We start from the raw sequence: 102029 nt of genomic DNA, 5'->3' as shown, positions 1-102029 counted from the left end.
TATGCAACAAAAACATGCATGTAGATACATTTAAAAAGTAGAACAAATCAACATTTTAGAATTCCATGAACAATTTAAAATTCAATGTTGTGTGTGTGTGTGTGTGTGTGTGTGTCTCTCTTTCTCTCTCTCTCTCTCTCTCTCTCTCTCAGCTTTTCCGTTCCTATTTTGCTGATCTTGAAGAAGCTGCCAAGAAGGCTGAACAAGTTCTTCAAAGATTCAACCCTTCACAGGTAATGTTGAACACATTTAGCTATAGCTGATTTGCTTTAATGAACGCATCCTTAATAATATTTTTCTTTACAGTCCTTCCTCTCAAATATTTTGGTCACTTTGGTCATTTTTAACACACTGTCTCAACATGTATATATTTCTCTTCATTTCAGCTGAAAGGGAAGACCAAAGGAAGGCCTATCATGGGATTTGAATTTGGCCATCTTGTGTGTTACGGAGAAGACCAAAAGCTGCAAAGACAAACACTTCCAATGGTACGTCTGTGTTGGTCTGAGCACCTTGACTAAACTGTACTGCAGTTACATTTGCGCAGCATTTGATGTTTCTTTAACTTTGGTTTACGTAGCCCATCAGGTAGAACCCTCAACAAAGTGTCATGTAGAAGTAATAATAATTCATACAATTTACCAAGTCAGCAAATTCATGTGATATTGTACAAGCGTACTCATACAAAATTCTACCACTTTTACTCCTGCTGCTGTCATTGGCCATTGCCTCAACTCTCCTGCGGAGTCAAGTCAAGTCAGTATTATTTGTATAGTGCTTTTAACAATGCAAATTGTGTCAAAGCAGCTTTACATCAGTTTTACAGTATTTATATGCAGATTGTGCCCGTTGTAAGTAGTCAGAGTGTTTGTATCATAAAGTTTATTTTAAGTCCATTGGAATCTTTATTAATCTTTACAAATTGGTGTGGTCTCTTCCCGTTCTAACAGTACATGATACCTGTCCACACCTCAGAGTCTGCCTTTCTTTCCGTGTTGATTTTTATTGAACATATCTGTCTGAGAAGCAAGAGTCTGGAAATGCTGTTTTAACTCGTTACGTGACAAATCAGATCTTCAGTTAATTTGGCCAAATCAGATCACTTAAAGCTGTTCACTGCAAGAACAAGAACTATAATGATAACTATTTTAGCATCCACACCAACAGACAATAATGTTCTGTTTACTGTTATACATGCTGCAATTATGTTGTTGTCTACCATTTGTTGTTGTCAATGTATTTATTATTCATCATGTGTTCAATTCTGTCTCTTCCTGTCTTGCAGGATTTTTCACAGATTACTCCATCAGCTTTCCACAATATCAGCCCTTCCAAAAGCTTCTACATCTCTCTCTCTCTCGTGTGGCAGATCTGCTCTCAGTCCTTTACTGCAAACTTCCAATATTAGCATGTATACTTGTATTAATTTCTCCTGTACAGTTAACACTCCCGTCTCTACTGTGAGCACTGCACTCCTGTCACTATCACTATATATATATATATTCTTGCTCAAAATGGTTGACTTTTATCATTTTAAAATTATAATTAGTATTAACCATTAATTTGTCTTGCATTTAGTCACAATAGTAGCAAACAATGATTACAGGAGATATATTTTTAAAGGTAATAATTGTAAAATATTGAAATATTGTTTTTAATTATTTTTGCCTTTTTTATTTGTTTTGTTAAAGAGAAGAAAATATGCACTTTTCAAATGGAGCCTTGCATATTATTTGACATCTTATAACATTTTCTGTAAACAAATTCTCTTTTTATTTTTGAATATAGTTTTTTAAAGGGGTTTTCTGTTGCATATTTCTTAGTTACCTCCATGCAAATACATTTTTATAATCAACTGCTTTTTTGTTTTCATTTTTTTCTCCATAGTGGCACAAACTGGAAAGAGAACTATATGGGAAAAGTTTGAGATATCAATAAACGTTGTAAAATGACTACAAAATGTGTGATTCATGATTTTTTATTTCATTTTATATATATTTTTTTATTTTTATTTTATTTTTTATTTTTTTTGCATAGTTCAACTGGCAGATCTAAGAATGGCAAGTTTGTAGGGTCCATTTCCAGGAAACACAGAAATGATTGATTGTTTTCCTTTAATACACTATAAATACACTGTAAATGTTACAGAAGCAAAATTGAATATTAGAAAAATATAGCATGTTTGAATAATTATCAGAGGGGTTTTTTGTAAGCAAATTAAACATTTTGACTTATTTGTTTTTCACACAGTGTATGCAAACTTTTGAGTTTAAATATTGTACATTAATATTAGTGTAAACAATGTGTACAATGGGAACTATTTCTTGTTTGGAAAAAAAAAATCACTGTAATCAACAAATCTATTGCTACATCAGGTTAACCACACGATGCAATCTGTTGTTGCAATTTTATAATGAGTGGAGACAAATAAACATTTAACTGATTATCTGTCCATTCACCCCAAGATCCCGGAAGATTCTGTTACGAATTACCATATATGGACAAGTAAGTGTGACGCCTCTGCTCAACTGGGTTGCCATTGGCTTTGAAGTGCCCTTGGCAGTCGCAGAACTCGCTGTGATTGGACTATCTTTTAACCCAAATTTAAAAAAGCTTAATGTTGTAAAGTACGTTTTGCTGGTATTATTACGTCAGTAATACCTTCAGTTAACAATGCAGTGTTGCTATGTCGTGAGAAATTACCACTTTACCGAGATCGTAACCCTAACCCTGAGCATAACTTTATTAAACTACAAATACCAGCGCCATGCTTTTCGCGTTTGAATGGCAGAGGCTTATGGGTAATGTAGTTTAAAATGTTTAATAATAAAATGGGGGAAAATACAATCTTTTTTGAACAAAGGTATATTTAAACATGTTCATTGTGCAAACATTTATGACATATGTAAGAGGCAGGCTGAAATTTGGTATTTTACTAAGAGCACTCTTTTAAACACCTTTATACCACCTTTCCATATTATGTTTGAAAACTCTGTCCAACATTATTTAATTAACACAGCATAAGTAGTTGTCCTGCCAAATTTCTCTTTAAAACTATAATCAGACTTTGATTTACAGCCATTTGAAATGTTAATTGTTTTTGCTCTTCCAGGGGACTCTACTGGGCCCCTGAGGATGGAAGGGCAGTACAACATACACAGATCTATTCTCGATATCACAACTAACTGTGCTGAGTCACAGTTTTTAGATGGTCTTTTCAGTAACTTGTCAATATGTAAGTTGCAAGTCATAGTTATCTTAGAATAAGAACAGACCCCAAACAAATCTACATCAGTGCATATTTGGAAAGTGATGTGGTTTATGATGCAAAAGCCATACAATTCATAATATAAAAGACCTCATTTGTATCTCTGTGTTATAAATGTCTTATCTTTGTCCTCTTCAGGTGCTATACATCAGTAATGTCCATGCTCATCTTGCTTATAATACAGTATAGGATTCATGTTGATCTTTCCCTGGTAAACTGAATACAGTTGTGCAAGAAGTGCCTGCAGCAATATAGTCCATGCAGTCTCTTCTAATGCATCTTTCAGCATTCCCTTCTTGTAAATGTTCATGTTTTAATTAAAACAATCATAGTAATTATATGTATTGTTTACTAAATTAAATGGTGTATTTACCAAACACCATTCCTAATACAGAATATTTACTTCATAGTTTATTATCCAACACTATGTGCAATAATTTACTGGAGGACACAGCATAAGGACAGCTAAAGTAGCATTTTAAGACATGACAGTCAAGGGAAATAAAAATGGGTTATGTTTCAACCATATTATTTTAATCAGATGAAGCCACCCAAATGCATGCATGGTGAAATGTCCTGAGCATCATAGAATCACATTCAGTTTCCTGCTCATCATCAGAGCTCTCCTGGTTTTCTTCCTCTTGCTTGCTTGTCCATGTCCCTATCATAATCTTCTTCTTCCATGTCATAAACAATTTTCAGTTGTTACCCAGCACCCTACAGTACAACTGACGAACAAAAGACGTGACCAATTCAAATCAAATCACTTTATTGTCACAATACCATGAACGCAAGTGTACAGGTGGTGAAAGTCTTCTGTGCAAACTGCAGCATGACAATATGGATGACATGTATTGAATATATATATATGCATCACAAATATATATATATATATATATATATATATATAAGAACTCAATACATAAAGAGAACAATATATGGTAAATATTATTCTATACAGAGAGCATGAAATGAAAACAATAATAAACAATAATCACAGTACATATATATCTTTGCAGTGCAGTACGGCGTGAATTAGTGCAAACAGAATGTCACGGTGCAGAATAATAGTGAGTCAGAGTCCAGTCAGTGTAACTGATAGAGTGCAGTACATATGAGGTTGGTGTGCTGTGTGCTGTGTGCTGTGTGGTGTTACTGGTACGAGTTCAGTTCAGTCTGATTGTCTGTGGAAAGAACTTGTCTTGCAGTCTGCTGGTGAAGGTTCTGCGATAACATCTGCCTGATGGTAACGGTGAGAGCAATCCATGGCTCGGGTGGCTGGAGTCTCTGACAGTCCTCTGTGCTTTCCTCACACACCACCTGGTCTTGATGTCCTGGAGGGACAAAACATGTATTTAGGGTGTGGTAATCAATAAACAAAATATAGTATTTTTAATTGTTGCACTGGACTTACCATTGATTCTTGATGGAGTTATGGCCTAAATGAATCCCTCCTCTTATCTTCTAGTTGTTCAGTTGTGAAGTTTCTTTTATGGCCCGTAACATCTGAGCTGTTGCAGTAGAGCCGTTCGTGAATGCAGTCTTCACAGCAGATATCTGATGGGTTCAGGCAGCAGTGCTTCACTTGGTGGCCATTGAATTGATATCTTCATCAACTGGCTTCATCCTCCTTCAAACAAAGAGAGAAAACAATAAGTCAATGATAACTCCAGAGAAGTAGTGTAGGTGAATACAGGTGCAGGTGTCAGTACTCACCATATTCAATCATTTCCTGCCCAAATCCCAGAGATGATGCACAGCTGATTTGCTGATTGTAGGAGCTATAAAAAGATGTGTATGTGAAAAATGACAACTTCTGAGTCTAACTTGAAGAGTTCTTTGAAAGATCAACATCAAATGCTGTACCACATATACTGCATAGCTGGAACACATACATACCAGTGGAAATGTGCAACCTTTCTTTTCTGTTTGGGCACAAGTGTAGGCCACGTTCATTCCTCATCCCCAACAGGACTGGTTTGACCGGCTTGCTGTGACTGATTTTCTTTGCGTTTTTGGTCTTTAGCTGTAAACAAGAAAATATCTATTGACCCCATGTTTAATTATTATTGTTGTTTAAACATAAATTAAGCAGTTATAACTATATACTTCAAGCTCAAGTTCCCTGGCAACTCTAGTGGCTCCTGAGTTCATCTGCATACATCAGATTCAGAGTCTGAGAAAAGGCCATCACGCAAACTCTCTGTTTCTACCTTACAACAGAGTGTAAAAGAATGTGTAAGTGAGTGACGGAGTAAAGGAATAAGATGAAGAGAAACAGACTTTTGTGTGTACGTTTTACAGAATAAGAGGAAAACAGCATTGGAAAAAAGCTGTATTCTTCAATAGCAAGCTATATTATTATGAATTATTTTAAATATGATTAAATGCTGGCGGTATTGTTGTAAGCAATTTAAAGGCATCTTCACATCAAGGATGAATCTATACCGCAGCTATTTAACCTTTAATGACACAGAGGAACAATATCATTGGAATCTCTTTTGACTCTTTCAGAACAAATTTTTCCAGCTGATGAACAATAAAAACATTGACAGACAATCAGAATCCACCAGACTTTAAAGAGCTGGAGCATTTAAATGGCAGACAACAATCACAGCGTGCAGTTATAATAAACAGAACATTATTGTCTGTTGGTGTGGATGCTAAAATAGTTATCATTATAGTTCTTGTTCTTGCAGTGAACAGCTTTAAGTGATCTGATTTGGCCAAATTAACTGAAGATCTGATTTGTCACGTAACAAGTTAAAACAGCATTTCCAGACTCTTGCTTCTCAGACAGATATGTTCAATAAAAACCGGGTTGTGCTGTCAGAGTCAGTGTGACTGGTGTGTAGGTGGAATCCAGTGTGAGGGGTAGGGGTAGGTGTGTGAGTGTCGTTTGCTATCTGGAGTTCAGCAGTCTGATGGCCTGCGGGAAGAAGCTGTCTCGCGTTCTGCTGGTTCGGGTCCTGATGCTGCGGTACCGTCTGCCTGATGGTTGTTGTTGTGGCACCAGTTAGTCAGGGTGTGCACCTCTTCTCTGTAGGCTGATTCATCGTCGTCGGTGATCAGACCTATCACCGTTGTGTCGTCCGCAAATTTGACGATGACGTTGGAGATGTGCATGGCTACACAGTCATGCGTGTACAGGGAGTACAGGAGAGAGAAATTCACCACATGACAACAATGACGTGTGTTTCTAACATCTTCAATTCCAATACAGCTCACAAATATTATTTTACTAGGAAAATATCACAATCGTGTGAAAAAATGGAAGCTAAGCCAAACTTTGAACATTTTATAAAAATAGATTAAACAATTGGTACTACTAGATAAAATTAAGAACAAAAAAGCAAGAAAGACCTATGAAGCTTTTTGTTACTTTAAATTGTTGTAATTTTACCCCTGGCATGAATTGTTTCACTTTACATATTCTCATGAATGTTTATTTGTTTTTGTACTTGTTGTGAGTTGCTTGTACAAACCTTTGTATAATTTTTGCATAATAATAAAAAAAAATACTGCCCACAAATCTGTCTTTAGAACAGTAAAAGCTCTTTTTTTTACTGTATAGTCATAATGTTATAATGAGTCACATTTAAAAAAAAAAAAAAAAAAAAAAAACACTTATAAACGCTTATTGGTATTTAAATAGTACATGTTTATGTTGAACTTTATTCTTGAACAGATGGCCCATTAAGCAGTATATAAAAAGTGTTTCTGTTGCTCATGAAAACATTTGTGAAACGTCTGTGCATTTGACAAATATTGCATGTTAATCACTTCATCTGTGAGAAGAGTATGCAAACACCGCGAGAGCATCACTATCGGGAGCAGAAAGTGTCCGACTTGACGTCTCCGCTTTCAATTCCGCCCTTTACAAAGGTCCTCCTTTTGCTTCAATGATGAGCAGAGCTGAACAGTAAACTTAGCGTGGATCGTCTTTACAGTAGCTATATGAACATCAGGGCAAATTCAGCTCACTGAAACAAACAGGATGAAGACTTTGAGCAGGAACTGTGTTGAAGTGTAGATTTTTTTGCACGATTGTACTTATTTTGTTCAACTTTATTATTTTGTGTGTGGGGAAGGAGCTTAACTCCTTCCTGTAATTTTCCTCTCAGCAAAATAAATAATTAAATAAAAATAAAATAAAAATCCCTTCTGAGTATGGCTCTGATTAACTAAATGAAATGAAAGCACCTTTTTTCTGCTCTAATGAGTTACAATACTAAATTACAAAGCTGCTGAGTCTATTAATCAAAGAGTCTGTTATATTAACAGGTTTAGACTAGTAGTTATATCCAATACGCCACATCAATGATGATTTATGACCACAAATCTGAGTATACTAAATTTCCATTTGAATCTAGCCCGTAGATAGTATGTGTACTGTAAAAGAACAAATATACATTTCACTTAAAACTTCTCAGTAAAACAATTACACCTACGGTTTTAAACATGTTTAAAAGGTTTTAAACACATTGTGTGTCACTAAAGCAAGTCATGCTGTCTATTGTCTTTAAATTAAACATAAAATTCAGAAGCTTCACATTTTGATAGCTGAACATAAAACAAATGCATAAAATGTGTGAATGTATGAAAACATAAATCTGATAATTTATTTTTATTTGGGCAGACCTGCTTCTCCTACACTCTAAAAAAAAAAGGTGCCAGGAAGAACCAAAAAAGGGGTTTCGCGGCGATGCCATAGAGGATCCATTTTTGGTTCCCTGAAGAACCATTTTGTGAAAGGTTCTTAAAAGAACCGTTGTTTGACGGTGCAATAAAGCACCTTTCCTGGTAATGACACACAAAGATAATGGAAAGGTATTTTTAAGCTGAACAGCAGCAAGAATAGAAACAAAATCAATGCATCCATCTATTCACTCTCCAAACCACTTATCCTCTCTCTAGGGTCGTGGGGGCTGAAGCCTATCCCAGCATAACTAGCCTAATAATATTTTTGTCATGCAAAACAGCATTAAAATAGATCATAGATCTAAAATAATCTACTGGTGTTTTTTAATTAATAAACACCACAACACTATTTATATAACTCATAATTAATACTTTTTATTACACTATGATTGAATGCAACTAATAGAAAATGAGTCTGGAATGAGTTCTGGACCAGACAGGACAATTTAGCTCACTTGATCACACTTTTCCAGAAACAAAAATATTTACAACTCGATGAGTGTGGAAAAAACATTAACATTTATTTACTTATAAAATATAGAAGCTTAATAAAATTAATATTTCTTATTATTTTTCTTGATTATGCATTTCCATTATTGTTCAATTTTATGATTGTGGGGTTTAATTAACTGTTTTGTCTGTATGAACAGTGGAGATGATCGTGGATCGTGGACCCCTCTGCACTCCCCCCACTCACCATCATGAACAGCACTGTAACGACAGTGGAGTCATTCAGGTTCCTGGGCACCACAATTTCTCAGGACCTGAAGTGGGACATTCACATAGACTCCATTGTTAAAAAGGCCCAGCAGAGGTTGTACTTCCTTCACCAGCTGAGGAAGTTCAACCTGCCACAGGAGCTGCTGAAACAATTCTACTCCGCCATCATTGAATCCGTCCTCTGCACTTCAATAACTGTCTGGTTCAGCTCAGCTACCAAATCTGACCTCAGAAGACTACAGAGGGTAGTCCGGACTGCTGAGCGAATCATTGGTACAACCCTCCCTACTCTCCAAGAACTGTACTTATCCAGAGTGAGCAAAACGGCTGGCAAAATCACTCTGGACCCCTCACATACAGCACACTCCCTCTCTGAACTGTTACCGTCTGGTCGACGCTACAGAGCTTTGAGCACCAGAACGACCAGCACAGGAACAGTTTCTTCGCTCAGGAAATCCATCTCATGAGCACCTGACAATAATTGTGGAACACACACTATTTATACTCTTATTTATCTAACACACATACTTAGTCTACATTTCAATTTGCACATAATATACCTGTACATACAACTGTCTATTGTTATATATCTGTACATACATGTCAATTTGTATATTTTTATTCCTTATTTACTTGTTCTATTTTTTAATTCTTCTTTTTATTATCTGTGTTTTTTGTTCTGTCGCTGTCATTCTGTCCCGAAAAAAAAATCCTTGTATGTGTAAACATACCTGGCAATAAAAGCTCATTCTGATTCTGAATAAGAGATAACAGGGAATGTTTTTGGAAATTCAAGGTTTATGGGATGTTGTTGTGAATCAGTTTGTTATAATACTACTTGTTGAATTTGTGGTCATCAGACAAAGTCTGAGCATTGAGACAAATGCAACTAAGATCAATAAACTCAATAAACTTTTTACCATCATCACTTCGTCTCCTGCTTCCGCTCTTCTCTGGCTTTCCTCGGTCAACTCCTTGACTGGCAAAAAACTGTTAACAGTTGTTTTGGGTATTTTTGGGTACCAGACAAGACTTGCTGTTAACAGGGTTTGGGTATCAACAGCTCTGCTGACTAGTTGTTCTGTTACCGGACAAACTGTTATTTTCTGACGGGATCTGGCATCCGGGGCTGGATCTTAATTGTCTAGGTGTGGGTACTCGATCTAACAACACAGATATTTTGGAAAGAGAGACAGACTTTGACTCAAAACCTATATACTGTACCAGAAGCCAGACACTAACTCAGAAGGTCTCAAGAGTACACCTGAGGCCATGAAAGTAATGAAGTTAATGACTATTTTTCATAATAGATAGTCATAACATTTTTTTCAGAATTCTGAAAGAACAGAGTTTTGCACGCTCGTGAATCATCTCATGACTAATTAAATATAGACGCGATGTAAGAGATTCATTAGTTTTTTTTATAGAGCTTTATTATAACAGAACTTTGAGAGATCATGATGAACTTTGAGTGATGCTTTTAGTGATAATAAAGGGAGAGCGCTTTGTGTGTTTTCTAGACTATAGAGAATGTGAAGCTACGTCACACCGTGTTGCATGTTGGGGTGCCGCCACCATTTTGAGAGGATCACACTCTGCTGCAAATGCTGAAATTAATACTGTAACAAGGTAGACGAGACGTGAGGCGAGCGGATCCATTTGCAAGCTTTTATTATGAAACATGCTCATAACACAGGCAAGGTCAAACAACAGTAAACAAGTATGGCACGGGCAAGACACAAGAGTATTCCTAGGAAAAGCGTGGGTCTTCGATCTGCAAACAACATCCAGAGGGCTTGACAAGAAGGGTAGTCCGATAACATGAGCAATAATCCAGACGAGGAACAAACAGAGTCAGAGCGGTGAAACAAGGGTTAATCCAAGGAGCATGGGCAGGAATCAAGAAACAGGGAACAAGGCAACATGAAATGACAAGACTAAACTAGAACTAGAAACTAGGCTCCGTAAAGCAGCTATCACTTGGTGATAAATGCAGAACAATACTAGAGACTAAACAGAAAATAAACACGGAATGGCTTTGCAAAGAATCTAACACTTGGTGAGTGATAAACGCTAGACAATACTCGGCAATCTGAACAGGATCTGAGTGGGTGTTAAATAGAGTGTGTAATAGCTCTCAGGTGAGTGTGTGATTAGTGACAGCTGTGTGATCAGTGCATTCAGCTGTGTCAGTGCAATGGATGATGGGACCTGTAGTCCAGTGTGACGTGCAACAGTCTGTGTGGTGCGATAGTCAATATGATGGAAGGGCGACCTCCGATGGCAAGTGGATGGAAAACCATGAACCGGATTCATGACAAATACGGATACCTGCTTATCTTTTGTTTTGTATTTGCCTTTAAGTTAATTATTCACATTCTTCATTGGATCGTTTGCAGGGAAGATAAGCTAGTTTATCGCTTCACATGATAATTAGATTATATATCTTAAGTTTTGTAGAATTTGGTTTAAAATGTTGATCTGATTACCGTGAAAACAATGTCACCCGCTGGGCGCTCGCTGCTGCTTCAGCCATCATATGGTAGATTATCCAAATAAAGTGTTTGTTGAACAAGCTGACAGAAGTTGGTCCGTTTCTTTGTTGCAAACATTTAAATGATTAAGTATAATTGTTGTCATTGTATATATATATTAATTTTTCCATGGCCATGGAGGAGAAGATCACATTAAGCAGACAGACACAAGCACACTGTATGTTTATTTTATTTCAACAAATGATAACTAAAATTAAATCACTGGAAGCTTGTGAACAGTTTTGTAGCAATTTAATGTTGGTTTAATGTACTAAGACAGCGAAGATAAAAGGCATACAGACGAGCCCAGAATATTAACACAATCTGTTTAAACGTTAAGTGTTTGCCTCCCTTTGGAAAATCATAATAAACGCTTATGCATAATGACAGACAGTATTTAAAGTTCATATTTTGGGTTCGTCAGTTTTTGTGCACATAGTATGCTTTATTAGCAAGGTGTGTACAGAATGTGGTCTTTAATACTGTCTTGGTGCATGAGAGGAAAATGCGTTGCGTTCACATTTTGGGCTTATGTGTATCTGCACATAGTATGCTTTATTTTGTCTTATCACTAGTGATCGACCGATTTTGATTTTTTTATAACCGATGCTGATACCAATTATTTGCATGTTTACGTGCCCGATAACCGATATGCAGAACCGATATTTATTTACTGTTATAAAGTAAATAAATGACTGAAAGGAGGAAAAACCAAAGTGAAGTATGGACTTACTTCACTCAGTTATCTTAAAAAAAAAAAAGGTGAAAATTAAGTCTTTTATGTTAAATTTAATCTTAATATTTGTTGTAAATGTAATCATATTACAACAATAAAAACATTTTATTTATAAAAAGCATCAGTGGCAACACTGATTTTGACAATAAGCAAAATAAATGTAGAATGTCTAATTTTCAAATGGAGAAAATAAATAAAGGACATGAGTCATAACTTTATTTTAAACTACAGTTTTAGGTTTATAAGCTGTTTAATAGGCTAAAGAGTGAAGAATAATTCACTGGATAATGTTAATTCACTGAATAATATCCTCTGGAATATAGAAATATAACAAATAAAACATTGTGTTTTATTGCATTTCTCAACTGGTATGTTATATCAGAATTATTAATGTTTTTGTCATTCTAGATTATGAAATGCCTGCTGACAGTGCGGTTTATCTATGCATTTACACAGAACTATAGCCTACTCAAATTGTGATCGTTCGTGGAGATAATAAATTAATTTCCATAGCGATGTATTTATTTAGATGTTTATTAACAAAATAATGGTTATATAGTAAATGTTAATATAATTTAGCGTGTTTTAAACAAGTGAATCTTGTTAAAAGTTACATGTGGTGGGCGTGCTGGAGCATTTCCTGAGCATCAACCGCTGAGTGAACAGCAATATAAAAGCGGCTTCACGAGACTGATGATGAGCATATACAACAGAGAGAGAATTAAATTTAGCGCTTTTATTTCCAACATGCGCTCATTCATGTTCTTGACAAGTTCAGCACTTTTAGAGTTTCATCCCTCTATCTGATGTGAGCATAAGTATTGGAACAGTTGCCTCACAGGTCTTTCTAAGTGATCAGATGTGTCCTGTTGCATTACTTCTTCAGATATTAAAAGCAGGGAATGTCGTATCAGTTATATCCATTACTTCTGCATTCTGAATCTTGCATTTGATGATGACACACACAAACCAGGATGAAGATGAGGGAGCTGACTTTGAGAGAAAAGCAAGCAATTTGGATGCTAAAAGAAAAGAGGAAGTCAATTAGAGCTCTAGCAAAAACAAAGGGCATGGAGAAATCAAGAGTTTGGAAACCACCAGCAACCAACAACTACCTGATCGGCTGAGAAAACAACAGTAGTTGATGACAGACAAATCATAAAAGCTGTGAAAATGAATCCTAAAAGACGTGTCTGCAAAATCACCAACAACTTCCAGAAAGCTGGGGTGATGCTCTGACAATCTACTGTCCTCAGGAGACTTTGACACAGAATTACAGATGCTACACAGCAAGATACAAACCTCTGACCAGCTCCAAAAATATAAAGGCAAGATTAGAGTTTGCAAAAAAGCACAAAGGTGAGCCAGAAGAGTTTTGGAACTGTGTTTATGGACCGATGAGACAAAGATGAACCTTTATCGAAGTGATGGGAAAGCATCTGTAAAGCATGGTGGAGGTGGTGTCATGGCATGGGCATGCATGGCTGCCTCTGGAACAGGCCCTCTCAACTTTACTGATGACTTAATGTATGATGACAGTAGCAGAATGAATTTGGAAGGATACAAAACCATCTTGCCTACCAATATTCAAGAAAATGCCACCAGATTCATTGGGAAGTGCTTCATATTGCATCAGGACAATGACCCAAAACACCCTGCCAGTTCAGTCAAGGAGTTTATAAGGGCAAAGAAATGGAAAGTCTTAGATTGCCCAAGTCAATCTCCAGATTTAAATCCGATTGAACATGAATTTCACCAGCTGAAGAGGAGAGTAAAGGCAGAAACTCCCCAAAACAAGCAACAATTGGAATTGGCTGCATTAAAGGCTGGGAAAAGTATTTCAAAGGATGAGACCAAGAGTCTGGTGATGTCTATGGGTCACAGACTCACTGCTGTGATTGTGCGCAAGGGATCTGCAACTAAATAATAGCTTTTAATCTTTTATATCTGCCTTATGTTCAACTGTCCCAATACTTATGCTCACATCAATGAGTGGGATGAACTCTAAAAGTGCTGTTTTTTTTATTTTATTTGGTAAAACATGTATGTGTTGAAACGGCTAATAATAAAATGTGACATTCTGTAGTTTTGTCTCATATTCATCTTTTAATCATATTTGTAAATGCCTTGACTCCACAGCCAACAGAGCAATGTTGTCTTTACTGTTCCAATACGTATGGAGGGGACTGTATATGACACCCACTCCTAAAGCGTTAAAAAACATACAAAATAATACTGTGAAAGGTGGAGTGAAATGAAAATATACAAAAACTACCTCACTAATCTGACAATAATCTTTCAATTTAGCTGCTCCTAAATGAAATGTAATGAAACACATATAAGGGGAAAACATCGGTGTTATCAAAGTGACATCAGAGGTGCTTCTCATTTCTTTGTGCATCCTCGTTTCCTTTCCTCGTGTCTTAGCTCCACCCCCCTTAGGATACGAGGGAAGGATGCAAGGAAAGGAAATGAGGACGGAGGAATCAAATGATGAACATTGGAAGATTCTTGACCACTCAAGCATCACTTCAAAGCGTCATCAGCTGCGATAAAGGGATCTGCCCTTATGTTGTTAAAGTTCGTTATTTAAGGCATTCATAATAAATATTAATAAAGCAAGATGCCCTTTTGAAATATATGACATGCATGGTTTATTTAAACTGCAAAGGTAAAATATAAATGTAAATTATTACGACAGATGTGAAGGGGGAGGATAATTTATATGTGTGTCAGTTTTTTGTGTAAGCTCGCTCATGATTCCTCAGGAAGCCTCCTCACTCCTTGATCCTCGCCTTCTCGCAGTGAAATTAGAGAATTGAGATGTCCTGCAAGATGACAGAGCTCGATCGGTTTCCGGGTCATAGGATGGAGGAGCGAAACGAGGAGGGATATTGAGAAGCAGCGTAGGTCGTGTGAACTGCAAGAACTCATGACACTGACCTACAGTGTAACAATAAATAAAAAGTCTGATGGATCCTAGTCTCGAGTAGCCAGACCTTCAGACTGACGATAGAAGGTCTGGGAACCTTGGCCGCTTTAAATGGTGAAGGACTGCCAAGAGGCCATATGACTGACAGGTAAATCAACTAATAATATTCCATTTTGTGCCGCGTCATGTTTAGGGGCATGAAAATGTGTGTAAAAATCTTGGACATATTTTACATTTCTATGGTGTGAACTTTGCATATTTCACATACTTTTGAAAATTCAGTGTTTCGTTGATCCTGATAAACGCTCATTGTCACAGTTGTAAACACGACGGCTTTCTTCTTTCATCCAGGGGTCTTTCATGTCTTAACAGTTGAATATTCTGTTTGATCTGCTGCAACGACATCCTGCAAGGAAACATCACAATCAAAAATAAAATCAAGTAGGATCAAACACTGAATTATAAAAGTGAAGGACAGAATAATTTAAAACAACAGCTCTATTTCCCACAGTTGAGCAGAATGAGTGAAGAAAACCTTTCAGTGTCATCACATCAGAAAGAAACAGCAGTGTGATAGCATACTCTCAGACACATACACGACAGAAGCTGAGGGTGCTTACACATGCACAAAAGACAGAGTTCACACAGAAATACAATATATCTTACCGTACTCTTAACCCGATATTCACAGAATGTTGTATCAGCGTAAAGTATCTCTTCCTCTTGAGCCTCAACTGTTTTAATAATAATCAAACATTTAATAAACCTAACAACATTTAATAAACATTTTTTATTATATATATTTTGCATGTCAATACTTGCCTTCTTTTTCTGATTGTTTACGCTTTCTGTGGCAGTACATCAAACCTGCAACTACAGCTATGAACACCAGCAGCAGTGCTGTAACAGCTATTGAAATGTTGAGACGTGAACGCTCATCCCGTTCTGTAAAAAAAAAGCCAATAGTGTAATCTTAATTGTTTAAACTTTACAAATAAATAATTATGGTGATGGAATCTATTACATTACTATTACATTTTACCTAAGCGTGTATTCAGGTAAAGTACTTGAATATTTTGATGTTTAAATTGGGTCTTTACTTTACAGCTCACAGCATGTCTGATATTCTGCAGTGTTTACAATCCCTAAAGAAATTATTTGATTACCTTTTTTCTTTTTTTTCCTTTTTACTTTGTTAAAGTATTTCCTTTTGAAACAGGATTAGGGTGGGACAAAAGGAATGCCTTTTTTGTTTTTTTTTAAACCGCCAACAGGCTTTCATTTAAGACAAATTTCACACCTTCACTGGTTAGACAAATACTTATATGATAATATCTCCTAACAATGAACTGTCAATATGTAAATAACATTACAGATGAGAGAACATCTTAAAGCACATTTAGACTATGGACTAGCACATAGACTATTTTTATTTATTTAACACAATTTGAGAAAAAGAGATAATGTGATACCTGGACATCTATGACAAAGTTGATAGGTGTCCAGATGTTTGGTCTGGTTTCTGCTGGGATTGTTGATCACACAGCTGTAGGTGTTTTTCTCCTGATACTCCACCTCCAGAGGAAGAGAGAGACTGATGCTGAGATCAGATACACTGATGCTGGACAATAAACTGTTTCCTTTGTACCAGGAGAGAGTCACATGACTCAAATTCACAGCTGAACACAGCAGTGAACAATTCTGACCTGATGATATTTCAGATGGAGAACATTGTGAAGAGTCTCTGGTGATGACAGGAACAGGAAGAGCAGCTGAAAAACATTACACATAAAAAAGTTGCTCAGCAAAAACAATTGAACATAAAACTCTGCCTTTGCTACCCATCTTTGTGTTTTTAGTTTGTTTGCTTGTTATTACTTTGAGTTCTGATGCTTTCAAAATGTAACAGACATGATGTCAGTTATATCTGCATACTAAAGACTTTTCGCTCTTACACCAATTTATCCATAAACTATAACAATAAAATTCTCTTTCTCTTTATAAATGTGGCTTTACAGCTTTTTCTAACTATAATTGTATGTAAAACTTCAACACTATCGTATTTCTTCTTTCTATTAATAAGTATTTCCATCAGGAAATACAAAACAATAGCCATTATGAGAGAGTCTTGCAAAACAGGGTGTAAAAACAAAAAAGTATTTAAAAAAAAAAAAAAAAGCACAGGGTGTAGAAAAAACAGGGTGTAGATATAAAGTTTCACTCACACTTTGGTTTGTCATTAAATGCTTATAAATCACAGATGAACCAGGGGGAAAATGCTTTAATTTTGAGAATCATCACAGTCCGTATCATCATGGCACTAATTACTCACCATAGACAGTAACACTGAATCTCTTGTATGAGTTTCCTCTGTTGCTGAAGATCTGTAGTTTATAAAGTCCAGTGTGTTCAGTTCTGATGTTTCTGATGGTCAGAGATCCAGTTTGACTGTCCATCTGCAGTCTGTCTCCAAATGTCTCATTACTGTCATACATATCAATGTTCTGCTTGTATATTTCAGCTATTCGAGTCTCTTTAGGTCCAAACATCCACAGTATCTGATCATCTCTAAGTAATGTAACATCAGTGTTTAGAGTGACAGAATCTCCCTCCATCACTGATACTGACTTCACTTCATCTGCATCAGCACCAAACACACCTGCAAAAAATAAATAAATAAATAAATAAAAAATTACCTGTTTAAGATCAAACAGAATCTTCCTCATTGAGGAAGATCCACTAGGACAAATATTATTGCACTTAAGGCTAGACACTGCAGGCAAAAACCTTTTTTTTTTTTTTTTTTCATGGTCTGTTTTGAGATTTTGGGCTTTTTGGCTTTTCATGAATTCATATTTTTAAGTGTTTGTTTAATTGCACTTTATTTGTGTCTATAGTTTTCATTATATTATTATTATCATATTCTGCATATCTTTAAAGGCAGTTTTGTCAAAGTGAGGCTTTTCTCCTGCCTTATTTTATACATTTTATTCCTAAACAAATGTTCGTTTGTTTGTTTGTTTGTTTTTTTGCAAATTAATACTTATTTATTAGATATTACCTCGCTTGCATATTGAAACATAACATTTCAGAAAACTTGTAATATAATAAAAAACGAAATTGCAATTCTTAATTTGCAATTCTTGTTATGACGTACCATTCCATAGCAAAAAACACAGACAGAAGAAATATACGCTGTGAATCATTTTTTGAATTCCTCAATAAACACTCGGCGATAAACAGCTGCACGACGCGAAAACCCACTGCATACGAAAAACAAGTTCAACGATCAGTTCTCCACAAAACTAATTTCCATATTCAAATTTAGGCATGTTCACATGTTCCGTCATATCTTCAGTGAAAAAAATATCCATAGAAAAAAAAAAAAAAAACACACGTTTACAAGCGAGGAACCATCCAGTTATATAAAGATATTTCCATCTGGTTTGAATTTTTTTTAAGTCGGTTCTGAAAAAGGACGTACTTACGCTCACAGCTCTCTCTCCGTCTCCGTCTCCGTCTCTCTCTCTCTCTCTCTCTCTCTCTCTCGACACTTCATTGGTAGCTAATCACATATGTCCTTCCTTCTTGAACAAATTAGCGCTTAGTTCTCTACTACTGATTAACTTTATTGTGAAGATTATTGTGAATCCATCTCCTCTTCTGTCAGCGTGAACAGTTTTATAAATAGTTTTTATTGATACATAATTTGGCAAAATTATTATATATAGCCTACTGTAGAATTCACCAGTTTGCATAGATGCTTTTTCTCAACATCTGTAAAATGAAACACCAGATGAGTGTTCGGTTATGGAGTTCATCTGTAACTCTGTCTTTTCCATCTGACTTCACATATTGGTCCAAAGTCAGTTTCCAAGAACTGTGCTTACAAAACATTTGTGGCAGTAGAATTTTGAGATGTTTATGTATACATGTTGATAAAGAAGAAACCTTGAGCCCAGATTTATCTGGGAAGCTCTCCTCCTGGTACACACAAACACATTTATGCAAGGTATATGCACGTTTTCAGCAATGAACTGTCTTATTTTTCTGAAAATGACAGCTATATGTGTGATGTGTGATATTTAACGCATGTTTGATACGGATGTCTAAGACGCTGTTATTAGAGACTGGGGTTGACCTGCCATTTATTTTTGGATTCTTTGTCAGAAAGTTAGGGAAGTTACTTTGTATTTTTGTTTTAATTTGATCTTCTTTTGTTTGTTATTTTGAAGTAATGGCACCTTAAAATAATGATATTCCAGCTGGAGATGGACCACATTTAATAATGAACATCTCATATTACATTGTTTTTCTCTTTTTTCTGGGCAATAACAATGCACCTGTGTCTGTGATAGTCTAAGTGAACCAACATGCAATTTGCAATGCAAACCACAGAGTTTATATAACATCAGGAAGCATCCAGGTATGCACACAGAAATTCATATACAGCATGAATATAGTAAAATGGTAATATGATATTTCACACAGCACTAATGCATGACCCCTAAACCACCAAGAAGCTGTTACAGCCTTGTTCTTCACAGTTAACCTCTAGAGGTTTTTTTCTGTTTACATCTTGGTTTCTGGTAGGCCACCATTTCCTTTTCAGCTAAAACTCAACATCTTTTTTCAACTTTCTCATCGAATGGTTAAGGTTAAACATCTGTTATGCTTTGATAAATCATACCTGTGGGCAATATGAATCATTATATTTTTATTATTATAGCAGCCTTTTTAAGTAGAAATGTTTAAGACATAAGCTCAGTTTTAATGTAACAGCAATGGTGACCTAAAACATGAAACAAAATATTTGTAAACTTACAATGCTTCTTATTACTTTTCTTTAAACAGTTTTCTCTCAAACTCAAACCAATGCCATCATCTGGTCAAGAAGTTTCTTGCCATTTACTTTAAACAGTTTTAAAACTTGATGCTTTTCCCCAAGCTTTAAGTCTTTATGATAAGTTACGTTCAACACATTAAAACTTACCCGTTTTGGGTCACATAACAATGCTAATCAAATGGGTGTTATTTAAAACCTGTGACACAGACGATGCCTAGAATGATGATAGTGAAGCTGTATCATTTTTGGATATGTGTATTTATGGAGTATGGAATTGTTCACAATCATAAAGAACCAGCCCATGCCGTCATTCAGTGAGGAATTTTATTCCTTTTGTTCTGCAGCCCTATTTATTGTGGCAGGAACTGCATCATCAATACAAGCATAAATGTCACTGAACACATTTCAGACTAATTCAAGTATGCATTAGAGTTCTCTGAAGCGTTCTCATTTGTTTCCAGTGAAGTGCAAAGAGCGGCAAGGGAGTTTCACAAGAGCTTGTGAGAAGAATCAGCCTTTCACCCACTCACTGTGGGCAAAAGCACACCTTATACACACTAACACTCAAATGCACAGAGGTGTAAAGAGTACCTGAAAACCATACTTGAGTAAAAGTACAGATACCTTACAGTGAAAATTACTCCACTACAAGTTACAAGTCACCAATTCCAAAACAACTTGAGTAAAAGTATTAGAGTATCTGATTTTAATAGTACTTAAGTATTTTACTTATACTAAATATAGGCTCAAAGATGCACTAGTCAAAGAGACATGCCAGTCAAAAACTGTAATGTTGTGGAGAAGCTGGAGAAAACCGGCAGAGGCAAGGATCTATGTGCAGGCATTTCATAGAAAAACTAGAACAAACAAGCCAACAACCACAGGCAAACAGGCAACCATTACATTCAACAACTGACGAAACACTAGGGCTGTATATAATATATATACATATACAGGAGGCTAACAAGCTGAACAAGATAACATGCAAACCGACTGCAAACACCACGGGAGACAGGAAGTGACATAAAAGTCCAGGACGAGGCACAGAAAATGCAACAAAAACAAGAAAGAGCTGATTTGTGAGGAGAGTAATCACACTTATTTTCTAAAACCAAAATAAAACTGAACTCTCTTCAGTGTAACGGATAAATAAAATAATGTTAAGTAAAATGAAAAATCAAAGTCTTCTTGCACTGGATGTGCTGGTTTCGGCCTCATTGCCAGCTGCAGTCATGTCCTCATCTCATATATAAAACACCTGTGATTCACAATTACTGGCTAAGGAACTCACATTCACGTAAAGTAACCTTGCTGACAAGTTTGGGTAAGGGCAAAATGCACAAGATATAGTTATTTCAGTGACCTGTAGTTGGCGATATCACATCTTTTGTAGCATAAATAAACTGCTGCAGAAAAACTATTTTTTTTTGCAAATTCTAATCAGCGACATCATTGTCAACCTACTACATTTTTTTCACAATCGATCAAAATGGGCAAGTATTGTTTTAATGTCATACTTGCAAATGTCCGCTGAATGTCCAATGCAGTGTGGTTAACAACATAATTGAATGCAGAAGTCTGAATGTGTGAATATAAAACCAACTTTACCCAAGTCAGAAAAGCTAGGTGCCATGCAAAATGTAATGTGTAACTGCAACACTCATTTCAAATGTAGTTGAGTAAAGAGTACAGATACTCATTCAGAAATGTAGTGAAGTAGAGAGTAAAAGTTGTTCATATCTTTGATACTCAGTACAACTACAGAGTATCCAAAAAAATACTTAAGTACAGTAATTAGTTACATTTACTCAATACTTTACACCTCTGCAAATGCTCTTGTTCATTCTGCATTTCAAAAAGGGCCCTTGTGCACAACTTCTTCAGTGCAAAACATTTTTGTGACAAACTTGTCAACTTTAATGCCGTTTCAGATGGCTAGTTAATGCTAGTGGCAATGCTGCATTAACTGCATATGTTTGGCATACAAGACTTTGTGGTTTTAGAGCTCTTTGCACATGCTTTAAAGGCACAGAATGTAAAATCATAAAGATGCCCTGGCATCTTTCTCTCACACAAAAATTATAGAGCAAATTATGCAGAATCAAATTTTTGATCTCTAGATAGTCTATACTAAAACTGCTCTGGAAAGGCATGATCTGTTATTGTGGTCAGGTTTTTGTCCTGACTCCTGCTGAACCACAATTTTTCAAATAAAATGCTTTCAGTGCATTTTGCTTTGCTTTAACACACTGTATGTTAGTTTTGGCCACGCAATTCACATATATTTGAAATCTGCTGGGGAAAAAAGTGTTTCTTATGCTGAAATAGCATTAAAAAGTTTGTATTTCAGGTTGGTCGATCCAGGCAATGTGTGTGTGTGCTTTTCTAAGCCCACATCAAGTCAAGTCAAGTTGAGCTTTATTGTCATTCCGCTACATGCGGGGGCATACAGTGGAATGAAATGTCGTGCCTCACAGGACCACGGTGCTACATAAATACAGGAATACAGCAGTGAAGTAAAACAATATAAACCTATACACAACTATCCTACTGATAGATTTAACTATAAATATGCTATATATAAAATAATTTACCTATACATAAACTAAAAAATATAAACAATACAAACTATACGAGTGCTTCAGATAAATACTGTACATGTGCGAAGAGAACATTGTGAGTCAGCAGCTGGCTGGGGAACAGTGCAGGATGATTTGTAGTGCATGAGCCTGTAAACATATGTATATTTCTGAGTCTTTTTGTGGGATTTGTGTACCCACAGCAGTGTGTGTGAAAAGTGACTAGTGTGCATAGAGGAGGAGAGTGTGCTACTACAGGTGGTTTGTACAGGCCCACTCACCTGTGTGTAGCACACTTCGATTGCACAAAAAAAGTTCCATAAGTTTCAGATGGGCCATGTTTCAGGAGGTAGGGGGTTTGGGGGTTCAGAGAGGGGCGGGGTGATTTGAGTTCAGGGCTCTCACAGCCTGGGGGAAAAAGCTGTTGAGCAGTCTGGCAGAGCGGGCTCTGATGCTGCGGTACCGTCTTCCTGATGGTAGGAGCTGGAAGAGACTCTGGGAGGGATGTGTGGAGTCCTTCACGATACTATTGGCTTTGCTGGAGCATCGTGTAAGGAAAATGTCCAGGATGGAGGGGAGGGGGGCACCGATGATCCTTGCAGCTGTGTTCACTGTCCGCTGGAGGGTCTTGCGGTCTGCTGCGGTACAGTTCCCGTACCAGACAGTGATGCAGCTGGTCAGCACACTCTCAATGGTGCCCCTGTAGAAAGTGGTGAGGATGGGTGGAGGGAGACTTGCTCTTTTCAGCCGGCGGAGAAAGTGTAGGCGCTGTTGTGTCTTCTTGGAGAGTGACATGGTGTTGGTGGTCCAGGTGAGATCCTCTGTGATGTGCACCCCCAGGAATTTAGTGCTGCTGACTCTCTCCACAGGCGAGCTGTCGATGGTCAGTGGGGGGTGATCAGCGGAGTTTCTCCTGAAGTCCATCACAACCTCCTTTGTCTTACTCACATTGAGGGACAGGTTGTTAGTGCCACACCATTCAGCCAGCTGTGCCACTTCCTCTCTGTAGTGCGTTTCATCATTGTTGCTGATGAGACCTACCACTGTTGTGTCGTCAGCAAACTTGATGATGTGGTTGGAGCTGGACTTGGCAGTGCAGTCGTGGGTCAGCAGCGTGAAGAGCAGTGGGCTGAGCACACAGCCTTGTGGGGCACCTGTGTTCAGTGTGGTAGTGCTCGAGGTGTTGTGGCCGACACGGACTGACTGAGGTCTTCCGGTTAGAAAGTCCAGAATCCAATTACAGAGGGAGTTGTTAAGGCCCAGCAGGTTTAGTTTATTTATTAGCTGTTGTGGAATTATTGTGATGAATGCTGAGCTGAAGTCAATGAACAGCATTCTAACATAAGAGTCTTTGTTTTCTAGGTGGGTAAGAGCCAGGTGGAGGGTGGAGGAGATTGCATCATCCGTAGAGCAGTTTAGACGGTATGCAAACTGGAGCGGATCGAGTGTGTTGGGGAGGCTGGTTTTGATGTTGTGCATGACTAACCTCTCAAAGCACTTCATTATGATTGGAGTCAGTGCTATGGGACGGTAGTCATTTAGACAGGACACAGGTGATTTCTTTGGTACCGGTATGATTGTTGTGGATTTGAGACATGTGGGGACGACTGCCTGGCTCAGCGAGGTGTTGAAGATATCTGTTAGGACATCTGTCAGCTGTACAGCACAGTCTTTCAGTACATGGCCAGGTATGTTGTCGGGACCCGCAGCCTTGCGATAGGGTCTTCCTTACGTCGGCTGGAGACAGACAGAGCACCTGGTCGTTGGGAGGTGTGGGCAGTTTTTGTGCAGGTGTGTCATTCTGCATTTCAAACCGTGAGTAAAAGTGGTTGAGTGTATCTGGGAGGGATGTGTCATCATCACAGGCCTGTGGCGGGGGCTTGTAGTCTGTGATGGTCTGAATGGCTTGCCACAGACTCCATGTCTCTGCTGTCTGTGAAGTGATTATTGATTTTTTGAGCATATGACTGTTTTCCATTTTTGATGCTGCGGGACAGATTGGCTCTTGCTGTTTTGAGGGCTGCTTTATCTCCTGATCTGAATGCTTCATCTCTGGTCTTTAGCAGCCCACGAACCTCTGCTGTCATCCATGGCTTCTGGTTGGCGCGTGTGGTGATGGTCTTAGTGACTGTCACATCATCAGTGCACTTTTTGATGTAAGCAGTCACAGTTTCAGTGTACTCCTGTAGGTCTGTGTGGTTGTTGTAGGTGGCCGCCTCTTTAAACATGTTCCAGTCTGTGTCCTGGAAGCAGTCCTGCAGTGCTGAGGTAGCATTTTCTGGCCATACCGTGATCTGTTTTTGAACCGGTTTGGTGAGTTTCAGAAGTGGTCTGTATGCTGGGATTAGCATAACAGAGATGTGGTCCGAGTACCCGAGGTGGGGGCGGGGTTCGGCTTTGTATGCGTTCTTTTCTGTTGTGTAAACAAAGTCCAGTGTGTTATTTCCTCTTGTTGCAAAGTTCACATGTTGGTCGAACTTTGGCAAAACTGTCTTTAGGTTTGCGTGGTTGAAGTCACCGGCTATGATGAAAAAGCCGTCGGGGTTATTTGTTTGTTGTTCGCTGATGGCGCTGTACAGTTCGCGAAGCGCGTCCTTAGCGTTTGCACACGGGGGAATGTAAACCGCGACAATAACAGTGGCCGTGAACTCCCGCGGCAGGTAGAACGGTCGACACTTCACAACCATAAACTCTCAGGGCACTGAGGGCACTTCTCAGGGCACTTTTTGTTTTCATGCAAACCAGAGCTTCTAAATCTCTGTCGAGGAGGATAAGCGTTTAAATTTAACCCTGCTAGCTAATGCGTAATGTTGATAGCCTATCAATCTCCCTTGGCAGCTGAATCAGTGTCCATGCGAAAATAGGGAAACTTAATCTGCAGGCTCACCTTAAACCAGCATGCCAATCATTCTGTAGCAGTTAATGCAGTGCAGCAGAATTTACAATAGCAAGACAAGGCAAAAAAGCGTAACGGCTAATGCTAACGCTGCTGCTTTGGCTGTGCACAGGAAAGGAGACCAGAGGTCGTATTTTTTGAACGGATGTCAGTGAAGGAGAGGCTTCAATACACAGAATAAACAGCTTCCGTGAGGAAACAGCTTATCAGTTAATAATGAATCGACAAGCTGTTCGCTAATCTTCAACATGTTTTACACTAAACAATATTTTCATTTTATTTCAACTATATGTAGATACCTTTATAAAAAAAAAATGTTTTTTGAGAATTTGAGAGGAGGCTTTTTTTTTTTTTTTTAGGAATGTTGTGACAGGTAGGACTCATTTACGGCATTACTACCAGCAAATGTGTTGTTAAATAAACAACAAACAGTTCATTTTGCTGAAATACTCTATATTATTGACGCTATATTATTGACGCTATATTATTGATTGTTTATGTTGTTAAGAGTATTGCGCAGTGACACACAGAACCGTTGGGTAAAGCAGTTATAGCCTTGCTTTATTGTGAATAAAACACAGCTGTTGACCAATCAGAATCGAGGACTGGAACTAACCATCTTGTAATATTTAATAACAGATGTTGTGTAATTTTCTTTCTTTTGTTTTACCTGAAGACTTGTAATGTTATGACTGCCATTTGCCTTATGTTGTTCGGTTTGTGCTCTTTTTTCCCCCCCACTCAGTAGTACATTCTACAAACATTACATAGCCTACTACTAGCGACATAACAAACATATGTCAACTATTTGACACATATGTCATCTGTTTTAAACGCTAATATCAGCAAAAGCAACAAAATCACTTTTCTTATGTATTCAATTTCAACATGTATTCACAAGGTGAGCAAACCAATCTACATGAAGCTGTGCAACATAAACTGTCTGTCCCTAGCTGTCTTTACTGCAGACTGTCAGTTATAATGTTGAAAGAAAGTGTCGTAAGACACAATACAATTGTTTTTGATACAAATATTAACTAACAGTAATATCCAGCGACGCAACCTACTCTACTCTACTTTTTTTTTTTTTTTTTTTCAATTATGGCTGTTTTGAACTGAAGATATGGTAGCATTTATACAGTTTGGGGGCCCAAGGCAAAAATGGGGCATTTTACATTTGCACGCATTTACCTCCTTCTTTGTTGTGATGCTTGCTGGTGCACAGTGGTGCCCCATAGTGGTGTCCAACGTTACTACATTTTGTATTTTATTTTTATGTATATGGTATGACTTTTTCTCATGTTGTAGACCATGAAATAGCAAATTGATTATGAAAATAAAACACTTTTTTTAAGAAAAGGGATGAGTCAGAAGTATAAATGCTTGTAGTTTTTTTCTATTCGTAGATGTAGTTCTGAACAAAATCCTCATTAAAAGTACAATGGATTGTGGCTTTGTGACTTATCCTATTGTCTCATACTATTTAGGATGAGATACACATTCATTGTTTAAAGCTCTGGCTCCCTCTAGTGTCACTCTAGTGGTGTATGAATTCACCACGTTATACAGCTCCAGAGTTGACACACCAGCACAGAGGTAAGGTTCTTTTATGAATTAGTCAAATAATTAGTGCAAATCCACAATGACATCTTTCTTTAGAACATGGCAAACTTTTTTGGACTAAAGACATCAGTAAACAGTGAAAGACTCTTTTTAGATACTTTGTGTCATGGCAAATTATTTTTATTTGGGCAACACTGATTTAATAACATAAACACATGGTCAGTGCTGTTTTAGAAAGTTTAGTACATGAATGTAGAAACAGATAACAAAGGTTTTGTTTACATTATATTACTTTACCTGTGAGAGTAGTATTAGTATGTCAAGATCAGTAGGGGACATATTACAGAAAACAGTATTTAGTACACTTTTTCTTTTTCTATACTGAGAAAGTGCTGTAGAATACAACTTTTTCTGATGAGCTCAGAGCTAAAATGTAAAATACAGTGGAAAGTTTCCAGTATTAGTTGCTCAAACATGTCCTGTCTGACAAGCTGAACTAACAGCAGACAAGTAACAGCAGGTTGGATGTGGTAAACATTGAAGGTCTAATGTAACACTAGATATAATCCATTAAAACATATCTATTCGACTTCACCCACGTGAGTGGAGATTATTCAGAAATATTTGACTGCTGAAAGCCAACTGACCAATCAAAAACAAGTATTCCAGAGAAATGAATAATACAAGTATAGGATGTTAATGTATTCACTGACAGTCTATGACATGGAATGTTAGTGTAAGCCAGAGAAAATACTGATACTGAAATAGTGATCAAATACTGATGACACTGAAGGTTTCAGTCACTTATGTTCATAACTGTGAACCATTTTTCACTGTCTGAAAATCTGCCCATTTGCTCTCTAAAGATGCTCTTTAAGATCATTGACCCTAAAGTTAATACTTGAAAATGACTTTTTCATGCCAGTTTCATATTAGTCACCAAAAATGCTAATACCGCTGATCACCTCATTTTGCATTAACACTGGAGTATATGATGTGGTCTTCTTCATGGAGTTTCTGAAAGAATTAATTAAAGGACAATTCTTCTGATAATTTTCAATCACGTTTTTTGGAGGAGGAGAGGAGACATCATTAAACATATAATATTACTCGCCATAGACAGCAACAGAAAAACTCTTGAATGTGACTTTATCTTTGATGATCAGTAGTTTATAAAGTCCAGTGTGTTCAGTTGTTTCTGATGGTCAGTCTGTCTCCAAATGTCCCAGTTTTGTCATCTATATAGATGTTCTGTCTGTGTATTTCAGCAATACGGGTTTCTGAATTATTAACTTTTAAACATCCACAGTACCAAATCATCACTCTGTACTTTAACATCAGTGTTTAGAGAGACAGAATCTTCCTCAGTTACTAACACTGACTTCACTTCATTTGTATCAACAAACACACCTGTAAAACGGAGAAATATTTTTTTATGTGCCTATTTTTCAGATATTAGAGAAAATTACATGGTAAAGACTAATAGGTCCATGCCAAAAAATAATTGTTTACTAACTTGCCAACAACAGCAACAATAATCAGTAGGTTGCCCATAATAATAAACCGTGATATGTGCTTTGATGTTTGGCTATCATTTTAATCCCTTCATTAGCTCAGCTGCAGTCAGTTGTTTTTTATTTTCCTGATGAAAACACCGAAAGAATTTATATGCATTTAAAATGGCTAATTGTGGGGTTAAACCCCATATAACAGAATGAGAATAATATAAGGCTTATTAATTTATAAAAAAATAAAAAAAACTTACCACGTGAGAACCAAATCCATAAACAGATCCAAAAAGATTGATGAACCATATTCACAAAATCCTCATGATTTTATATTAAAGGAAAGACGCTTAAAACAATTAATGTTTAAAACAACTAATTATTAATGTTTTAATTAATACAGAGCAGTTTTATAGTCTTTCAGCATATCCTGACTAATCTTTTTCTACCACAAACACTTGAATAAAGAGTTTTTAAATAGATTCAAAGATCTTAGTCAGTAAAATGAGCTGATTACCATCACTAAAACTGATGATTCACAGGAATTCACACTCTGCTTCTATGAACGGCAAACCCTGCATACTTGATTTGATTGGCCCTGTGAATTTGTTTTGACATTGACAAGCTCTGACCACTGAGGCAGACCAGCTTAAAAAATGTCACTCTTAAACCTTTTTGCCATCCTAAAAACAGAGCACTGTGTAATGGAGGCCAGAAGATCACTGCAAGAATATCTGATCACCTATAAACTTATACTTAAAGCTCATTTCATTGGTGTCAACAGACTAAGACGAACTACACAATTACTACTTTTGATATCAACAAAATATAGTTCTTTTGACAGCATTTATTTTGCTATAGTCTGTGATTTAGTCTTTTATGTATAAACAACACAGAACGAAAAAACACAGATCAAAATCACAGCCCAATGATGTTCGCTTAATTAGCACTCAACTGGAGTGTTAACTTTGTCATTCTGTTGTTTTTACTTATTGCGTTTCCATTATACATATTATATAGACTTAGAAAAAATTATATTTCTGCAACTCATACTGGTATGTTCTGTGCAATTGTTTTGATAAAGGGAAACAAGTTACATTTCTAGTTTTTACTTACAGTGAAGCTCCTCCTACAACAAGTCACCAGTGAAGTTCTTCTGAAAGCAGTTCACCGTTAAATGCTGGAATATTTCCATCAGCCTACAAATGAAGAAGACAGAATTTATGAAAGAACATGAATGATCCAGAACACTGCAGGATGAAACCTGAAGATACTGAAGAACAATTGGGTTGGTGTTTATTTAGATTTTTTATTATGGATGATAAAGAACTTTATTATATAGAAGATTATAAAGAGATGCTGGGCTATGAAATAGTATGGCTAAAGTACAAAAATAAGCAGGAAGGTAGACAATAATATGCATGATACTTCCCATGAGCTGGGTACAAAATTAATCATGAAACTCAAATTTCTTTTATTTTTTAATTTCAACAAATGGCCAGTGAAAAGAGAGGTTTGAGAAATGTTCAGGAGGTCAGACAAAATATTATCTGATTATTCATAGTCATAGAAGTAATTTTTCATGGTGAATTTGGTATCAAAGTTGATGAATGTATTGAGATTATTTTCTAATCTTTCCCTTTGTATTTCTCTATTTGATTTACTGAAAATTAAACTCGTTTACTTTAATTTTAGACCTGCTGAAAATGAAAGAGGAGAGTGAAGAACTGAGTGAAGTGGAGGAGAAACATCAGATCCAAACTGAGAAAAAAATCTTTGAGTGCGGTACAAACTTTTTTGGGGCACATTCCATTCAGTCAGTCAGGAAACCTGAAAAAACATGAGAGGATCCACACTGGAGAGAAGCCCCACACGTGATCAATACGTGAAGAGCTTCACAAAGTCTGTAAAATATTTGAATGATTAGAATATAACTGAATTGTGCAATAGATGACAGGGGTTCTCAACTCTAACCCTCGAGGTCCACTTTCCTACAGTGCTTAGCTCCAACCTTGATCAAACCCACCTGCTAATAACTTTCTAGAAATCCTGAAGACATTAATTATCTTGTTCAGGTGTGTTTGATTAGGGTTGGAGCTAAACTCTGCAGGAAAGTGAGTAGAGTTGAGAGCCCCTGATCTATGAGAATAGTACCAAAGAAATCGTACCATTATATCCAGCTCAGCAGAGAAGACTGAGAGAATCAGAGCGTGCTGACTGGAAAGTATCTACTTATGGCCACCTATTTTAGGCCTGAATGGAAATGGTCATATAGGGTGAAATGGCCATAGTCTCATGGTAACTGCTTAAAATAAGCGTATGGAATGTATTGATTACATTTGGGTGTATATACAGTATGTGCGAGTTCAAGACCCGGCTTTATAAAACCTCAAGGCTTTGAGAATTCTTTTTTAAAAGAAGTGACAGAGTCCACAAGATTAGTAGTTCTTCATATGAGCAATAATGGGTCATCTTTAAAACCTATGATTTTTAATGGGAGATACTGAAGGATGGAGTTCCTCCCTAAAGAACAATATTCAATATGTTTAATGGTTATATATTTGTCTTTATAGTGTAAATTGAGCTTTTATAATTATTGTATTATATTCAATTTATGTTTAACTTTCTTATAATACATCTTTATCACTCACCTACTTTATGTAGCTGAAGAAGTGGTTATTTTGTTACAATTTTGTTGAGACATCTAATATTTATTTTTGAGTTGTTCAGTTGCGGTGCTTAAAACGTAGTTAATATATGACGTATTTACCAAATGCAGAAGCAAAATTGCAACAGGCCACTTATTAGCTTTGCAATCTCTTGTGTTGGTCTGATTACTTCGTAAGTGAATAAAGAGGGAAATCTGTCTCATTTCTTTTCATGTGTACTTTATTTCTGTATTTCCTTCAAGTAATCACTGTCTATAATTGCTTATTTTATAAACAACTTTTATTGTTCAACTCTAGCTTTTTCAATAACAATTTCATAAGTTTTGTTATTACCTGAAAGCTAATTATCATAATTGGTGTGGGCTTTCCATTATATTTCACTTTACACGTGACTGAGATGAAATGGCTCTGTCTACTTCATTAACCGCTTTACTCCAATATCCAGTATCAAATAAAACCTCAAAACTGTTTTAAACACAATCGTTTGTTGTTGGTTCATATCGAATAAACTAATGAGAGAGACTTTTAAATTAAAAAAGTATATGAATAAATGTTTAACTTTTATTAACCAGGATTAATGCTGCTATTTTATTTTATTTTATTTTTTATTGTGGCGTTCCTGCAGAATCAACTCTGTCATTCTTGAAATTAATTAATATTATTAGTTTGATGCACATAATACTTCATATTGAGCCTGCATGTGACACAGGACCTTTTAAATCCATCACAAGAGGTAGCCTAGATAAATGTTTAAGAATAATGTTCACCCAAAAAAAGAAAATTATATAATTAATTACTTGCCCTCATGTCGTTCCAAACCTGTAAGTCCTTCGTTCATCATCGGAACACAAATTAAGATATTTTTGATGAGATCCGAGAGCTTTCTAACCCTCATAGCAAGGGTATGATCAAGGCACAGAAACGTAGTAAGAACATAGGTAAAACAGTCCATGTAACATCAGTGATTCACCCATAATTTTACGAAGCTATGAAAATACTTTTTGTGCACAAACATTTTTTAAATTTTTAGAGTTAGAGTAAGAGTTAATTTGTCTTACAGATTTTTTTTTTATTCTTACATTTTTTTTATTTGGATTCTTTTAATTCTGGTATTTATTCATGTTTTTCTTTGTGCATTTGTTAATTTGGCAGATAAAAATAATAATACATGTAATGTTCATTTTTTTCTTAAAAATAGATTGATTCACTGACAAAACTGTAAAACATAAAATTCAGAAGCTTCATATTTTGATAGCTGAACATAAAACAAATGCATAAAATGTGTGAATGTATGAAAACATAAATCTGATCATTTATTTTTATTTGGGCAGACCTGCTTCTCCTACACAAGAACCAAACAGGGGGTTTCGCGGCAATGCCATTTTTGGTTCCCTGAAGAACCACTTTGTGAAAGGTTATTAAAAGAACCGGTGTTTAACTTGGAGCCATAAAGCACCTTTCCTGGTAATGACAAACAAAGATAATGGAAAGGTATTTTTAGGCTGAACAGCAGCAAGAATAGAAACAAAATCAATGCATCCATCTATTCACTCTCCAAACCACTTATCCTCTCTCTAGGGTCGTGGGGGCTGAAGCCTATCCCAGCATAACTAGCCTAATAATATTTTTGTCACGCAAAACAGCATTAAAATAGATCAAAAATATAAAAGGATCTACTGGTCTTTTTTTAATTAATAAACACTACAACAATTCCCCTTCCTTGAATCTCTTCCTGCAGCAATTCAATGTTGGAACATTCGCATCAGCCTACAAGTGAAGAAGACAGAGTTTATGAAGGAAAAGTGAGAACATGAGTGATCCTGAATCCTGCAGAATCCTGTTTATTTCTAATTCTACTTTAAAGGTTCTGAAGAACATTAAAGGGATAGTTTGCCCTAATTTGAAAATTAAGTCAGCATTTACTCACCCTTGTGTTGTTCTAATATTGTATTGTTGACCCACAAAAAGAGAATTAAAAAAAAAAAAAAAAAAAAACATGTCCCGCTCATGCTCATCCATATAAAGGTAGCGAAATAGTGATTAGTGACCAGCATCAAGCTTTTAAAAAATAAAAATAAAATAAAAAAAAAGTATCACAGACTGATCCAATGTGACACATGCTGTATATTTCAAGTGTTCTGGGGGTATAGGGTTTGGTGAAAAATAAAACTAAATTTAATGCATTATTTAATAAAAATCCTGACCTTGGCTTTTTTAATAAGTGTTTTAATAAGTGTGAAGTGTTAACGTGACCTGTGTTGTTAGCTAATGTATTCCATTTAGATATGTAAAAGTAGTGAAGCATTTTAAGTTTTATGTTTCAAATACAAATGCAAAACAATAATTAATTTTCTTGTTTACAACCTTGCTTCATTCTATGAATCAACGTTTTTAATGAACTCTCTGTTAAAGTCAGTCTCTTTCTGCCACCTACTGGCGAAACTATGTAACCTGCACCGGAGAGAATAAACATACGTGTGGGAAGAGTTTTGCAGATGTAAGTGCTTTCAAATGACATGTGTGTTGTCATTCTGGAGACAGAACATGTAATTGTGATCAGTGCAGTGTTTTTTTTGGGAGGTCAGATTCCCTCAAGAGGCACCTGAAAATTCATACACAAGAGGAGCCTCACATGTGTTCTTTGTGTGGAAAGAGTTTTCGTGAGCTGGGCACATTACAGTTACACCAGAAAATACACAGTGGTGTGAAGAATCATATGTGCTTTGATTGTAGGAAGACTTTTACTACAGATGCTGTACTGAAACTGCACCAGAGAGTTCACAATGGAGAGAAGCCTTACAAGCGTTCACACTGCGACATAAGATTCAGGCATGTGCCATCGCTAAATAAACAGGAAAGGATCCACACCGGAGAGAAACCCTGTCACCGCATTCCATGTGGAAAGAGTTTCAATCAATTATCTTCTCAACTCAATCATAAAAACAAAAAAACAAAAGTCTGCAATCACGGGAAATAGTCCATGTTGTGATCCAAGACTTTCAAGTGTGATGCTGGAATCTCTCCAAATGTGACCCTCAGTGTTGTGCTTAGAGCATCTAGTTATATGACCACTATTACATAGGCTATTTACCAAATGCAAATATAAGATTACACTATCTTGAAGCTTTTCAACTGTATATTTCTCTTCTTTTTTGTTGCTTTAACTAAAATGCAAGTCAATAAAGAGGTCTATCTGTTTTCTTGTTTACTTAATTTTTATATAGCCTATTTTTCACAAACTAATCATTGAATAAACATGTTACTAATTTCTTCAGCAACATTTATATCCAATTGTATTGTGTTTTACTACAAATCTCACCCCAAAAAATAAAAAAAATAAATAAAAATTGCCTTTGCTTGCAAAAGGTTTGTATTCCCACAAGACATTTTGTAATTCTCCCTCAGAAGTTTTGCTATTCCATGTCAAAATTCCAGTCGTTTACAGTTCACAGTAGGGCACTGTTATGTGCCCTTGTACACAATATAGTTGACATGAGCAACTAAACGCCAATGAACAATAAAGACAGCCATTGTGGTATATCTTGAGGAGACCTGCTGTAGCCTACTGTAATGTAACGGATTATTATGTAATATAATGTAAAGCAAACGACGCTGGGGTTCGTTTCTTTTGATTCATACTGAAGCAGTCACGTGGTTTTGACAACGCTTTGACGTAATAGATCACGTGCTTCAGGCAAAGCGAATCAAGCTCAGCGCTTTGTTATGCAGCTTCGGAGCATTGTGCTGATCATAACATCACTATACAGCGCTATTCCTGCACCTTTTTAGATGTTTGCCGACGGAAATGGACGTTTAGCAGGCCTTAAACCTTAAAACCTTAGTGTTTGTGAATGTGTGATTCAATTTAACAACCGATTTATTTATGTTTCATTTGACCAGATCTGCTCTTCCTGCCACACAAGAATAACTCCTCTTCTCCTACAACAATTCATTAATAAATGCTGGAATATTCACATCAGCCTGAAAGTGAAGAATATAGAGTTTAAGAAAGAGCAGAGAACATGAATGAACCCTGCAGAATAAAACAAGAAGAAGAAGAAGAACCAAGAGGTTGGTGTTTATTCTTGATTCTTCACCAGTGATGCTGAAGAACATTAAGGCTATAAACCTTCAAGCAGTTAAAGCAGATTTAGTAGTTGTAGTTAGAAAAATCGTAAGAGCTGTGAAATTTAAGTTAAAGGAGCAAATATAGGACGCTTTCCATGACAATACGTATGCCTTCTTTGTATGAACATACCTTCTTTTCTTTAGTTGTTAACAAATGGTCAGTCAAATAAGGTTTGAGAAACATTCATATTGATTGTCAACATCAGGAGGTTGGACTAGACTTTTTTCACAACTTTTGCAAACATATTACTAAGGCATTACATAGTTTTCAATCCTGACTTATTACATGTGACCCTGGACCACAAAAAGTAGCACAGGTCTTAAGTAGCACAGGTATATTTGTAGCAATAGCCAAAAATACATTGTATGGGTCAAAATTATCCATTTTTATTTTATGCCAAAAATCATTAGGATATTAAGTAAAGATCATGTTCCATGAAGATATTTTGTAAATTTCTTACCGTAAATATATAAAAACTTAATTTTTGATTAGTAATATGCATTGCTAAGAACTTCATTTGGACAACTTTAAAGACAATTTTCTCAATATTTTGATTTTTTTTCGCACCCTCAGATTCCAGATTTTCAAATAGTTGTATCTCGGCCAAAATTATCCAATCATAACAATCCATACATCAATGGAAAGCTTATGTATTCGGCTTTTTTAGATGATGTATAAATCTCAATTTCAAAAAATTGACACTTAAGACTGGTTTTGTGGTCCAGGGTCACACATGTTGTCGCTGAAACATATATATAGTTATTAGCTACTATAAAACCTGCAATTTGTGCCTGAAATGTTTTAAAAGTAATAATAGTAAGATCAGCGTACAAATAAATGCATCAAAATCAGGGTTTGTTTTATGAGTTCTTTTCAATTAAATTTCTCTTTTTTGATTTTCTCATTTTATACTTTACTGAAAATCAAATATCTTTTACTTACTTTTTAGACCTGAAGGGAGAAAACAAGGAAAGCGAAGAAATTGCTGAAGCGGAGGAGAAACACGATGTCAAATCCGTAATAAAGTCCTTGAGCCACTCGCCGAAAAGAAAAGCCAAAAAATCTTTTACCTGTTCTCAGTGTGGAAAGCGTTTCTCATACAAACAAAGTCTGAAAATTCACATGAGAGTTCATAGTAAAGAGAGGCCTTTCACATGTGATCAATGTGGGACGAGTTTCGCACTAAAAGGATCCCTTAAACATCACATGAAAATCCACACTGGAGAGAAGCCATACACGTGTGATCAATGCGGGCAGAGTTTCACACATGTCAGCACTCTTAAATTACATGTGCATTCTCATTCTGGAGAGAGGCCATATAAATGCGACCAGTGCGGTAAAAGATTTATTAGGATAGGATCCCTGAGGACTCACTTGAAAGTTCATACGAAGGAGAAGCCTTATGTTTGTTCTCTGTGTGGAAAGAGTTTTAGTCAGACAGGTGCTTTAAATACGCACCAGATAAGGCACAGCGGTGTGAAGAATCACATGTGCTTTGAATGTGGAAAGTCCTTCATTAGAGATGCTGAACTGAAACAGCACCAGAAAACTCACACTGGAGAAAAACCTTACAAGTGTTCACACTGTGACAAGAGTTTTAGTCAAACAGGACATCGCAAAATACATGAGAGGATCCACACTGGAGAGAAGCCGTATACATGTGATCAGTGCGGGAAGAGTTTTACACATCCAAACACTCTTAGATTACATCTCCTTTCTCATTCTGGAGAAAGACGGTATAACTGCGATCAATGCGATAAAACATTTGTTAAGGCAGTGTGCCTGAAGTCCCACCAGAAAGTTCATTTAAAGGAGAAACCTTACAAGTGTTCACTGTGTGAAAGGGGTTTTACTCAAGTGAGTGCTTTAAAATCACACCAGAAAAGACACAGCGGTGTGAAAGATTATATGTGCTTTGAATGTGGGAAGACTTTTATTACGAACGCTGAATTGAAACTGCACCAGAGAACTCACACTGGAGAAAAACCTTACCAGTGTTCACACTGTGACAGGAGATTCAGTTGGTTAGCATCTCTGAAAATACATGAGAGGAGCCACACCGAGAGAAGCCGTACCCCTGCTCTTCGTGTGGGAAGAGCTTTAGTAAATTAGCTTCTCTACGCAGTCATACAAAAGGAAAATGTCCAATGGAAGAAAGGCTTCCTTCTATATAAATCTTTCCTAATCAGTTGCAATGAGTGTCTGGACAATTCAGATCAACAAAAAGAGGCTATAGCATATTTAACTAAGTCATGTGTCTGATATATAAATAATACAAATGTAAAAATTAGACCTTGTTCTTCATCCTTGTGCGTAAGTGCTTAGATCATCTTGTTCTTTTGCCACTTGGGTCTATTTTCCAAATGCAGGTGCAAGATATACTGTTTTTCTACCATATAATGCAATATGATGGCAGGAAAATGGACACAGTTCTGATGTCTTGCTGTAACTACACATCCGTCTTCAAACAGTTTTAAAGGAATTTATGATTTAAATAAAAACTATTTAAACTTCATGTAGGGTGAATTCGGGTAATCTGGGACACCTAAACTCCAGTGTGTTTATTTCCTGCTCTAATAAAATTTAGTCAACAGGACTTTTACTTTTAATTTTAGCATGGATGTCATGTGACAAAAATCACATGACTTCATGGGGGTGATTCCACAGAAAGGGGCGGGGCACTTGTCAATCAAGAAGCTCCCCTTGGAATTGCATGACAAGGTCAATGACATAGGATTCTGACGAGATTAATGTTAGATTCATAAATCTGTCATAAATAAGACAATGTTCCTAATTGTTGTCAAATTATGTTTGTGATCTGTTCAAGCAACAAAATATGTATTAAAGTGTTGAAAATGTGTTTTAGTTTTTTTTTCTTTCAAACATTTTTTTGTTGTCCCACATTATCAAATATTATTGAAAATGTGGGACAGTATGCTTTGGGTAATCTGGGACAGTCTTCAAATGGGGGAAATATGCATTTAGGGACTTTATAAATCTAATGACAAGGGCTAATATATGCCATAATGAGAAATGGGTGTTAATGCTGGAGGTTATAACATTAGCACAAGTTCACAGTAGCTAGCAGCTAGCTAAAGCAGCTAGCTAGAGAGATGCTACAGAGACGGAATCTGGGAAACGTATTCCAATAGCAAGCAAAGGTATCTGGATGAAGTAAACAGTTAATTTCATTTCCCAAATTCCCAGTTAGTTTAACTTTAGTATATACAACGGTTCAAATCACTGAGCAGGATGGGGAGCTGTGCCCAGGCCAGTTCACAATGTGTTCACAAACACACACACACACACACACACACACACACACACACAGACAGACAGAGACAGACAGACACAGACAGTCATTATTCAGCTAAAATATGAAAATATCCATGGCCTTTTAATTAACTCGTTTAAGTAAGACGTCATCGCGCGGTCCATTGAGTCTTTTGAAGTGACATGAGGTTTGGGGTATATTTACAAACACACACACACACACAAAGATATATATTAGTTACATGATTAAAATCGAAATATAATAATTTAGACATTATACTGTTAGACACCTCCTAATGAGCCTGTGAGGAGCGGCGAGCGACTTTTTGATGTACAAAAATGAGTATCTTGCAAATCCTTTTATAGACTCTTAATATGTAGGTAAATATGACTGAATTGACTGTGGAACCATGAAAATATTGCTTTGTGATAACTGTATTTTCTGCACATACAAAATAGTAACAAATTAAGTATCTAATTCCTTTGCTGCTATGAATATAGTTAGAAGAATTTATGTTTCGATTTAAACAGCTATTATACTGCTGTGCCTATATATTTACTTATTACACTGTCAACTGGTCTGAAAATAGGTGTCGTTTTGATGTATTATTAATGGTTTATTCATCTCAAATTGAAAAGAGAGAGAGCGAGAGAGAGAAAACACTGACTGAGGCAAACACTATGATCACCAGTTTTGATATACAATATTTACATCTTTTAACAGTATGTATTCAATTGTAAAACATGTTATATGTAAAAACCAATTACCAAAATTCAGCTAAATGACAAGTTAAATTAAGTTGTTATTTGTTGCTTACACATGCACATTTATTTCTGACTTTATTTATTATTCTTTTTATTAGTGCTGTCAAACGATTAATCACATCCAAAATAAAAGTTTTTGTTTACATAATATATGTGTGTGTACTGTGTATATTTATTATGGATATATAAAGACATACAGCATATATATATATTTGCATGTATATATTTATATTCATATCAATTATGTCATATATACATATATTTATATAAAATTTATATATAAACGTAACATATTTTTCTAAAATATATACATGCATGTGTGTGTATTTATATATAATAAATATGCACAGTACACACACATATATTATGTATACAATAACTTTTATTTTGAATGATTTATCGCGATTAATCGTTTGACGGCACTATTTTTTATTCTTACATTATAGTTGGATTATCCAACAATTCACCAATAAATGCTGGAATATTCACATCAGTCTACAAGTGAAGAAGAACATCAGTGATCTAGAACCGTACAGAATGGAACACGAAGATACTGAAGAACAGAGAGGTTAGTGTTTATTCTTGATTCTTTATTAATGATGCTGAAGACTTCATTCAAGCTGTTTTCATTTAAATCGATATGCATTGCTTTGAAACAAGGAACAGACAAAATAGTACATGGAAAGCTGCAGGGACATACATACATAATTTATGAAAAATAAATAAAATGATTATATTATTGCATAGCGGATGTCTACTTTCTGCTGTTACACCAAATCCTTTCTTACTTTTGTTTTGGAAGAGAATGGGAGGAGGGAAGACCTGAAGGAGAAACATCATCATGTCAAAACTGGAGAAAAATCTTTAAGTCGCTCACAGACTAAAAGTAAATTTGTATTGAAAAAAAAGAGCCAAAAAATATTTCACCTGCCCTCAGTGTGGAAAGAGTTTCACATTAAAAGAAAGCCTTAGGGATCACATGAAAACCCACACTGGAGAAAACCTGCACACATGTGATCAGTGCGGGAAGAGTTTCGCAAAAAAAGTAGCCCTTAAAGATCACATGAAAATCCATACAGGAGAGAAACCGCACACGTGTGATCAATGTGGGATGAGTTTCAGACAAAAAGGAGCCCTTAAAGATCACATGAAAATCCACACTGGAGAGAAACCGCATACATGTGATCAGTGTGGAAAGAGAAAAGAAACTCACGCACCTTTAAAATTCACCTGCATCGTCATTCTGGAGAAAGACCATTTACCTGTGATCAGTGCGGTAAGAAATTTTTTAAGTCAGATGCGCTGAAGGACCACCTAAAAGTTCATACAAAGGAGAAGCCTCACATGTGTTCTTTGTGTGGAAAGGGTTTTAGTCAGGCAGGTACTTCACAATTACATCAGAAAAGACACAACAGTGTGAAGGAGCATTTGTGCTTTGATTGTGGGAAGACTTTTGTTAGAGATGCTGATCTGACAAAGCACCAGAGAATGCACAGTGAGGAAAAACCTTACAAATGTTCACACTGCGACAAGAGATTCAGATGGTCAGATTATGTGAAAAAACATGAGAGGATCCACACTGGAGAGCAGCTGTTTAATCTGCCCTAAACAGTTGCAAGAATTGACAACACAAAGAAACATCATCTGCAGTTGTCACAGTGATCTTCAAGACCAGTGTTTTAAGTGTGAATGTCTAAGAATTATGATTTTTGTATTTTGTTCAATTTATATTCAGATTTTTTTTTTATCCGTGTGTGTCTCACTTGGTTCATTTTCTGCCATTTGTGAAGGAAAGTATTTTTTTCTTTCTTTTTTTACATGTAAATGTTCTGAGCTCATACCAGCAGAAAGAGTGCAGCTGAAATACAGCTCAACTCTGTGTGCCATTCTTACTGTTATTGTTGTTATAGTGTTTTAATAAAATAGTTTTCCGGCAAAAAACAATCTGGTGTGGTTTTGATAAACTACATTTTTGTCTTTCAGTGATAACGTCACAACCAACGCCGCCAGTCAGTCTGATCTTGACAAAATGTTTGTTTAAACAACATTTAAAAAATGTTACTGAATGTCATATCCAAGTATGAATGTGAATGAAGTTAAAAACATAAAACATGTTAACTCTTTCAGGTTTGTGAGAAATAATAGTATTATAGCGCAGTTTTCCAGCATCCAGACTCATATAATTTGAAAAGCCTCTTTATCTAATGTCAATCGCTCCCATTTTCATCTTATTTATTATGCTAATGTAAATGGAGGACCAATCCTGCAGAAATTAAAATGAAATACATAGACAGATAAATTAAAATTAATAATAGGGAATTAAATAAAGGTATAAATGATTTGATAAATGTAATTAATTTGCAATAAATTATTGTATTATTATCTTTTTCTGAATTTATTTTTATATTTATTTTATTCTTTTTAACTTGCATTTATGTATTTTACATTCATTTTTATAAGCTAAATTATATTTATTTTATTTTTTTATATTTATTAATTTCCACATATATTTATTTCCAGATTCATTTATTTGTTTGTTTGTTTCTTTTTACTTTTCAGTGTGCAACATGTAAATGAGGGAGGCGGTCCTTGCGAAGCTCTGGTGAATCATTGGTCGAGAGTTCATGCAGAAGCAGAAATGAATGCATAAATAAATACATTTAAAAATAAATCAGTTAAATAAATATATATGTATAGAAGTAACTACAAATGAGCAAAATAAGTAAATACAGAGACACAGAAGCAACTGTACATTTAGGAAACCCCAGGTGATAAAAAGTACACTTCCATAATGTACTTTGTGCAGTAATTTTGCACTTAATATACTAAAAATTATTCTTTAGCACTTCTTAAGATAAACTTAAGATCATCTAAATGTACTCAACTGTGCTATTTTGGGACACCATTAATATGAACTAAAATGCACTTTCTCTGTATTTAAAAAATATATATTTAGTTACCACTTGTAGTACACTTGAACCCATCTTTCATATACTAGTACACTCAAGTGTACAAGTAGTAACCAATTACATTTTTTTTTTTTTAAATACAGAGATAGTAGGCTATGTTATTTTATTTATTTTATTATTTTATGTTATGCCCAAAATAGGATATGTTTTTTTCGTTCAGATCCCCACTTATGTTGAAACTCCACATATGCATGACAGAAGTAATAGAACTCATGACTCTCCAGGAAATCCCTATTATGGACAAAGACATCCAGCTATAGCTGTGACTGAATAAAAAGATTGAAATGCTTGAAATGAATAAAAATAAAGACAATACACCCACAACTGCGACAATATACGGTTTATCTGTTCTTCAGGCCATCTTGGGTATTTTCATTATAATAAAGTAAGTTTATAATCCATTGCTAATCGACATAGCCTTTATTTCAGTATGAATAGCCATTATTTCAAACTTTTGACTGATGTGGTGTAAGATCATGTTATTAAATGTTATCTTTTGCTTCGGATTCTCATTAAGTTAGGGAAGATGTTTGGCGCGTGTTGCTTTTTCAAATGCACGTTTAAGCGACTCAAACTCACAGTGCTTGTGGAGATGAGCAGCATTTACTGATGCTGTGTGATATACAGCACCAATAGATGGTGGTAATGCACTATTTTAGTCTGTGATCTTGAAGACGCTGCACTGCTTCAGTCCATTGCAGGTTCATAAAATAGAATGTAGCTATTGTCTTTCTTCAGACACCTTCAGCTTTTCTCACATTATCACAGTTTATTCGCTAAAGTTTAGAAAATGGTAATAGAGTTAAACTCAAGAGTTAAAATGTGTCAGAACAAATTCATCTTGATAATGTCAGATAACTTTGAAAGAAAGGTGGTCAGTTCAAAGTGTGAAATCAAATTTTGCTCCCAAATTTTTATCAATTTTACTGGTAGTCCACTGTATGAAGAATGTTTGGGTATGTCACAGTTTACTTTATTTTACTGCTTACATAAATTAACCATAGTGTCCTGCACCCACTAGTAAAAAAAAAACAAAAAACAATCAAAATTTATTTCTGGCGTTTGAATAATTTTTGGTTTGACTGGATGCAGAAGTTTGGTATCAAACTAATATGAAACCAAATAAACACATGATTATAATTATATATGTTTTGTCTGAGTCCTAAGTGGCCTTTGATAGGCCTATTTTCAAAAGCATAGCATTTGTATATTATGGCAAGTGAAATTGAGTTGTGCCATTAAAAATGCTTGAATGTCTTGAATGCAGATAGCTTTATATGAAAACATGGGAAATGAGCAACGGTGCTGACCATCTTCTGAATCGGATAAACTCCTCCTTTGTTCATGCCCGCTCCTCAAGTCCCAGTTTGCCCTCTTTGGATCAAAGTATTCAGTGGGCAGAAAATCCCTGGCCAGCCGTTGGTCCCAAGGAGGCATGATCAAGCCCCACTTCACATGACAGTGGAAATGCGATTGGCCACACTTGCTTTTGGAAACAAGAACACATCAATAAATGCAGGAACATTTTCATCACTCCACAAGTGAAGAAGATAGAGTGGTCCAGAAGCCTGCAGAATGGATCATTAGGATACTGAAGAACAAAATGGTTTGTGTTTATTTTACATTAAGGTTATAAAACTTAAAACAGTTCATCAGCTTTAGTCAGAGGTTATACTTAAAGGAGCAAAAGCCTAATATATGGGACACTCTCCATGACATGGGTACAGGAGACTGAAACTCAGTTTTCTTTATTTTGTTTTAAACAAAATGGCCAGTGAAAGAGGTTTGAGAGTCATTTACATCAGGAGGTCAGACTTAAATTAACCAATAAATAAAATTAAAATTTCACTTTAGTTTTGTTATTTGATATTTCAAGTGTTCAGCATTTTGTCTGAGAAATAATAGAAATTGAATTTAGGTCTTAAATCTTATTTAGAGAGAAAGTCAGCGTAAAAAAAAGTGAAATCAGTACCGTGAATCATGAGTTAGCTGAGTTAATCGTTACCCACGTCTAACCTCCCTGCTCCTTATCTCTGGAGACATCACTGACTGGTACCTTTTATACTTGTGCAGTAGATACCTTCTAGCTCATGACTAGAGATGCTGAACTGAAACTGCACCAGAGAATGCACAGTGAAGAAAAACCTTACAAGTGTTCACACTGTGACATGAGATTCAGCCGGTCACAATATCTGAAAATACATGAGAGGATCCACACTTAAGAGTCATACCGCTGCCTTCCATGTGGGATCTTTTTAACTCAGTCATACAAAAGCCAAATATTTGAAATAACAGTAAGTAGTTCTTTTTCAGATCCAGCACTTTCAAATGCGATACCGTGTCCTTATCAAACATGACCCAATAATGCATAGAGCAATAACATCTGTGACTTCTATATAAATCTGCGACAGGACCATGAAACCTTGTCTGAAGTTGTTACATTGAACAGAGTTCATCTTCAAGACCAATAGTTTCAAGTGTGAGATGAATCATAAAGATAAACTCAAAGACAGACCAAATGAACGATATCTAAATCTTTATTCTTGTGTAAGATTTTACTTAATATTATTTCAATCATAATCATTATGCTTTATTATGATTTTTGTATTTTGTTCCATGTTTTATTTACATTTCCTTTCATGGAATAATTTTATTGAGTGATTAAAATAAAAGTAGAATAGACATGGTTTGAGTAGATATGATTCATAAGCTTATATTCTCAAGTAACTGTAGAGCTGTTAAGTGATTTAAGTGCTCTAAAGTCACACATTCCCTGTTTAAGAACAGAATTATATTCATATTTAATGATGAATAAGAAAAAATAAAAATGTTGTTCAAACTTCTAATTGTGAGAGAGTCTTTCCGTGTCTTCTGTTTTGGGAAAAAGACAGATAATTGCAACTTGCTGAAAAAACTTCACTTTGAGGAAGAGTTGAGTGTAAAAGTCTTCCTTTATTTTAAGTAAAGTTCCTTTCATTGATTGAAATCATTGGTCATTGAGTCTTAACTGTACTTCCTCTACAAAATGTATCACTCTTGTTTCATTTACTCTCTTAGAGCATTTTAGATGTGCATTTTCACTACCAAAAACTACTAAAAAGATGGGCGTAACTTTGTATTGGTTTGATGTAGACTACTATTGATGAACTATTGGTGTTTTACTCATCCCATATTGTAAACATTTTATATTTATATTATATTAGTCATCGTACAGAGATGGAAAAAGTATAATCCAATGATTTTGCATTTTTGCGTTCTCATGCAAAATTATTGTGTTCCCTCAAGAAACTTTGAGTTCTTTTGTGATGAAAAAATAAATGCAGTTCGAGCTATAGTAGATATTCTACAAAATACCTGATGGAGATTTATTTTCCAATATCTAAAATAACTCAATTAACTGAGGAGATATAAAAAGGGAAGGGGAAATATGTTATTCTGATGCACACTCCTTACCAGTCAGTGGCGGTAATGCACCAATTCGTTTCCAATAAAACCCCAAAAGAAGAAGAGGAAGCTGTCTTTCTGAAGAGTCGTTTCTGTTTTGTTTTCATCGGGTAAGCGCTGTTTGTGCGTCTGTTTTGGCGTCTGCCGGCTGAAATAAATATAAAGCGTGAAGCCAACGATGTGAGGAACATAATTCATTCATAATCCCATGAGCAATCTTGTGTGAATAATCGTGTTTAATGTTTGGAGCGATAATGTTATTGTTACTGAATGTCACTTGATCAAAAGTCAAAGTGTGATCTGTGAGGGAAATTCACGGGAGTCGATCTCAAACAGTGCTGCAATGATTTTATTGTAAAATTTGATCTTTTGTCATTTATCACTGAAAGTCAAATTTGTAGCTTTCACTGCTAAATTTGAGCCTTTAAAAAACTATGCAGACCTTTTTTTAAATCAGAGGTAGGCAACATAAATGAATGTAGATAAATGTGAAGGACTTTTGACACCAGAAACATGAAATTAGTGCTTTGTCGTGCTTGCTAAGGTGTTATTGTCGAAATATGTTTAGATTGAAATTGATATGATTGAATTTGATGTTTGATGTGATATTGATATTATGCTACTGTATGTAAGTTACTTACCTGTTTTGGTTAATAAAATGCTGTCACGGGAAATGAAGCTGGAAAAACTACTGTAAAGATGAGTGTTGGTTGATTTTGTTTTTTTTTTTTGGCTGTAAGAGTTTCATTCATTACTCACTCATATCAAAATTAATATCGGAATGCGAGTAATACTAATATAGAACAGTTTTATACTTTCAGCATGTATCTAAAGTATGTTTTTACTTCAGACACTTAAAATAAAGAGATCTCTACTGATGATGCTGTAGGCTTGTTTCAGGAGTATCACCGTTAAGAGCTGCTTAAAAGCATCTTTATTTTCATGTCAGTAGTTCCTCTTTTAACCCCATATGCTGATGTTTTCAGGTCTTGTTTAGATTGCTACTCAAAGCTCAAGATATACATCTAATTTATTATCTTATAGTCTGTGATAAACCACATTTCATATAAAAACAGTAAAAAAAACCTGTAAATGACAAGTTCAACTACCTTTAATTCAGTTGGACTGTGATTTGTGGCTTAAAAATCTCCACACATTTCTTTTGTAGTCCATCTCTGTGAAGTTTATGCTTTCATGGAGTAAAGTTGTAATGGAGTCATTTCTTGTAATGTACACACACCATTTGCTACTAATGGGATACAAATAGCCTGGACATAGATGGTTCGTTTTTTATTCTTATTTATATTTTGGTTCTTTTAATTTCTTAGTTCATACACTGTAAAAAAAAAAAAAAGAAAAAAAGTTGAGCGAACTTAAAAAAATTTTTTTACCAGCTTCAGCAGATTTTTGAGTTTGCTCAACTTATTTTTGAGGGAGATTCTCAAATTTTTGTTGTATAAACTTAAAACGATAAGTTGAGAAAACTCAAAAATCTGCTGAAGCTGGCTGCCTTAATTTTAAGTTGACTCAACTTTTTTTTTTTTTACAGTGTATGTTTGTATGGTTTGTGAACAATAAAAATAAATTAAGTATATTTACAATTTGATAGATCGATAACTAAACAACATATAAATGCTTAAAATGTTTAAATGCACAAAAAAAAAATGAAGTAGGCTAACTGATTTACTCTTGATTTTAGGCAGATCTACATCTGCCACAGAACAATTCAGAAAGAGTCCAGATCATGTAATTTCCTGTGGGTTGTAGTAACATCATTTTGAATTTGAAGATATGCTCTGCTTTTTAAATGCTATTGTATTGCATAACATTGTATAGCATTTTTCTACTTTCTGTTATTATTTCAAGGTTCACTTTTATGTCCTTTTTACTTTTGTTTTAGACCTGATGGAAGAGAATGCAAAGAATGAAGAACTGAGTGAAGTAGAGGAGAAACTTCATGTCAAAATTGAAGAAAAATGTTTGAGTTGCTCACACACTACAGGTCATTTTTCATTGAAAAGAACAGCCGATGCATCTTTTACCTGCCCTCATTGTGGGAAGAGTTTCTCAAACAAGCAAAGTCTTAAACTTCACAATAGAGTTCATAGTGGAGAAAAACCCTTCACATGTGATCAATGTGGGAAGAGTTTTACACTAAAAGGAACCCTTAGGGATCACATGAGGATCCACACTGGAGAGAATCTGCACACATGTGATCAGTGCGGGAAGAGTTTCACAAAAAGAGGAGCCCTTGAAGATCACATGAGAATTCACACTGGAGAGAAGCCACACACATGTGATCAATGTGGCAAGAGTTTCACAAAGAAAGGAGCCCTTAATGACCACATGAAAATCCATACAGGAGAAAAGCCGCACTCGTGTGATCAGTGTGGGAAGAGTTTCACAAAAAAAGGGGCCCTTAAGGATCACATGAAAATCCACACTGGAGAGAAGCCGCACACATGTGATCAGTGTGGCAAGAGTTTCAGAAGGTCATGCACTTTTAAATCACATCTGCGTTCTCATTCTGGAGAAAGACCATTTAACTGTGATTACTGTGGTAAGAATTTTTTTAGGGCAGATGCCCTGCTGGACCACCTTAAAGTTCATACAAAGGAGAAGCCTTATGTGTGTTGTTTTTGTGGAAGGAGTTTTGGTCAAATAAGTAGTTTAAAATTACACCAGAAAAGACACAGCGGCGTGAAGGATCATATGTGCTTTCAGTGTGGAAAGACTTTTGTTAGAGATGCTGAACTGAAACTGCATCAGAGCACTCACACTGGAGAAAAACCTTACCAGTGTTCACACTGTGACAAGAGATTCAAACGGTCAGAATATCTGAAATCACATGAGAGGATCCACACTGGAGAGAAGCCACATCAGTGCCCTCCATTTCCATGGCTTGTTCCCAAATGAACAATATATAAAAAGTTGTATTATATAATATACTACTATAATTCAAACCATTATGCTTCCTTATGATTGCATTTTGTCCATCTCATATTTTAATATCTTATAAAGCATGTGTATCTTATTTCATCTTTTATGAAGGAAACCATAAATTTAAAAAAAATGTTCTGTGCTCATATCAGCAGAAAGAGAGCATCTGGAATAAAGACAAGCAGTTCGACATAATGTGCAGGCCTTTTTTCATTGGGTACTCTTTTATGAATCGTTTATGAGCATGGTGTTTTACTGAACTTTTAAAGATGTGCGTAAATGTAAATTAAGTTTGACATTGGAAACACAAATAACGTGTGATTTAGTAATGAGAAGCATTTATGTATAATGACAGAAGAGTAGCCTAACATAGTCACTGATTGGCCTAAAACACTCAAAACAAGCACTACAAAATATGAAAATACACAAACTGCATACACTACATAATGGCATTTAATGATTTGTAGTTTAGATTACATCTTCATGAACTCATCTCTTTTTGGTTTTTATAACATGTCACTGTTACATAGCTACATGCCTTGGCTGTGCTCTCGTGATATTGACATAATTTTGACCAGCAGGTGTCGTCAGAGCATGGTGATATGAGCACTTCGAAGCACACGTTCCTATTGATTTGGAATGTCGATAAGCTCCCTCTCTGCCATTAATATTATGTACACAGTGTTTAGAGTTCTGAATGGTGGATTGGTTTTGCTTTGACTGTTACTGGTATTTAACTCCTTTGTGTTGTGGCCACAATGTTTTGCAATGCATCTCGAATTTTTTTTTTACTTTGCCTTTGACAGCAGAATCACGATGTACTTCATAAAATACTAGACCAGACCAAAAACGCAAGCAATATGTAAAACATAATCCTGTGAATTTCACATAAATATTCTGTACAGTTCTCCAGCATGAAAAGCATGTGCCTGCAAGAGAATGCCAAGTATATGTTGCTGTAGCCTGTGTATCTTCCAAGTGGAAGGGGCCTTTGCCATATTGTGGGCGGAGACCCTCGAGTTAGTGGAGTCAAATTTACAGGTGGGGTTACCTTCAGTACAACCAATTTGGGTCTATAGTCCCACCCATTTGAAGCTGCTCCACCCACTCGGAACTGACTGCAGTGATACCAATCTCCACATGTTCCTGCCTAAAGTCCCAGCCAAAAGAAAAAAGAAAAAAAGAAGAGAAAAGCCAAATGTGTGGAAACTTGTCCTGTAAAGCAGGAAAACAGTACCTGCTGGAGCAAAAGATTAAAATAACCCAGACAGCAAGTAGTGCCTGCTCAGATCCGACCCACAACTGGCCTGCATATATTTCACATTGGCCAGATGTGGGCTGGATCTGGGCCAGAACTATGTTGCTGTCTGGGAAGCAATGTGCTAACTAGATGTAAGAATTCCATTTATTATGTTAGTGTAACTAAACAAATTTAAACTAAACAAATGTTATGCTAAAAGCTTTCAGAAACTAGATTTGCTTTAGTTTGCTATAGGTTTCAGAAAACAGTCTGAAAAGTGATTAAATATTGAAAAACACTTAACTACTTAAAACTGCATAAAGCATAACACACATTTATTTAATTTCATTCAATTCAGTACAATGTTCATAAAATAATGCTGAAATATAAAATACACAAATACTGAAGCCTTAAGGCAGCTGTAGCATGAGCTCAAGTGATCAAGACTAGACAAGTTAACTCAGCTGTGTATGCAGTTCTTGTGCATTATGAAGCTGTTACTGAATCCACTCTTTCTCAGACCTTTTTAAGACAGAGTAGTTCAGGAGCTACCAGAGTGTCCCAAAGTGTCAAAAAGTCCCTAAAATACATGGCTCCTTGTACTGTTATCTGTCAGTAATGGTCTTCGAAAACTCAGCTGAAAGTCTGACTTTTCTTTGATGTTTGATGAATAACACAATGAAATGGCAGTGTGGAAATAAATAACTAAAACATAATACATTTGTAGTCTAACTCAGTGGTTCTCAACTGGTTTCATTTGAGGACCCAAGTTTTACATCAGACATTTTGACCCAAATTGCTAATAATACTAAAGTGACAGTAATACTACTAAAATAAGATCAAATGCTGAAATGGATTAATATTACAATGAGTCAATTATTAACATGAAATATGCTGAATATGATAGCTATTTTAGTTTCTAAATCCTTCCATTTCCAAATCACTTGTCATAAAATGATTTCACTTTTACATACTGCATTTTAATAACTGCATGCAACATTGCATCCCTCACATATATCCCAAAATATTGGGCTCACAAACCACCAGTTTCAGTTGAGAAACACTGCTTTATATGGCAGTTAGATTTTTTTAAGCCAAAACATCACAAATATTGCAAATTTTTCTCCTTAGGTGTTGCAACACTTGAGTACACTATCTTATCTTCTCCATCAGGTTTCTGTGAGAAAATAGTCACAAAGATAAAATCAGGACAGAAAATTCCTCACATTATTAAACAGATTAACAGAGTTGAAAGTAAGACGCTTAGCTCTCAAACTGCCATTTTGCCTGAAATTCCAAGATTTCCAAAATTTAAAGAACAGCGACAACCGCTCTACAAAACCAAACAAGATGTTCATCCATCCCTTCAACTCTTATCATTGCCGCTATTGGTTACAGAGTCTGTGAATATACTTTCATGCCTTCTTTTGTGGGACAGAATTGCGGAATTTCACAGCTTAATTTAAAAAAAAAAAAAGGTAATTTTACGAGGAAGTTCTGAAAGGGACATTCTACCTAAAAATGGTATTTCCTATAAAGAAGTCAGAATTGAAATGAAAAATTAGTGAATGAGATGGCTCACACATACATCCAAACTGACAAATCACAAAGCCAGACATAACTTTAAGATATATATTAAAATACTGGAACAAATTAAAAAGGGAGCAGTATCTCACAATCACAGACAGAGCAGTTTGTGATAAAACAAGTCTTCATGCAACTAGACAATCTGCAGCATATATGACATGATCTGCACACACATGCATGAATGATCATGCAGATATATGCACAATTACAGTAAAGCAGCAACAAGACAACAGCAAGAAAGTTTCCCTCTTGATGTCTATTTCAAAGGGAGCAAAACAGTGTCACTAAGATACGTACAATATCAAAACAAATAAAGCTTGATCTAATATTTATTTTAGAGATTAGTGATTAGAACAATTGTGTTTCTATGAAACATCTTTATCAGGGAATAATATGAACAGTGTAGGAAACTTAAATTATTGACAAGTCATCATTTTGTGTTATTGTTTGGCAAGTTCAAACAGCAGATGTTTGATGTAACATCACTCCACAGTAACCTACAGGACATTTTACTCCCTCACATTTTAAACAAGATAAAAGATAAAGATTCACCATTATTTGTCAATCACACGTAGAACATGTTGGTTTACTTTCAACTGACAAACTGGAGCCTTTTTAGTCTGTTGCTCCTAAATTCTACTGAATTTATTCCATTTCTGTCTAGACATATTTGTAAAGATTTGCGCACCTGTTAGTAATGGGTGTAGCTTAAATCCCTGTTAGTTAGAAGGGTTGTCCACCATGCAGTGCCTGATGCATGGTGCATGTGAAACATAACATGTCACTTAAATGAATGACTAGCTTTAAAACCAAATTAATCTATAATTCAGCTTAAATTAAAACAGAATTTCTGCTTAGGTTACAGTAAGAATAAGCAAGCACAGACATTTTTTTTTAAGCATGGATGATCCATCAGCTCACTAGTGCTAAGTTTTCTACAGGCAGGCAGCGAGACACAATGCACACAGCAAAACTGCATCTTACCGTATGGTGTAAAGGTTGTGCAATGAATGTTGCTGTAGCATAATGTATGTCTTCATTTTCAACTGTTTTAATAATAACCACAGTTTAACTATAAAACATTATACATGAAATGGTGGTCATATGATAAACACTTTTCCAATACAAAGACAAATATATGTAGTTGCAGTAATACTTGCCAGTTTGTGGTGCTTGTTTATGGTTCCTCATGTGCCACAACAAAATCCCTCCCAAAACTGCAATTATGGCCACCAACAATATACCAACTACCACTGGTATGGAATAGGAACGGCGATGTTCTGTAACAAAAAAGAGAAAACAATACTTAGCATAAAGCAGATCTGGGAGACATGTCTAATGTTTAACCCTTTAACGCGTACGATCACACCGGTGTGATTAGAACTTTCAGTGAGTCACGTCATCAACTGCTGAAATTCAAATCTGCTTTCTGGCGCGGAGCCAGATCAGACGCGCGAGCGCTTGTAATATTATCACTTATTCAGTGTTTTCAACCATATAATGCTTATTTAAGATTTCAGACATTTAAATGCACATAAGTACTAGCAAAGCCATACATTTATAGTTTGTAAAATATGCGCTGATGTCTATGGAAGCAGCAATAATGATCCTTACAAATATAATCTGACGACATGTTTTATTGATATCATATACACATAGTGTAGGTAACAATAAAGTTTACTCTGCTCTTCTCCCAGTTTACTGGAGACTTATTTTAACGTGTTTCGGGAGGAGAGGATGAATTTACGTGTTGTAAATCCCACAGCTGGATTCAGCGCGAGCAAACATGGCGGCGCCCATCACCCGGTATAGATCAACTAACACGATCATTATAAACGTGTTTAAACAACCAAACACATTTACTTGCACATATTTCAGAATCGGAATATCAGATATTTAATAATATAGCGAGTATGTTTGTGAATATTAATAATAAAAAAAGGGAAAACGAAATAAAAGCAATCCATGTGTCATACAGCGCTATTACGGCTGCGGTGTGTCACATGACAAGCATGACGCGTCGCCATGGAAACAATAAGGCTATAAGTTCTAAAATAACGGTCGCCTAAAAAAACTCACGCCTGGGGCTCAGCTAGAATATTTTAAACTCACGTGCGAAAGGGTTAAAGTTAAAAATCACAACTTAAGAAACTTTTTAATAACAACAAAGATTATTAATAACAACAAAGATTAAAAAATAGCTATATTGTGATTATTAATCTAGTAATGATTATCAAGAAAATAAATGGGGGGAAATAATTAATGTTGGTGATTTTGGTTTGGAACCTTCAGAAAACTTCAAATCAGTTTTTCTCGAAATGGACTTTGCTGACTTTATCGACTTCGAACGGGTGTAGCTCAGTAATTTTTTGTCCAATTCCAATTCCAATTGCTCATTGTGACTCATTTTGCCAGCACGGGTCACATATTTATATCAATACAGGTGAGGAGATTAATCACAGCTGACACACCTGCACATGTGTGACAGAATCGACTGATGTCCAGATGTTGAGTCTGGTTTCTGATGGGATTGTTGAGCACACAGCTGTAGGTGTTGTTATCCTGATATTCCACCTCCAGAGGAAGAGAGAGACTGATGCTGAGATCAGACACACTGATGCTGGACAATAAACTGTTTCCTTTGTACCAGGAGAGAGTCACATGACTCACATTCAACACTGAACACAGCAGTGAACATCTGGACACGGATGATCTTTCAGATGATGAAGAACAGTTTGAAGAGTTTCTGGTGATGACAGGAGTGGGAAGAGGAGCTGGAAAACAATGTAGAAAGAACAAGTAAAAGTAAGTGTTATCTCAGTATTATCAATTTAAGGATCCACCCGCTAGCCAAACAGCGGAGTCCAGTGGCCTGGTCGAAGGTTTAATGCGTGTTCGGTCTTTTACTTGCGCCTCTGAATTTAGTTTCAATTTTAGTCTAGCTCCGTGTTCAATTCTAAGTGATCATTAAATTTAGACAATATCTATAATTAAAACTGATCACAGACATCGAATGTATATTCATTTAGATATTTGATTATTCTGGAAATCCCATACTTTCAATTCTTCGTTCATTAGCAACCTAGTATCGCTTAGCAATTCACTCGGCCAACTGCGAACGCACGGCACAAACTCTCCAGTTGATCTTACTCAGAGGATACAGGGGTTTCTATAATACCTTTAAATAGGCTGCACCCTGCTAGCACATAATAAAAACTGTATTTTTTCTATAATCATGAAAACTGTAACTTGTTAAGTCAGTGACAGACAGAAATCAGAAGATCCCTAATGACAAGCCCCCGCTTCATTCATTGGTACTTAAGTATGATCTGTCCTGGACGCAGATTTGTGGAAACACTAGACTACAACTCTAATCTACTGGAAATAATTATTTCAGAAGAGATCAGAATAAATCAAATATAACAATTTATTATTAGTCAGGTAAAGGTGTATCATGCCAATTACATAATGAAACAATTAGATACAATTAGAAAGGATAATGCAATTGTGAATCATATTGTAACCGCGTGGCATCCCTGCTCCTGTACATAGATACTGTGGCTATATGGGAAATAGCCAAGTGACCTACGCAGGAGACTAACAAATTTAACAGTCACACATGTAACAGTTATACTAATTTAACACAAGACACATGGTCTAGAATGCATAGCAAAGCACTCAGATGTTTTAGAGAATAAACTTAACTAGCCTACGTGCACATGTAGTAGCACAAACAACTGTACAGTGTGCTCTATGGGCACAATGTGTTTAACACGATTACATTTTTGAATCATACCTGACAGCAGACAGACACACAGCAGCGAGAGCACACTGCATGGGGTTTTCTGACTTCCCTTATATACCCAAATAAGAAAAACAAAGAAAACTTCAGATCAGTTATAAAAACATAAAAGACCTTTTGGTGTTTTTTGTTCTTGTGCTCCAGAGTCACACCTGGATGAAGATGGATAAACATTCCCGCAGACTCCTAAAGGGAGTCTGCAGAACACAGCAGAACACAATTCTACAAAGGTTTTCAGTATTTCTCATAATATAAGTGACTACTGTGAAATTGAGACCAATTTACCAATTGCACAGAGACCTTTAAAATGATACCAAACATGAAGGTGAAAAACAACAGGTTCACAAGATATATGATAGGTATTCTTAATGAACTTTGAGTGAAGCCTTTTGGGGGCAAAGAGAGAGAGTTAGAGAGGGCAGGGGGAGAATGGGGTCGTAGATGAGCACGGAGAGAGGTGTTTTTTGTTCTCTTTGGAGATCCCTTCCCCAGATTAGTTTTATGGTTTTATTGCATGGTATCTGTGAGTTCCTGAGTTTTGGCTTCATGAGGAGTTAATTTCATAAGGAAAAAAATTTCACTCCCTACATCAATAAACAACAACAACAAAAAAAAAACATGATGCAGATGTTTTCTTGCAAGTCTAATCAAAAAGAAACCAAAATTTTAAATGCAAGGATGAGAACGAAATTAATGCTTGTACAGTATCTATTCCAAGACACTGATTGATCATTTAAGCAGCTGAATTATTATTTCAACATTTGGTTGGTCATTTCTTAGTTTCTGGCATTGGAATTAACATTTAGAAACATTTATACAACACACTGAGTTCAGACTAGAATTAAAAGTTAATGAACAATTCTAGCATTAGAGACAGTACAGATACTCACCATACACAGTAACACTGAAGCTCTTCAATGAGGTTTTTCCACTGATGATGACAGTCAGTTTATAAAGTCCAGTGTGTTCAGATCTAATGTTGTTGATGGTCAGAGATCCGGTTTGATTGTTCAGCTGTAATTTGTCTCTGAATCTCCCGCCATTACTGACAAAAATTAAGTTTATTTGGTCCCTTTTAATGATTTCAGCTATTCGAGTGTTTTGAGGTCCAAACGTCCACAGTATCTGATCATCTCTCTGTACTTTAACATCAGTGTGTAGAGAGACAGAATCTCCCTCCATCACTGACACTGACTTCATTTCATCTGTTTTAACATCAAACACACCTGAAAGAAATTCAAACAAAGGAAAAATCTTTGTCATAAACAAACAATGATAAAAGGAACATAGTGGGGTTTAAATTGATATCAAAATTTGAATTTAGTAACGGTACACACACACACACACACACACACACACACACACACACACACACACACAAAAGATTATTTGTATAATACTATTTACATATTTGCGGGCTTTTCCAGTCAAGACCACCCGATATGAAATGCAATCAGGCTTACCATTTGTGATAAGAATCCATAGACAAAAGACGAAAGCAGCGTCTGAATGCATATTCCTCAAAAGATTTCCGAACGATTTCTGATCATTAAAGTCCTCATAGCGCCGAGGAAAACGTGCGTTCAGAACGGCAGCTGCAAGCAGAACTAACTGCTGATACGGAGGAAGTGAAGGAACACGACGCTGTAGCACTTATAGCGCTTACAAAGACTTTATATTATTTTAATTATTCGTGAATTCGTTACGTTACTTGTTCTTAATTTAGAACTACTTCACTATGCTGATTTTGATTACATGTGTTGACTGAGGAAGTATCTTCACTATTAGAGACACAGATGCCTAGATGCACTTAATAAAAAAATAAATAAAATAAAATAAAAAAACCATACAAGACCAAAAATATGGCAAATGTTTATTTATTTATTTTTTTGCATAAAAAGTATAGACATAAACTGAAAATACAATGAAATGCATTTATTTGCCTCAGTGCTTACCTGAGTTCGCACTTTCTAGAGATTTTTTGACACTTCTGGTTCTGGTTGGCCACGATTTCCTGTAGAGCACCGTATACAAGTGCAGTAAGGTGTTAAATCTGTGTTCATCAAATGTACTATCATTCATGGGTTATGCAAATATGGAAACAGAACATTCTACAACGCACAGTACTTCAAAAAAATACAATGTAAACAATTCGCAACAGTAAATATTTCAAACAATGCCATGCTGCTGACACGTGATCTAACTATTTTTAATAATACCATAATTGTTTGGAGATCGGAGCGTGTAATGAATCTTTAACATCATACATACATTTTGCATGAAGCATGAAGATACTGATACAACTGACCTAAAAATCTTCAATTACCATTCCAGTTGGTTAACACTAAACTCTGCAAGACAGTGGCCCTCCAGGACTGAAGCTGCCCATCCCTAAAGTAGGTACTTTCATCCAAAGTGACCAACAAATGACGAACATCACAAGCAATTGGTCATAAAGCATACAATTGAATATACCCATAATGCAAGATTTTGTGCAAACCATTAGTAAAAAAACATATAGCAGAGTTGAAATACAGAAAAGAAAGGATATTTCTAAATAAATAAATAACTTCATTTACTACAATTATCTACTTATGTGGAAGTCAAATCAAGTGGTAAACATGAGTCTGATAACAGAAGCGGCCCACTGCCCAAATGCACAAACGCAAACCACATACATCACATGATAGACAAGTTCTCATATACTGGCTGTGCATTTACCCAAAAACAAAACAAAACCACATCGGTGCAGTGCACACGTAGACCTATCGCCTAAATAAACCAGACCACAGCAGATCTCGCTCTGACTCAGAGATGTCAGTGTGTCACAGTGCATGAAGACCCTCATCTTTATTCCACTCACAGGGCTTCTGAAAATCCGCCGCAGAAAAAAACAATGCAAAATCTTTTCATACATCATGGAAATAATCTTTTTGTCCAGTTTTCTATCGGTATAGAACTTTAGATGCAGATCAGGGGTGTGGGAACAATTTTAAAATGCAGTGACGCAAATAAGTGGTCAAATTCCATCTGAAATGTTCAGCCCTGGAGAAATAACATTTTTGCATATTCTGTTAAAAAGCTGTAATGTAATGTCAGAAATTTGATTACAAAATAAAATAATCTCAAGCAAATCAAGCTTGAGCACAGTTAATTCATGCTAGCAACATGAAAACAATGTCATTGGTTTGGTTGAACAAAATACTGTTCACTGGTTTTGATTTAGTTAAAAGACCTCAACCATGCTGGGTAAAAGCATTGGTGAGATTAATGTTGTTTCCACAACATTATTGCTGAACAAATGTCAGAGAACATCACTTACTGGCTGGCCTGGTACAAAAAAAATAATAATTAAAAAATAAAAAATAAATAAATGTATTTAGCTGTTTTTGAAGGTTATGTCTTATCCATGGAAACTATTTACAGTAAATATAAACCACTGTTTATCTCCAGACTGCTTACATCGGCTTCAGATAATAGGAGTGTGAGCATCAGCTACTTAGCTTTTAGTTTGTGTGTGTGTGTTTTTCCGTTGACGCTTGATTATTTTAACTCTCTCTAGTTACAAGTCAAGTCTTGTGATTTTTTTTTTACACTGCCCAGATATTCAACAACTTTCAAAACAACATGTTATCTGTGTTTTATCATGATGATAATGCAGATCTCACAGCATCTCTGTCTTTCTTTTTCTCTCTGGTCTTTCCCGTAATGCATTAGCTATCTGATACCATGCAGCTTTTATTTCACTCGGATGACTCAGTAATGCTCTTTAGATGGTCAAAGGGCTTTGATTACTTCCTGCAAACTGGATCTCTGACAATGATAGTTATTGTTCCTCTTTTTACTTCTCTAAAATACTTTTATGACTGTAACAACTGAAATAAAAAAACAGCGCACACTTTGGAAGTCATTGCATCAAATAAATGACTTAATTTGCTCTTAATATAATAGATCATATAAGAAATCATTATATAAAATTCTAGTCAAACAAACAGGAAAATCTCCCCCACATTAGCTCTGAGAAATAGAAATACATGAACGCCCTCACCCTCCCCTCTATTTTAGTTTCTCTCTTTACCATCTCTCTACAAACCACATCCTGACCACAGTCACGAGAGACAGAATCCCATTATGTCACTATAAAAATGATACAGAATTAAAATGAGAAGGCGGCAAAACCACTCTAAATCCAGCTTGCTGATCCTGCACCAGCTAAAACCAGGCTGGATGACCAGCTAAAACCAGCCAACCAGCTTAGGCTGGTTTTAGCTGTGTTTTTTTTTTTTTTTTTTAAGTCTGCTATTTTGAGCGGACATATGGCACACATGTATATCCTACTACAGTACATATATGAAGTGCCTTGGAAAGTGTACTTGTTCAGTTTGAAGAGCACTGTAAATTGTTCAGGGGTTAAGCGTACTTACACCAGTGAACATGACGTAACAGGAACGTAGCTTTCAAGTTCAAATCGGTGCAAAATGGAAACATATGGAAGCCCACAGAGACCACGCAGTTTTAAGACTACTACACACTGCACAATTTTAGCAATCCTATCCACCATATTCCTAAACTCAGAAGTAAGCCTATGGGCGAGTCTTCCGGTTCATTGGGCACTATAGAGAAATAACGAGAAGAATAACAACGTGCAGTAAACGGTAAAACTGTTTACATTACAAACCAGTGTGTTCATAATTAAGATAATTCACTAAAACAGGGATCCTCAAATCTGGCCCTCCAGGGAAAAATTTGAGGAACCCTGCACTAAAATAAAATGGTAAGACGCACCAATTTGCGGTATCAAGCAGCAATATGAACAGTTTTGTACAGCTAAAAATAGCTGGAAGCAAATGAGACCGGAAGCAAGACCCATAACATTTTTTGGACCCACGCCCATTTTTCGTGAAGAATAAGATGGATAAGATCATTACAAGTCATACTCTGCAACATGGATCTAATACACTTGGGTACAACATGTATGTAGACTGTGCGATGATGACACCTGACTCGTAGGCTACGACACAAGTGTCACTATAGCAGGGGTGCCCGACCCGTTCCTGGAGATCTACGACTTAGTTCACACTGCAGGTCTTAATGCTCAGATCGGATTTTTTGTTGTTGTTCACATTGTCAATTAAATGCAACTGCCATCAGTCTCATGAAGTGACCCGCACGCGCAAAAGACGACGTGACGTCAGACGCAGCGCACTGTGTTTGCGGAAATAAAAATGGATGCTGCTCGTGTTAGCGCATGTTTAGCAATTTTTAAGTTAATGTGCAATCGGAGCCTAAATAACGAAGTGATAAGAAGAAGAATATTAAGAAGGAGGAGAGCACAATTTCCTCCAGAGCAGAATTGTGACGTCTGTTGCATTTCAATGACGTAAAATTCGCATGAAATGAGACATGGCCGCTCAGACAGAAGTTGCATTGCAAAACATCAGATATGTATTCGATTTAGGACTACATATGAAAGTGACCTGGGCCTGATTTGAAAAAATCGGATTTGTGCTGTTCAGACTGTCGTAAGAAAATCAGATATGGGTCACATTTGGGCAAAAAAGTCGGATTTGGGCTACTTTAGCCTGCAGTGTGAACTAAGCCTATAGCTTCCTGCGGAGTTCAGCTCCAACCCTGATCAAACACATATGAACCAAATATGACTTTTTTGCCCAAATGTGTCCCATATCGCCAGGAACAGGGTTGGGCACCCATGCTATAGAAGATTAAAATGTCATTAGTATGTGCTAGTGCAAACAAAAAGAGCATGATGAAGCACAGTTTGGCAGTTGTACTTATGTTTGCTGAAAAAAGAGGAATCTGTGAAAGAGGAAGTTAAAAGAGTTTGAGATAAGCAGTTTTAAGTTTTAGCACTATGTCATGATGATGAACACGATATTTCATGTCGCATTTTTATTGGCTGGTTAGTAAACGTGGGTCATAGCAGCAAACACACTATGCGATGATCAGGCTGAATTTCTGACACTGTCAGAAAATGATCGCAGGCTATCTTTGGTTGCAAGACCGTGACAACGGTTGTCTTTGAACCTCTCTAATTCTATGACATGACCTTTTAGCAGCCAGAATCACAGAAACAATTGTTTCACAATGGCAGTCTTTCATCTGGAACACCTGAAAATCGTGCAGTGCTTTACAGGCTTTACATCATGACTTATGATCACAAAAGTTATCTTGACAAAAATATTTTGTTATTTAACAATAATGCATGCCCTCCCCTTAGTGAGTGTATACGTTACAGAAATTCATCGACCGTTTTTTCCAGGCTCACTTGTCTGCTTGATGACACCCCTGCAGATCTTTTCCATCATTTTCTGCAATAGGAAACCATGCTCTAAAGCCATACATTTCTGTATTATCCTCCCACGGGCTTGTGTTGGCCTATCATTTCTGTTAAATGAATCCTTACTTAATAGTTTATCCCATTCTGTCTGCTTTGAATCATCCTTCTTGTATTTGTTCCCACAGGGCAAAGCATCAGGTCTGAAAGAGATATGTTCACACCTGGAGGTCACTACACTAGATTTAATTCACCTATAAACACATCAAACTCCATCTGGTCTGCGCTCATGACAATCAACACAAAGAGAATGTGTGAGGGGAGGGTTTTTCCCATCATTACTCTGCTTACGTCGTACAAAGAGCAGCTGTCGGATGACTCAATGGAACATTTCATATGAGGGTTCAATGGTGAGAAGACAAAAAGGATATTTAGAAACTTTGTTATATATTAGACAAATCACATATTTCATTTTGAGCTCGTTTTCAGCAGGTTTAGTGAAACTGGTAATTATTTTCCAAACAATGTTCTTGTACAGGTCATCTTACACTGATTAATGTTCATCTTGATGTTCTTCTCTCCACTTCAACTGTAAATTCAGTTCAGATAATAACTTCAGAAATCTACAGAAGTCCACCATCAAACATCCACGAATCATCCGCACATCTGCTCATCTCATTTGAATCCTTCAGCACCGCAGACAATGAATCATCATGAAGAATCTGCTCAAACATGAGGACTTCTGGTGATGATCAGAAACACGGGAGGTATTCTTCAGGACAAACATTTTCGCGAGATGTTCAGTTAATCATAAACACAGTTTCACTGTGTGTCGATAGTTCACAGCTGTCTCTGTTCTGTCCACATATCTATATGAAAGAAACATTCACAAACATAATTAAAATCTGAGTTGACAGAAAGTAGATGAACAGACCTTAAGTTATCCCTGAAACTGTAAAGTTAATGAAGTAATATTTAAAGTAAAATCAGTCACAATCAGATAAAATGTTTACTGACCTCTGGCAGATCTTGCTTCTGAAGGCAGTAGATAATCTGTGTGTATTCTGACATGTTCTGCTGTTCTATGATTGTCAGATCTACAGACATAGACACGTGAGTATACACACACACACACACACACACAGAGAGTGGTGTGAAAAAGTGTTGGCCCCCTTCCTGATTTATTTTTTTGCATGTTTGTCACACTTTAATGTTTCAGATCAAACAAATTTAAATATTAGTCAAAGATAACACAACATGCAGTTTTTAAATGAAGTTTTTTATTATGAAGGGAAAACAAAATCCAAACCCACATGGCCCTGTGTGAAAAAGTGCTTGCCCCCTAAACCTAATAACTGGTCGTGCCACCCTTTGCAGCAACAATTGCAATCAAGCATTTGCGATAACTGGCAATGAGTCTGTTACAGCGCTGTGGAGGAATGCTGGCCCACTCTTCTTTGCAGAATTGTTTTAATTCAGCCACATTGGAGGGTTTGAGCATGAATGGACTGTTTAAGGTCATGCCACAGCATTTCAATTGGATTTAAGTCCAGACTTTGATTTGGCCACTCCAAAACCTTAATTTGGTTTTTCTTGAGACAATCAGAGGTGGACTTGCTGCTGTGTTTGGAATCATTGCAGAACCCAAGTGCACTCGAGCTTGAGGTCACGAACAGATGGCTGGACATTCTCCTTCAGGATTTTCTGATAGAGTGCAGAATTCATAGTTCCATCAATTATGGCAAGTCATCCAGGTTCTGAAGCTGCAAAGCAGCCTCAGACCATCACACTACCACCACCATGTTTGACTGTTGGTATGATGTTCTTTTTATGAAATGCTGTGTTGGTTTTACACCAGATGTAACACACCTTCCAAAAAGTTCAACTTTTGTTGCATCAGTCCACAGAATATTTGCCCAAAAGTCTTGGGGATAATCAATATTTTTTTGGCAAATGTGAGACGAGCCTTTGTGTTCTATTTGGTCAGCAATGGCTTTTGCCTTGGAACTCTCCCATGTATGCTGTTTTTGCCCAGTCTCTTTCTTATTGTTGAATCATGAACACTGACCTTAATTGAGGCAAGTGATGCCTGCAGTTCTTTAGATGTTGTTCTGGGTTCTTTTATGACCTCCTGGATGAGTCATCTTTGTGCTCTTGGAGAAATTTTGGTAGGCCAGCCACTCCTGGGAAGGTTCACCACTGTTCCAAGTTTTCTCCATTTGTGGATAATGGCTCGGACCATGTGTAACGGAGCCAACAAGACGAGACGCATGCGGATCCATGTGCGAGTTTTATTACAAAGGCGTGGTCAGGAAACAAGCAGGGGTCAAACAGTGGCAAACAGGTATATCACAGGCAAGGCAAAGAGTTATCCAAAACGGGCATGAGTCAGGCGACAACGAACAATATCCAAAGGGGCTTGACAACTCTCTCGTAAATCCGAAAACGTAGGCAATGGTCCAGGCAGGGGAAAACAAAATCCGAAACAGGCAAGGCAAGACTAGGAAAACTATAAAAGGCTCTGTAGAGTAGCTAAAGCTAGGGCAGTGATAAGTGCATACAATACTCGGCAGTGAGGGAGAGAAAGTCCATGGCTTAAGTAAGGCATGCAAATGGGAATCAGCTGTGTGTGATCAGTGTAATCAGCTCTGTGCATGTCGTCAGTGCAATGGATGATGGGAACTGTAGTCCGGAGGTGAGGTGCAAGAGTTAGTGTAGTGCAAGAGTCACTGTGGTGAGTGAGTGACCTCTGGTGGTGAGTGAATGGAAGTTCACCGACCGGATTCATGACACCATGGATTGCTGGAGTCCCAAAGCCTTAGAAATGACTTTATAACCCTTTCCAGACTGATACATGTAAACGATTTTGTTTCTCATCTGTTTATGAATTTCTTAAGATCGCGGAATGATGTGTTGCTCTTTAAACATGCTTCACTTTGTGAGACAGGTTCTATTTAAGTGATTTCTTGATTCAACAGGTCTGGCAGTAACCAGGCCTGGGTTCGGCTAGTGAAATTTAACTCAGCTTTCTAAAATAATGTGGTTAATCACAATTCTTTCATGATTTAACAGGAGGGGGCAATTCATTTTTCACGTAGGGCCAGGTCGGTTTGAACAGCTTTTTTCCCTTAATAAATGAAATCATCATTTAAAAACTGCATGTTGTGTTTACTTGTGTTGTCTTTGATTAATATTTAAATTTGTTTGATGATCTGAAACATTAAAGTGTGACAAACATGCAAAAAAAAAAAAAAAATCAGGAAGGGGGCCAACACTTTTTCACACCACCGTATATATATTTAATATCAGTATGTTCTGTAGTTTTCTGCCATCTAGTGGAATATGATGGCATGAAAATTGAGAAACACTGCAAAAAAAAAAAATTTCTTAGAAATTTTATCTTGTCTTTTAGTACAAATATCTAAACATTTTTTAATCAAGGTGCATTTACCCGAGAAGCAAAATGACTTAATATGTCATGGCAGGTTTTCTAAATATATATGGGGTAAATATTATTTATATCATATAAATGATATTTTTTATTCTTTTAAGAAAAACAAAATTTCACATTTTTTTGTTTAGAAAATAGGACTTTAAATCTTAAGTCATTTAGCTTCTCAGGTAATTTTGTCTTGATTCAAGAATGTTTACATATTTGTAATGGAAAACAAGACAAAAATAATAAGTAAGAAATTCTTCAGTAATAAGCTTTGTCAGTTACTTGCCTTTTTGTTGTGCTTTACACAATTTCCTACAGCAGTAGTACATCAGCATAACAGCAGAAATGAACACCAACAGCCACACACTGACTATTATCATTAGATTCACATATAAATGCTGGCTCTGTTCTGTAATGAACATGGAGAGAAAAACTTCCTGTTCTGAATTCAGCCAAAATAATATTCAGTGTCAGTCTTGCAAAGAGCAACAGATAAGTAATATCACTGACCTGCACATGTGTGACAGAGCTGACTGATGTCCAGATGTTTGGTCTGGTTGTTGATCACACAGCTGTAGGTGTTTTTCTCCTGATATTCCACCTCCAGAGGAAGAGAGAGACTGATGCTGAGATCAGACACACTGATGCTGGACAATAAACTGTTTCCTTTGAACCAGGAGAGAGTCACATGACCCACATTCAACACTGAACACAGCAGCACACATCTGGACACTGAAGATCCTGATGATGATGAAGAACAGTTTAAAGAGTTACTGGTGATGTCAGGAGTGGGAAGATGAGCTGGAAAACATGAAAAGACAGAGTATGTATAATAATCAACAAACTATAATAAAAATAATATGACAGATGTTTTCTTGCAAGGCTAATCAAAAAGAAACCAACATTTTAAATGCAAGGCTGAGAAAGAGATGAATACTTGTAAATCTATTCTAAAACAATGGTTGATCATTTGAACAGCTATTTCATATGTTATTTTAGCATTTAGTAAGCAATTTCAGTTGTATTTTGGGCATCATATATCATTTACAGCATTGTGAGTTCAAACTAGAATTAAAAATTAATGAACAATTCTAGCATTAGTGGTAGTACAGTTTACTCACCATAGACAGTAACACTGAAACTCTTCAATGAGGTTTTTCCACTGATGATCATGGTCAGTTTATAAAGTCCAGTGTGTTCAGATCTGATGTTGTTGATGGTCAGAGATCCAGTTTGATTGTTCAACTGAAGTCTGTCTCTGAATCTCCCATCATTACTCACAAAAATTAAGTTTATTTGGTCCCTTTTAATGATTTCAGCTATTCGAGTGTTTTGAGGTCTAAACATCCACAGTATCATATCATCTCTCTGTATTTCAACATCAGTGTGTAGAGAGACAGAATCTCCCTCCATCACTGACACTGACTTCATTTCATCTGTCACAGCAACAAACACACCTGAAACACATTTTTTATTTTATATTTTTCAGAAAAATTAATAGTCAGGCATGAAGTGAACTAATCATATGCCACATTTATCTTATCTGAATAAGCCAAACAAATAAAAATGTCAAGCCTAGTTTTATATACTTATGAATTCTAATCTGAATTCAGTAAAAAGGAAAATTAAAAATCACTTACAGTTTAACACAAATAGACAGAAAACAGTGGGATTTGACATCATATTCTTTCAAATGTGTCTGAAACGACGAACAGCAGAGATTCAAGAAATAATCGAACTATGTTTTCTTCAGATAACTTGATGAGTCCTAAATGCATGAACACACTGCTCACAAATACAGCGTTTGAGTCCAGACCCCATAAACTCAGTCTAAAAAAGCAGACCACAACAGATCTCAAACTGAGCTGCTAGTGTGTCAAAGTGTATGAGCCGCAAGCAAACTGATAACAGATTTCCTAAACTGTTTTGCAAGCAGGAGAGTATATACATTTTCTGACTTTCATTTTCAGAGGTTTTATTTCTCTTACTACAATATTACATATATTATTTTAATATTCATTAATCTCTCACTTAATGCTTCCTCATATCTCACTTACAAACCACATCCTGTGAAACCAACAGTGTTTACCACATTAACAGAGAAAAATAGTCCAATAACATGACTCAAAATAATGCCCGAATCTGATATTATAGGCCTATATATAAAAAAATAATTAAAATGTTATGTATTTGGGCATTACTGTGGCATAAGAAGAAAAAACAAAACATGAATCAGTACAGAGAGCATGTTTTAGTGTATTTATTTTTCAGCAAATACAAACCACTTCCTACAGCCACTGAAATTACACCACAATAACAAAAAGGGCAAGAAATTCTTGTAATGCTTCTGCACAAATGATAAAACTTATTAATATCAAACAGTTTCAGTGAATATTTTCAATACTCGATACTTTCAAGAAACGAAAAAATCAAGATCAACCCTGCTTAGAGGGTGACCAGTCTCAGTCCACTTCTTACTGAATGCTACTAAGATCAAACTTGTTTGCAGTTGCTTGGTAATTATTATGCTGCAACGTTTGAAGCAGTGTGTAAATTCATAGAGTTTACACCAAACATATGACACATCAGTAATCAAAACAATCGAAGATTACCATCTTTAACTGACTGTACTTACACTGGTAGGCTGCAAGATATGTAAATGACATGTTTTAATGATATTAGCTTTAGCACAGTGTTTTTTTTTTTCTTAAGGCTGTCGGTAGATAAAGATATGCATTTTGTCACACAGATGGTGTAGTTGAGATTATCAACCAGCAGGGGCCAACTTGATCATGCTACATGTAAAACTCACAAATAGTCAGTACAGTAGATAAAGCAGGGTTACCCAAACTCAGTCCTGGAGGTCCGGTGTCCTGCAGAGTTTAGTCCAACTTGCCTCGACACACCTGTGGGAAGTTTCTAGTACACCTGGTAAGAGCTTGATTAGCTGGTTCAGGTGTGTTTAATTGAGATTGCAGGCACCCGCCCTCCAGGATTGAGTTTGGGTGTCCATGAGATAGAGTCTTGATGATCTAATAACACTGTATATATTTGTACTCATTATGTAGCTCATGCTGTTCTTTTTCTAATCCTTCTTCTGATATATGTTTTTCTTGTTTATCATGACTCTTGGTTCATAATCAGAACTAGGATAGTAATCATGTGGATGGGTGTGAAAATAATACTGAACACAAACCACCTAAATTCCAGTCTAGACACGATTATACTGTGTAAGGTATGAAGCTGCAGCTGCAGACAAGATTGAGATCAAAAATTTACGGAGCGTCTCATGAATTTGTCTGTTGTGAAAACTGTAGACTTCTGGTCTTTCTTTATTATTAAAGATCAAATTCTTTCATCAAGTACTTGTATGATGAAATACACTCATTTGTAGTAAACAATACCACAACCAGTGTATTTGCAGTTCAACTTTGAGACTTGAAACTGTGTTACATACTGCCATACGCCCCAACATGATCTGCCCTGTAATAAGATGAGCTGTATAATACAGTCTGAATGATAATCATCTGAAAACCACCTCTGAATACTCTGTCTGATCCTGTCCATTAGTCTCCTGTAAGAAAACAGACACATATCAGGAAAAGACAGTAAAACAGTGCTGATACAACAAATGCTTACAGCACAAAGATACAGAAAAACATAGCACAAAACACACACAATAATACCTTCCATACTAGAGAAAAGGAATACCGTGAGAAGACCAAATCCCACAAAAGGGAATGAAAATCAAGATCAAGATCATGTAAGTACATGCACAGACACAGAAGAACTGAACTGAAGGCAAAATTCACAGCCAAAGCACATTAAACTAACAGCAGATCGTGAGGGTGATCATTTGAGATCTTGAATCCTTTAAACAAGATAAAATGCATTTTACTTTTTAGGGCTGATTTCATTACTCAGGCCACAAAAAAAAAAAAAAAAAAACCCCAGCACAATAAGAAAAAGCCTAGTTTTTAAATTATTCCTGCTGCAGCATCATTTGTATAAATGTGCAGAAAATCTTACCGTATCCTGAGCTCTGTTTGTAGTAAATACTGCATCGGTATAATCCACCTCTTCCACAGTAGTCCGAGCTGTTTAGAAAAATTACATTTACAACATAAAAAACACTATAACTGCATAAAATGATTATTTTTCTATTGATTATATAGGTAATACTTGCTTTCTTGTACTGCTTGTTTGTGGCTCCTGCGGCGACGGAATATCCACACAGCTAAACCTGAGATCACTAGCAGCAGCAGCAGCAGAAATACAGCAGCAATTATACCTTTGCCGGGCACATGTGAACCATCTGCGATGAATAAGGCAAAATCAGTCATTACTGTAAATTAATCTCACCAGACTTCAATCAAGATTAAATAAAATTAGGTCGATGATTGATTATTCTGTCAATTGTTTACTTAATTGGATAAAAATATTTATTTTATTTCCTGTATTAAAAACATTTTTAATTTACATTTTATCATGTTTTTTTATCATTTATAGATATATAATACAGATAGTATAGTTTATGTGCTAAGATACAGCACAGGCACACATATGTGACAATGTGAGTTCTTTTACGAATCATTTAGAGATGAACTGGCACAACAGTATTAACAGACATAGTTTGGTGAAAACCCCCACTGCTGACGTACCTGAACATGGCTGACAGAGATCAGTGATGTTGAGGTGTTTAGTCTGGTTATTGAATGAATAAGCCACAACACAGCTGTAGGAATCATCCAGACACTCAATCTCCAGAGGAAGAGAGAGACTGATGCTGAGATCAGACACACTGATGCTGGACAATAAACTGTTTCCTTTGAACCAGGAGAGAGTCACATGACTCACATTCAACACTGAACACAGCAGTGAACAATTCTGACCTAATGAGCTTTCAGATACTGAAGGGCTTTGAGGAGAATCACTGATGACAGGAACAGTCAGAAGACCTAAGAAACATGAAGAAAAGATAAATATTTTAAAAACAATCAATTATTGAAAGAGATGTGTGTAAAGATCCTTAATCATAGATCTAAAAAAGAATCAGATTTATTTAGACATTTTTACCTTTATTATGTGGAGAGCATACTGAAAATCCCCTTCGGTATGATTTATTTTGTTTACTCACCATAGACAGCAAGATTGAAGCTCTTGTGTTTGACTCCTCCATTGATGATCTGTAGTTTATAAAGTCCAGAGTGTAATTTGTTGATGTTTGTGATGGTCAGAGATCCCGTCTGATTATCTATCTGTAGTCTGCCTCTGAATCTCTCATTATTCTCTTTATAATCATATATAGAGATGGTCTGTTTATAGATTTCAGCGATACGAGTCTCTGAATTTTGGAGTTTAAACATCCACAGTAACAGATCATCTCTCTGTATTTCAGTAACATCAGTGTTTAAAGTGACAGAATCTCCCTCCATCACTGATATCATCTCATATGTTTCATCTGTATAAACTCCAGACACACCTGAAACAAAACCGTCAACAACAACAAATTAAAGATTATCATCTTAAAGCCAATTCACACTGCACAGACAAACGCCAACAAACTCCAACAAACTAGTCTGTTGGAGTTTGTTGGATCAGTGTGTTACCCCTGTTGGCGTTTGTTGGCGTTGGTTGGAGTTTGTTTTCAAGGGTTCCAACAAACTACAACAAACTCTGACGTGCCACGAACCGTTGCCATGACGACGCGGCAAGACCGCTAGTAGGTTCCGGGCTTAGCGTTATCCTAAAATGGCAGGTTTCTGGACAAATCCTTTGAATGATTGGTGTCACCATCTGAAGTAAATTCTTAAACTGATTAGGGACCATCCGAGCAAAATTTTGAAAGCTTTGTAAATCTTGCGACTGTAGATCTCTGCATAGATTCAAATAGGCGCCCCGTCTTCCCCGTTGCAGCAACCACGGCTTCACCCACAGCCTCTTTCGTTTTATTCGCCGTCTTTTCATGCGAAGGATGACACGCAAAGACATTAATAAGAGTAAAATTTTAATTGTGGATAGATCGTCCATTTTCTCCCCAGTCAGTGCGAGTTGGTCGGTGTCTGTTGGTGCAGTGTGAACATGACCGTTATTTTTCATAAGATTCTAAATCAAACGGCCAACTTGAGCCAACTTGTTTGTTGGAGTTTGTTGGCGTTTGTCTGTGCAGTGTGAATTGGCCTTTAGATATCTTTCAGAGTTTATTTTTAAAAAGAACCAAATTCCTTTATAATTTCTCAAACATGATAATCTTTGGTTACACTTTATTTTACAGCATGTGTTCTTGTTCGTACAGTGTACTTATTAAAGAACGTACCGAGTAGTTTACGGTAACTAAGATTAAGTTAGGTTTAGGGGTGGGTTCAGGATTAGTACTATTATCCAGTTATTGTAATTGCCATAATACGTAGTATGTACACAGGGAACAGGACTGTAAAATGAAGTTCTGCCAAATTTTTAGTACATTAAAATACATCAGTTAATAAAATACATCAAATGTATTGAGCATCCTCACATTTAGGGCTGCAACTCTGGTCTCACAAGTGTGGGGTTAAACAACAAACTTTTTAAAGGAAATTCGGCAGAATAAAATAATTTATTACATTACTTATCTTAAGTAAGCAAAATATGTTCATATTAATACAATAGTTTTGTAGAAAATGTGTGAATGTTCTCAATTTGTCAGTTATGTAAGGGATAATCACCACAAATAGCGTCGGGCATTCAAATCGTTTAATGCACAGCTAGCCGTTGATTATCCCGTTTATGCCATGGTCATTTCCCAGCATTCGCATATTAAAGATGTTAACAATATTTGTGCTGCAATATTTGACCGGAACGATAAAACCCTTACAAAAAAATCCTGCAGGAGTCCTGTAGGATTTTGGTTTTATGTGCAGGAGTCCTGTAGGATTTTGGTTTTATGTGCAGGGATCCTGTAGGACTGAATAAAAATCCTACAGGACAGGGCTCATTCCTGCAGGAGTCCTGTAGGATTGTTCCTGTATAACTGTGTTATGTCCTGCAGGAATGTAACACTCCTGCTGGATTTCTTATGTACTTCTATGATTCCTTCAGGTATGTCCACTGACATCCTGTAGGATTGTGTAACATCCTACAGAAATGATAAGATTCCTGCAGGATGTAAAATTTATGGTTTTGCTGGAGTGTTAATTTTTTTTTTTTTTGGACAGATATCAGGAACTTCATGCAGTTGTTACATTACAAAGGATTTTTCAAATAATGATATAAGCAGTGGAGCATATTGTAGAAAATATTTATGCATTCAACTGGCCCAAATACATTTTCCAAATTCCAAAATGCATACTAACAAACTATATAAAAAAAAGTGTTATAATACAACCAGGTTCAGTCTGCAATATAGGCTACTGTACTCATAAGAAGGCCATAAGGATCCCATTTATCACTGTACATTTATATAAAATAGAGCTAAATATCATTGTACATATATTAAAAACAGAGCTATTTATCATTGTACATATTTATCATTGTATATATATCTAAATATATAAAACAGAGATCAGTGTATAAACAGAGCTATTTATCATTGTACATATATTTAAAACAGCTATTTATCATTGTGTATATAGCTAAATATATAAAACAGATCAGAGTACATATATAAAACAGAGCTATTTATCATTGTACATATATTTAAAACAGAGATCAGTGTATATAAAACAGAGCTATTTATTACTGTACATGTATTAACTGCAGATGTTTAAGAATGTTCAAAGTACAGTAGAATAATAATCAGTCAGCTTCCCATTTGTTGGGTTGAATGCAAAGTAAATTGTGTACAAGTCCCACATCTCTTAAGTAAACACAAGTTGTTCTAATTACATCGCACTTGATTAATTTAACATCAGTTGAAATATAATTTTCCTAACTATCCCAGAGAAAGCAGTTCCTGTTTGTTTATCTTTAACCAGGTTAAACTTGGCTGTAATAACTGGATCAATAAATGCATAGCCTCTATCAAGACCCACATCAACAAACGATCTCACCAGTGCCATTGTGCCTTGTTCTGTTACAACTGCATGGTTAATTCTTCTTGACAGTGTTGTGCTTGCCTTTGAATGAATCCTGTTCCCATTCATTATAGCTCTTGAATAAAATGCACATTGGTGGACATCAATGTCCTGTTCTCTGAATAGAAATGCCTCCCTAGGTGTTGGCATTCTTACTGTAGGTGAGCCCAGAAAGATCATGTTTGTCTTTTTCACACAGTTTGTGGCAAGTCTGTACCCACGTAACATACGGTCAACAAAATCCTTGCTTGTTGTTTTTACACTGTTGTGGTAAACAGTAGATAAAAGTCGCGGGATACTTTGAAAAAGAGAAAAGCTATTGGCTATTTGTTCTGAAACTGCCTGGGTGCCATGGAAGAGCTTTTGTAAGTTACCATTGTGGCTTTCAAAAATAAATGCACTTTGGCACCATAGTGGACCCCAGTTTCGTACTGACTGTGCTGCATGCTGTAAAATGTGCACATTAAAACTAACATGACATTTGCCATACAATCTCTCAAATCGGCTCACAAAAGTTTTTAACAGGTTTTCTGCTACATCTATGTCATGAGAACACATGTCATCTTTTAATAGACAGTATGTTGCTTGGACAAGGAGTAGTAGGTGCTCTATGTAATCACATGATAAAATGCCACTCAAGCATGGAAGACTGTAAAACAAAAGAAAATTCCTGTACTCTGAGGCCTTCCAATATTTGCGCAACCTCACAGAGCGTGGAGGTCTTGTAATATTAACTGGTGGCTTGATTTCAAGTAGTCGCTTGTCAATGTTGATTATTTCTCTTCCCAAATACCATCTCTCTCCATGATATTTTGAGTCAAACCATAAAGTTGTTAATTGCCGACTGACACCCAGCAAAATGCCATGCATGTAGTCATAAGCAAATCCCAGAATTATATTGAAAAATGTTAAAAGCATTAAAGGGGATGGCCCTTTGACTCCCTTAACACATGTGCCTGTTTCGACTGCTGTTTTAGCATCATCAAAATGCTGGCTGTGGGTGCGTGGTCTTGCATCTCTTGTTTGCGACACATACACCCTAGTGAAACCATTTCCTTTAGCAACTATTTCTCCCTTCTGATAACACCAGTTGCATCCATATTCACCATTAAATTGCTTAGTGTTTTGGACAGAGCAGCGAGCAACCGAATCACATACACAGACAAGATTGAACACATACATCTGTGTACTTTGTCCTCTGTGCTGCACTGTTAGACCTTCCTGCTCTAACTGAACGCACTCATCAACAAATGACTGCAAAAAGGAATTCATTTTAGGTTTAGAAGCACCAAACCACAAACCAGCCAGGAGCACATGCCTACTTCTCATATCTGGGGGAAGTTCATTAATTACTACTTGGATTGGCCAAATGTGAAAAGGAGAGGACTTAAAAATAGGGACACCATCAACATTCCATGTAAGTGAAAGGTTGAATTGATTTGAATCATTCAGGGACCTACTGATTTATACATTTCACCATCAAATATGTCTTGAACACTGTCTGGACTGCTTTTGACTCTGGTCCACTTGTAATTCAGTGCTGCTGTAAATGTAGAATCTGACATTTTGTCTTCCAATTGTTTTCTTATGGACAATTTCATGAAAACGTCACCAGATTTAATAAGAGAGTTCTTATCCCCTGGTTCAAAACCACATGAATCACAATTTGCTGGGATTTCATTACCAAAGTATTGATGACATGTGGGGCAGATGTACACTATTTCAAATGAATTATAATCAAATTCCTTCAAGAACGTGTAAAGACTATTTGGTGCTCCGTTGGTTCCTTCTGGGCAATGTAGATTAATTAGGTCTAATAAGTCACCAAGAGCGGATTTTGTTGTGGTGTGCCTAAGAGCATAGCATAAAATTGCCAGTTGTGATTCTTCATTACTAATCTTAGCAGTGGGATAGATCTTGTCTTGTGTTGTTTTGGGGTTCTCTCCATCATAATTCTGTGTGTTGTCATATGCTTCAGCATCCATCTGAAAGGAACACAAAATTGTTTCTATTTAAACATGATACCTTATTCTGTACATGTACACTATAGCCTTCAATAGTATAGCTCAAATATAATCTAACACCACAGGCTGCATCCTAATTTGCCTACATATACTATGCCCTAAAAGTGCACTACCAGACAAAAGTTTTGGAATTTCAATGTTTTTGTTTTTTAAAGAAGTCGCTTCTGCTCACCAAGCCTGCATTTATTTGATTCAAAGTACAACAAAAAGTTTGAAATATTTTTACTATTTAAAATTAAACTGTTTTCTATTTGAATATATTTTAAGATGCAATGTACTCCTGTGATTTCAAAGCTGAAATTTTAGCATCATTACATGATCCTTCATAAATCATATTATAATATCATATTATTCTGTTTTGCTGCTCAATTTAGTATTATTATTATTATTATTATTATTGTAGTTGTTATTATGTTGAAAACAGCTGAGTAGATTTTTCAGGTTTCTTCAATAAATTGAAAGTTCAGAAGAACAGCATTTATATGAAATATAAATCTTTTGTAACATTATAAATGTCTTTACCCCCAAAAAAGCTTTTGAAGTATGTATAATCTCTTTTTCAGATAAATGCTGATTTTGGATCTTTCAGTTCATCAAATAATCCTGATAAAAATGTACTCAACTGTTTTAAATATTGAAATAATAATAATAATACATGTTTATTAATAAATTCAGTTGAACAGCAAATCAGCATATTAGGATGATTTCTGAAGGATCATGTAACACTGAAGACTGGAGTAATGATGCTGAAAATTTAGATTTGCACACAGGAATAAATTACATCTTAAAATATATTGCATTGTCACTTAAAATAGAAAAATATTTCACAACATTACTGCTTTTTCTATATTTTGGATCAAATAAATGCAGGCTTGGTGAGCAGAAGAGAATCTTACTGTCCAAAAACTTTTGACTGGTAGTCTGTTATGGAAAAGTATATACATTTTAGTACAAAATACAGCTCTTCAGATCTCTCTTTTTTTCAAATGAATGAATGAGTCAAAATGATTTTCACTGGTAATCAACATCACAGAAGCTGTTCATAGACCTTACATTGTATTTGTCCCATTGAAGTCAAACCAGTGCAGTGCACTATACTGACATAGCAAAGACAATATATTAAATGAATCTGGCACATTTAAATGAAAGCAAACAAAGAAAAAAAACTTAACACATACAAATTTTGACACTGCAAATCTACTTACTGTGTTGTCCTCAGGGGTTGTCATATGCCAGTTTTGTGGTCCATTTTCACTGTCAGATTCTCCTGCTACACAGAAAAAAACTCTAGCTATTTTGTAAACTAAGTACAAGCAGTGCTAAATAGATGCAATTTCATCCTAATTTCTCAATTAAAAAAAAATATAAATATATATAAAATATTGACCATGGTATAGTTTTGTGTTGTGCCGAGTTGGTTCCAATCCTCTTCTTCACTGTCAGATGTGTCGTCCTTGCAGTCAAAGCCATAGATAATCCAGTCAACAGATAGCCCACATTAGTAGGAATAACTGAAATATTGTAATAGCAACCTACTGTGGTATGATATGATTCTGTGTCAGTCTCATAGCATGGGGAACTGTTTTCATCTTCACTGTTAGATGTGTCATCCTTGTAATCAGAAACATGGAAAAGTAGTCAACAGATAGCCCACATTACAATACAGTATATAGAAGAACAGCTGAAATTACAACAACCTACTGAGGTATGATGTGGTGCTGTTTCGGTCTTATAGCATGAGGAACTGTTCTCATCTTCACTGTTAGATGTGTCATCCTTGTAATCAGAAACACATACAAATGTGACTTTGTTGCTCAAATTAAAAAATAATAATTTATGCGGTGATCATTTTAGTCATGATATACTGTATTACAGGGCTCTTCAAATCTGATCCTGGACAGCTATTGCCCTGCAGAGTTTAGCTCCAACCCTGATCAAACTTATCTACCTGTGATTTAGTGATCCTGAAGACCTTGATTAGCTTGCTCAGGTGTGTTTTGGAGCTAAACCCTGCAGTGCAGTGACCCTTCAGGACCAGATTTGAATAGCCCTACTGTATCATAATAGTAATGTAACATCTTATAATGGTATGAGACATAAGCTGCATTTAAACTTTGTACTTACTTGACGAACTGGATCTTGCAACCATGCTTTATATTGCTTTTTCCTAAAACCTTAAAGCAACAGAAAAGAATCCTCAGTTCCATCTCAAATCAGTAATAAAATAAAATACAATCCAATGTCCACAAGCCAGTACCTTTATGGCAATCACTCCATCTTCTTTTAGTGCTACTTGGAATTGTACTCTTGCTTTGCAAGTACAACTTATACTCCATTGTCTTTATAGAGTTACTGACTGCAAGGTAAAAATACAGTGCAAAATTAAGACACTGCATCGGATCGAAAAGTAACAAAGATAAGAAATACAAAGTTAAGACTTTAGGGTTACTATAATGATTCTTATGATCTTGATTTAAAGGTGTATGCTAACTTACATTAGGTTGGTATATAAAGTAATGTGTTTGCACAGTAGGCTAAGTAATGTGTTTTTCTTACTTTATAAACCAGGCATGAAATGTGTCACTTTTAAAATGAAGAATCCAATAAGAGTCTGAATTTCAATAGTGTTAATCTGGTTTTAACAAAAACCATAATTACTGTAGCACAACCTCAGTTAATGTGTGGTTGCCATAGCAACCATGTTTTCTTGCTTATTTGTTTTGAATGGTAATGTAACAGTAAAAATAGGCTATAACACCTTTAAATATAGATATTTTCATTAAAATAAAAGATAAATAAATAAGCGTTGTACTTACAGTAAAAAGTCAGTTGTGTTGCTGGTCTCAAAGCGCGGTTACTTTGTCGCTACATTTCCGTTATTTTGTTGCTCGCGCACACACTCGAGGAAACGCGTCATACGCTGTGAATTCCGGAGCAGCTGCGCCGTCTACTGGTGAATCGGGTAAGTAAAACTTAATTTTTCATTAATTAAAATACTTGAAAGTAAAAAAGACACCTTAGAACAATGGTGTAGTGAACACAACGATAAAATGCTGACAAACCACAAGATTTCTTAACACAGTTAACTAAGTGTAATATGTTACCATGGAAACATATAGCAACAATGAAGTTAAAACGGTTTTGAGTTGCTATTGAAATGATTAAATCTCTTTGAATATCTATCTATCTATCTATCTATCTATCTATCTATCTATCTATCTGTTTTAAATTGTAGTCCTTTTTTCCATTATAGACAAAATGTGGGCATTAATTGAATGGACAGAAATTGAAGCCTCTCTGGACATTGTAAAGAGAAAAGACATTCTTCAATCTGTAGTTCATGAGGGGGATGTTGTTGATGTAAAGTATGAAGATGAAAGCTCTCCTGCACTTATTCTCAAGATGAATGGTGAGATTGGTGAATGAGTGAATGCATGCATATTTAAAAAAAAAATTCTGGTTGAACTATTCATTTGAAATAATGAATTTCCTTTCCTGTACAGAAAATAAGGACAAGCTACTGAAGCGTCTAAATCGGATGGAGTCAGAGCGAAGGCAAAAAGAGGAGTGCAAGCTGCCTGAAAAGAGAGCAATAAAAAGGAAAATAATATTCAGTCCAGAAAACACCCCATCATCAAGTCCAGATCAAGTCCAGATCAAGAGATTTAAAAAGTAAAATCTAACTTCCTGATAAATTATATCAACATTGTTTAATGCGGTCTTCGTTTTGAGATATACATTCATGGTCTTTGGGGTCTCTAGAGACAAAATTGAATTTTGTAACAAAATAATAGTTAAAAAAATCCTGTTTATTAATGTTTTACTCCAGTTTTACTCCAGTTTTCGGAGCATTTATGATATTTTTAAATTTATATAAATCTCATACAGTCTATGAGTTTCTGCAATTTGTGAGTGGCACATTTATTTTGCAAGCCAAAATTTTCCAAAACATATTTATTTATTAATTTATATAAATAAATAAAAATATCATAAATCCTCAGAAAACTGCACAAATGAGTAAAAACATTAATAAACAGGAAATTTGCATTTTAAAAAAACTATTATTTTGTAACAAAATTCAATTTTGTCTCTAGAGACCCCAAAGACCATGAGTGTTACTTTTTTTTTTCACACTAACATAAAATCAAGATATCATTCCAATTTTTTTTTTTATTATTTGTAGATCTAGAAAGTGTTGACCATTTTACAAAGTCTCATGACATTTGGACAAAGAGAACATTTTTAAAAATTGTAGCAAATGCCATTTGCGGGTCAAAAACACCCCGAAGACCGTATAAGAGTTAAGTGACAATGCATGTCTTTTTGTTGTTCTGTGACTTTAATTTTGTCTCTCAACTTAGGTGGAAAAACACAAAATGACACACTGTTGCTAAAAAAATAGAAGAAAAAACAAAGAAAATTACACATTAAATGACCTGAGAATGAAATAAAGGCCTTGAGAGCAGAGAATCAGCAACTAAAGGCCCTGAACTTTAAACTGCAAAATGGTAGGCTATTGATATACATGGTTATAGATTTTTTTTTTGCTATATGAATGAATGAGTTCATTTAAACATTGCTTTTTTTATTTAGAGATTATTAACAGATTTGCGGAGTTGCTGCCAAACAGAAGTGCAAACAAGCATGCTGTGCAAACCTCCCTAACAAGTGCAGCTTGCAGCGCTGCCCTTCAACCAGCCAACTCTTCACATCTTAGCTCTTCTGGACTGGACCATGTGAGAATACTATTTTTTATTTTATTTTTTTCACACCATATAATAAGTCTATTATTTGTGTGTGAGATTTAGGAAAGCATAAGGATTTTGTAAAACGCAGATTACAAAAATGTGGCCAATTCAATTTATTATTTAATGTGTATTGCACAGGTTGAAATCCACAAAAAACTAAACATGGCAAAGGATACATTCCAAGCATGTGGTAGAGGGGGCACATCATGGTCAGCCATGATTAAGGATTTAGCCGTGGCTGTTTTGGAAGGAGCATGTTAGCTACCCACAGCCTTTCTGGAAAAATTGGAAATGCCAACAAGGAATCACAAGCCAAGCCCCCTCTGGACCCCACAAAAGTGGAACTTATTATAGGTATAAAGGTGTTAAAGGTTTTTAAGTATATATGCTCTCATAACAAATATCTGACACTGAACTTTATATACATTTCTCTTTCAGACACTGTTTCGAAGAAATTTCCAGAAACTCCACGAAAGTTTCTTCGGGCTGCTTTACGGGAAAAATTGAATGATGAACATAAACTCCTTAGCAGGTTTTACTTTCTAATATATTTGTAATATTTTAAGTGTTATTCATTAAATATTTTGTTTCACATGTCAACTAATCTGAAAGATAATCATTTACAGTTCTTATAATTACAGTACCTTATATTTCAGTATTTATATATGTAGTGTATACTCATATTTCTCAGGCATCATAAGAAGGACACTGTTACGCTGCAACACTGAGTGGTGAAGCACATAAGAGGTGAGGGCAAATTCACTGTTACATATGCATGTAATTATATTTATGCATATTTTATTAACTTATTAAAAGTTAAGGCAAAAATGTTTCTCTCTTTTTTCCAGAGTCCAGAGTTATTGGTTTCTGAAGAATGATGGGCCACGTTCTGTTCAGAGTGTTCATTTTCGTCACACTTATCTCATTTTATCTTTAAGCTCTTTTGACTAATAAATAATTCACAATTAACATTTTCTGAAGTCTTTTTATTTTTGGTGATATTTAAATTTGAGACACAACATTGCTTTTAAAAAGTGTGTTGTTATACAGGAGGTTCTGAATATCCCTTCAGCAATCCAACATGATGAATATACATAATAGTTCATTAGGATTTCTGCAGATGTCCTATAGGAATTGAACACTAATGCAAATTAGATTTCCTGTAGGTTTCCTGCAGGAGTCCTGCATGTTTCCTGTAGGTTTCCTGCAGGAAGTCCTGCATGTTTCCTGTAGGTTTCTGTAGGATTCCTGCAGGAGTCCTACAGGAAAATGGTCACGAAAATCCTGTGGGATCCTGTAGGAATGTGCAGGTATGTGGTGTGTAGGTCCTGCAGGATTTTTCCTGCAGGATTCCTGCAGGATTTTTTTGTAAGGGAAATGACGGTTATTTTCTGTAACTGTATGCTATGGTTACCAATGTTTATAGGAAGCGCATTAATATAGAACGTGATTAAACTGACCTGGAACTACCTGTGCAGTTCAACGAATTTAATCAACACCTGCCAGCCAATCAGAATCCAGTATTCAGACAGACCATTGGATAAATGTAATATAGCCTATAACAAAATGTGTATAAAAAGTAAACGTCTTTCTCCCAGTTTTTTCTGCTGGTTCAGATTTTTATTTGCAAGAACAAATAAATACAATAGAGCAAATACAAATTAAATAGTCTAAACACAGCTTTATTAGAACTTTTTATTTATTTATTTATTTTTTCCAGGTAGCTCTAACAGTAGTATTCAGGAACGATATGCACATACTAATCCTTGTTAATCAGTCACGTAAAATGTGAATCAGTCAAGAGCAGCTTTGGCTGTGATAAACTTTCGTGACAAGTCAAGCAGTTGATTATTTCACACTTACGGTTTACTGTCGATGAACTTGAGCTCTTTTCCAAAGCGACTTCCATTATATTTTGTTTAGTTCATTAAAGTTACCATTGTCACAATACGCATTTTCCACATCAGTAGCCTAAGCAATGTGACGGATCCAGTCAAGCAGCCCATATCAGAACAACCGATGTAGAAATATGAATGATTAAACTGTGTGCCCATTTAATGTGAAGCGCATGCACGACTACACGAACTAAAGCCATAGAAAACAAATATAGCTATAACTTACCATCTAAAATCCATAAGCAAAAACAGACAAACGTGCAAGACATCCCTTAACAGCTTAAAACATAAAACGCACATGCGTGTGACTGCATCCAGGTGCTACTTTCAAAAAACAACAAAACACACACATCCTTTTACGTTTCCAGTCTTGCAGTAATGGGAGTGGTTGATCATTGATCTCGTCTGTCACCAACCGAATAGAAATGAGAATATTAACTGAACACAAACATTGCGCGAAAATAAGCTATTGTAACGTACTTAATTAGTATGCTATGTAAGGTGTAACTGTAGCCTGTGCATGTGTGTGATGTTCTTCGGACGTAGAAAGCACGCGGTAAGGAGAACAATACCCCCTGATAGGAACAATGTAGTAAACAAGTTTAAAAGTAAATGAGTGAAATTATTACATTCCTGTTCAAAGTGTTGCTGTTATGACATATCTTAAATTAAAATATGTGCAATCAAATATAATATAGTATAATAATAATATAATATAATACATTTTTGGATGCAGAAACCCATGGGAAGAGATTCATCTGAAAGATACAATTATTCATTCCATAACTTATACTATTTACATATTTAACTGGCCATCTTTTACGTGAAGATATGTCATTTTGAACTGAAATGTAACGATTTCACTCAGTTAACACTGGTTTTAATGAAAGTACACCTAATTCATGGAAATATTAAATAATAACCCCATTAATTACAGTAGATATTAAATTTAAAAATAACAACACTAGTAACAACATGCCACGTGGATCAATCTGTGCTAGTTCTGGGTGGGTCATCTTACCCCAAGGGTCTAATTTTATCCTTTTACTTAAAAAAAAAAAAAAAAAGTCACACCAACAAAGTTAACGTACAATACACTTGTAGGCTTTCATCTTCAAGTGTTTTTTGCTGTCATTTCATATTGTATTTAGATTTACAGTAGGCTAATATTTTCAAAGAATGCATTAAAAATCTACAGTAACATACTGTATGCAGATTGTACAGTATAAGGAACTGTTGAGAATACAGTAATACTGTGAAAACAACAAAAATCATTTACACTGTACAGTCTTCAAAGGAGTGGAAACAGTAGAAATCAGGATTAGGCATAAAACAATAAAACTCATTCATAAATGTGGCAATTGGCTGATAATTAAACAAACAGTTTTAGTGTACAGATATAGTGTAAACTACTTCTGTTAATACAAATGAAGATATTTTAGTTAATTCCAGATGAAGGATGAAGATCCTGAACTACAAAAGTAAAAAAGTTTTTGCATAAACATTGAGGTATTTACATTATAAACATATGCAGTAAGACTGTTTACACTGATGGCACAAGCTGGCCTTCAGCTAAACCCACCAAACCATCCACCCACACACTCAATGCACGTAAGCCCCCCATACATTCTAGAAAAAAAATAAAAAAGGTTGTACCATAAGCTGGTGCGGTACCTTTTCAGATGGTACAAATATGTACCATTAAGGTATGTACACTTTATCTACCAATATGTACCTTTAAAGTATTTCTATGCACCCTAGCCTTGGGCCAATAGCCTTAAGGCCAATTCACACCGCACAGACAAACGCCAACAAACTCCATCAAATAAGTTGGCCCAAGATGGTCGTTGGTTTTAGAATCTTATGAAAAATAACGGTCATGTTCACACTGCACCAACAGACACCGACCAACTCGCACTGACTGGGGAGAAAATGGATGATCCTATATCTATAAGCATGTTCAGTCGGGTGAAAACAAAACTCCAACAAACTCCAACCAATGTCAACCAACGCCAACAGGGGTAACAGACTGATCCAACAAACTCCAACAGACTAGTTTGTTGGCGTTTGTCTGTGCGGAGTGAATTGGCCTTCAGAAATGAACACAGAACATCTCACTTAGATTCAGCACTGAGCTGGAAAGTGTCACAGAGCATGAAGAACCTAGTGTTTATTCTGCTTTCTGCAAACAAACAAATATACATTAAATATGTGCCATGCAAAATGCACAAGAATTAGAATAATTAATTTTAAAGGTAATGCATTTAACAGTGATTTGCATTTACATTAAAATTTTATTTGCAATTATATTTGTGATGTTACATTCTGTTTTTGTCTACACAAAGAAAGTCGTCTGTGTTCAAAACAATAGTGGCCCACTTGACTTTTATTGTATGGACAAAAACATTTATGAAAATATCTTCACGGGGAAAGAAGGTCATACAGGTTTCTAAGAGCATGATGGTGAGTAAACGATAACAGAATGACCATTTTTGGGTGAACTATCCCTTTAAGAGAATGGAAACTTGGTGTGTGTTATGTGGCTTCGCATTTCCTTCATCTCTCAGTACAAACCACATCCTCTGAACTTGTCACGAAAAACCATAGTCCCATCACACAATGAGACATTGTCAGAAAACACTGAAATCAAATTATACCATTTTTTTTTTTTTTGCAAAACAATTCAAATTATTATTTTTTAATGATTTTACATTACACAATGTACCCAATGTGTCACACATATGAACCAATTTAAAAATTAGTTATTTTTTTATTTATTTATTTTGCACATTTGCTAGACTTTGCACCAATGCTTATCCTAGGGGGGAAAAGAAAAAGAAAAAAAAAAGACAAAGAATGAAAATATATAAATAGCAAAATTTATATGCACACAAGGTGAAGGGGGACACCTGGGTTTTCAGGCATTTGACGTTCAGTAGTTGCACAGCACTTTTACTTCCTTTGTTATGAAATAAAACTCCCATTGAGGTCAGCTGAACAAAGATTTTGGCAGCTGCAGTTTTCAAGGTGATTAAGATAAAGCACATATTATTAACTAAAGTGTACATAATAGTACCTAAATGGTACATAATACTTATTTGAAAACGTAAAGCCCCAGTGACTGATTTTGTACCTTTTTTCTGAGAGTGCAGAACATTTGCTGCAAAGAAAGAGCATCAAGTTCAAAGGTTTTTGTGAAAGGTAAAAATACGTCCAAATTACATTCATATACAAATAAGCTTTAGCTCAAAGAAAACATGTATCTATGTCTTGGACTGCGGTTGTGATATTTGCACAAAGTCAGCTGAACATGAAATCAGTTATGCAAATCGTGCTATCATAATTTCTAATTTACATTTCTCAGGCTGATAACAAAACAAAATAGATTTATGTGGAATTTGAAGCTGCAGTTGAATCCGCTTCAACTGAAATTATGCAAATTCTTATAACCTAGAGAGAAATTGTTGTGTTGTTTTAACTGATATTTGGTTAAATGCCTGAAATAAGGTTGAGCTCAGCTATTTATTTATTTATTTTTTTTATGTTTTATTCCACGACATAACAATAAACAAGTGTTCAAATTGGACTAAACCCATGCAGGGGAACCAGGGTGATGCTTACTTCTGGTTTGGCCAAAACACGTCATCACTGCAACACTCTCTACAAACAAGAAAAAGGAACTCTACCTTGATGACCATGTGATAGGAAGTGACCAACAAAAACACATTTAATGCTACCTAGACCTCAAAGGGGAAGAAAAGCTTTATTTACACAATCAATTCATTTACGTTTCTCTTTAATGTGCTTTATATTATGTATCTTACTATTTTATATTGATTAGCAGATGTAATGCATATGAGGTTAGAGTAGAAAACATCACCCCCTGGTGTCTCTTCATGTCTTGTCTTACTGAGCTCTTCCAGATGTGATATCATAAAGCACTACTGCAACAGTAGCCACGCCCACCAGAGCAGAGATGACCAATCGGATCACAGCTTCAGTAGAACCACAAAACTGAACAGAGTCTGAAACAGAAGAACAAGGAAACATTAGTGCACTTTGATTCGTTCAGGTCTGTAAAGTACATTTACTGCTGATATACCTGCACATGACTGAAAGAGATCTGTCCTTTCAGTGCAACTTCATTCAAATGCTATGAACTGCACATTTAGAAAGAAAATGTGTTGAAAATGTTGCTGCTGACCTGAACATGGCTGACAGAGATCAGTGATGTTGAGGTGTTTAGTCCGGTTGGTGAATGAATACGCCACAACACAGCTGTAGGTGTTTTTCTCCTGATATTCCACCTCCAGAGGAAGAGAGAGACTGATGCTGAGATCAGACACACTGATGCTGGACAATAAACTGTTTCCTTTGAACCAGGAGAGAGTCACATGACTCACATTCAACACTGAACACAGCAGTGAACAATACTGACCTGATGATATTTCTGGTGATGAACGATGAGAAGAGTCTCTGGTGATGACAGGAACAGGCAGAAGAGCTGGAGAACATAAGGGAACCAAATATTATTTTAGGACCACAAAATATTGATCATGACATTTCTAGATATAATTAATATTTGTAGATATTGGCTGTTTATTAGTACTTATAAAGCAAATATTAATGCCTTATTCTGCATGACCATATTCTACTACAATAACTAACTTACTTATATTAAGCATTAAATTAGGAGTTTATTAATGTAAAACTCTTAGCTAATAGTGAATATAATATTATACATATACACAAAATAAAGCACAAATGTTGTAATTCCCTTCAAGGGATAGTTCACCCAAAAATGGAAATACTGTCATCACTTTCAAATTGTTTCAAACCTTTATGAGTTTCTTTCTTCTGTTGGACATAAAAAGAAGATCATTATTTTGAATAATGTGGGTAACCAAACAGTTGCTGGTCATTTTCCATAATAAAAGAACAGAGCTTTTATGCATATTTTGTAACTTAACATCTTTAGTAAATATCTAAAATACATATAAATCATAATCAATTTACTCACCATAGACAGTAACACTGAATCTCTTGTATGAAGTTCCTCTGTTGCTGATGATCTGTAGTTTATAAAGTCCAGTGTGTTCAGTTCTGATGTTTCTGATGATCAGAGATCCAGTTTGTCTGTCCATCTGGAGTCTTTTCTCAAATGTTGTATTAGTGGCATCTATATAGATGTTCTGTCTGTGGATCTCAGCTATACGAGTCTCTTGAGGTCCAAACATCCACAGTATCTGATCATCACGCTGCATTTTAACATCAGTGTTTAGAGCGACAGAATCTCCCTCAGTCACTGATGCTGACTTTATAACATCTGTATCACCAAACACTCCTGAAAATCATATAAATGCAATATACTGTAATTATTAGACAACAAAACTAATTAATTTCATAGAGATTGACTATTAAAACGTGTGTGAGTTTTGTGTTTTACTAATCACATTTGCTGATTGAAAGAGTTACTCACCAGACAGGACAAACAGGATCAGAGCACACAGATGAGAAATCATCATTCTGGATCTAAAAACTCTCATTTCAGATATTTATCAAAGGCATTTTTCAGTCTAACAGGTTTTCAGAAGGTTACTTTATGGTTGTAAGAAAAAACTGCACAATATCTCACACTTGCATGAACATGAACACACTTCATCTAACACTGTGTGCTTCAGTTAAACCACATTCTCACAGCTCAGACGCCACATTTACTGACCTCAGTATCACAAGTTCTGACTTCTGCCAGTTCACAGAGTTTAATGCAGTGTCAAAGTTTAATGCATTCTTTATTTTCTTCTTAAATTACATTAACAAATATTCCATCACAGCATCATAAACTGTACGTCTAACACTCTCAGGAACATGAACACAAACACTCGTCGTCTAACATCGAGTGAATTCACAGTCAGCTCAGACGCCACATTTACTGACCTCAATAACAGAAGATCTGACTCCAAAACATCTCATGAACGTGCTGCTTCACACAAAATGCAATCACAAATCTCTTTCAAATATTATGACAATAATTTATTGAAATGAAATAATGTTCTAAATGAGAAAATACTGAATGAACTTTAAATAATGTCTAATTACATTGTAAAATATCCACATATGAATCAAATGCTTATTAATTTTAAACACCATTGTGTGTCTATGACACTGTTTTAGCACAACTTCAAGTTTTAGTACGCAAGTGGGCAGATTCACGGACAATCAACTTCAAGTTATATGTTGAACACATTTCTGTTTAAAAATATTAATATCCAACAATATAACAAATATTATAAAATTATTTTTATTTCTATAAATCTTTAACCTTATTAAAATGATTTTTGCTCTTTTAGATATTTAGTGATTTATCAAAGTGTATGTGAATGATAAACTATATTTATTATAAGTCATGTTGCAGTCCAGTTGAGTTTAATGCAGATGGACATGAAGTTAACATTCATCATGACTGTGAAATGAAATTAATTAATCATAAATCAGTCGTGATGAGTTGTGGTGTATTGTGGGTGATGATCAGTGATCTGCAGACGGTAGATGATCTGTGTGTATTCTGACAGACTTTTCTCATCTACAAACACAAACACATGCAGATGTTGAATGTACTGTATTTAACATCAGGTGCTGCTTTCTGTAGTTTCTCAAGTATACATTACATTGTAAATTACAGAATAAGTAAACTTTTCATTTTAAAACTAATAAAAGTGTTAAAACATCAACTATGGCTCTTAGTTTTATAACTATTTTGCACATATTGTAGTAATACTTGCCCTTTGGTTTTTCTTGGTTGCATTTCCTGCAGCAGCAGTAAAACACACATGAAGAAATGAACAACAGCAGCAGCAGCACACAAACACTTATAAGTGGCATGAAATATAAACGCTGGACGTTTTCTGTAATAGACAGAGACAATGGTCAGTCCTTTTAATGCAACTTCATCCAGATTCTATGTACTGCACAATTAGAAAGCTTATATGTTAAAAAAAATTAAATAAAAATAAATAAATAAAATTGTTGCTGCTGACCTGAACATGGCCGACAGAGATCAGTGATGCAGTGATGTTTAGTCTGGTTATTGAATGAATACGCCACAACACAGCTGTATGAATCATCCAGACACTCAATCTCCAGAGGAAGAGAGAGACTGATGCAGAGATCAGACACACTGATGCTGGACAATAAACTGTTTCCTTTGTACCAGGAGAGAGTCACATGACTCACATTCAACACTGAACACAGCAGCGAACAATTCTGACCTGATGATATTTCTGATACTGAAGGGTTTTGAGGAGAAACACTGATGACAGGAACAGTCAAAAGAGCTAAGAAACACAAAAACAATTCAGGAAAAAAGATGTGTGTAAAGATGCTTAATATTCAGATCAATAAATAACAATTGCATATCCAGATGCTCCAGAACAAATTTTTCATGCATGGGCAAAGGCATCTTGATGCAGCAGCATATAATATAAAAAACAAATGTATAAATTTCTTATTAAACAATTATCATTAAACCAATTCCTGAGACTAACGGCCTTCACTATCCCACATAGACAGTAATAAAAATAATAAAAATATTTATTCAGTTTACTCACCATAGACAGCAAGATTGAAGCTCTTGTGTTTGATTCCTCCATTGATGATCTGTACTTTATAAAGTCCAGAGTGTAATTTGTTGATGTTTGTGATGGTCAGAGATCCCGTCTGCTCATCTATCTTCAGTCTGTCTCTGAATCTCTCATTAGTCTCTTTATAATCATATATAGAGATGGTCTGTTTATAGATTTCAGCGATACGAGTCTCTGAATTTTGGAGTTTAAACATCCACAGTATATTATCATCTCTCTGTATTTCAGTAACATCAGTGTTTAAAGTGACAGAATCTCCCTCCATCACTGATATCATCTCATATGTTTCATCTGTATAAACTCCAGACACACCTGAAACGAAACCGTCAACAACAACAAATCACAGATTTTAATCTCAGATATCTTTCAGAGTTTAATAATTTATACAGTGTGCTGTAAAACTTGCTTTTGTAAAACTGAATGCATTTGGGGGATGATTTTTTACATTTTTACATTTAATGAACATATTTAAACAATATGTTGATAATCATTTTAAAGCCCTTTAGAAATTTAATAAACAAAGAAGACTATAATGAATGTATAACAATACATAATGTATGACAGAGGTCGGTAACACTTTATTTCGATAGTCCACTTTAGACATTCTACTAACAGTAAGTAACTCTGCAACTACATGTCAACTAGCAGTCATTAGAGTATTAGTAGACTGTCTGTTTAATATCTTCTAACACTTTATTTTGATGGGTCCACAACATACAACATACTGAATATTAGAAACTTTGCAAGTATATGTCAACTTATTCTACTAACAATAAACCTACCCTACTGAGAGTTAGTAGACATGTAGTTGCAAATTAATGAGAATTAGATGACATGTAGTTACAAAGTTACTTATAGTTAGTAGAATGTCTAAAGTGGACTTTCGAAATAAAGTGTAACCCAGAGGTCCACTTTGCATTCACTGTTTAACTTAATTGATGTAGGTTTATCAGATACATCAATTTAATTTAAATTAAATTAAATCTACTTACATTTTGTGAAAAAAATCCACAGACAGAAAACAGCAGCGTTTGATACCGTATTCCTCCAACTGTGTCTGAAAACTTCAAACTCCTGTGGCGTGAACAGCAGAAATTCAAGAAATAATCCAGCTATGCACTGCTTTCTTAAACTCTCAAGCTAAAATGTAAAATCATCCTTATTGTTGAATCTTGAACATGTAAAGTGTGTAGAACACACTGGACGTCAAAGATTGAGTCCATAAAGTGATACTGACCTAAATAAAGCACAAAACGGCAAACCTCACTGAAACGCTCAACCTGAGCTGCTAGTGTGCCAAAGTGCACGAAGAGCCTCATGTGATTAAAAAAAACAACAACCTGACAATAGATGCAGTTTCCTTTGAAAGTGCGATATAATGGTATACACTTCTGACTTTTGATTTCAGAGGTTTCTCTTCTTTCTCTCTCTCTCAGAAAACAGTATCATGTATTTTAATACAAAGCTCTCTAGGAAGTCAAACTTTTCCACATGAGCTCTTGTCAACCGCTATCTGAGTTTTTCTGCAGCTCTCACCCATCTCACTTACAAATATAGTAAAATAATCTGTACAGATAGAACGATTCAGAATAAAATTGTATTTATTTCAAATACATAAACCATCTGTGCATATAAAAATGTACAAAAAGTAAAGAAGAGCTCATGTGAATAAAAAAGTGAGGAGCCATTAGAACCTATTAATATACTGCCAAAGCGCTTGATTACTTCATTATATAGTCTGATAACTCACACACTTTCACAAAACATTTTATACATATTTATAATTTATATTAAGTTACATTAGTGTACTGCTTTAGTTTACATAATAAGTATATAAGAAGTACGTAAGTGCATGTACAAAAATATGTAACTTTTGTTTTTTTTGTTATTAAAAAACAAATAAGCAAGCCTTGCCCAGGGGCCTGTACCATGAAGCCGGTTTAGCTGGCTAGCCAGGTAAGTTTCACTTTAGTTTGCCCCAACTCTGGGTTTTAGGTACCATGAAAGTGGTTTGGCTTTTAGCAGTGTTCATCGCCATAGTAACTTACGCTCCACAGCTAACCTGCTCCGGGGCAGGTTATGTTCTGGTTTAGAGAGCTCAAACCCAAATTTGGCCAATCAGCTTCAAGCAAAGTGACGCAATAAAGCCACTCCTCCAGTTTCTCTTACTCCAAATTAAAGGACGCTACATAATAAAACATTTTTAAAGATAAAATCATCTGATTTTTTAGAGATGATTATTTTTAATAATTATTTATATTATTTATATAATTATTATACCCTTAATTCATTACACAAGCCAGCTTAGTTTAATAGTAATTATTAAGCTTTTATTTAAAATCAATGTAAACATATAGATAATATGCAATATAAATAAGTTTTAGAATCAATAGCTTTAAGCATGACTACATATGAGCTTAAATTAAGTGTTTTTATACCTATAAATATTATCAACTCTATAAACTAACTTTACAACTTTTACTTGCACTTATATAGTAAGATGTTTTCTTTAAGTTTTCCTCTTTCATGGATAGATCGTTTCATGATTGTGCTGTGTAAATGTGTTTAAATTCTTCAAATTGTCCAATCTTTTAATCTTCGCACTGACTCTCTCACAAGAAGTGAATCATAGTTTTAAGGCATGTGATTGGCTGCTCATTACTGATGTCACACTTTCATGTGCACGTGCTCCATTAACTCAGGATCAAGCCTGAGTTGACAGAGAAAGTTGATGATCAGCTTCATGGTACCAACAAAGCCGGATTGGACTGGTTTGGTTTTGTCAACTCAAAACTAACCCTGTAACCCTAAAATCCAAGATGGCGGCGTGCTCAGACGCAGCGGCTTCTCCGGGTCCCAAAGACGGTGCTTTTATGTCTTTTAATGTCATCTGTTCGTCTCCAAACAATGTCAATTTACCGCTAATTCATCGGGAGATCACTCCGGGATACATCTATGATCGCCAAAGCCTTTTGGATATCGACAACACATACAAACACAAACTCTCACTGGCGGCTACTGAGAAGCTACGAGGCCTTTGTTTACTGCTGGAGCCGGACCTCGAGACCGTGGCCTCGCCTACTGACGCTACCCGCACAAGGCGGCGTCGCAAGCGGTGTGAGAGAGGACGGAAGCGCGGTAGCGCGGAGGTATCTGAGCCAGGCTAAGGGCTAACCCCACAAGACCGGCTCTTCCAACACTCATGCTCTCAAACGTTCGCTCTCTGGAAAACAAACTGGACTTAATTCAACTCAGTCGGTCTACACAGCATGAGGCAAGGGATTGTTGTGTGTCTGTTTTCACTGAAACATGGCTAAATGACAACATCCCGGACTCCGCCATTCAGCTACACGGGCTAACCTGCTACCGAGCGGACAGAGATTCATCACTGTCTGGTAAGACTCGCGGCGGTGGCTTGTGTGTGTATATCAACAAAGAATGGTGTAACAATGCTGCGTTAGTATCAAAACACTGTTCGTCGCTGGTGGAGTTTATGTTTGTGAAGTGTCGACCGTTCTATCTGCCGCGGGAGTTCACGGCCACTGTTATTGTCGCGGTTTACATCCCCCCGTGTGCAAACGCTAAGGACGCGCTTCGTGAACTGTACAGCGCCATCAGCGAACAACAAACAAATAACCCCGACGGCTTTTTCATCATAGCCGGTGACTTCAACCACGCAAACTTAAAGACAGTTTTGCCAAAGTTCTACCAACATGTGGACTTTGCAACAAGGGGAAATAACACACTGGACTTTGTTTACACAACAGTTAAGAGCGCATACAAAGCCGAACCCCGCCCCCACCTCGGGTACTCGGACCACATCTCTGTTATGTTAATCCCAGCATACAGACCACTTCTCAAACTCGCCAAACCGGTTCAAAAACAGATCACGGTATGGCCAGAAAATGCTACCTCAGCACTGCAGGACTGCTTCCAGGACACAGACTGGAACATGTTTAAAGAGGCGTCCACCTACAACAACCACACAGACCTGCAGGAGTACACTGAAACTGTGACTGCTTACATCAAAAAGTGCACTGATGATGTGACAGTGACCAAGACCATCACCACACGCGCCAACCAGAAGCCATGGATGACAGCAGAGGTTCGCGGGCTGCTAAAGACCAGAGATGAAGCTTTCCGATCAGGAGATAAAGCAGCCCTCAAAACAGCAAGAGCCAATCTGTCCCGCAGCATCAAAAATGGAAAACGGTCATATGCTCAAAAAATCAACAATCAATTCACAGACAGCAGAGACACACGGAGTCTGTGGCAAGCCATTCAGACCATCACAGACTACAAGCCCCCGCCACAGGTCTGTGATGATGACACATCCCTCCCAGATACACTCAACCACTTTTATTCACGGTTTGAAATCGCAGAATGACACACCTGCACAAAAACTGCCCACACCTCCCAACGACCAGGCGCTCTGTCTGTCTCCAGCCGACGTAAGGAAGACCCTATCTAGGATCAACCCACGCAAGGCTGCGGGTCCCGACAACATACCTGGCCGTGTACTGAAAGACTGTGCTGTACAGCTGACAGATATCCTAACAGATATCTTCAACACCTCGCTGAGCCAGGCAGTCGTCCCCACATGTCTCAAATCCACAACAATCATACCGGTACCAAAGAAATCACCTGTGTCCTGTCTAAATGACTACCGTCCCATAGCACTGACTCCAATCATAACGAAGTGCTTTGAGAGGTTAGTCATGCACAACATCAAAACCAGCCTCCCCAACACACTCGATCCGCTCCAGTTTGCATACCGTCCAAACCGCTCTACGGATGATGCAATCTTCTCCACCCTCCACCTGGCTCTTACCCACCTAGAAAACAAAGACTCTTATGTTAGAATGCTGTTCATTGACTTCAGCTCAGCATTCAACACAATAATCCCACAACAGCTCATCAACAAACTAAACCTGCTGGGCCTTAACAACTCCCTCTGTAATTGGATTCTGGACTTTCTAACCGGAAGACCTCAGTCAGTCCGTGTCGGCCACAACACCTCGAGCACTACCACACTGAACACAGGTGCCCCACAAGGCTGTGTGCTCAGCCCACTGCTCTTCACGCTGCTGACCCACGACTGCACTGCCAAGTCCAGCTCCAACCACATCATCAAGTTCGCTGATGACACAACAGTGGTAGGTCTCATCAGCAACAACGATGAAACGCACTACAGAGAGGAAGTGGCACAGCTGGCGAAATGGTGTGGCACTAACAACCTGTCCCTCAATGTGAGTAAGACAAAGGAGGTTGTGATGGACTTCAGAAGGAACTCTGTTGACCACGCCCCACTGACCATCGACAGCTCGCCTGTGGAGAGAGTCAGCAGCACTAAATTCCTGGGGGTGCACATCACAGAGGATCTCACCTGGACCACCAACACCATGTCACTCTCCAAGAAGGCACAACAGCGCCTACACTTTCTCCGCCGGCTGAAAAGAGCAAGTCTCCCTCCACCCATCCTCACCACTTTCTACAGGGGCACCATTGAGAGTGTGCTGACCAGCTGCATCACTGTCTGGTACGGGAACTGTACCGCAGCAGACCGCAAGACCCTCCAGCGGACAGTGAACACAGCTGCAAGGATCATCGGTGCCCCTCTCCCCTCCATCCTGGACATTTTCCTCACACGATGCTCCAGCAAAGCCAACAGTATCGTGAAGGACTCCACACATCCCTCCCACAGTCTCTTCCAGCTCCTACCATCAGGAAGACGGTACCGGAGCATCAGAGCCCACTCTGCCAGGCTGCTCAACAGCTTTTTCCCCCAGGCTGTGAGAGCCCTGAACTCAAATCACCCCGCCCCTCTCTGAACCCCCAAACCCCCTACCTCCTGTAACATGGCCCATCTGAAACTTATGGAACTTTTTTGTGCAATCGAAGTGTGCTACACACAGGTGAGTGGGCCTGTACAAACACACTGTCCTCCTCTATGCGCACTAGTCACTTTTCACACACACTGCTGTGTGTATACATATCCCACAAAAGACTCAGTAATATACGTATGTTTACATGCTCATGCACTACAAATCATCCTGCACTGTTCCCCAGCCAGCTACTGACTCACAATGTTTCTCTTCGCACATGTACAGTATTTATATGAAGCACTCGTATAGTTTGTATTGTTTGTATTTTTTAGTTTATGTATAGGTAAAACATTTTTTTTTATATATATATATAGTATATTTATAGTCAAATCTATCAGTAGGATAGTTGTGTATAGGTTATATTGTTTTTACTTCATTGCTGTATGCCTGTATTTATGTAGCACCATGGTCCTGTGAGGCACGACATTTCGTTCCACTGTATGCCCCCGCATGTAGCGGAATGACAATAAAGCTCAACTTGACTTGACTTGACTTGTTCAGCCACCATCATGGTACAGGCCCCAGGTCACAGAAAGCAATGAAAAAGCAACATAATGCATTACTTTCCATAAAAAGTAATTAAGTAATGCAATTAGTTACTTTATGAAGTAACGTATTGTAATGCATTAATTTTAAAAATAACTTTCCCCAACTCTGGGCACAAATATGTGACGATATGAATTCAACAACCTGGCTTTGATTTGGTGAACCATAAACAAGCATCTAATAGTTTTTAACTGATTCCCAGTCAGTTTTATAATGCAAGCTCATTTATAATTAATTTAATGAATTTTAATACTTATGTGTGTATAATATAAGGAGAATGACACTTAATTGCTTTTAATTAGCCCTGCCTAATAACTCACAAAACAATCAAATTCATAAAACACAAATTTTACAGAACCTTCATATTTAATTGTATTGAATTAATAGTAGATCACATTTAAAAGATTACACTTTCATGAGAACATTTGCAATTGTTTTGTAAAAGTTGTCATTATACATGTTTGACCGCTTCGAAACAGTGACTCATTTCACAAAGCAATTGGTTCAGTTGATTCAGAACTTCTAAAAGCTTTGTTTCTCCCATCACTGCTCCAGCTGCTGTCATATACAGGAAAAGGAACTAGCTGTTTATGCTCACGAACAATGCATTTAATGCTCCTTCATGGACCACAAGGGGGCAGCTTTATTTATTCATTCCCTACTTTCATTTTAAATAGGCTTTATATTCAAATAAACAAAATGCACAAACATATCAGATTTTATTTGTGCATTTATTTATTTTGGAGCTTTATTTTTTAACAGAGAAAATGAAAAAAAAGTTATGTTATTAGATTTATTTTATTTGATTTATTTTTATTTATTATTATCTTGCTCTTGTGTTGATTGTGAGGATTAGATTATTAATTAAATATTAAAATAATTAAAGGTTTTCCATTATCTGATTTTGTTAGTCACGGTATATTTTGCAACAAAGGCCTTTCTTTTTTTTTTGCACTTAAATGTGGTTTCATAGAGGTGAATGAAACATCAGTGATCCGTTTTTTTCTCCTCTCTTCTGTCTTCTGTCTCTTCTGTCTAACACAGAATTATTTTTTAAAGATTGTTTCTGCTTCTTCCTATACTTTTATATAACATTGTATATTTTAAATAATGCAAATGAAGAAAAAGAAATAGTGTTGTGACACGGTTGCTGATCACAACAGAGACTCAAATCCAAATACAACCCAAAATGAACTCAAAACCGTTGATTGTGAAAGTTTTTTTCTTTTCTTTTTTTACACCTTGGCATCAAATTTAAAGGGATAGTTCACCCAAAAATGAAAATTTGATGTTTATCTGCTTACCCCCAGGGCATCCAAGATGTAGGTGACTTTGTTTCTTCAGTAGAACACAAACAAAGATTTTTAACTCAAACCGTTGCAGTCTGTCAGTCATATAATGGCAGTCAATGGGCACAGAATCTTTGAGAGAAAAAAAAAACATGCACAGACATATTCAAATTAAACCTTGCAGCTCGTGACGATACATTGATGTCCTAAGACGCGAAACGATTGGTTTGTGCGAGAAACTGAACAGTATTTATATAATTTTTTACCTCTGATACAGGCAATGTCCAACTCTCCTGAGCTCATCCACAACATCCGGCACGTGACGCGTCAATGGCTCTGGAACATAGATATATATATATATATATATATATATATATATATACATACATAGATCCTTACGTATCGCAGCCCATAGAAACAGTCGCTAATGAGGCATCTATGTATATATATCTATGTGCCAGAGCAGGTTGACGCGTCACGCGCCGGATGTTGTGACAGTCGGACATTGAGGTTTATCAGAGGTAAAAAAAAATGATATAAATACCGTTCAGTTTCTCGCACAAACCGATCGTTTCATGTCTTAGGACATCAATGTACCGTCACAAGCTGCAAGGTTTAATTTGGATTTGTCTGTGCATGTTTTTTTCTCTCTCAAAGATTGTGTGCCCATTGACTGGCATTATAGGACTAACAGACTACAATGGTTTGAGTTAAAAATCTTTGTTTGTGTTCTACTGAAGAAACAAAGTCACCTACATCTTGGATGCCCTGGGGGTAACCAGATAAACATCAAATTTTCATTTTTGGGTGAACTATCCCTTTAAGACATTTTGTATTAACCCTTTCACACGTGAGTTTAAAATATTCTATCTGAGCCCCCGGCGTGAGTTTTTTTAGGCGACCGTTATTTTAGAACTTATAGCCGTATTGTTTCCATGGCGACGCGTCATGCTTGTCATGTGACACACCGCAGCCGTAATAGCGCTGTATGACACATGGATTGCTTTTATTTCGTTTTTCCTTTTTTTATTATTAATATTCACAAACATACTCGCTATATTATTAAATATCTGATATTCCGATTCTGAAATATATGCAAGTAAATGTGTTTGGTTGTTTAAACACGTTTATAATGATCGTGTTAGTTGATCTATACCGGGTGATGGGCGCCGCCATGTTTGCTCGCGCTGAATCCAGCTGTGGGATTTACAACACGTAAATTCATCCTCTCCTCCCGAAACACGTTAAAGTAAGTCTCCAGTAAACTGGGAGAAGAGCAGAGTAAACTTTAAAGTATCTACACAATCTGTATATGATATCAATAAAAACATGTGGTCAGATTATATTTGTAAGGATCATTATTGCTGCTTCCATAGACATCAGTGCATATTTTACAAACTATAAATGTATGGTTTTGCTAGTACTTATGTGTATTATAATGTCTGAAATCTAAAATAAGCATTATATGGTTGAAAACACTGAATAAGTGATAATATTACAAGCGCTCGCGCGTCTGATCTGGCTCCGCGCCAGAAAGCAGATTTGAATTTCAGCAGTTGATGACGTGACTCACTGAAAGTTCCAATCACACTGGTGTGATCGTACGCGTTAAAGGGTTAATACATATGTTGTTAGATTTGAAAACACCGCCCCCTGGTGTTATGCTCTGTTTTACTGAACTCTTCCGGATCTGAAGTCATAAACTGCAGCAGCAACTGCAGCCACGCCCACCAGAGCAGAGAGAACCAATCGGATCACAGCTTCAGTAGAACCACAATACTGAACAGAGTCTGAGGAAAGAAACAGAAGAACATGGAAACATTAGAGTGCATTTTAACCCTTTCAGGTCTGTAAAGAGCACTAACATTATCACTGCTATACCTGGACACATGTGACAGAGTTGACTGATGTCCAGATGTGTGGTCTGGTTGTTGATGGGATTGTTGATCACACAGCTGTAGGTGTTGTTATCCTGATATTCCACCTCCAGAGGAAGAGAGAGACTGATGCTGAGATCAGACACACTGATGCTGGACAATAAACTGTTTCCTTTGAACCAGGAGAGAGTCACATGACTCACATTCAACACTGAACACAGCAGTGAACAATTCTGAACTGATGATCTTTCAGATGAAGAACATTGTGAAGAGTTTGTAGTGATGACAGGAACAGGCAGATAAGCTGGAAAATAATTAAGGAAAGAAACATTATTATCCAGATTCTCAAAAATATATTTAACAAAATAGTAAGTCAAATTCTAACTATGTGTGCATATAGAAATTGGAAAATGAATGGTTCTAAAGGAAGATGAAACAATAGCACAAACAGACAAGGTTTCTCACATTCACAAACTGTGTAATATTAAAATTAGATTATTAGAGTATTACTTTCCTCACCGTAGACACTGACACTGAATCTCTTGTCTGAGTTTCCTCTGGTGCTGATGATCAGTAGTTTATAAAGTCCAGTGTGTTCAGTTCTGATGTTTCTGATGATCAGAGATCCAGTTTGATTGTCCATCTGCAGTTTGTCTCCAAATATCTCATTACTTTCATACATAAACATGTTCTGGTTATATATTTCAGCAATGCGAGTCTCTTGTGGTCCAAACATCCACAATAACATATCTTTACTCTGTACTTTAATATCAGTATTAAGCGTGATAGAATCTCCCTCAGTCACCGATACTGACTTCATTTCATCGCCAAACACACCTGAAATACATATAAAACACAGTATATTATTATCAGACTAAGACATAATATAATTACCAGATCTAACAAATATTTATTTTACATATAAAGTACACACACTGCTCTAAATCTTCATTCTGTTAATGCTTGACAGCGAGGTGAAAAAAAAAAAAAAAACGTTTTGCAAATACAAAATTCAGAATATTTAGTGATTAAAAAAAAATATACTGAAAAGTTACTTACAGCACAGGATAAACAGGAACAGAGTGCCCAGATGAGAGAGTATCATTCTGGATCTGGAAACTCTCATTTCAGATATATTTCACAGGTTTGAGTCTAACAGGTTCTCAGAAGAATTATTTGTGGTTGTGAGAAGAAACTGGCCCCTCATACTCTCAAGAACACACAAACACACCGTCTATCATTGTGTGCCTTATCTGAACATCCTCTCAGCATTTCAAACCACACGCATTCAGCTCATTTACTGACCGCAGTAACACAAGGTCTGACTCCAAAACATGGTTCATTTCCTGAAATGAAATATTTTACACAATATGTCAAAATATATTAAAAATATTAATCCTCTACCTGAGAGAAACTTCATAACGCATTAAAATATCATAACACACCCACATGAGAAACCATTGTGACTAGTATAAATGTATATTTCATTGAATTAAATGCAGTTCCTATTTTATATATGTTAATAAAGCTGTGGTATTGTTTTTATTTTAGGCTTTTGGTGATTCATTATCATTTCATCGGACAAAATGTGTGATTGAACAATAAATTATCTTTATCATCATCAGTTTCACCGTCATGTGCAAATATATCACAGCCCACACAGTTTTGTTCTGATAAGATTCCTGTTGAAGACAGAGAAAAACATGTGGTTTTATGTAGAAACACCTTGTGTGTAAATATAAGCTGACAGGAAGTAGTTAAACAAGAAAAAAGATAAAGGAATATTCATCATAAATGTTAAGTGAAATCTATTGTACTGAATGTGTAATAAGTGAACTATGGCAGATCCCTCATCTGAAGGTGATAGATGATAAATGAGTTTTCTGACATTGTTTTTCTGATCGACACACACAGAGATGTTGAGGGTATTTAACAACAGTTACGCGGATGGCCTGTTCTGAACAGCACATTTAAAAAGAAAACAGGTAGAAAATGTGTCTTATGTATAGCTTAACATGGCCGACAGAGTTCAGTGACGTTGAAATGTTCAGTCTGGTTGCTGATTGAGAATCACTGCAACAATAGAAATGGCCAGAGGAGCTGAAAAACAAGAGGAAAGGACCGCTAATTCTGATAAAGATTGTTAGTGTTTGTAGCAGCCATTTATTAGTTTTGTTGTCCACTAGCTGGCACTGTGTTAGTTTGAAACTAATATCGCTTGTATAGCAACAGGTTTTGACCATAAAAAGGCTGCGTTCCACTCCAGTTTTAGACACACACTTCTCCTCGGGGGAATCCCCGCTGACATTTTGAAGTGCATTCCACTTCGTGAAGTGGACAAGGGAAGATTATATGGACCCTCGACCCGTCGATTTTGTCCGAGGGAGCGAGTCTGCTTCATACACACACTTCAGCCCACTCCATAGACCACAATGCAACACAGTTATGATGTCATCGCAGATAGTGTTTAATTGATCCCCACCCTAAACAACTCTATAATTTTATTTTTTTATTTAATTTTATTTTTTTCATTTATAACAGCCCAAGCATACCTATATAGGCTACATATAGAATGCTGCACCAAACTAATTTGTAAGGGGAAAAATGTACCAAACCAACTCTACAGCAGATTCTAAGTGATCAAGGGCTTAGGATGTTCCAGTTCAGCCAGTTCCAAGGGTTCCTCCAGAAGTGGGTACTAATGCGACGTAATCAACGATTTACTACATCTGAGTAAATGAGACGGAGGGAAGTTTGAAAGTGAAGGGAGTAAAAAAAAAATGGACTGGAATGCAGCCAACGTGTAGAGTGCAAGGAAATAATACACTGTAAAAAATAATTGTAATTTTAACTGTAATTTTTTTTAAAAAAGCTATGAAAAAAAAAACTGTTAATAGGTTAACAGTGAGTTCCTGTACTATATACAGGGAAAAACTGTAAAAGATCTAACCAGACATTTCATGTAATTTTACAGTAAAATGCTGTTAATTGTACAGTTTTTAGAAGTAAAAAAGAACAAATCAATGTATAATTTACAGTCAAAAAACTGTAAACTGATATTCCCAGAATTCCCTGCGTGTCACTCCACATTTGGAAGTATTTTGTTTAAATAATCATGTTTTTTTTTTTTGTTATCAACATTTTTTATTTTTCATACATAACATCCAAAAATTTTAAAATAAATAAAAAATACAAAATAATAATAAAAACAACAACAACAGACACATACTCAATATCTCAAA

The 102029-nt window shown here is 36.2% G+C and overlaps 7 protein-coding genes and 3 long non-coding RNA genes across 17 annotated transcripts; 5 read left to right on the top strand and 5 right to left on the bottom strand.

The window, feature by feature from the left end:
• Positions 1–4159: 4159 nt before the first annotated feature.
• Positions 4160–26678, bottom strand: LOC131531110 (hemicentin-1-like). Of its 4 annotated transcripts, none has more exons than XM_058761665.1 (11): positions 25204–26678; positions 17224–17550; positions 16364–16663; positions 15714–15836; positions 15558–15625; positions 15160–15297; positions 5378–6396; positions 5168–5294; positions 4985–5049; positions 4683–4898; positions 4160–4602 (listed from the first exon to the last, which is right to left on the bottom strand). In XM_058761665.1, exons 2-6 carry the CDS (start codon positions 17504–17506, stop codon positions 15250–15252), a joined length of 822 nt encoding a protein of 273 aa, XP_058617648.1. In that variant the 5' UTR covers positions 17507–17550; positions 25204–26678; the 3' UTR covers positions 4160–4602; positions 4683–4898; positions 4985–5049; positions 5168–5294; positions 5378–6396; positions 15160–15249. The 4 variants fall into 4 exon arrangements, 3 of the variants coding, with proteins under 3 accessions (XP_058617648.1, XP_058617649.1, XP_058617647.1); XM_058761666.1 differs by lacking the exon at positions 25204–26678 and adding an exon at positions 18380–18397; XM_058761664.1 differs by lacking the exon at positions 25204–26678 and adding an exon at positions 18049–18132.
• A 16-nt stretch (positions 26679–26694) lies between these two features.
• On the top strand, positions 26695–31595 carry LOC131531117 (uncharacterized). Its single transcript, XR_009268569.1, has 3 exons — positions 26695–26808; positions 29399–29568; positions 29976–31595. It is a non-coding gene; the product is annotated as an uncharacterized LOC131531117 (long non-coding RNA).
• Positions 31596–34660: 3065 nt separating this feature from the next.
• On the top strand, positions 34661–37938 carry LOC131531106 (zinc finger protein 501-like). The gene is made up of 2 exons (XM_058761653.1): positions 34661–35020; positions 36028–37938. Exons 1-2 carry the CDS (start codon positions 34972–34974, stop codon positions 37188–37190), a joined length of 1212 nt encoding a protein of 403 aa, XP_058617636.1. The 5' UTR covers positions 34661–34971; the 3' UTR covers positions 37191–37938.
• Positions 37939–45623: 7685 nt separating this feature from the next.
• LOC131531109 (gastrula zinc finger protein XlCGF8.2DB-like) lies at positions 45624–48655 on the top strand. Its single transcript, XM_058761663.1, has 2 exons — positions 45624–45639; positions 47430–48655. Exon 2 carries the CDS (start codon positions 47435–47437, stop codon positions 48443–48445), a length of 1011 nt encoding a protein of 336 aa, XP_058617646.1. The 5' UTR covers positions 45624–45639; positions 47430–47434; the 3' UTR covers positions 48446–48655.
• A 1372-nt stretch (positions 48656–50027) lies between these two features.
• si:ch211-236g6.1 (signaling lymphocytic activation molecule) lies at positions 50028–57624 on the bottom strand. Of its 5 annotated transcripts, none has more exons than XM_058761660.1 (7): positions 57054–57624; positions 55989–56324; positions 53967–54070; positions 53768–53870; positions 52457–52576; positions 52281–52342; positions 50028–50886 (listed from the first exon to the last, which is right to left on the bottom strand). In XM_058761660.1, exons 1-7 carry the CDS (start codon positions 57178–57180, stop codon positions 50812–50814), a joined length of 927 nt encoding a protein of 308 aa, XP_058617643.1. In that variant the 5' UTR covers positions 57181–57624; the 3' UTR covers positions 50028–50811. The 5 variants fall into 5 exon arrangements, with proteins under 5 accessions (XP_058617643.1, XP_058617645.1, XP_058617640.1 ...); XM_058761662.1 differs by having other exon boundaries at positions 53768–54070; positions 57054–57112; positions 57407–57422; XM_058761657.1 differs by having other exon boundaries at positions 53768–54070; positions 57054–57620.
• Positions 57625–61822: 4198 nt separating this feature from the next.
• LOC131530999 (uncharacterized) lies at positions 61823–81770 on the bottom strand. Its single transcript, XM_058761546.1, has 12 exons — positions 81519–81770; positions 69970–70314; positions 69494–69790; positions 69019–69147; positions 68862–68929; positions 68519–68526; positions 68381–68406; positions 65954–66289; positions 65343–65633; positions 65119–65241; positions 62411–62490; positions 61823–62262 (listed from the first exon to the last, which is right to left on the bottom strand). The coding sequence occupies exons 1-12, from the start codon at positions 81562–81564 to the stop codon at positions 62194–62196; spliced, it is 1818 nt and encodes a 605-aa protein (XP_058617529.1). The 5' UTR covers positions 81565–81770; the 3' UTR covers positions 61823–62193.
• LOC131531118 (uncharacterized) lies at positions 79349–79895 on the top strand. The gene is made up of 3 exons (XR_009268570.1): positions 79349–79415; positions 79501–79643; positions 79794–79895. It is a non-coding gene; the product is annotated as an uncharacterized LOC131531118 (long non-coding RNA).
• Positions 79897–80624, top strand: LOC131531115 (uncharacterized). The gene is made up of 4 exons (XR_009268567.1): positions 79897–80009; positions 80094–80187; positions 80347–80402; positions 80504–80624. It is a non-coding gene; the product is annotated as an uncharacterized LOC131531115 (long non-coding RNA).
• Positions 81771–84359: 2589 nt separating the features above from the next.
• LOC131531111 (uncharacterized) lies at positions 84360–87141 on the bottom strand. The gene is made up of 4 exons (XM_058761667.1): positions 87030–87141; positions 86571–86894; positions 85755–86054; positions 84360–85575 (listed from the first exon to the last, which is right to left on the bottom strand). The coding sequence occupies exons 1-4, from the start codon at positions 87094–87096 to the stop codon at positions 85457–85459; spliced, it is 810 nt and encodes a 269-aa protein (XP_058617650.1). The 5' UTR covers positions 87097–87141; the 3' UTR covers positions 84360–85456.
• An 855-nt stretch (positions 87142–87996) lies between these two features.
• On the bottom strand, positions 87997–100000 carry LOC131531105 (uncharacterized). The gene is made up of 9 exons (XM_058761652.1): positions 99847–100000; positions 99307–99624; positions 98792–99091; positions 98591–98700; positions 90183–90264; positions 89158–89502; positions 88588–88884; positions 88333–88455; positions 87997–88133 (listed from the first exon to the last, which is right to left on the bottom strand). Exons 1-9 carry the CDS (start codon positions 99911–99913, stop codon positions 88042–88044), a joined length of 1734 nt encoding a protein of 577 aa, XP_058617635.1. The 5' UTR covers positions 99914–100000; the 3' UTR covers positions 87997–88041.
• Between the last annotated feature and the right edge of the window lie 2029 nt (positions 100001–102029).

This window comes from Onychostoma macrolepis, chromosome 22 (assembly GCF_012432095.1).
Source record: "Onychostoma macrolepis isolate SWU-2019 chromosome 22, ASM1243209v1, whole genome shotgun sequence".
Classification (NCBI taxonomy): domain Eukaryota; kingdom Metazoa; phylum Chordata; class Actinopteri; order Cypriniformes; family Cyprinidae; genus Onychostoma; species Onychostoma macrolepis.
This window is presented reverse-complemented; position numbering and strand designations above follow the sequence as displayed.

Coding starts and splice junctions, on each gene's coding strand:
- LOC131531110 (XM_058761664.1), bottom strand. CDS start 18,097: ATGATTCACAGCGTATATTTCTTCTGTCTGTGTTTTTTGCTATGGAAT. Junction 16,664..17,223: donor ATTCAGTGTTACTGTCTATG/GTGAGTAATTAG, acceptor AATGTTTTTCAG/CTGCTCTTCCTGTTCCTGTC. Junction 15,298..15,557: donor AATATCGGGTTAAGAGTACG/GTAAGATATATT, acceptor GTTTCCTTGCAG/GATGTCGTTGCAGCAGATCA.
- si:ch211-236g6.1 (XM_058761657.1), bottom strand. CDS start 57,180: ATGAATGATAGTACATTTGATGAACACAGATTTAACACCTTACTGCAC. Junction 52,343..52,456: donor TAAACAAGCACCACAAACTG/GCAAGTATTACT, acceptor TTATTAAAACAG/TTGAAAATGAAGACATACAT. Junction 50,887..52,280: donor CACAACCTTTACACCATACG/GTAAGATGCAGT, acceptor ATTTTCTCACAG/AAACCTGATGGAGAAGATAA.
- LOC131531111 (XM_058761667.1), bottom strand. CDS start 87,096: ATGAGAGTTTTTAGATCCAGAATGATGATTTCTCATCTGTGTGCTCTG. Junction 86,895..87,029: donor GATCCTGTTTGTCCTGTCTG/GTGAGTAACTCT, acceptor TATGATTTTCAG/GAGTGTTTGGTGATACAGAT. Junction 85,576..85,754: donor TCTCTGTCAGCCATGTTCAG/GTCAGCAGCAAC, acceptor CTTCTGTTTCAG/ACTCTGTTCAGTTTTGTGGT.
- LOC131530999 (XM_058761546.1), bottom strand. CDS start 81,564: ATGGAAGTCGCTTTGGAAAAGAGCTCAAGTTCATCGACAGTAAACC. Junction 70,315..81,518: donor AAGTTCATCGACAGTAAACC/GTAAGTGTGAAA, acceptor GTTTTGTTTCAG/GTGTGTCTGGAGTTTATACA. Junction 66,290..68,380: donor AATGGACAGGATCAGACAGA/GTATTCAGAGGT, acceptor AATGTGTTTCAG/GTGTGTTTGTTGCTGTGACA.
- LOC131531106 (XM_058761653.1), top strand. CDS start 34,972: ATGAATGAACCCTGCAGAATAAAACAAGAAGAAGAAGAAGAACCAAGA. Junction 35,021..36,027: donor AGAAGAAGAAGAACCAAGAG/GTTGGTGTTTAT, acceptor CTTACTTTTTAG/ACCTGAAGGGAGAAAACAAG.
- LOC131531109 (XM_058761663.1), top strand. CDS start 47,435: ATGGAAGAGAATGCAAAGAATGAAGAACTGAGTGAAGTAGAGGAGAAA.
- LOC131531105 (XM_058761652.1), bottom strand. CDS start 99,913: ATGAGAGTTTCCAGATCCAGAATGATACTCTCTCATCTGGGCACTCTG. Junction 99,625..99,846: donor GTTCCTGTTTATCCTGTGCT/GTAAGTAACTTT, acceptor TATGTATTTCAG/GTGTGTTTGGCGATGAAATG. Junction 88,134..88,332: donor CAACCAAGAAAAACCAAAGG/GCAAGTATTACT, acceptor TTGTGTTTGTAG/ATGAGAAAAGTCTGTCAGAA.